Source organism: Squalius cephalus (genome assembly GCF_949319135.1).
Source record: "Squalius cephalus genome assembly, chromosome: 18".
Lineage (NCBI taxonomy): Eukaryota > Metazoa > Chordata > Actinopteri > Cypriniformes > Leuciscidae > Squalius > Squalius cephalus.
In genome coordinates this window covers 25,469,577-25,611,895 of record NC_137139.1, presented here as the reverse complement: position 1 = coordinate 25,611,895, position 142,319 = coordinate 25,469,577, and the positions used below count along the sequence as shown (strand labels likewise).

Below are 142,319 nucleotides of genomic sequence, written 5' to 3'. Positions count from 1 at the left end.
CATTGTCACTGAAAGATGCAATAGAGATTCTGGAATTTGTGGAATAATTTCATTCATTTTTCTTCCATAGAGACAGGGTGACAATACACTGCAAAACAATACACTGAGATCACACTACAAAAAGCACACTGAACATGTGCCAAATGCATCCATTTGGAATTAAAGCTCATTGGTCTTGAGACATTCATTCTAAATAGAGTTGTTCGTGGAGCACAATCATTTGTGAATTGTTTTGTGGCATTTTGTATACGGACAAGTATCACCTATCTTGTTCATTTTTCTGGTGTATTAGTAAGACAAACAATCACTATTGGGATGTTTAATATGTAAAGCAACCCAGTTTTTATGGTTTAAATCCGATGTTAAAACTGGAAAGAGGTTTACAAAGCCTGGATACTGGAGATAAAGTGTATTCTTTAATATATGAAGCTAAGTTCTATAATGCCGCATATACTCATTTTAATTAAGTTTATGTTAATATTTATTTTTGAGATCCCAAAATTACACAAAGATTATTGTACCTTGTTATTTGTTCTATCCAATAAGAAGTTGTTTGCTGTGTGCACTGGGCTGTTTGGTCAAAGCATTAAAGTTATGTTTTGTCATTCTAAAATGATCTTAATCAGCCTTTTAACAGGTGCCTTTTTACTTAAGAACACAGCTATAAACACGGTGCAATACATGCTGTTATCTTTTTATGTTGCCAAATGTTGCATTATTTTGTATTTTATATATAAATAGAATGCCGTTTGGTTCAGTGTTAACATGTCACTGAAAAGTATGATAGTACATAGTCAACGCGACGTGAAAATATCAGAACTTCTATTAAAAGACTTCAAACTTAATGGTCTCTGTTTGCATCCCTTATCAACCTAGCACTGATTCAGAAACTACAGTTGTAACAAATATTAGTAACTCAAATATAATAAAATGAACAAATAGGACAAACTTGTTTAGAACATTTAATTATTTTATTTGACAATGTTCTGTAAATGTATAAAATTTGGCATTTCAGTAATTCATTGTTGTCCTGTAACCCAAAGGAATATCAACATGGTAGTAAAGTAAGAATAAGTCAGACTTAACAGGAGACTAATCTACTGGATTAGTCATAGAAAAAGATAAACATTTCACTCTCAGTGAAAATGTGTATTGTCAACTTACACAGCAAGAGGGAAAATAATTTGCATTTATATAATGGTTAAAAAAAAAAAAAAAAAAAAACTGAGTAGTCTCTAAGCTTTAAGTGACTGGACGTGATCACATGACCTCATAGCCGCTGCGGATGGCTCGCATCAGAATGCAGGCCAGCACAACCCCCGTGATCTACAAAAAACAAAACAAAAATGTATCAGTGTACGAAGAAGGGGAGTTTGCACTGACGTTCTTGTGTGCAGACAACAGGTAAAACAATATTGCAGGTCTCACCTGCACAAACGCAACGACCAGAGCTCCCACAGCAAACCACAGAATGTTATCCTTTATTAATTTATCCAAAGCGGCTTTACATCCCTGTATTAAACAAACACAAAGTCTTAGTCTCTAGTGTCTCACATGTTCTGTCCAAACATTTTGAACGTTATAAAAAAAAAAAAAAGTTTTTAATGTTTTTAGACTTTGTGAAAATGCCACAGTACAGAAGAGTCAAGTAGCCAAAACCTAGTGTACTATTTCAATAATAAAGAACAAAGAGTTTCTTACTTCTGTGTAGATTCTTTTGGCATCGCCAAGAGCTCCAATACCACAGTCCTTGGTGACATTTATACAGCAGGAGTCTGGGACCGATTTGTGAGTGGTGCTGAAGTTCACCCAATCTTGAGAGGAGTTTCCTCCGCAGCACTTGAGCTATAAGAAAGACATAAATTCATATTCAGTCAAATTAAAATACACTGTCTGGTGTGTGTATATAAAAAAGAGCTGATTGTTTAAATGGCAAAACGTAATTATTTGAATCTATTTGACAGCCCTAAATTAAATTACAACACAGAAACAAATAAACACATCATTTTACATAGAGTGAATCCATTAATACATTTCCCTTCAACAGCAGAGATCACCTAAAGAGAGCATATGATCCAGCAGAATGGATTCACTGAACTAAAAACCATTCAAAAATGTAGAGAGCAAGTACACCACAGGGTCTGAACTGAAGTTTAGCCACATGACGGCACAAGAGGAAGCAGGATGTCAGTTTAACATCAACAGATGGCATAAGCAAACAAGGCTGGGGAGACTCGAGACACGCGTCATTCACATGAAAATGGAAATCAGAGCAGGATCACAGGCCTTGTTCAGACAAGCAGGCTTTTTGGACTTTCCGAAACGTGATAGATTTGGGTTTACTAACCCCCTTCTGCATAGTATCGACGGCGTCACGGTCGTCTTTTGTGTTGTTGTATTTTGCGATCAGGAACTCGATGGTTTTATCCGCAGCCTCAGGCAGCTGCAGAAAAACAGAGATTATTAGGAGCCAAATGGTCCTGGAAAACAGGTTGATAGTAATAAAGTAGAAATTAGAAGAGTACTCACTTTTGCGCGGAGGACATATCCAGCAATGGCAATTCCAATTTCAATGATGATGATGAAGGAGACAACAACAGCAAACTAGGAGAAAACAAAGAGAGGAGAGGTGAATGATAAAAATGACAAGTCAAGAAATTACATCTTAAAGAATTGAATGATTTTATTGAGAGCTGGTCAGTGTTGGGTTGTTTTCCATTTCAGTCAAATATGCAGATACATATCTATTCTTCAAATTAAGTGTTGTGTAAGAAGGAATCTGGTTTAACCTGTTGGCGATGTGTTGACCATGTCAACAGCATTAACAGACATACAGCAGTTTTACAGCAGTCAGCATTTAAACAAAAGCATCAGCAGCAACTTATTGGAAATAATGTGTTTATATGTGTACTAAATTACTTGGGCAATACTACATATTAGTGTGCTGCACCACTAAACTTATTTAGAACATAACCCCACATATAAACTTAATATTTCAGAGTAGTTGACATATACACTCCTATACATTTACTTGTCACTGGTTCCAGTTTCATGAAAATTTTCATTTTCTCTACCGCAATGCATGCCAGATTTTAATAATAAAATAAACATTTGTCAATTTGCACATTACTAGTATTTATTGCATTAGTATTATCTTTATATTTTAAAATGTACTTCCTGAATCTTTATTATCTTTACATATTTAAATGTATTATACAATAAAATATGGAAATAATTAAATCAGTAATAGATCAAAATAAATAATAATAATAGACAAATTGGAAATATTTATATGAAATTCATCTTTTTGTTAATACTTTTGATAAAATCTGGAAAAATGGGGGGGGGGGGGTGGGGGTGGATGCATACATATATATATATATATATATTCAATATATATATTCAAATGAGATTACAGCATTTATTACAGAAATGTTGGTCCCACATGAGGTAAATTAGATCAAAACAAACCTAACAAGTTAAAACTGTGCATGCTAAAAAGTGCATGACCTCCTATTTACATTTTTAAGTTGGATAATCAATAAAGGTAAATGTCATGTCATAATCTGTGACTAAGCATTTGTTTATGAAGAGCTTACACCTACTAGCTAAGCATTAAGAATAAATGGTGCAAACAAATTAAGTAGCCCCTAGTGTGAATGTTAAGACCTTACAAATGGCTGAAGCAACCCTACCCAGTAGACCATTTCCTTTATCTTAGCAAAAAAGTCTGAACAATGACTAGTTCACATCTACTAGAATCACTGTAAATAAAATATCAATCCATGCACTAGAACACAAATATTTGTCACATATCCTTACCGTGGTGACCATGCAATGATTCTCCTTCCAGGCTCCACAGCAGCCAAAGAATGCGATGAAGAAGATGGCGACTCCCACTATTATCACTACTAGAGGAGAGCCAGCGTATTCTTTGAGGATGGCCGTGTTGACGAATGAAACACGGACCAATGTCCCCACAACTATTAAGGCCAGGCCACACAGCTGGGGATGAGAGACAGTGAGAGAGTGGAAAAGTCAGTGTGAAAAACAGTGAACAGAAGACATATCATGTATTTGCATTCTCAAATTATCCAATTATTAAAATGACCAATTCTGATGGCCTATTCAATGGTTCCCTACCCTGGAGTACATTTTTGATGTCTCTCTTACTGTACGTTCACACCGCTGCCGGCAAGAGTGGCAAAATTCGCTCTCGCCGCCCTGCCAACGACACCGTAGAAAGATGCGGGGACGCTCTGACGTAGATCGAACTACTTGACTGCGTTCTCTGGAATCCTCACAAGCGGAGGACTTCTACATTCCAATTGGTTGCCGTCGAACCGCGTTGTAGCTCATTACCATAAAGTTGACCTGACTTCAACTCTTCTCGCCGCTCTCACCGTCCAAGAAGCGCCGCCCTCGCATTGAAAATGAATGACTTCCGGCCACTCTGACGCTCTCGTCGGCGGCGGTGTGAACGCACAGTTATCTGAAACAACCATTTAAGGTCATGGAGCAAAGTTGCTTTAAGGCAGGGTTCACCAATCTCGGTCCTGGAGGGCCGCTGTCCTGCAGAGTTTAGCTCCAACCCCAATTAAACACACCTGAACCAGCTAATCAAGGTCTCACTAGGCATACTAGAAACTTTCAAACAGGTGTGTTGGAGCTGGTTGGAGCTAAACTCTGGAGGACAGCGGCCCTCCAGGACCGAGATTGGTGAACCCTGCTTTAAGGTGTGTCAGGAAAAAAAACTCAGAGGACGCAAAAATCGTCACGCTTTTTTGGCCAGAGGCTAGAGACTACAGCCAGTAGTAGGAACTCGTTCCGCATTTTTCAACCCGCCCATAGGGGGTGGGATCTCACGATAAAACGGCGTCTTTTCAGTTTCGAGTCAACTAGTAGCCTAGTTGTATCATTTCTTACGATACTGCCCTCTGTAACCGGTAGGCGTGGCTTGGGAGTTGCCTCGTAGGGCAGCGAAGCAAGTGCATTCTGGGAGTTGTAGTCTTTCATCCACATGAGCCAAAAATACATTTTCTGGCTTTTCTCAGTCTAGAAGGCACTAAAATAATTTCACATTTCTACTACATAAATGACCCAATTTAAATACACATTGATCTTTCCAGTGGTGAAATATCCCTTAAGGCACACATGATCCAAGTTGGCCGTTACGGAGTTGGAGTCTTTACTAACGAGGCATCTAAAAGATGCAGTGCTGGGGACACTCCAGGACCAGAGTTGGGAACCACTAGCATTTTTTTGCTATCTTTCAATTTAGAATAAGTACTAATTAATAGTTATCAACTAGGTACCTTGTGTAAAATTGCATTATTCTGTTCCCTAACCCTAAATTTCACTTCAGGATGTTGCTGAGCATTAAAGAGAGAAATTAAATTTAAAAAGTGAGTTGTAACTAGGTGTGGGAAAGTTGTTAGAACAATGAGATTCTTTAAAACCTTCGGTACACTCCTTTGCCAATGACGTTGGCTCGCAATATCTATTCATCATGCCATGTAAAGTTTGTCAGCAATCAGAAAATTAGTTATGCGCCATCATCACACAGATAACGTACTGTGTAAATATTCCAAGTAAATTAGTACTGAACTGCACCGCTGAGAAAGTGTAAAGGATGTTTAGTAATATGTATGTGTCAGCTGTACAAATGTAGAATATATGGGCGTCACAGCTAGTCAACAACCCAGAACAACTTTAATGACTACACTGGTCCGGCTAAACATACAAAGCAACACCAGTGTAAATATTTGAGGGTAATAAGTGGCAGCAGGTAGGCACCTGCATGGTATAGACAAAGAGGAAACAATAGCAGGAGGAATCCTGTTTCATTTGCTGAATGAAATAAAGATATGTTGTGAAATTGCCAGGAGTGTCTATTATTACAAAGAAACACATGACAATGTCCTAAATAAGGAGCGGTGTCCAACCATATTCTGGCTGGCCTTTGGCATTACTTGACTGAATGCGTCACAGATGAACGTTGAAACTAGTATGGAGAAGTCACATCACATGATACCATCGTAAATAGGAAGATCAATCACATGACTGAGGCTGAACTTTACAATCTCTCACTGAGAAATATATACAAGACATTTGAATACCAAATTCCCAGCACAAACCTGCACCACAATTTTCTTTTCTAGTTCAGAAAGCAAACACAACTGTAATTATCTGTACGTCACTGGAATTGTTAAAGGTTGCATGTCTGGTTTGTATCAGGAAATCCATCCAATGTAAATGTAGTTCAAAAGACGTTTACTTAAATTGTTTAATTATTTAAAAAAAACAGTACGAAACATGTGAAATGTACTCCATGTAGAATAGTAATTTCCAAACGGAACAAATTTTCCCTGGGAAAGTTAAGTACATTCGCTTCACACATGTACTGTTTTCAAACCCATCTGAATACACATCTGTGTTCTTCCCGCACAACCTCTGTAAAACTTGTGGATAAAATTTCCTATTGCTTCTTTGTGATTGTAGACATTTTCACAGCATTATTTTGATGTTTATTGAATACCATAATTAAAGGAGAACTCCGGTCAATTTTAACATTGAGCTCATTTTTTTGTACATATGGAGTGCTGTCAATACAGAGAACAACGACAAAAATCGGTGTTGCCTACACCGAGTTATTCTATTTTTAAAATTTGCACCCTGTTGACTTCAATGGGGCAAGTACTAAACCTGCTTTTAGCCTCTTAACATCCTTGATGTGTCATTACAAGTGCACAGAAAATGTGAGTGATTCCTTCTGAGTGAACACGAGTGAGTCTGACTGCAGTAGATGTGAAAGATATGTATAAAAATGATGTTATTTAAGCCAGCGCAAATACCTTTGTTTACATCCTGTTTTTCGGTTGAAGTCCAAAGTAGTCGATTGCCGAGTTCACGCGCGTGATCATAGGTATTAAACCTATGCGTGTGAACTCTGCAATCGACTACTTTGGACTTCAACCGAAAAACAGGATGTAAACAAAGGTATTTGCGCTGGCTTAAATAACATCATTTTTGTACACTCCAAATGTACAAAAAAATGAGCTCAATGTTAAAATTGACCGGAGTTCTCCTTTAAAGCTATTTTTGTGGCACACAATTCATTTACATTTTTTTAATTATTAAAGGTGAAATTCCCTTATGAAGATGCAACATAATAAATATATTGCATCTTCATTAGTGATTTTCACCTGTTTAACAACTTGTGAGTAAATAAAATCTAAAACTTAAGAATTCCAGAAACTGCTCAGAACATCAACATCCCTAAATAATTCCTTCCCTTAATAATATACATAATGCTGTAATATATAATAAAATAGAATTAATCATTTGCATCCACTAACATACACATCCAGATAATTAATACCCTCACCTTAAGCCAGGGACATACTTAACAACTGTAAGGCCAATTATGAATGTAATTTGATACATGACTGATAATGCCCAAACGCGCCAAGTCAGAGACAGTTGCGTTGTTCACAGTCAGTGTTTAAAATCTTCTCCAGTCATTGGAAAAAGTCTATAAGTGTGTTCAGTTCATCGTTCATCTCAGACCATCTTAAAAAGCTTAAATGTTGTTAGAAAATTTAATCTGTCCAAAGTCAGCATGACTGTGTGTGATCACAGGAAGCATAGATTGTGTAGGTGCGAAGTGAGCTATATTTGAGAAACAAGCTATCAGCTCAAACAAGTAAAGACCATTAGCAGCTGCAGCTATGTTGTCAATTTGAAGGACAGAGCGCTGCACACGCAAGAATGTTTTTTTTTTGTTTTTTTTCAGGAAACATTCCACTTAATGCTCAGGTTACATTGTAAACAGTGTGTGGTGTGCACGCTTACACCAGGGAACGCTTAGACACCAAACAATGTCAACACCAACAGCACAAGATGAGTATGTGGAACAAGCAGTGCTTTGTGTGATCAAACAAACTTGCTTGGATGAAGTGCTATGTTTCCATTACCTAAAAGGAAGCCTACATTATCAGCTAACTGCTAAAGGACAGTCATAAACACTCTAATACAAAAACAAACATTTTTGCATTATGCACATTAAAAATTTCACACCTTTACCTTTGTGTCTTTGCACAAGTTGGGACACATTAATTGTGCATCAGTGAAGTTTATTTTGAGTTCACCACAATATTTCCGTTCCCTTTAAGCATGCAATGTGCCAACAAGAAGGTTTATCCACTTTCTGAGTAAACCCATGTTCATAAGCAATAGATCTACATCCATATTTGATCTACATGTCAACACAAACTGACGGTTTTCCAGTCATCTGGCATGGCCAGGAAACATGTTTTCCTGACTGCTGGGAAATGTCTTAGTCACCATAAGAGAAAACAGAACTCCCCCTGTGGAGGCCCCCTGAACTCCTTGACTGGCAAAAGTGAGCGTCATTAGTTACTAGAACCTCTTAAAACTTTCTGAGGTGATTTTTGCATATACCATAAGGCTTATTTGAGAAGTAGAGAAAAAAAAGTCTATTTTGTTTCTCCTTTTACGTCAAAGACTCTCACAGTAGCTAAACTAAAGTGAAGGTGACGCAAGCATGAATTGTAAAAAGGAAGTGTTAGGAAAGAAGGGTTTGGTCTAAATCTTTCACAATAAAGTCAACGACAAATCAGGGAAACGGTCAGCAGTTATGGCACATGCCCTGGCTAATGCGAAATATGACATTAATAATACAGACATTAGTTGTTACTCACCCAGAAGATGAAATTAAAGAAAAAGAGCAGGTATTTGACACATTTTGCTCCTCCATCTACAGCCATGGCGCTTTTCATAAAAGTCCTGAAAATAAAATGAAGGTAAAAACACATAAACGAAAGTACCTACTACGACCACACCTACTGCCCTTAATACTGCAAGGTTAAAACATGCTGGAACAATATAGGTCAGTTTTCTGACACAAGCTAAATGAGGCTAATAATTAACTGTATATCGTGGAAAGTCAAATATCCTTTTCAAGCAATTGAAACAAACCATCAAAGTAAAAAACTAAAACAGTGTCAAAAGGCAAGAATATTTAAAGAAGAAATAAAGTATAAACAATATAAGGGTCATTTTGACAATTTAGTGTTTTTTGGCCATTGAAACTTTGATGTTTAAGTTTTCATGTCATCCCAGTCAAGTTTAAATTCTTTTAATCTTATATTCTTTCTATTTTAAAAACTGAGTAACAAAATATCCAGATTTTTTTGTTTTATTTCCATATAAAAATCTAATTCTCATTAATAAAAAAAACATATGGAAACAACAACGATTTCCATTAAAAAAATAAAAAGTGCCCATGTAGAACTTTATCCTTCTATACCATTTAATTGAAATGTCCATATTTCTTGTTGATATTATTAAGCTGTGATTGAAAAAGAAAACAGTACAGATGACTATATCCTTTTTCAAAAATTATATTCTTTCCCCCAAGAGTTTCCAGGGTGGACATGTTATACTTAACCGCATGACTAAAATACAATGGGTGTGTATCAATTAGCTCCCAACAACAGGCACAAAAACCTGTATGTTTTTTAATATTATTTTTATGCTGTTTAAACACATTGTTTTGATACATATCCTTACATTTCAGGCGAATATTAATTAGAAATGTTAACTAGACGTGTTCGCTACCGGTCCAGTGATGTGTATTTATGCGGACATATAATAAAAAAGCTGTTTGTCTTTTCAAAATCTTCTATTGCGTGTCATTATATTTATTGAGTTGGCTGATGAGTTTTGTTTCACACTTCAGAAACGTAACGTAATGTTTTTGCGGTGCATTGTGGGATTTTTTTTTTTTTTTTAGGGACAGATTTTGCGATTGAGACAGCCCTTAAAATGACTGACTCCCTAATCAGTGCCCCATAGTGAACTAGAGAGCTGATTGAGACGCACCCAATGTCTCATCCAGTGTGTGATGACAGTTCTTATAGGACAAAGTATTACAAGACAGTAACTCAAAAGACAAACAAAAGATTTCAAAATGCAAAATCACCATACATTGTGGGGTTTTTTTACTGTATTTGAAGAAATTGGAAATTTCAAAGCTTCTTCTGTAAAATTTTGGAGACAAAATAAGTTTATTTAGTTTAGTTTTACCTTTATTGTCATTGCATGGTATACAACGAAATTTGATACAACGAAAAATACCCGTAATCAAAATAAATGTAGGTAAAATATGGGTTTTGGAGGTAAAGCAGTGTGTAGCCTAATGTAATAATAGTCCTCATTCGCTTTAGCCAAGCGAACAGAATATTAATTAGGTAAAATGAGAAATGCTATAACTATTGACATGTCTTCAGTAAGTAAAACCGTGAGAAAGCGTAACCTGTTTTAACGTCATCTGACTGCGGTCACGAGATCAACAGTCAGAGTTTAGTTCCATGTTTTAAATGCATTTTTTTTTTTTTTTTTTCAAATTAGCTTTCAAAATGCCTACATAATATTTAACTGCGTCAGTAAACTAGTTGTAAATAAATAAATGTTTATGATGATGATGACACTTGTTGGCAAAATACTTAGGTATTTCTTGTTTTGATAATCCCCTCCTCTTGCGTTATACAAACGTCTTATTTTTCAACTCCTACGCCAATTTATCAACTTTAAAAGTTTTACATCATGGCGTTTTAAATCTGATAGAATAAAGTTTTCGCATGTTTACAAAGAAACCCACCGATATGTCTGAAGTTTTGAAGAGTTTTAGAGCCTCGCTCTCTCAGAAAAGACGAGCATGTTGAAATTCAGTCTACGACATAAGAAGCTCGCTCGCGAAGGACAGGAAACAATATGGCCATTCATTTGGTTAACTAAATTACACCCCGCGTGTAATTTCGAGGATTTCCAGTCAAAACTAATTACTTAAGAAAACAAGAAAACCAAACGAAGTATTCCCAAACAAAGAAAAAATGTGGCCTTCGCTTCAGTCTCGAGACAAAGTTACTTGAAAAAAATACGTTAATTTTAAAATCAAAGGTGTCTCGCGCCTGCCGAGAAAATATCGTTAATCGGTGAGAGATCGCTTACCTCGGGTTAAAATGTTCAGTCTAGCGTACAGGAAACCTGTAGAGTGAAAATTGGATGCTTTCTATCCAAGCAAGAAGAAACAGTTCACGGATATGAGAGAAGTCGATGTGTGTGCTGTGTAAATGATCCCTCCTATAACTGCACCCCACCCCTTACTGCATGAGGCTGAACTTAAACAAAATCATGTAGATATAAGTCATGTAGATATAAGTCAGATATATATATATATATATATATATATATATATATATATATATATATATATATATATATATATATATATATATAACACTTAAAATGGTATATGGTTGAAAGATGTTATCAACAACAATACAAGCGTCACATTTTACTCAGTTGTTGTTGTTGTTGTTTTTAACGAAATTAAAAGTCTTACTCATAAAGACGGGACTGCACTTATAAGAAATTATGTATAATCACATGATCATGAAAATAGCCTTTCATGAGCACCACCATCCATGTGGCATCCCATGAACAGCCAATGCCAGCAATGGAAGTATAAAAAAGTAAATGTAACATAGACTGTGTGTTTATAAGAATGTGTAGCCAATTATATGGATGCAAGTATTATTAGTAAATAAACTTCATGTATCCTCACCAAAAGGTATAAAGTCCAAAACCACTGAGACAAAAAAAAAGAGCTAAACATAACAAATTAAAGATGTCACATCATATGATTTTGATATAAAATATAAAACCCTAACAAGTCCATACCACTAATAAATGTGTTGAGTTATAGTCGTTATGATAACTAAAGTCGATCTATTATTTTATTACCTTTTTGTAAATATCATTTGACATATTGAAGACACCAGCAGAGATTAGAAGCCATTTAGCTTCATCTTTCTCGTTACACATTCACACCCAGTGTGATATCATTTTATTGCTACATTGTCATGGCCAGATAAAATCATTTTAACAGACCACTGGAATGGATGAATTGTGCTACAATCATTTGAAGGAAGCCAACCTTATCTAGAGGCGTGTGCTGTCATGGAAAGAGAATTCTTCATTAAATTTAATCAGAGCCATTCTTTTTAAGAGTTTTTACATACTCTAACAAATGTTGAAGACTTTCAGGTTTGATTAGTGTTTCTCTCAGTTAAGTCAAATCAAGTCACCTTTGGGTCATTCCCGGGATTCGGTAATTATTTCAGTCCCCCAGACTTTTTAAAGTGGTGGTTCACTAAAATGAAAAGCTGGTATGTCTATTATAATGAATGAAAACAATTTTTGCAATAAAATCATTTTTATCATAAAATAATGTCTTTAAAAATAGTGTTTTATCACAAAATAATTTCTATCATACACTAAGCATTTTGTCATGTCCCTGAGGCACTTCACTGAATTTGTGCTTTGCAATTTTTTGGTTTTATTCGTGTTACTTTCTTGTGTATTGGGTATTGTCAAGCCTAACAACTCAACCCCATCATATAAAATTAGGATAGAAAATGATTATTTTTCAACATTCTATTTTAATCCATAAGTATATACAATGTACTTATTTCATTGCTGGCTTATATGGTCTATTCTACTCTACACGAGGAGCAGTGGCCATTTTTAGCAAAAAAAAAAAACCTCAACACCATCACACTCAACTTGTGTGGTTGTAAACTTGTGACAGGGTTGAGTTTTTCACTTCATTTATTAATATTTTTAATAAAAAATATATAAAATAGTCATGGTTTCAGTAAAGATATACTTTCCAAAACCATGACAACTGTTCTAAATAGAATAATTGATGTGATGTATCCACTTAAACATCGTCAAGCAATGTCTCCCGTCTCACCTCTTACAGTCTTCAACTCCATTACACTATTCTCTTTGGAAAAAAATCGGGAAGACGATTAAAAATGAAGGCATTTCTTGCTGATTACCACCTGACATGTTAAGAACTAACACAATGAAATTGTGGTTTTAGTTAAACATCTAAATACATTTTATTTGACTCCAATCCAATCCGAATGTGAAAATGATTATGTGAAAAATGTTGTGAGGGACACATGAGCAGTAGGTACATGTTAGTTTTACGTAAAATCTATTTTAAAACAATTCCATTTTGTCCGTTTCGGGGTTGAGAATAAAAGGTGTTTAAAATACGGGAAAAATACCTGAAAAAAAGGTTTGATATGTGCCTAATGATGTGGGATATTTAGAAATTTAATTCTAATTTGAATATTACCTTATCCCAGAAATGACCCCTTTATTTATGTGGTTCTTTTTACAATACAGAGTGTTTCAAAGCAGCTTTACAGTGATAAACAGGAAAATAACGATTCAATGATGCAAACAGAATTCAATTCTGCTGTAAAGCAGCTCTGAAAAGACAACAGTCATTAGTCAGTTCAGTGTTGATTCAGTATCTGAGTACATCCATTATGAAATGAGTTCAATTCAGCTATAAAACAGCTCTGCAGAATTTGCCGGCCGTATGTCAATGAGGCCGCTTCATTTCAGTAAACTCACCACGACATTCCAAAGTCATTAAGAAATTACAACAATCTATGCTTCAAATGGAATAACGGGCAATTTTATAATGGTTCCTGTCCTGAGACATCCTCTGACCTCTGGAGGATGCAGCCCTCGGATTGAGACACAGCTTGAGTCAGTTATGGTCATCACTGAATTATGACCTATAGCAGTCATGTGGATGGCATCATCAATGGTGCAATTTTAATTCCAGGAAAATTCTGAATGTCTGCGCAAGTTCTCTTTTAAGATACCATGTGTGACTTTTTTTTTCCTTTTTTGTTTTTTACAACACATTCCCCAATATCTGTGTTGATTAATTATAAATGAATGAGTAATGACTAACTATTTGAAAAATAGTTGCATCATTGTATCGTTATTTGAAAAATAGTTACTTCAAATAGTTGAACAAATTCTTTTTGTGAAGTTGCATTCAAAATCTGAGCAGCGTATGTGCAATTTGAATGGGCATGACAGTGCTTATTTAACCCATAATATTCCTTTATTTTGATAGCAAGGAAAAGAAAAGAGCATTTTATTAGTTTAATCAGACAAATATTGACAAATGTTTTGCCCTATTTCAAAAACAGGTTCTTCTGCATTGTATTAATGTGGTGGTGGTGATAGCATCGTTTTAAACTTCCCGTTTATATTTCCTGTTCATGAGCTTACACGTCCTCTTAAAAACTTGAAATATGACTAAGGCCATCAAGTATTCCCTCATAGTTTTGGACGAAACTATTTTAATGATCACACCACTGGTATTCCTCTACTATACTATATGAGACTTCATGGTAAAATAAACGTTAATAAATAAAATACCTTTCAAAATATGAATATCATTCCATCCACATGCTTATTTAATCAGAATTACATTTTTGGAAAAGACAAAAGTGATAAATTATTGAATCACTGATAAACATCAGTGTTAAATAATATGATGCAGAAAGGAAATGTATTTTGTTTACACATTTTAATGCATGTTACAGATTGGTATGTTTACATTAAATGATTATATTGGCAGCCAGTGAGTGTTCAGATATGAATGGTGGATGGCAATGCAGCACAGCAATACAAAGACATGATCTGCATTTTATAAAAGCACACATAGTGAGCACAGGATACTCTCAGAATTCAAGCGCTGTCAGGGAACCTGAACTTCCGATCTTCTTAAACCTATTGGCCGCAGCAATGGCTATGTAGTTTTTCTGTACAAAGGAGTGAAGTGGAAGAGGAAGGAGGAGAAATGGAGAAAGTATTTAGTATCTTAAAACAGTGTTAAAGTGGTAAATCATAATGTTTCCTCAGCGTTTCACCTTCCACATCCGCCTGGCCATATACTTCTTGAGGAGAACCTGTGACTTGAGCACGATGTTGCTGCTCTTGGCTTTCTCACTGATGTTGTTGAGCCATGGGTGTTTGAGACTCTGTGTAGCACTCATTCGACCACTGTAAAATAAGAGACATCTTCAGAAGACTTGGAATATATAACACAAGTTGTATGAAATGTTACTTTTATCGTGTGTGATTTATGGTTCTTTTGGAGCTTGAATGCAATTAGTCACTGTACGCTTTCATTGTATGGAAAAGAGCAGCTCGGACATTCTGTAAAACATTCCAAGTCACTCGGAAGTTTTTGGACTAAGTGTACTTGTAAGTGTATTTTAAATGTCACCTTCTTTCTCTGATAAGCAGGTTGGAGACGAAGTCCCGAGCCTCAGCAGACACATGCTCAAACGCATCCTCATCGAAGTACCTACACACATCCAACAGAGGGTGTTGTTTCACAATTTGTATTCATGTTCGAGATATACCTACATCATTTTTTTCCCCCGCATGTCTTGTTCTGGGCTCCATAGAATTTACGGCCTGGTTTCACAGCCAGGGCTTAGATTAAGCCAGGATTAGGCCTTGGTTCATTTAGGGCATTTAAGTCGCTTTTATAAAAATGCCTTATTAAAAAATATTACAGGTGTGCATTTTGAGACAACACAATGACACTGACATATTTTAAGATATCAGTGCAAGTTGCTTTCAGTTAAAACCACTCAAACATTTTTATTTTAGTCTGGGACTAGGCTTAAGCCTTGTCTGTGAAACCGGGGGTATGACTTGTAAATATATCTTTCTTTGTGAGTAGCTAATGTTGTGTTTTGTATAGAATTAATATAATAGTGGCCTACCAGTTGCCCAGAAGCACATTGTTGAGGGTCTGTCCATCATCATCCCCCAAAAAAGGAGAGAGGCCACTTAAGCTACAACAACAGAAATTATGATTTGTATTGTTCCTCCAGTTCAACGGTTCAGTTAACATGGAGCTAACAGGGTTGCACAAGTTCCTTTTTCTGTTTTGGAGACTACCCATAATACACCACAACACCGGCATTGCTTTAATTAGAAGCAGTTGACTGAGTGACCCTGGATGCTCATTTACTGCCTTGTTTGATGCTTTGGCACTGTTAGCCAATCTATGAAACTAATTTTAATGTTTGTAATCAAGGCCTGTTTGAGTCTTTTGCAGTGTTGTGGTGATTTTAAATTCAAATGTAGAAGATTGTTCAAAATTATGTTAATGCACACAGCTTATTGTGATTTACAGCATATATGTGACGACTCCCAAAGTCCACATATCTGTTGGGAAGGAGACAAAATCGAAGTTCACCACCTCCGGAGCTAAAAATTCAGGCGTTCCAAATGAAACTTTGAGCTTCTCTCGTGGTTTATATCTGAAGGAGGATAAGGAAAAGAGTCACTTTAAACCATAAAAGTAAGCCTTGACTGTAATATCTGAACTCTCAGAGGATCAACACATTCAGAAATACACAGTGGTCATTGGAAAAGTATGTAAGGCAAATGTCATGTGCCAAAATGGCTGACGACAACACTAATCTTGATTTGAACAATGGACAAGCACAATACAATAGTAGTATAAAAGTATAAATCATACCTCCTTGCTAGTCCAAAGTCAATAATTTTCACCTGATGGCTAGAGTGATTAACAAGAAGGATGTTCTCCGGCTGAGAAAAAAAAAGAAGTGATAAACTGTTTTCAGGATGTAAAAAAGAAAATAAACTACTAATGAAAGCTGTAAATATGAGGCCACCCTCAGTTATCGAAATATTGATACATCAGTTTAAGAAATCCATAAATCATTTTTAATACAAAAAAAAAAACGCAAATAAAAGAGGCTGCAGTTTGATAATAATAATAATAATAATAAAATAAAAAAAACTTTATAAAAGAACTAAAAGGATATTTTAGAAATGATGATAAATTCTAGTTTAAATTCACTTTAATTCTAATTTAAGTCTGTTATTTTTTTTTTAAAGTATGCATTGGATTTTCAATTAATAGCTTTTTCTGTTATATATTGCTATATATTATCAATTTCTCAATTTCCAGTTGAGCCAGGAGGTGGCACCCAATCTGCTGTCAATCAAATGTTACAAAAGTTGTCATTGGTCATAGCTGTTTGTAGTTTAAGTAACTTAAATGGCTGTACCAATGATCAAATCGTTGTTTTTAAACATTTCATAATTACAATTTAGTTATTAAACTAAATTTAGCATCACAAATGGCCCCCCATATGTAAAAAAAAAAAAAATTGGTCAAAAATCCTTACATTTGTATTAAATTATTTTTGTACACTTTTTTAAATTACAATTTTATTGTCTTTCTTCTTATTACATTCAGTGTTGGAATCATGGAGTAGACTATAAGAGCAAAAGTTGCCTAACATTTCTCCATGACGCAGAAAAGACGAGTCTCGTCTTAAATTTATCCGTGGTGCAGACAAGCGAAGTCTATTTATGACTCACATTTCCCTTTGCCACCCATCTCTACAATAGCAGTTACCATAAAGGCTTATGCAATAATTCTATTGAACCCTCTCAGAAAAAAATAAATCACTAGTCTAAATCTGACTGAACAATGTGACTCCTTTTTGCTTCATCTCTTACCTTGAGGTCCAGGTGAAGTACATACATTTGGTGCATGTACTGGACACCCTCACAGATCTGTTTCACGAACACCATGGCATCCACCTCAGTCAGCGGACAGCTCTCATCCACAATTCTCTCGAACAATTCGCCTCCCTCAACACTGAGTAAAAAAAGAGGAGACAGGACCATCTCTATGATTTCATCCTTCACATGTTGCGCTTTAGCTCCTTGTATTTTATTCCTTAAGTTGAGATCTGGGTCTACTTACAACTCCAAAATCAGCACAACTTGATTCTTGACCTCAAAGGCTTCATAAAGTTGGAGGATGTTAGGGTGACTGAGCTGGTTCATGACCATCATCTCATTCAGTGCCATGTCCTGCAAAACAACAGAAACAACCTTTAGATATTTGATGAAGTTATTTTCTAATTTCATGTTTTATGAGTGTTTTTGTTCCTTTTGTGTTATTATCTGGTATCTAGTGTCAGGTAAATAAAGCATAATTAATAATACAGATCCAGAATATGAACATTTCAGGACTCAGCAAGACTAATTTGGAACAGCTGAAAATATGTGCTTTTGCTGATCTAAATTCAGTTTATATAAATGGAAATCTGTTGATACATCTAGAGACAATATATTATGTAGTCTATACCAGTCAAAATATGAAGTTACGATTTTTTAAAGAATTTAATACTTTTATTTATCAAGGATGCATTAAATTGATCAAAATTGACAGTCTTTCTGAAATTTTCTGCCACTTTATTCATCAGAGAATCCTGGGAGAAAAAAATATCACAGTTTTCACAAAAATATTAAGTAACTGTTTTCAACATGTTTCTTGAGCAGAAAATCAGCATATGAAAATGATTTCTGAAGGATCATGTGACACTGAAGACTGGAGTAATGATGCTGAAAATCCATCACAGGAATCAATTATGTTGGTAAAAAATTTAATTTTGATAGTGGTAAAATACTAGTTTGAAAGCCTATGAGATGGCACTTTCTAGTGCACTAATTAATGTGCAAATGCTGTCAGAAATATTGTGAAGTAGCACAGCACAGATCTGGTCAACTTACCCTTTCTCTGGCATTTCTTGTGTTGATGATTTTAGCAGCAAGCCTCATCCCTGTCTTAATCTCGGTACATTTGTGCACCTTGCCAAAACGACCGCTGACAATTTAATATGATGGTTAAAGGTTAGGATGACTGGTTACTACGACAATATTTTGCTAATAAAATAACTTAAGTGAAATAAATGTAGAATAACTCCGTAGCAGTTACTGCTAGCTTTCAGCTCACCCTCCCAGCACTTCTCTGGTGTGGATACTGAAGGTATCACAGGGTGGAGGGTTCGACTTCAGCGACACAAACCGGTGAGGAAAAGGGGCAGGCTGAGGTGAAACATCATCTGAAAAGAGCCACACTATTAGTGAAAAGTGTTCTTTCAGACAACAATCTTTCAGTCAGTCTACTTCATTGGGAATCTTGTGTCAGAGATCACTATGAGATGTTAATGGTGTTGATATCTGATCTATAATGCTCTTCATGTTGGGTTGGAGTGGGAACAGCTGCAGGAGAGAATAGGGCAATAATGTGCCAGGGACAAAGGATTATCATATTCCAGATACTTCAGATTTCTAAGGTCAGGCTATATTAGCCCTTCAGTCAGCTTAACCTTTGAAAACAAATTTACACAACTGGAAATGGTCATTTTGTGGTTATGATGATCTCTTCAGGAAAATGTTTACTGGCATTGTCAATTATAAATATCCTTTAACTTAAATTTCTTAGATTTTTTTTTATCATAAACATTATTTTAAAAAATTAAATAAACATAAATGTTACTTACCTATTACTTTAAAAAACGTTTTTAAAGGAGTATTGCTCTTCATCTTTACTGGATTCTTGTCTGTAGCTGGACTTATTTTAATCTGTATTCCACCAGATACGTGGTTTGCGGCTCCAACTGCTTCAGTCGCTTTCTTAGCCAGCGGTGCCGTCACCATGTGGACCAAATCTGCCTTTCCTCCAGTGACCTGTAATCTGCATAAGAAAAACATTGATATTTATATACATATTTACATGTATATATATTAATGCTCAAATTTAGGGAAATATTTAGAATCGTCTTTGAAAGAAGTCTCTTGTGAAATATTTGTTTAAAAACAGATTTCTATTTCAATATATTTTAAAATGTTCCTGTTGTTGGCAAAGCTGAATTTTCAGCATCATTACTTCAGTGTCACATGATCCTTTAAAAATCATTCTATGCTGATTTGGGGCTCAAGAAACATTTTTTATTATCTATGTTGAAAACTGTATATTTTTGTGGAAACCGTGATTCACTTTTCAGGATTCTTTGATTAGAAAGTTTAGAAGAACAGTTGAAATAGAAATCCTTTGTAACATTATAAATGTCTATACTGTCATTTTTTTATTATATATATATATATATTTTTTAAACTAACTGATCCCAAACCTTTTAAAGGTATTGTGTGTGTAACCCCTAATTTGTGAGGACAAAATGTTTCCAAGTCTCACAATACCAGAAATCTTTGACCTTGTGTGGACATTTCTGGTCCCCATGAGGAAAACAGCTTATAAATCATAACTAACAGACTAAAGTTTTTTTTTTTAAATGTAAAAATGCAGAAAGTTTTCTGTGAGGGTTGTTTAAGTTTAGGTGATAGAATATAAAGTTTGTACAATATAAAAATTGTCAATGGAACATCTCCATAAAACATTGATACCAACTGTGTGTGGTTTTACCAGTTAATGTCTTTAAATGTCTTTACACTTTATTTGAAGGTGTCTTTGTTACAGTGTAATTATACATTTAAGTACTGAGTAATATTAAGCAACTACATGTACATACATCAGGGTTAGGACTTGGTTTGGTTTAGTTGCATGTGATTATACATAATTTATAGTTACTACTATAGTACTACATGTAACATCAATCAGCTGCTGCAACAGTGATAAATTGCATTTTAATTTTTCGGAAAAGCAATGCATCCCTTGCTGGTTTTACCTCTGTAAAGAGTTAGGGCAGCTGTGCACTTGTCGAAGGGAGAAAGCCTCTTTTGTTGCTGTGGTCACATTCAAACCCACTGTTTTTGGTGGTTTGTGGCTTGGCGGAAACAATGTCGCATCTTGTGACGTTGTTATTTTTGTGGTAGGTGTATTTACTGATGATTTTCCCGAACTCTGCACAGTTGCTGCAGGAAGAACCAGACTTGTTTGGGGAACTTTTTGGATTGGTGTTGAATCTGTAGGGACTTCCATTAAAGTCAGCTTGGGAGGGTTGTTGGGTACCAATGAAGCCGTACATGGAGGCATTGCTGGAGCAACCGGTCCAGTCATCTTTGGTATGGTATGATTCGGTAGGGTTACATTCACTGTTTCAGTATGCTTCGGTCTGATTGTGTTGGGCAAAACAGCTGTTGTCACAGGAACAGATGCTATCTTTGGTGCTTTAGTTTTTAATAGTGACACTTTCCTGTCATCTTGGGCTTCTGATTTTGGTGGAGCAATAGCAGAAGTCCTCTGGATCACCGTTGAAGCAGCAATGACGGGTATCAGGGCGTCATTCTGGTTCTTATTTTCAAGCTTATTAATTTTCTGTGTTTGCTCATGACATTGAGACAGGTTCGATCTTGGGGGTACTGTGGATATTTCTCTTTCTCCTTTGATTTGCATTCGCATTTCATGTTGAACTTTGACCTCTGTTGAATCTTTTCTAGCTTGATGGTCCTCTCTTCTCGTTCCATTGTTTTCATTGACTTCTAGCAAAACACCTGCACAAACACACAGAATAAACAACAAAGGCATGTTTGCACCAAGGATGATATTATAAAAGAACTATAACAGCAAAACAATAATGAATTAGAGGATCAATATCGTTGAATCACTTTTAGAAAAAAAATTCTCAACTGACGAATGATAAAAACATTTACAGCCAATCAGAATCCATCCTGCTGAGACAAGAAAACTGCATGCGCAGAGGATAGAGCAAAACAAAACACCGGTCATGAATTAGAAGTCTAAAACAAATTTTTTTTAAAGCAAAATGTTGGAGGAGCTTGAGTTTGTTGCCCAGCCCTATTTGTTTGAACTCTCACCGAGGCTTATGCTACTTGGGTCAGAGGTCACTCTTCCGCCGGAACTAGTGTACCGCCGTTACCAGAAGCCAGTGATTAAAGTTTATAAAGTTATAAATATGGATATTTTTCTCACAAAAACGCAAATTACTTTTGAATTAAACCGTATGAATTACTTTTATGATGGACGGATGCGCTTTTTTGGTCTTCAAAATTACAGGTACTATTCACTCCCATAAAACTTGGAAGAGCCAGGATTTTTCTTTTTTAATAACTCCAATTGTGTTTGGCTGAAAGAAGCAAATCATTTACCTAGGATGGCTTGAGGGTAAGTTATTTATGGGATTTTTGGGTGAACTAACCCTTTAAGCCTTACAAACTCACTTTCTTTTTTGCAAAATATCCCGAATTAATATAAAAAACAATAGAATAGAATTTTATTCATAGAATAAAAGAATATAAGTTTAAATCTAAAATTCAAAGCAAATATTTGACAATATTGTATACCTCATAACCCCATTGTCATTGTTTTTTGGTATAACCTTTTAATGGGAGGTTTAAGTTGAAACTTTTAATGGGAGGTTATGAGAAACATTCTTCTGTTTTTTTAAAACAGGTTGCATTGCTTCTGGTTCAGGTCTTTTGTATGTGCTTCGTTTAAATAGAGCCATTTTACTCAAGATACTCACTACCTTTCAAAGAAGCGAGTAAAGATTCGCATAACCAATGTCCACTGCATATTTTTCTTCTTCTCACAAACATTTAGATATTTAAATCAAATAAAATGGCAACAATGAAAAACTAGCTAGGTTTTCTGATTGCCTTAAAATTCCACCGTCAGTTTCTGACCAGTTTTCCTGTTGTTTATGTGACGATCGGCATAAAGACCTATTAACTGGTTGTTTCCTTAGTCAGGTGATTTGTGGTTCTCTGTCATTCTGTAGTTCATAAATAGTTAGCATGCTAACAAGCCCGTCATTCAGATTTATGTCCATCAAAACTGACCATGACAATCCCATGGCATGGCCACGCTGCACCTGTCATTACTAATGAATGCTGCCCAGCATATATAGTGTAATATCGTAGTACCTTTCTCTGAGGGTTTATTAAAGGAATGGGGCACCATTTTATGGTCTCTGTCTAAGCGAACATAGACTTCCTCCTGTCAATAGAGAGAAAAAGAGTTTACAAACAGATATTAAGCACATGGTAAATGTCATTTATGCCATGTTGATTAATGCAATAACTGTACAAGTTAATGTAACAGTTTCTGGATCTAGTCCTTTCCACTGACCGCAGAGGTTCGAACAGGCAGGGATTTCCGTCTCTGTAGAGCCACTAAAGGCACAGACACTCTCTCACACTGTCTGTCCTCCAGACCTTTCATATTTAAGAGACAGAACAGAAAATTAAAAAAATAAATAATTTTTAAACCGAGACCCACTTGAAAACCTGAATGTCATCGCATTCTGATTCCCATACCACGTGCCAGGTCCTCCAAGGCTGTTTTCATCTCCAAGACTTTCCTTTCAAGAGAATCCAGGAGTCTGGTCTGAGCTGACAGCTGGCTGGTCACAGTCTCCTGCAGTGTGTTGTGCTGGACGCAGGTCGCACACATGGGACAACTTTTCCCTGGGCTCTGAAGGAGCTGCTCCACTTTAAACCGCAGGTCATCAACCTTGGCCTCCAGGGTTGTGGGATTGGACGGAGGCACAGGGCATTTCATAGAGCCTTTGACAGACATGGAATTAAAGTTGTGCTAGAGGGAGAGACAAGTATACAGGTATTAGGCAAAAAGTACTTTTGAGGTCAAATTTGCAATTAGGCCTTCAGATTTTACTCCAATCTTTCAGTATAAACTCTACTGAAATATTTCCATTTAAACCAGACTATTTTTGTTTGCTGGTCCTAGACGGTCTCTCAGCATGGCAAGCTGAAGAGAACAAAACCCCTTTAAAACCAGCCAAAAGACCAGAATGAGAGACCAGGTTAGTTAAATAAGCGGGGAATTAAAGCCTAGATGTAGATGTAGCTGACAGTAAAAACATGGACTTTTGAGCTTTTATTAAACATTTTTATAAAATGTAATTATTTTAACTAATTACTTAACTAAAAACCAAGTTAATATTAATTTATATTACCAATTTTACTTAATAGAAATATTTATGAGAGTAAACAGTCTTGAAGCTAAAATATAAATGCATATAGAAAACTAATTTTAGGTGCTCTAACTGGACACCAGTTTTTCTGTCCTCTGGTATGATAAATTAACTTTTTAAAAGTAGAAATATTCCATGGAGTTACAAAAACTACACAAGAATAAATAAAAAGATGCACAAAAAAAAGTATAGCTTTTCAACCTCAGAGTAACTGACTGAAATTACAATCATCTTCACAACTCAAAAGATATTTTACACCCACCTGTAAAGATGTTTGTGCAGAATGAGAAGCCCAGCGTAAAGTACATATGCTTTTCGCCAAGTGTTTGGACAGATTGATCTCTGGCGTTTTGTGGAAGCTCATAGAGTGCCAGTCTGTCAGATTCCTCTTTTATCTCCGCTCCATGGCCACCTCACCAGAAATAGGCAGACCAGAGAAGGGGGGCTCGCAAACAGTAAACTGATAATAGAGGCACGCAGAGCTGGCCCAGGGGAGGGGGCACAAAGTCTTTCCAAGACAAAAAGAGTAGACGGCAATGCACGAGTTGAACGAATGCGAGACACGTAACTCTAGTGTTCAGCCATGCAATGCTGGCAGTCATGTCATTAATGCAATAAAAGCTGTGCCCTTTACTGAATTACCTATTGTTCCAAACCTGTATGAATTTCTTTCTTCCGCTAAACACAAAATGAAGATATTTTGAAGATTGTTGGTAACTATTGTACCTCACTGACTTCCATAGTATTTTTTTTTTCCCCCAACTATGGAAGTCAATAGGGTCCATCAACTGTCTGGTTAATGACATTCTTCAAAATATCTTCCTTAATGTTGAAATTCATACATTTCATTTTTAAGTGAACTATTCCTTTAAGCAAAAACTGCTTCTATAAAATTGCCCCATCTGTGGTCATTTTTGGGACCAAATAAACCATTTTATTTGAGTTGAGGCACTAATCATTAACCACATACACAACATTTATATACTAAAGACACTTTATTGTGAGATACAGAAGAAAAGTTAAAAGGACAGAAAAATTAATCTGCATATACAGGAAAAGTTAAGAAATTTAGCTGGGGCAAGCATCACACCCAACTGTAAAATCGTTTGACTTGACTACAAAGGATTAATGCATCAGCCACAGAGATAAAAACTACTCTAAATGTTCACAAAGACATCAAAGAAAGAGTGATATAAAACACAAAATAAAACATGAGAACTATGTACAATTAAGTCAATGTAACTGTTCCGCATTTACATGCGGAAACGATCAGAAAAATTTGGAGATTGGGGCACTGTGAGGGACACGTCACTCTTTTTCAGCTCTATCGGCTTGTAGCGTCTTATTGGCTGGGCCTTTCGCACCTTTTGAAAAAAAAAAAAAATGGATTCAATTAAAAATAAAGTAACTTTCAATGTCAAACAATTTTACAAAAAAAAACTAATTAGCACAAATAAGTCAGATGACTTAAATGGACAGTTCACTCAAAAACAAAAGTTGTCATCACTTACGCACCCTCAAGTTGCTCCAAACCTGTATGAGTTGAACACAAAAGATGATATTTTAAGGAATATTCGTAACCAGACGGTTCACAGTAGCCATTGACTTCCATAGTATTTTGTTTTCCTACTATGGAAGTCAATGTCTACTGTCAACTGATTGATCTCCAACATTCTTTAAAATATCTTTTGTGTTCAACAGAAGAAAAACTAATTCAGGTTTGGAACAACTCTGAGGGTGAGTAAGTGGTGACAATTTTCATTTTTGGGTGAACTATCCCTTTAAGATTTGAATTTCCAGTCCTACAGGGAAGGACAGTTTTTTTTTGTTTTTTTTCCACCTGTGCTTCTGATTTAGCACAATTCATTCGGGAATCTCTTACCTGCTCCTGACGTAGCCTTGTAATCTCCTCCTTTTCCTGCTCCTCTCGTTCTCTAGCCCGCTCCTCTTCCATGCGAGCCTTCAGGGACTCCTTCTCGCTCATCTCCTTTTCAAACTCTAGGCGCTCCATGGCTCTCCGCTCCGTCGCCAAATTGAAGCCCTCCGGAACTGTAGAATTAGTAGTATTGGCTTAAGAAAGTGCCAAATGTGAAGAGGACCAGGTGAAGTGGTCAGGTAGAGGTGAGAGCAGTGATGCAGCAGTGAAAGTTGGAAGGAAGCAAGAGTTGTTTTTGGAGTTAACGCTGCACTTCAATATCAAAACACACAGAGCCAACAAGCCCAAGGGAAGTTCAGACTGGAGACAGTACAACACAGTGGTAAGATCACAAAAACCATCCACCACAAACACAGCATACCTAGGATTGAACGATTCTCCTTCCTCGGAACAAATGGCTCTTTGTGAGTTACATTGTTTGGCCGTGCTTTAAAACATGCTGATTCAGCCTGACGTTTCAACTCCTCTTTCATCTGGGGAAACATTTTAAAATGGGATGAACCTGTTAAAATACAGACTGTAATGCCACTTAAAAGCAGAGGCAATAAATTTAAAGTGACTTTCCACTGGCCAACTAGTTGCAAGTATGCAAACAACTGCCAAGTCAACACATTGGATGTGTCGTCCAGTAGAACAATGCATTCAGCCATGGAAGATGAGGAGAAATGGCAAAAGATCTTACCATCTGTTCCCAGCGTTCTCCCTTTGCAGTTCCTCGTTCGTCAACCATCAGCTTGAAAGGAGCAGGTTTGGTGGGCTCTGCTACCTTTTTCTCAGGGAGGTGCACTTCATGGAAGTCAGGAAGAGGTTGGGCCTTGAACTTCGGCACCTGTAAGATTTGGCGAGGCAGCGCATTTAGGCACAACACAAATTTTGAAGGTTCTTGGTGTCAAGACACTTTCAGGTCCAGACAAAAAAATAAAAAAATAAAAATATCTACCTCTTCATGTCTCAGTTCCTCCAGTTTCTTCTCCTTCATGACCCTTCGTTCACGCTCACGTTCCTCAAATGAGAAAGGGCACATTTCTACCTGGCTCTTGACTGGCGGTTTGGGCTGAAAGGGCAGAAAGTGGGGCACAGCAAGTGCCTTAATAGGAGCAGGAGGCTTTTCCTGGAGGAGCAAAGAAATTAGTTGAGACTCAAATATCAGTTTCATTATATTATATATAAAGCATACATTAAAAATGTACCTCTTCTTTTTTCTTTTCAATTCGCACACGGTTTTTAAGAGCAAACGCAGGTGATTCTGGAACGGTTGGATTTAGAACTTTCTTCTCTGGGACACCCTTTAAGAATTAAAACAGAATTATAAAAATGCCATTAATTTGGCAAATCATGCTCAAAAGAGGGTTGAAGGAACTGTTACCAACCACAACTTCCTCCAGAATTCGTGTTGGTAACGGCCTGGGATGGAATGTGTGGTCCTCTTTTTCCTCAGGCTTCCTACTGGCCTGCCTCTCCTGAAGTCGCTTCTCAATCTCCAGCTGAAAGCCTTCAGACTTGGTGACTCCTTTACTAGCAGGCTTTTTGGGAACTAGAGCTCCTTCCAGAATCTTTCTGTTGAGTTCTAGAGCTTTGAACTTAAACCTGAGGGGACAGAAGGAAAGTTTGAACAGGTTACTCATGCCACATTAAAAATGAAGCATTATTGAAGCTCAAAAATATGTGCAAAACATCTGAGCAAAGCTTACTGCTGCAGTTTTTCTGTTTCCTCAGCCTCAATCTCTGCAGAGCTTTTCACCATAGTGGGACGATGTCGCTGGCGAGTCATTAGCTGTGGCGTTTTGGGGTGTGTGATTTTTGGCTTGTCTGTTTTCACTGGTGATGGTCCTGCAAAATAAACAGGCAAAATTAGTCAAAAGGGGAAATAAGGATCATATTTTAGGAAATAAATTGAATGATTTAATGCTATGAGAATACAATGCTAACAATATTCAAAGCCACCAGAAACAGGATCTCACCTCTCTCCTGGCTCTGGCGACTGCGCAGGTGATAGCGGGTGGGTGTGCGATTCTGGAACTGCTCAATCTGCTGGGCCATTGGCACGTAGGCTCCTGCCTCATCATGCTTCCTCTTGCCTCTGGAGAGGTTGAAGGGTTTGGGAATGGTTGTTCCCTTTGGAGCCTTCAACTACAGAATGACGACAGCATTCAAATTTCTTAAAATCAAGCAACTTAATCCAACATGTCATCCAGACCCATCCTAATGATGGCACTCACAGGGGAAGATGGGTGCTTGCGGAGCTGAGAGGTGAAGTTTATCTCCCTGTACGAGTTGTCATCTGCAGAGCCTCCATCTGTGTGGTTCTTCAGCCTACTATCGGAGCGGAAGTTGAACTCTTTGGGAATGGTGGTGGACAGCACTTGCTTCTTAAGAGGCTGACCTTTAAAAAACAACACCACCACAATGAAAAAGGCAGTCTTTCATTACAAATAGTAGATGAATTAAGTTTTGCCAGTGACTCACTTCCTGCCAGGGCAGCCCTGTAGCTGGCCTCGTTCTTACGACGGTGTTCTGCCACCTCTTTCTGCAGAGCCTCGATGCGCTCCAGCTCCTGCTGCTCTGTGCTTTTCTGTCTGAAGTTCAAAGACAACATATAGAGTTTAACTATTTACTTACGACACCCAGTTCCAGGAATGCACTAATATTTTGTTGGTAGTATTAGTTTGGAACAATTATTAGTTAACACTAAGTTGTTAACACTTCGGAAAAAATAATTTGTCGTTACACTACATCCTGAAGCATCGCTTTCTGTCAGGACTTTTACGTGCTTTTCCCAATCCACTGAAGCGACGTTGACGTCCGGGTTAGCAGTAGCATGAGCCGTCAGGCAAGTGTTATTTAAATAAAACTTTCCAATGCCTTGTTTTATGACTACAGAACCTATTTGTATAAGTTTGGTACCATTCTGGGCATTATTAGTGGGGCAATTTACGAGATACATCATAGGATCCGTTAGCGCCTGCACTAAGCCATCCGGCTGATATTTCAAAATAAGCTCTAAATTTAATAAATGTTCGACAAAGGGAAAAAAGGCTTTTTTTTGGGGGGGGTCATGGTGCAAAGGACCCTAGGTTGATTTTACTCCAAACCATCCCTTTAAATAATATTTAATAATAACAATAAAAAAAAAAAAAAAAAGATAAATCAAATGTACAAACCTGTATAACTGATTTATTCCTTTGATGGCAAAGCTGAATATTCAGTAGCAATTAATCCAGTGTCAAATGATCCTTCAGAAATTCTCAAGAACCATATCTTACAATAAATGTTGAAAAGTTGTGCTGCTTAATTTAATTTGTTGGAAACTTGTTTTTTAGGATATTTGATTCATAGAAAGTTCAAAAGAACAGCATTAATTTGAAATAGGAATCTTTTGTAAACAATTGAAAAAATGTATGCATCCTTGCTAAATAAAATAAATTCATTCAATAAAACTCAATTACTTTTGAGCTGTAGCGTAGTTTGACTTTGCTAACTGTATGCAGTCTAATAAGATTCTCACTTACTGTTTAGTGTTGGAGGCAGAAGCATTATCTGAGGTCTTGGAGGCAATGGCTGGTTTGCTCCTCAGCCGGACACTGCTCCTTGCACCAGCACCACTGCGTCGCACAGTTCTGGATGTTGAGCTTCTATGAGGAGATAAAACAACAACAGTAAAAAAACAAAATATTGTTACTTTCAAGTAACACCCCACATTACTAGCCAGTTCACCAGTGAAGTCTACTAAATCACCACTAGGTACCCTCTAGTTTTACCTTCGCCGCTGATCAAAAACTCTCCTCACAGTGGCAGTTGGTACAACTCTATGCAGCAAGACAAAGCGGCTAATTGAGCACTCTGTAATATACTACAATGAATCCAAATACTAGGAACACATACCTTCTTTTCTTAACAACAGGGGGTGTTGAAATGGCTGTAGGTTTTTCATTTCTTGCCACTGGCCGCTTAGACACTCTGCAGGAAGAAAAGTAAACTGATAGTAGCCATGTTTCCATTCAAAGTTGTGAATTTAACTTATGTGCAAAATTGTAATATTGCATTAAACATTTGCCAAAAGCACCGTTCCAGTTCACCGTTTAATCCAGTGAGTCAAAGAGAACAAAAACTTCACTTGCTGATAAACTGGTGCTGAATATCAAGAAAAGTAGGAGAAGCCACTGTATATAATAATTTTTGTATAGGCCTGTAATAAATTACGTCATTGCGCAGATGGAACGCAATAAACACGTTATCTTGCTTTGAGGCAGCAACTGCTGCTGTTTGGGAATGCAGTCATTTAAGAGTTCTGGGAGGGAATTATACCAAACCATTTTGACAACACTTTGCTCAGGCATTTGAGAACAACCCAAACGGGTTTTCAGATACGGTGAAACGAGATCAGTACACTGGTCATGTCATGTTGTCCTATTACAGTCACTTTTTTTTTTTTTTTTTTTATGCGCATCAAGGAATTTACTCGGTAAATGCGTTTCCATCATAGTTTATGCCCGCGTTTACTTATCGGATAAATTTATCTGACTCAAACGAGCGCATACGATTTTAATGCGCATTTTTGAATTTATGAACAAAAAAATAGATGGATGGAAACATAGCTAAAGTTAGAAGAGAGTGAGAACAAAAATTGACTAGTTGTATAGGCACTGATAAACAGGCATTATACAGAGGTAAGAAAATGCCATTGAAAGTTTTCTTAAGATAGACAGTTGCTTTTAGAGCTACATTAATAAATTAAAAAAACCATTTAACATTTCAGGCATCGCAAACCGTGAGCTTGCTGTGCCTGGTACAGTATTTTCTCTGCTGGCACATCACTGTTCTTCTCTTTGCACCTGTCTTCAGCAGGTTCTGTCACTGGCCTGTTTAAAGACTTCACAATATTTCCACATAAATTACATTTAGGTTAATGATCACAATGCAGTTTGTGCGCAAGTCCGTAATAGAGATCGGCCACAAAAAAAAGAAAGCAAAAACCAGCCAGTTCTGATTTCTGGACGGTCGACTGGTGCATCTCTAATAAGCAGATCTCTCTTTACCTGCGTGGTTGAGCAGGAACCGATTTCTGGCCCTGGCCAGGAGCTGTAGTAGGTCTGCTGTTCCCCCATGATGTGACTATATTAGATGGGACCTCTGAAGATGAGCTCTCTGTGACATATGAAGCAGAGTAGATGTTAAGAATAGACATGCAAAAACACCTTTTCAAATGGTTTCTAAAGGCCTGTACACACCAAGAACAATTACTATAAAGTTTTAATAATCATTCCAATTCTGAGAATAGGGAAGTGCACAACACAACTACTATAATGATCTCGCTTATAATAAACAGAACGCTGTCATGCATTTATGTTGTGGATAAAATTGTAATCATATTTTCAGTTATTCTCGGTGTAAACAGGCCTCAAGTATCTAAGCTTGTTTCCACCATGGAATAAAAAAATAAAGTCAGTGTGACCATCTCACAATTTCAGAATTATGGGATAAAGTGTCACTATTATCTTTATTTATTCCAAAACTGAAATGAGCTTCCATACTTAAGAGAGATTTCTAAGTGAACAACGCCGTTTTTTCCAACCTGAGCTTGTCATCTCAACTTGTTTGACCATAGGAGATACCAAAGCTTTGGGCCTGTTTGTATCATGGTTTTCATCAAAAGGATTTGCAGTCCGTAAAGGGGTGGTGAGCTGTTCCACAGCACCGCTTTTAGGAGCGGCCTTCAATTCTAAAATTAAAACAGAACCAAGAAATTTACACCAGTTTAGTAAACATTTAGATTTCATGAGGTCCTTTCAGTGGACCTGTTGTGTAACAAATTTTGGTAAGTACAAAAGTTCATATAAAAGTCCTAAGATTGCAGAGATACCAAGCCTGCATATACAATAATACAGTGTAAAATTGTGCTGAAGGTGTTCAGCAAGTCATACTACAGGATGATATTGTGTGAAAGATCATTTCTAAAATTGTAACAAAATATACACTATATTCTGTATATCACAATTCATGACAGGAGCAAAAATATGTATATTATATGCTTAAAAAGCCTTACCAAACCACTGGTCTGCATTATCCTGAGGGTCCAGGACAAAATCATCTATAGACTCTATAACATGAGAAGGGGCATCCCATGTGTATGCATCAGCAGAGCCCCCTTCCATATTCACACCGTCGAATCTCCTGTAAAAATCACGTATTTTTTCACAGTCAAACGGCATCTATAACAATATTTTACAACAAATAAGTCATAAAGGGACATGAAGAAGAACACTTGAACTACATTTCCTGCAGAGTGGCGCAAAATGGCAGTTATTGGCCGAGCTCAGACTAAAGGCCTAGCCTGTAATAGCAGCAGTATCGGCCAGTTAAGGATATCATATTTATTTATTTATATAGTGTATCAATACTATAATTAATATTAAAATGACAGACTAGCATTTTACAGTATCATTTGAAAACCAGTTCTTATGAAAGAAAAGTCTGTTTCTTGCATTAATCATTAGCACGAAAAAAGGGTAACGTAAACTAAAACTTAAAACTACCGTAGTCTAAATAATATAATCATATGGATTAAGATCGTAGTAATAAAACGAGGAGATAAACTTTGAATTCAGTCGTTATATTACATCAAACAATAAAAAGCTTGGCTATCTACGATTACGGCCCAAAACGACCACACCAATTTAACGTTAACGTAATCTTTACTTAAACGCAGCAGTCGTGTCAAATAAAATATCACAACCCATCAAAATGTGTAAATACTTACAGTTCAAATCTATGCCTCTGTCTCCTATCGCAACCTGAAAGGCTGAAAAAGATATATTACAATGTTTAAACAGCAGACAGCTCGTATCCTGCACTCACAAACAACTCGAAGCGAATGCTTTTTGAATGTTGGTGCCGTTAGAACTGAGTTTACAAACCAGCCAATCAGAGTGCTTAACGCGGCGCGTCTCATTTCCTATTAGCTCCGCGCTTGTGACGTTTTATAACGCAATAACCACGTGACTAGCTGAGCAGCATAAACGAAGGACATTTAAAAAAACGACTGTAATGTTTTTAAATATATCAGTAATTGTTTTAAATACGGATTAGTCTTCTACTGTTTTACAAAGTGATCTTTTTGTGATGACTTGCTATTAGAAAACATTGGTCACACTTTACATTATGTATTTGTTAACAGTAGCTAATGCACGAACTAACAACATTTTTACACGATTTATTAACTTTTGTTAATGTTAGTTAATAAAAATGTTCGTGTTAGTTCACAATGCATTGTAAACACATTTGACCTCATAAATATTTTTGTATATGTTGAGATTAACATGAACTAAGATTAATAAATGCTAGGATTGTTCATTGTTAGTTCATATTAACTAATATAGTTAACTAATGTTACCAAATGAATCCTTATTGTTAACATCAAACATTTTCCTACATTTAATCTTAATTCCCAATATTTATTAATTTCCAAAAATGAACCACAAACTCATCATACCAGGATTCCAGCTTTAATGTTATCAGTGCAAATTAATTTTCAAAACAAAGTGAATTTGGGCAGAGAATAATGACTATCAAAACACTAACAAAATACAGTACAATAAGGCTTGACGATGCATGCCAAAACACTTTTAATGCCAGTAGTTGTCAAGATACTGCAAATAAAAAATAATCATAGTGACATTAGCAATAAAATGGACAAGGCAATACAAAATGGCAAGGCAATAAAACAGATACACGTGTTATGAGCAATACTCTTCTTTGTAGTGAATCAAATCTTCTGGATCATCACCTGGAATTTACCTAAGAACAAACAAGGTGCCAAGAAAGAGGGATGGAGAGAGACAAGTAAGAAACAATTAATTAGAGCTTGATGGAAAAATAACTTCATTGCTTGTTACAGATTGAGTAATATCATAAAAGAAAAAGTACAATAAATCTAGTAGTTATTTATTATATTTTTTGCATATAATTTGTTCCTTACAGGCAGGCATGACTGACACTTCCGCCGTGACTATACTCTTCACACCAAGGTTTGAAAGTGCTCCTCGGACCAGTCCACAGGTGAAGGCTAAAAACTGTAGAGATAAATAAATGAGAATCACCAAACACAGAATATATACAGTACCAGTCAAAAGTTTGGAAACATTACTATTTTTAATGTTATAAATATATATATATATATAAATGATATGTGTTAAAGATATTGATTCTGGAGTTTCACTTTAAAATATGTTGTTTATGTTTATACCTTCGGCGCATGTTCCAGATACTGTTTTCCAGCAGACAGTTGGGTCAGCAGACGGAACTTGTTATCTTGTAGCACATAAATACCCTACAAATAATTTTGTCATGTTATTCAGTAAAGACATTCACTATGCTATATGAAATTGACATAATGATGTTTTTGTTATTAAAAAAAAATAATTAAAAAAACAGCTGGACTTCCTTGATATTGTACACACCTGGTGGTTTGTTCTCAGGTTGTCAATCTGCTTCTTAAAAACACTGGTCCAAAAATCTTTGCAGATGAACTTCATGACATCAAGCTCATCTTTGAAACGTGGCGTGTCTTTGGTAAACCTGCAAACAGAAATTATGGCTGTTGAGACACATCTTCTCAAGAAAAAAATGATATTTTTACAAATTAAATGGTCTATTACATTTCTGCGAACTGATTTAAAACAACCCATTTACTTGTTCAGAGTTAAAGTCTGGATATTCAAGTGACAATCTGCTCCAGTACAAAACTAAAAAAGAACTGCACAAGCATAACATCTGATTATAGGATGTCATCAGATGATCTGATTGGATTATGAATAGGATGTAAATATCTGTTATGATACCTCTCAATAAGTCCTTGTCCCACACGAAACCCCATGTTCTCAAGTTTAGACACACATCGTCCATTCTCCTGTGCACAGAAGTACACTACATTACTTCAACACGCAACATTCCAGCAATAGTTGCTTTATTATTGTGCTTGGCTTACTCAGTTCTAATATGCTATTCTACGTTTCTGTGACAGTGTTTTCAGTATATCTCCAGCTCTTACCGATTCCCCAGTTTCTACACTGTTGACATACTGAATAATTTCACTGTGCAGGAACTGAAAGAGAGCCTCGTCTGCCATCTCAAGCCAGTTCAGCCAAAGCCAGACTGAAGCTGACAGGCGACAAACAACGGCCGTACGACACAAACTGACTACAGGTATAAATCAGCTGCTACTTTAGTAAACATGCGCCATTCATTGTGAGAATATATCAATTAAATTCAAATATTTCGCCGGTGTATTCGACTGTTTGTTATTAATAGGGTCCTTCTTCACATCTGTTCCACTTCCTGTTTGCCTGAGAATTAGCTGCCCTTGTATTTGCCTGAATGTGAATTTGCTTTTCTCTCTATTTGGAAACCGATTTCTCTCTCGATTTAAATATAAGAGCGGGAATTAAGTATGGAAAAGTGAAGTCACGAACAACCGATTGACTTTTACAATCAACAACTTTCTTGGTTTTACTAAATTGAAGGCTATCAACTATCAATACTAGTGCACAATTGAGTATTGAACACAATGTAGTATCAGCGTTCCAATAGTATATATTACAGTGTTAAGTGTTCATACAATTGTATTGTATTTTATAAAATAGTAGTTCAGTTATAAAAAAAAAAAAAAAAAAAAAACGCGTGATGTATAAAACTAAATGAATTTATTTACAATCATTGTCGTCTAATTTTATGTATTTATCTTTTATATATCATTAAGCCTTTAAAATGTTTCAGTAGCCTGTTGCAATGCCGTGCAGCCATGAAAGTAGTTTACATTTCGAAATAAAATGTATTTTAAAAGCCACCTAAGTTTAAGTGTAACCTAAATATAAATGTCATAAATACTGAAGTGGGCTTGCTAAAAACTGTTTTACCAACGGTAAATAATGAATGAAACACACCAGAAACTCAAGTTCTACAAGATGCTTTATTTTTTAATTCATCCTTAACATTGTTTCTGCATGCACCTTCATCTCTCACTCATTCACCTTTGCTTTCAGAATTTTTATGAAAACAAACAGTCCTTGAAACACAAAAATGCCAATGCTTGGAATTTTAAAGATGTAAAACACCTGATTACTCCAGCTAAACAGCCATGGAAACTTTACATTTCTCACTAAAGGTACAGTACAGCTGTGCACAGTGTGCATCTCACTGAGGTAGATTAGTCTGAGTCTAAACATCACAGTTGAGTTGAGGCCAATTCCATTTCAGTTCAGCCAAAGGAGGAAATGCAATTGGCATGATTTGTAATGATGATTTACTAACAAAATGGGAGGAACAGAAGGATCTCATGAAATTAATTCACCCCCTTCAGATGGCATAAACAAAATGGAGTTGACAACAACATATACCAACAGTTACCTTATAGGTCACTGGTGCATATAACACTGAGCCAAAAGAATAGACAGTGAAGCAGTGCTAAAATGCCATTCAAATTTACATGAAAAAAAAAAAAACACTTTTTTTCTCCTGACAGTGCTCCTGGTTTTGCATGGAGAGATACATGAAGTGCTTCAGCAATAACAGGGTTTGTGCTAAGCTTAAGTTGTCTGAAAATACTGAATCCAGGCAAAACATTCGGGAAAACTTGGTAGTGTGAGAATCATTTGTGTAATTACCAATTATTTGCCCAAGATACTTTTTACAGCGATATGCAGGGCGTATATATGATCAATTCTTGTTTATTACTAAACAACAACAAAAAAAGTTTATATTATACTTAGTTCCCATATTGGGAATTTGTCAGGATGGGCTAATTTTAAACAAATGTTGACTTATCATTATGATTTTCAATTCCAATAAACAATACTTTTTATTTTTTTGCATTTCACTTGCAAAATAACTCTGGAATGAACAGAGAGAGATGGGGATTTACAGGAGACGAGTCTCCACACATAAGTGTGATTCCTTTCATAAGCATTAAGGATGTGAACACAACAGCACCTAAAAACTTTTATCTAAAGTCTAAAATCAACACAAGCTAATTAATTAAATGCTAATTAATCACCTGACTCTAAAGTTTTCATAACTAAAACCATTGAGCTTTCTAAAAAAACAAAAACAAAACGAGATAATGTTCTTCACGCAATTGGCGTGAGGATTTGCTTCATTTCTTGTCAAATGGTTGAATCCTTTTCATGACAAGAGTTCAGCTTAGAGAGGTAGGTTTTTTGTGTTGTGTGACCGTGAGCTGAGAGGTACATCTACGCCCACAGTTCAACTTGACTCTTATGGTGCGATCACATTAGTGAATTTTCTGCGAAATTTCACAGGCAAAACTATTTTATTTGTCAATAGTGCAGATGTATGAAGCACCGCTTTCACAGAAGTCAGTGTCACACCAAGCAGCTTTCTGTTGATCAATACGGCAATGTTGGTCGTTCGCCCCCCTCATCCGAAATCCCCACGTGGATTTCTATTTAAATGACAGTATTTCATTGGCAAAAATTCGCAGAGCAACCAAAAATGTGACCACACCTTTAGTCAGAAGTGCCGTTGATAAAAAAAAAAAAAGTGCTTCGTTTTACAACGGAGAACACTGTAATAGCATTATTTTCCTTCGTGACAAAAAATATTGAGGTATTTTTTTGCTAACTTTTCAGTTTCATGAATTTTTTGAGTTCATTTGACACTACAAAACAGTTACTCAAAAGACCCTCTAGGAAAAACCACAAAGTTAAAACTATTCTAAAAGCAAAACTCCATCTATCCAGGTGATCATTTCATCTATTTCTACAGGATCCATTTGAAGACCTCGCACCCACTTAATGTATCCAGTTCATTACCTTTAAGCTACTCGGCAATGACGCAACAGATTTGTTGCATTTGACTGGCAGGTCATAGTGGACACAGGCAACATCATTGCTGGAAGGCCTGATGGAATCGAGGTAGAGTTGGTGAGAAACCAGAGAGCTGGTTTAAGTGCCCTGAAGCCTGAGGCTCATGCAGTGACTGTGGCTGAAATGAGGTAAGTGGCCCAGAGAACTGAGAGGTAGGGCTTTGGGACACGGCGCTGGTGGTGGTGGAGTATCCCAGGGGAGTGCTGTAGGGAGGCAGGCCGAACGGCAGGAAGCCCAGCAGGTGCGAAAGGTCCATGTTGGCGGAGGTGGTAGGCGGCTCGGCGGAGGTGAACGCTGAGTTTCTGAGGGTGAAATGGGCACTCTGAGCTCCCAGACCCTCGGGGAGGAGGTCGCCTGGCCGGGAGACAGCAGTCGCCACGGCGGCCTGCGGCGGCATAGGCCCGCACTGGAGTTCGGTCAAGAAGTTCTCCATCTCTGTTTTTAGAAATGAGGTAGTGCAGCTCGGCTGATATCTGGGAGCCTGCTGGTACTGCTGCGGAGGAGGCTTGTTTGGCTCGAGGTAGCAGCCCACACCCATGGGGCTGGACAGGGGGCCAGACACCATCGTGTGATGATGATGATGATTGACCCCTGAGGTAGATGCGTTCGGGAAGCCTTGCGGGTTGAACATGGCCATGGAAAACGCTTCTGTGGCATCTTTCGGAGATCCGACAGAGCACATGGTGGGACTAGGCTCCTCCTTAATGGGCATCGGCGGCAGGGTCTCCAACTCTTGCGCGTGGCTTTTCTTCAGGTGTCGGGTGAGGTGGTCACGACGGCCGAATCGCTGGGCGCAACGCGGGCACAGGAAGTCCCGCCGGCCGGTGTGCACCACTGCGTGACGCCTTACATCTTTGCGAGTGAAGAAGCGCCGGCCGCACCGCTCGCACTGATGCTTCCTTTCCCGAACCACAGTCCCCGGGGGCGGCCGGCCAGTGTGTGTACTCAGGTGCTCGAGTAACGCCGGCATGCTCTCGAACACCTGACGACAGACCTTACAGGTGAGGTCACCGCCGGCAGAGGTGGCATGTGTGGCCACGTGGCGTCTTAGACCCAGGCGAGTGTTGTAACACTTTCCACATTCCTCACACTGCAGTTCCTGCTTGTTGGGGTCGTGGTTCTGCAGGTGTCCGTTCAGCTGGTCTTTGCCATGGAACATTTTCTCATTTATATGTGTAGTTTTCAGGGCATATGTCACTCTGGGAAAAGCCAAAGAAGATCAGTTACCACAATAATAGAAGGTTAAAGAGAGTACAATCATAGTCAGTCAAACATTGTTTTAAAGCATTTCACAAGTACCTGAGAAGAAGCTCCAACAGGTGATTTTTCTTGGTGGTTTTTTTGCATGTTCAAAATTCTGCACACAAACACAAAGATTGTTGAGGATATTTTTATTTATTTTTTTACCATAAGGTTCTATAATGCATATGTGCATCTAAAAAAATAAAGCCACAATGGATTTATGTGCTTCATTAAAGGGATAGTTTGTCAAAAAATGAAAATTCTGTCATAATTTACTCACCGTTATGTCGTTCCAAACCTGTATGAATTTTTTCTGTGGAACATAAAATAAGTCATTTTGCGGAAAAAAATTTGTCTACACAATGTAAGTTAATGGTAACCAAAAAGGTTTGATTTCTAACATCCTTCAAAATAACTTTTGTGTTCCACAGAAGAACAATGATCGAATTTTCATTTTTGGGTAAACTAACAAACAAAAATGATTATTTAAAAATACATATGTAATGTACAGCCATAATGTTGTTAGATTATACAAACAAAAACTATTTTTAAAAACTAAAAAATTGTATGCAATATAATTGTAAAACATTGATATACATATATGCTTCTATACAAAATTTGTTTTAAAATTCCTGTAGCACATACATGCATCAATTTCTATTGTCTCCTTTCAACAAACATTATTTAGAGAACACATAATATTTCTGAAAAGTAAAAAGGTCCACTTGAGAATTTGTGATTTGGAATTTTTTCATTTGGTAAAAAAGAATTATACAATTTTTCAAATCATGAAGATAATTTGTTCAGTTTAATAACACTGTAAAAAAAATACAGATTTATTTGAACAATAAAAGAACTTTGTATTTATTTATAAAACCTTTTGTATTTTTTTATACAAATTAAACAAAACCTTGAAGTGTTTGATGGCAATGGAGTGCAGACTTTGAACCAAATTGCTTCTGAATGGCAGCAGATTTCAACACAAGAAACTTAAAAACACCCTGAAGGGACGTCATGATGATTGGTTAGTGACATTTATAAAGGGTTTGTTTACCTGTTTCGACTCTCACAAAAGCACATTCATTATCTTGACAGACCTCCGGATAATGCATGTCCACTATTACTCCCTCCCTTTTAGAGAATGGATGGACATCATTCAAGCAATCATTTCAAGTATTTTTAATGTGCACATAAATCCACACTATTTTATTTCAATATTCAGATTTAGTTTTAATGTTATAAATGTAGGTGCTTGAGAGTTCAGTTGGGACAAAATGTGCTTCTTCTATGTATTAACTTTCAAACAAAACTGTTCATGTAGATAGAGAGTATAATTAACATAATACAATAATTAATAAAAAAAATGATGTTTACCTATCAGCTTTGAATATTTAAAATTACAATAACACTTTAGAATAAGGTTTAATTTGTTAACATTAGTTAACCACATTAGTTAACATAAACTAAGAATACTATAGCATTTATTAATCTCAACATTTTCTATTACATTTTTAAGATCAAAAGCTGTATCTGTTAACATTAGTTAATAATGCACAATGGACTAACATGAGCATTTTATTAACAAAGGTTAATAAATTATGTAAAAAATATATTGCTCATTGTTAATTCAGATTAGGTAATGTATCAACAAATGAGACCTTATGCTGTTACCAAAATCACAAATGGCTTACAATCAAGTAGCTATGCTAATTACATAGTAACTTTACATAGTTTTTCCCCATTTCATTTCACAGTTTCATGCAAATATGACATATTTTCAAATTACATGTTTGTGGTAAATCTGATTTATTTAAAATACTATCAAACAAACTGCACTGAATTTATTATAGTCATGTATAAAGTTGTGTCTTGTTTTATAATAACTTTCTAGCTTAAAAAAAAACTTTTTGATTTCACTGGCATCTTTTTGTATATTTACTCCTGACACGTTTCGGGGTCAGAAACCCGTGGCACGTTTCGGTCAGCAAAATCTCTCAAGAACCGCGGAACATTGTGATTAAATGGTCAAATCGAAAGGATCCGTAATAAAGAGCAACACAAATCAGACTATCCATTCACGTTTTCCATCATGTTGTAAAAAATAAATACATTAAATACACTAACAGTGTCGCGTAGCTAATGTTGTTTGCTCATGCACGCAACATTTAAACCTCTTAAATGGGTAAATGACACACATTTGTCTTCTCAAAAGTCTAAAAATACCATCAACGAAACTCTCTGAGGGTTTCAAACATTCGGACATCAATGCAAACAGTCCACGCGGTCCTAAATTCACACATAACATTTGCATAAAAAACAGTATTGTGCTCACCAGAAACTTTTGATCCCCGCAAAAGTTGCATTTCACATGCACTCTCCATTCTACACCTCACATGGGTGCAACTAAAAAAAATCGTTTCTCAGCCATATCTCGATGAATTCTCGAGAACTGTTCGCAGTGGATACTTTATTTTTGTTTTCAATAATGTGTCTATTTTTCGGGCCTGCTGTTTCTTTCCCTCTAAACACACAGCGGCGGCGAGCGCTCGAGCTCGAGTTTGATGGGCGCGTGCATTGTGGGAACGTGACGTCAGCCACTTTGGCCAACTTTCAGGGTTGGATTTCACTCTTATTTTTCAGCATTTAAAATATCCCAAACACTCACATGGCATTACCTTGAGTTCTATAAATAAACTAAAAAACAAATCTAAATTTCGTAGAATAGCAATTTTCACAAACAGTATAAGCAAGCCTAGTTCAACTTAGGCTACTAGATAAAGAACAATTAAAGTTTCTGAAAATTAACTTATAGCTACCATCTTATTATTATCATTAATAATACTGTATTTGACAAGATACCATTAATATATCATCATTCGACTAATTTACAACGCCCAAAGGTTTGTTGCACTAAGTGCAACTTTTACATGCGGGAACGAATATGACAAACTTGCCACAACGTTTCCCTCCATTTTAAATTCATTATGAATTGTTTTGAGGTAACGTTTAGCACAATTTCGTTTTTATTTTGAATATATGTAGCCTAATGAGTCTAACGTACATTGTTTCCATTTCACAATGGAGCGTTTTAGTTTCCATCATGAAATAATTTTCCACGAGCATGGCATCCGGGAAAGTCTTATAAGAAACTGAACGTAGCATAAGAAAAAGCAGTCAGGACAAGAGACATTATTTGTCTATGAAAGTTCTTTAAATTGTTATATTATTATGGTCGGTAATTGCTCATTGAAGAAGCTCAGCCAGTGTAAACAATTTATTTATAAGAATTATGATCATTTATTTTATGAATAAATCCAAGTATTATACAGTAGTCAACATTTTAAGTGGATTAAACCTTTCATCAAAGTTACACATGAATTTTGAACAGTCTTAGGACAACTTTGATTCACTTTTTTTGATCCACTTCAAATGTCGACTACTGTGTTGTAGAGAATTATATATTCATATTCTCAATGTGGATAATGAAAACTAATTTAAAACAGACAATCACATTTAGAATACTTGTAAAAATGCTATTAAATTCATATAATAGCATTTATTTTACTTGAACAAAATAAAACAAAGCTATCACACTTGCAGTGCAAAAGACTGCTTTTAAAAACAATATATTTCTTGACATTTTCAATTATTTTTACTTGCATCAATGCAAGAGAATGTTAAAGCAAGGTTACAGTAATTGTGTAATGTTGTCTTTTAAAAAATATATGCACACCTCACATCTAGTTTTTACCTTTATATAATTACTAACAACCATCTCAATACCTGTGAGTACTTAATGGCCCTTAATAGACGAATATTAAATTTTGTAATATTTTATTAGTTTATCAATCTTCCAACACACAGGGAAAAAAAACATGATAATCAAGCAAATAATGTATAATAAAGCATAGAAGACTAAAAAATCATACTAAATATTGTGTAGTAATATGGATTGTTAGTTGGCATAGTGAACATTATATGGATAAACTAAGAAAATAAATGTTTCTAGTGTAGACTATACTGAGACCGCAGAGCTTCTTGCCGGTAAGGAATAGATTATGCATGCATTTTTCAGTCAATAATACAGAAATAATATATCATTGTTGCCATGTTACACTCTAGTTAAGAGCAAGAGTGCAGAACGTGTCAAGGGCTAAAAATATTCACATCCTTCACATCTCCACAGCAGCAAAGCAAATTGCAGTTCAATTCTGGTTAACAACATTGAACAACGTGCTAAACTTTAATGGTACTTGAAGATGATCAGTAAGCAGGTTTCAAAAAAATAAGAAAACCAGACCAGAAACATGTACTGTATCCCAAAAAGTTTGCCAATCATAAATTATTGCTAAATCAAAGATATTACTTTATTTGAAAAGATAGAGACAAAATCAAGAGAATGATTGACTCCTAAATCAGTATTTCTTGTGAGCATAAAATACACAGCACAAGAATGATATCCAGCTAATTGAGTATTTTAGAGAGCAGAGCATATCCAGAAAATGTATATGAATTATATAAATTGCCTTGACTTTTTTTAATTCATTTTTGTGACTTAACCAGGCCGGGAAAATAATTTTAACTCGATTGTTGCACTCTATTGCTCTTTTGTGTGTTTTTATAGAATAGCATTTTATAGTTTGAAGTGTCATTTGCATATGGTCTTTGAGAACAAACCTATAACATAAAGAGATTTTCATTTGGTTTTTACTTTGAGAACTACATCAGCCCTCAGATGGACTCGGAGATTTACCCAAAAGTCTTTATTCAGCTGCCACTTTATGGAAATGTACATCATAGATACAAAGTAGAAAATAACAGTAAATCCATTGAGAGCCTAATCTACATTCTGTGTGCAGTAATTCATATTAGTGAAGTTTCTGACTCAATATAAATACCCTGGTGCAAAAGGCCACCGTGGAGTCAACACTTGGTTCACACATTTTAAATTCACAATTTAAAGTCTCAGTCCTGGAAAAAAAAAAAATTCTGTCCCCCTTATTCATATTCTTCCTGACAAACACATACAGGATACACAATTCTGTGGAGAAACCCCCCGACATGATGACATTTTTTTACATTTCTTTTGATTCCCCAATTAAAGGGCAAACCAGACTTTTTATATCACAGAATAACATGCCTTATTTCAGATTTGCTACCTAATGACATGACATATTCAGTGACAATTTTGGCTCAAGACATGTTGATGGTGAACACTGAAAGGCTGTACAAGAAATGACGTGAGCTGGCATCTGTTTGGCAGGAATATAACCAACACGAGAGTCGAATCATAAACCCATAACCGAGGGAAACACGGCTGTTCCTGCAGAGGGAAAAGAGCATCAGAAGTCCATCTAACAACATTTGTTAAACTTGTACACACATAAAAATGACAAACAGGACAAAAGAAAATTTAAAAAAAAGACAAGCACATGCTTTGTTATGTGGTTTTTGCTTTAACTGGCCAATATTTGGTCAATATTCTGCCTTTTTGGGCAGTTTACAGAAGATTTACCTCCTCATTGTGTCAGTTATAAAAATTTACCGAAAGATAAATCTGTCTATCACACTACTAATGCAACTCAACCAGGCTTCGCCCATTTTTGTCATGTATGCCTTAGGCTGAAATGATTTAAATGAGGAATAATGTGACGTGTAAGTAAATATGATATAAAATTAGTGTGCATTTCATTGTATTATTTCAATGTATTATCTATACAGTATATTAGCAAATTAGCTCACAAGATATCAGTATTAGCATTTGATAAACCCATACTGGTCAACTGTGAATACATTGCAAAATATTTACTTCTAAACAGTTTATCACCCTCTAAAAATATTATTGTACATAGACATCAGCAATGATATATATTATGTGAAATAATGTCATTGATTCGTACTTTTTGGGCTACCTTGACCGTCTGCAGAGTCAATGTCTGGGACTTTCCAGTCTTGCTTGCGTCCTTTCTCATAAAGAGCCTTGAGAACCTTCCGGAACTCCTCTTTTCCTCCGTTATGACTCAGCTCCAGGTACTTCCTGTACAACTGTAGGGCAGTCCGTGCATCTTCAATGCTATCATGAGTTTCACCCTGGATGTTCAGATCTAAACAAAAAGCCATAAAACGCTGATACACGGAAAATGACATATGAGGTCAGGTGATAAGGAAAGTTAATGCAAGAAACCCACCTAGAAAGTACCATGCCAGGAAACGCAGAGATATCATACGTTTCCTAGGCATGTGGAAGAGGTAGACGGTGTCAATCACCTGGTCTTTTGGAACCTACAAAATGTGAGGGGCTTAATATTGGTTTCCATTTTAAACTTACTTTCCACATACTAAATAAAATATGAACTTACACAAATTCAACTCACCATCAGGTTAATGACCCGAAAATCCTTCTGCAAGCCGTGGCCGACAAAGCGAACGCCAGTGTCGATAAGAAATCGCAATTTAAGATACGTAGACTTCAGAGTAGTCAAGTGTTTGGATGAAATCTTTGCATCCAGGTCTCCAGGTTTGATACCAGAGTACTGAGTCAGGTAGTCCACCACCTGTACATGCAAAGTAACTAGTAAGAAACAGAAAGTGTTTTCCCAACATTTTGAACATGATTTCATGTTTTTGACAAAAAATACCGAAAGCAAACTACTAGTCATTTGTCAAGTACAGTGATTCACCTTGCGCTTAAATTATTCAAAAATAATGACCGGTATAATGACGCTAACAGATCTCTCCTGATAAGGCACAAAACTGAGGTTCTCACTTTATGAGGTCATTAAAAAGCCCTTATCATTTCCAAACGTAATTTCCCTATTATGCGAGTTACATTTTGGCCACATACACACAGCAGCTAAAATCAGCTTTTAGTGTTTAAACATTTTCTGTACACACAAAGTTGAGTCATTTACAGGAATGACAACCGCATTCTACAATCAAGTTAAATCCAGACAAATGCAGGTAGTGACAACCGCATTTACAAAAATTGTGCAGTTTGTTCGGAACCGAACTGAACAGTTGTTGTTACTGCCGGATTTAAGCACACGTTACTCTTCTGTATGTGTGCAGTGCAAGAAAGTCACAGGGAAAGAGGTATGGGCCTTGACTGGAAAAAAACACTGAACAAAAAACAAGCTCATAATGAACCGAAATAAATCCAAATGCTTTATATTGAAAGTAAGATCAAATATTGTGACTCTCACCTCTCACTCTCACCACGTTTTATGAGCCAAGCTTAAACAACAACCCCAAAAACACTTATAATAAGTGGACATGGAAACATGGCAACTCTGCGAACATGACACCTCTGTCGGGGTGGTTCAGTTTCAATTGCAAAACACAACGGCTGCATACGAAATCGCAAACTTCCCTACTATATAGTAGGCAAAAAACAAAAAAAGTATGTCAATTCACAGTACTCATGAAAGAGTAGGCAAAAAAATTCCCGGATTACATTCTTGTTCTGGAGAGCTTCGGAAGTGATTTCGGACACTTTACTATCCCATGATGCCGCGGGAGAGGATTAATGAATGGCAGTGAAGAGATGTAACTGACGCTGTTAGGTCACATGATAATGACAACATGGCGAATGTAGTAAGTCCAGATTCCACTCATACTATATAGAATGTATTTTTTTTTTTGGTCGTGAGGTAATTACTTAATTAATGGTGAGTGAGGTACCTACTCATGAGAGCATGTGATTTCGGACTCAGCCAATGAGTCTTTTGTTGTTGTAATATCATTATTTTTGTAAAATAACAGATACCAGACTGTTGCTATGATTACCAAGGTGTCATCACAGTTTCAGGAGTTGTATTATATTATATTTAAATTATCATAAACACAATGATAATTTAGGGGATTCACTCCCATATTAAAATGCGGTTGTCACTCCTGAAACTTTACAGTGTGTACATGTCCTTAGAATGTTTTGACAGAGTCTTGACCTGTTCCTGTGTAGATATGTAGTCATCAATGAACGGCACTCCCTCATTGGGACCCTGGCCTCTCACGCATGTGATACGAGCGACAGACATCTGGCTGGGCTTAATGGTGGACTTGGTCCCGTCACTGCGCAGTTCTGCCTCTTCCTGTTCAAGCACACGAAAGCATTAAATATTTGGGGTAGGAAAAAATTTGGTAAAAAAAAAAGAAGAAGTGGAATGTAGAAAAAAATGTCAGTAATTACCGAATATTGGTGTTTCCTACTGACCTGGTTGAGTGTGACAAACTCTGCGTCTAATCCAACAAGGTCTCCAGCCTGCGGCATCTCGCTCATCATTAGGGGGATGAAGGTGGCGTGACTCTTCCTCTGTTTCCGTGCCAACGAGGCCTCCGTCAGCAGGACGCTGGCTTCAATAGGGTTCTTAACTATGAGGAAATGGAGAAGATGCAGGAATAATTAAAATGATACAAAAACAAAACAGCTACAAAACAAATGTCACAAAAAAAAAAATAATAATAATAATATATATATATATTCACCAATGCATTATTGTGAGATGCCATTGAATTATTGTGTGATATTGTGAAATATTATAACTAATTAAAATAAATGTTTTCTAGTTGAATACATTTTAAATTGTAATTTATTCCTGTGATGCAAAGCTGAATTTTCAGCATCATTACTCCAGTCTTCAGTGTCACATGATCCTTCAGATTCATTCTAATATACTGATTTGCTGCTCAAGAAACATTTATTATTTTTATCAATGTTGAAAACAGTTGAGTCGTTTAATATTTTTGTGGATTCTTGACTTTATCTTTCATGATTCTTTGATTAATAGAAAGCATTTATTTAAAACAGAAATATTTGTAACATTATAAGTCTTTACTGCCACTTTTGATTGATTTAATGCATCCTTGCTATGTATATTACAAATGTTACATAATTATAATAAAATGCAAGCAAATGTGTTTTTTTTGTGTGTGTGTGTGTGTGTGTGATAACTGATACATTTTTAAACAGAAGATGTATTTAAAGTCAGATAAAGTATCACATACTTCGCAAATCATACTTGGCGTTGTAGTTCCTCTTGATGTAGTAAAGTACAGCCGGAACCTTCCAGTTCGCATCAAACTGTGCTGATTCAGCCTAATGAAGATATATTTCGTGAAGCAATTCAGTATCATAAAATGAACAAAAATGAAAAAACAGTTTTTACTGAACAAATCCATTACATGGAGTGTGTAAAGTGTAAATTTGACTGATGTTTGGTATTTTTACCTTGTCAATCGGCTCAATCAGAAAATCATTGAACAGATACCACTGCTGGTGTGTTACTCCCTGAAAACAAGACACAGAAAACTCAGTTCATGTCCGACATATCATGTCAAATATCTATAAGTGCTTAAAAGACTTTGCTCACTTCTTTCCTCTGATGGTAGGTCTCGCCCACTTTGATATGTGCCACCAGATTTCCTCCGGTCCGAGCATCTTGAATATGAGACACAGTGACGACCAAGTCATAGACAGAAGCCCCATCTGCCTCTGCACTTTCAGTCAGCTATGAGAAGAAATAAGTCACAATTTGGTTGAGCAGAATTTTCTTTTAATAACCTCCAATGCCATCTGTCTGAGGTTTGACAATCCTTGATATGGTTAATGAAGTTCATCTGTTGGAAAGAGTGAAAAGGCGTTCCTCACCTCCTCTCCCTCAGACAGGCAGCTGACCTCCAGGCCCTGAGACTTACTAATGCACATCTTCAGACTAAGAGGGATCCACACGTGCCTCATGTCCTCCGCTTGAGAGTCAAATGTCAAGCCCTCCACACTGCACAGCTCTTCCCTGTACACAACACGTGCACACGCACACACACATATATATAATTAGAATATATATGTATCAGGGTTAGTATTCTTAACTAAAACTCTTTCAATATTTATGTTAATTGAAATAAAGCTGAAATAAAATATAAACATTAGTTGAAAAACTTAATTTAAACGAAAATTAGAAATGTTGCATTAAAGTTGAAGCACTAAAATTATTAACTGGAAATAATTCAACTTAAATAGTATTATTTAAAAAAAACGATTAAAATGCGCATACTGCACATATTGAAATGACTAAAAATTAAACCAGAAATAACATGAAAACTAAAATAAAAACTAAAATATCACATATACACACACACATATACATATATATACATATGTTTCTCCAATCATCACACTTACTCTAAACACCATTCTGTCGGTAGAGGCTCTTTGGGTTTCTGAGGTTCAGCAGCCTCTTTCTTCAGGGCTTTGTTGAATGCATACTGTAAACAAAAAGAGTATTCATTGCTGAATGAATGGAAAATCAAGATAAATCAATGTGCCTAGAGTTTTTCACACCAATTATACACCAATCAGCTGAATGAACAGGATGTTGCATTGCTGATGAGGATTTTTAACTCACGACGCAAGCGGATGTGTAAAGAATTAGAGAACATTTAAGGGCAGATTTATGGCTGTAAACACATGACTATATATTCTGGCAATAGAAAGGGATATGGGTCTGACCTCAGTCTGTGCCTTCCAGAACTCTGCCTCTTTAGCGCTGTTCACCTCACAGTTGATCACCAGAACATCAGGCAGACAGCGAATGTTCCTGGTCTGCACCTAAAAATAGACATGCATTTAGTATTTAGCCATATACTGTATGTACACTACCGTTTAGGTAATATTTTTTGAATGTTTTTGAAAGGAGTGTCTTATGCACACACAAGGCTGCAATTATTTGACCAATAATACAGTAAAACAGTAATACTGTTACATTTTATTACAATTTAAAATAAATGTTTTCTATTTTAGTATATTTTAAAATGTAATTTATTCATGTGATGGCAAAGGGGATTTCTCATTTCTTCAGTCTTCAGTGTCACACGATCCTTTAGAAGTCATTGTAATCATTCATCAAATTTTGTAAGAGAAAGAGGGAATGACTTACTGTTGGCTGGTATTTCTCACAGTTCTCACACCAGGCCTGTGTGCTCTGTTCCAGACAGATACTCTTCTTCAGGATGTCTGCGAAGTCATATTCCTCTATCGTCTTATCTGTCCACATCCAATTAAAAAAGCAATCCAATTATTTAATTAATTCAGTTTCTAGAACAAGAAAAATCTAAATCAAACCACTCTCCACAAAACCTTTTAAAACTCTAGCAAAACATCTGCAATTCATGCCCATGCTGGTCTATATAGATGTGTGAATATAATGTGTGGTGGTTCTGACCCTGAGAGCTGTGCTCTGGGTAGTGCATGGTAAACAGCAGAGTCAAAGAAGCGCGAACCGTCTCCTTTCCACAGCGACACAAACTGCTGTTCTCCACTTCACAGCCAAACAACCGACCAATCACAGACTCGCCTGTGGAACCCAGCGCACTGCCATTGACACAAAACACAAATTGTTCTTAACTCAGTGTTGTGTAATCTGTTGCATTGAATTGATGGGGCTTGTGTTTCATGAATGATGCAGCTCCACTGTGGAGTCCACACCTGCTGCTGGCTCCTCTGTACGCCTGCGGTCCTTCCTGCTCCAGTGTTTCCTGATGCAGCTGTGCGAGAATAAAACGGTTCCAGCTCTGGATGAGACGTCCCAGACGTGCTTTCCCTGTCTGCTCATCAGAGTCAGCCAGGATCAAACCCAACGCCGATGCCTCTGGAATTGTCCGGAAAGCCCGGAGAAAATTACTGGCCTGTGAAGGAAACAAAAAAAACAAATGCTCTGTGCATGTGCATACGCTGTGCATGTGCATACGCTATGCATGACTGACAGCTCTGATGGAATAGATATGCAACCAAAGATGATGATGAACTCTGATTGGATGACAAGCTCTATCGTATACCTGGCAGGGGTCTCCTCTACTCAAGTCCAGCATGTGAAAAAGGAACCCCAGCTCACAGGCCAGGCAGAACTCCTTCTGACACAAGTGATTCTGTACCAGGCACCTGATTGGTTCCAGGAAGTACAGCACCTGTCACAGCACACACAGGGTTAACTATTAATACAATTCTAGAGGGCGAATACATCCAAAGTGAAAGTTATGCATTCACAAAATTCCTTAGAGAGCACAGAAAATCCCAAGGACTTTTTAGAGTAATCGGCATGTGATGTATTGGGATTTTTTTTTTTTTTTTTTTTTCAGATTCATCAGACAAACTTCAAATTGCATTTCAACTAAAATATATAACTAAAATATATAATATATAAAATATGTATGCATTTACTTTACTTTAAAATATGGATGTACTTGTATATTGATTATTAGTTATATTTAATTATTATAAATATAATAATAATATTGCAGTAAAAGAGTGTGTGTGTGTGTGTGTTTTCACCTGGATCATGCAGTTACAGTAAGCATTGGGTATGTGAGGCTCCAGACCAGCAAACAGAGTCCGGTTATAGTGCTTAAAATCAAAGTCTTCCAGTCCCAGTTTGGAATATTTAATGGTCACCTGACATAAACATAAGTCACATAATCAGAACAGCCTGATCCCAGTGTTTCAGGTGTATTTAATAAACATGAGAATCACTACGGATCCCACAATAGGGCATTGTGATTAATTATTAATATTTTATTATTCAACTGCAGCAAACTTTCTTTGACTTCAGTTCAGTTTTTGTTCTAAAAACAATATATATAACATCATCTCATCTAAAAGGAATTTGCATGCAAACATTTGTAATGGACAAGATAGCTCAAGTGGTATGTAATTATTTGAACAAAACATCACCAAGATCATTGGTTTATGCACAATAATGGCTCATCTCTACCTTCCTGTATTTCTTTGGAATCATGTAAAGATGCGGCTCCTCATCTCGTCCAATAGGAGACTCCGGGACCTGATTATAGCTGTCATACTCAAGTTCTACGTCTTTTATCTTATAAGGAACCTGGGAAGAACAGAGATAAAATGTGTAAAGATATTACCGGTTATACAGCATTACTGAACTGAAATGATTGACACATTGTCAAATAACATACCAAAGACACTGGATCAGCTACATTACTGTAAGATATTACTTAACTCTTACAAAATATGGAATATGAAAAAAAAAAAAATTTGTCTTGATTCATTTTAATTACTCAATAATTGTTTAGTAACCATGTTTACACATTTAATGATGCTGAAACCATTGAAACATTTCAATTCAGCATTTTGCCATCTTTAGATGATTCAAACATAAACTAGAATCAAGTTTGAAAAGAGCACATGCTTGCCTGGTTTCTGGGACGGGTTCTAGGATTGGGGGCATATCCAATAAATCCCACAGTCTTCATAGTCCTAAGAATCTCTGCATCTACCGCAGGGGCTCGTCTGACACAGTGAGAAGAATCAACATCAACAAACCGCCACACATCTCATTTGTTGAGGAGGGAAATGATTTTCATAAACTACATAAATAAAATTGGTGTCAATAAAAAAAAAAAAGTGTGAGATACCAGATATAATTTTGCTCAAATTGAAGAATATCACAACAAATCCAGTTCTAGTATTTATGGTCATGATCTAGAATGAGACATACTGAAGGGGGCAGTATTACTCAATAATTTGTGCAAAATACCATACTACTATATGACATTCTGCAAAAAATAGTATTCATATTGTGCACAGTATGCAAACTGAATGTATGCATAGAATACCAAGATGACCTACTATATTTGCCAAAACATGCAGTATACAAAAAAACACAATGAAGTATGTTCAACCTTTAATTTCCAATGAAATCCCAGCAGCAATTTTTATCTTATTTTTTTTACTTATAATTTGATTGAACAGGCAATGTTTCCACAAAATTGGATTAAAAATGTGTTTTTAAGTGTGTAAATGTGTAATTAAGAGTTTATATTTAATATACACAAAATATAAATAAATACATGTATAATAAAATAATAAATATAACAATAAATATATAAACAATAACCTTATTCTCATGGATCTTCAAGCACTATATCCTTTAAAATATTTCAAAATATTTATATATGCACTATCATTGAAACGTTTGGGGTCAGAAAGAAATAATTTGGTAAGGATGCATTAAGTTGATTAAAAGTGACAGTAAAGACATTTACAATGTTATAGAAATATTTCTATTTCAAATAAATGTTGTTCAGAATCATGACAAAAATCTGTATGTTTTCCACAAAAATATCAAGTGGTACAACTGTTTCCAAAGTCATGTGACACTGAAGAGTGGAGTAATGATGCTGACAATTCAGCTTTGCCATCACAGGAATAAATTAAAATTTTAAAATGTATTAAAACTAGTATTTAAATTGTAATATTGAAATTAATGTTTTTACTGTATTTTGATCAAATAAATGCAGCCTTGGTGAGCATTAGCATATATAAGGCAGAATGAGGCTCAGTCATACCTGGGGCTGGGCGTGATAAGGGCGGTGGGCCAATCAGAGAGCAGGGGCTCTGTGCTGGTAAGGGGCATTGGCAGAAGGCACAGAGGCATCAGCTCATGGTTCCAATCCAGCTGGGGCAAGGAGTCCACCAGGCAGGGCAGGGCTAACTCCGTCTCCCTGGAGTAACTGTTGAAGGACACCTCTGGGGCGCTGGACCACAGGTGCACACCGCCACCAGAGTCCCCAAAGGAGAGCGCCTGTTTGCTGGACGACACATCAAAGCTCATCAGCAGCTGCCCCACAGTGTTGACGTGGAAGATATCAGCCAGACTGGCCAGGCCGGTGGGCTCGCAGAACTGACACTGACCTACAGCGACACACACACATCAGGACCTCAGTGACAAATAATAAGCAATAATATTTTTGTGTAATATTTAAATGTTTTTTTTTGTAGAATACCATTATTAATTACCGAAACTCTGTTGTAAACAGATATCTTCAATCATACACTGTCATATGAACAACTATTAAGTTAATAGACCAATACATCACAGTAACGGATATAACGGAATAATGGCTTGCCGTTTAGTGGAGTCAACTGTAAACTCCGTAACAACTCTGAATGATTCATTGGTCACTAAGTCACTTATTAATCTCACAAATCAGTGAGTCTATTTGGAACCTGATTCAAAACCAAAAAACCAAAAGGGTTTTTTGTGTGAATCTTTTTGACTAAGATGAAAAATAACCCGTTTGTAAGAGGCGTTTGGTTACTGGTTAAGATCCATCCCCATACCGCATAAAATCAATAAATTCTAAGTCAATAAAAAAAACTAAACGGTTTTCAACAGCTAAATTACTCGCCATCAGATTCTGTTCCTCCCATGTTTCTCAAACAAAAAGGTTATATTTCTCAAACTGATGCTGATTAAGATTCATCACATCATCTATATGTACAGTATGTGAGAGAGTAAGTAAAAGAGTGTTATCAATTACTTTGTTTGTGTAAAGACGACATTTAATTTTTTCTACAATCTTTTATCATTTAATTACAAACCAATTAATTTTGCTCTCAAATACAGTATAGCTTAATTGAATAAAAATATAATTAATTTATCACAATTATTTTGTGCACATTTGCAACCTGTCTGGAGCACTGTAAAGGCAAGTTGTGCAACAAGTTTCAAAATACTCACATATTGTCATATGTTTAACCTCTGTGCAATCTTTAAAAACTATTTAAGAACTCTGCTTCTCTAACAACTTTTCTTTCCTTTTTTTCTGATTTCAACCAAACCCCAAAGGATAAAAATCAAACTCCAGCCAACATTATGTTCTTTTTCGACTTGAAAATACAACACATTATGCTAAGAATGTCTTCAAGTCAAGGACATTGCGATGCATTTCTGGGACACTGTTGAGCTGCTTCAGCAGGATTAGTTCATGTGACACACCGACTGAAAATCTATGTGGACAACATGACAACCACCAAAAGGGAAATGAAAGCAAGGTGGGACTTTTAAATGCTGAAAAACTGCACCTAATGGAGATATAATATCAGCAAGTTTCATAAAAAAAAAGAACTAGATTCAACATGAGTCTGGGAACAACAACGGTAGCCCAAAGAAGACCACTATAGGTTGATGAAAATCATTTGCAAGTTGCAAATTAAAGTCCCACAACATTTCAGTTGGCTGTTGACAGTTGACTGGGGTGTGGCAACCACTTAATGTTTTCTTTTTAGTGGCAATAGTCAGGTAAATACCAGTACTAGCACTTCTGAGACACACACGTGCATCATACCTGTTTGTGAAATGATAGCCAGACGGGAGGTGTATGTGGGGATAAAGCGGAGAAAAACGGGGTCCACATGGACCTGCAGTGGGCTGATGGCCCTCATCATGCGTAGGTCATACACCATGAGGAACCGGTCACATGACAGTCCATTCAGGCCACGGCTCGAGAAACCACATGCCGCTAACAGGTTACCGTGTACGTCGAAATCTGACAGGCTTCCGGAGAACGCGTCAAACTCATACTCCATTTTAAATGTACGTACATCACGCAGAGACACCTGTGACAAATAATTCAGAAATGAAAATGGGGAGATTAATTTAACATTGATTACTATATTTTTTTTTACCATATACTTATATACCATATACTTACATATACCGTTAATTAAGGGTATGCATATTGATGAATGCATTCAACAATAACGGTTGAAGGAATCGTTCGTTATCTATAAATCTACACCAGAAACAAATGAAATTTATTTGCAGCATTAAGATTTTAGGTTAGTCACCTTTTAGTTTTATTGCTGTATACAAAAAACTGCATGGATAAAAAAAAAAAAACTTACAAGAATTTGTAGAAAAATTTTGTTTAAAATACTATATTTAAACAAATGTTGGCAAATGACATTAGCTGTAGTTACTAACGAAATAAATATTTTCATTGAACTGCAATGCGATCACATAAACTGTTGTGGTGAGACAGATCGATCCATGCACATAAAGCTCTTCCACTTAATTTTGTGGACAAGCTGAAAATTCCAACTACCAAATAGTCTGAGCTGATCTGCATGTGAGAAATTTAGGAATGTATGAATGAACAAAAAGAAAAAGCCCTATGTATTCTACCCGTGTTCATAGCTAAAGTGTAGGCAGCACGGGAAACATGAGATAACAGCAAACTTTTCACACACCACATCCCTCTGTTTCTGTGGGAAAAGCGAAAGGAGGAAACTGTGGGTTCCACATCCATTTTCGTTTTACTCCTTCACTCACCTTGCCAGATGTGTGACCGCAAAAAAAGAAGCGATTGGACTGTCTCATGATGGCGACTCCAGGCACTTCAACGGTAAACTAGAATGACAGTAGAAATGAAATGAACACTTTAGAAAAAGATCTCTGAAACATCCGATCATAAATGTTGCAAAATGAGTCTTGAAAACATCCATAGATGTATTCATCTAAAAAAAAAATTTTTTTAAATAATACAAAATAATATAAATTGAAAAGAATGAAATTAATGCCATTAAAAATAAATATAAATTAAATTAAATAAATAAATATAGATAAAAAAAACAATAAAACAATAAAAATTTAAGCTATAAACAAAGCTGAACTATAAAATATAAAAATGTATTTTATATATTTTTTTTAATCATTATTTCTAAAAGAAACAAAGAAAATATGCTTTCTAGAGATTGTATTTGTTTAATGATCTATAAAAAAATCTATAAAATTATATATATACATTATTTTAAAAATGAACTATAAAATGTTTAATTTTTTTTAATGTTTTATCTTTATTCTTTATTTAAAAAGTTTATTTATAAATGCTTTATAAAAATAGGTAGAGCTAGTAAAGTATTACCGAAGTGGTTTTGTATCACCTTACTTTTTGAGTTTCCTGTACTGTGGTGAGGTCAAGTTCTACCACATAGTTCTGCAGACCCCCCATTAACAATGTGTTGTTATCGTTCAGAATCAAACTGTGCATGTCTGCACCCTCCTCCATTCTGAAAACAAAATGAACGAATGAACACCCACACATAGGCATACACAAGCAAATAAAACCATTTATTACAGTATTCACAGTATTTTCTGTATGACCCCATTTTGAGGACTTATGACTCACACCAGTGCTTATCTGGACATGTAAATGTAGTATATGTAGATGTGCAACTCACGGAAAATCAAACATAATAAAACCTCCTCGCGTGAGGCATTTGAGGTTGTTTTTGGTCAGAAACAGCACCCCTGTGTCCATACTCTGGATGTGGCGAATGTCATCAGTCATGTGTACCTGGAAAGAGGAGTAGCGGCCCATTGTCGGACCAAAAAAGGAACTTGCATGTCCCTGTTATGAAAGAGAGGAAAGAACAACCACACACACACACACACACCCAAGTCAGTAATGCGGCTCACGCTTGTGAATAAAATGACATCATCTCAATGTGGAAGTACATCAGAGACACTGCATTCGATCACTATCAAAAGCACAGCTGAATTTTTGGAGCGAGATTAAACTTTAACTTTAAATCTCCCAACTTCATTAGAAATATTTATCCATTCATGCAAAATTTTTGGTGAAAACACTTTCTATGTTGGATGTAGTCTCATTGTTGTCTCGCTTGGTGTGTTTTTTCGGTAAATGACATAAATGCAGATATAATGCGTCACTTCACCCGGTGGTTCCCCATCCACAGGAGCTCCTCTTGCAGGTCGAAGTGTGTGGCCGTCACGGGGATCCCGACCTCAGCAGCCACGCTGTGCAGCTCCGAGTACATGCCCTCCACTATGTGCACGGAGTCGGACACCGGCACGGCTAACGCATCGGGGTCGAGCTCCACGCCCTGCATCAGCGCGGGGTCGAGCCGCGGGTCCAGGGAAGAGTCCAGGCCGGGCTCCAGGCTGCCGTGCATGCCGGGCGCATATTCGCTCAAGCCCGGGTCCAGACCCTCGAAGTTCATCATGAGGATGGTGATGCTGGGTTAGAGGGACAGCAGAATGAGGTCAAGGGTGCCTTCTGTGTCCCTTATGAATAAATATGACTTTAACAAAAAGCTTTAACTCTTTTTTTTTCTGTGTTATTAAGGGTATTGTTCTTAATACATCAACAAAAAATCTATTAACTTTTTATTTAACTTTCATCCTCCTCCTTAATGAAATGGCTTTACTGTTTCCCAGCTCTATGTTTCCAATTTCTTCTTAAAATCAAGAATGATAAAATCATACCACCCCCCCCCCTTGCATTTTTATTGCATCCCTTGTATACAGTACAGGTCAAAAGCATTACGTTTTTTTTTGCATTTTTGAAAGAAGTCTCTAATGCTTATCAAGGCTGCGTTTATTTGATCAAAAATACAGAAAAAAACAGTAATATTGTGAAATATTATTACAACTTAAAATAATAGTTTTCTATTTGAATATACTTTAAAAAAATAATTTATTCCTGTGATGCAAAGCTGAATTTTCAGCATCAGTACTCCAGTCTTCAGTGTCACATGTGATCTTTTAGAAATCATTCTAATATTCTGATTTATTATGAGTGTTGGAAACAGTTCTGCTGCCTAATATATTTGATGAATAAAAGGTTAAAAAGAACTGCATTTATTCAAAATAAAAAAATATTTTCTAATAATATAAATCTTTACTATCACTTTTTTATCAATTTAACACATCCTTGCTGAATAAAAGTATTGATTTATTTCAAAAAAAGAAAGAAAAAAAAATTACTGACCCCAAATTACTGACCAGTAGTGTATATTGTTGTTACAAAAGATTTCTATTTTTAAAAAATTTGCTTTTTTTTTTACTTTTTATTCATCAAAGTATCCTAAAAAAGTATCACAGGTTATGAAAAAATATTAAGCAGCAGAACTGTTTCCAGCTTTGATAATGAACCATCATATTAGAATGATTTCTAAAGGATCATGTGATAGACTGGAGTAATGATCCTGAAAATTCAGCTTTGCATCACAGAAATAAATGATAATTTAAAGTATAATAAATTGAAAACCAATTATTTTAAATTGTAATAATATATCACAATATTACATTTTTTAATCAAATAAATGCAGGCTTGATGAGCAGAAGAAACTTCTTTCAAAAACATTAAAAATAGTAATGTTTCCAAACTTTTGACCTGTACTGTATATATACATTTGACCAATTTATTTAATATTTTGCTTATTAATTAGCATTAAATATTTTTTTAGTTAGTGTCATGAAATTGATCAGGCTAGTAAAGAAATTTACATTTACATTCATTCATTTAGCAGATGCTTTTATCCAAAGCGACTTACAAATGAGAACAATAAAGCAGTGAAACTAACAATAGGACAACAATATGCAAGTGCTATGACCCTTCTCAGTTTAATCTAACGCAGTACATGTACTTTTTACAATTTTTATAAATATATATAGAATAGAAGAGAAAGCTTTAGTATTAATGGATCAAGTGTTGCCGAAAAAGATGCATCTTCAGCCGTTTCTTGAAAATGGCCACGGATTCAGCAGTTCTGGTTGAGTTGGGCAGATCATTCCACCAGCAGGGAACAGTCATGGTAAAGGTCCGAGAAAGAGATTTTGTGCCTCTTAGAGATGGCACCACAAGACGACGTTCGCTTGCAGAGTGGAAGTTTCTGGATGGCACGTAAGTCTGAAGTAATGAGTTTAGGTAAAAGGGAGCAGAGCCAGTGGTTGTTCAGTAGGCAAATGTTAGTTACGAGCGGCAACTGGCAACCAGTGCAATTTTGTGAGGAGAGGAGTGACGTGCGCTCTCTTCGGCTCACTAAAGACCACTCTTGCTGCAGCATTCTGGATCAGTTGCAGAGGTTTGACAGTGCAAGCTAGAAGACCAGCCAGGAGAGCATTACAATAGTCCAGTCTGGATAGAACAAGCGCTTGGACAAGGAGTTGCGTAGCATGCTCTGATAGGAAGGGCCTGATCCTCCTAATGTTGTATAAGGCAAATCTGCAGGACTGGGCAGTTCTGGCAATGTGGTCTGTGAAGTTCAATTGATCATCAATCACAACTCCAAGGTTCCTGGCTGACCTTGATGGAGTTATGGATGACGAGCCTGAATGGAGAAGTTGTGGTGTAGTGTTGGGTATCCCTTGTATACAGTACAGGTCAAAAGCATTACGTTTTTTTTTGCATTTTTGAAAGAAGTCTCTAATGCTTATCAAGGCTGCGTTTATTTGATCAAAAATACAGAAAAAAACAGTAATATTGTGAAATATTATTACAACTTAAAATAATAGTTTTCTATTTGAATATACTTTAAAAAAATAATTTATTCCTGTGATGCAAAGCTGAATTTTCAGCATCAGTACTCCAGTCTTCAGTGTCACATGTGATCTTTTAGAAATCATTCTAATATTCTGATTTATTATGAGTGTTGGATGACGAGCCTGAATGGAGAAGTTGTGGTGTAGTGTTGGGTTGGCCGGGAACACAAGCAGCTCTGTCTTAGCAAGGTTAAGTTGAAGGTGGTGGTCCTTCATCCAGCCAGAAATGTCTGACAGGCAGGCTGACATACATTTACTATTTTAAAATCACCTTTTCAAAATGGAAAGGCACCCTTTTAGATAATGGTCCCAGTTGTGGAGCCGTATGTGCTTCTTTTCAAAGCCTAGTGAGCTGCCTACCTAGACAGCATGTTTGAGCACCATGAGTTCAATAAGCCCATTCCAATTCCGAGTGAAACGCCTATGACACCCAATACTGCAGTCTAGGTAGACAGCTCTGAAGGTTTTGAAACAACAGTAAGTTACTGTTGGACTCTACGTAAATAAACGGGACGTTATTTTACCGTCTGCGAAAGTTTTCCGGTGTCCTACCGCAGTACAAACAAGACAAATGTTATATGAAAATCGTTTTAAATCGGGCGTGCATTAAACATCTGAATTAACGAGTAACGTTATTTGTTTTCTTTGCGTGGAACGTCTGACATCTACGTTACACGCACGATTTCAAATAGCAAAAAGTCCTTTTGACAGCGTAACAGGAAGGGCCTTAAAGTGTGTAGTTTGAACATTTAACAGGATAAATCATACCTTTAGACTACAGTTATCCTCGGATCCATGTGCACACTACTCCCTTCAGTCAAAACAAAAACAAGCACGCACTTCCGGGTGAGATCGAACTGCATCCGGGATTATCATCGGCTCTAAAACGGTGGCTAAAATGAAAATATTATTTTGTCTGTCAGCCTATCTATGAAATATGTTTTGATTCTGAAAAAAATAAACAAATAACAGTAAATGTTCCGCTATGGAAAAGTTGTAGAAAACTAATTAAATTATTATTATTATTATCTATTCTCTCTCTCTCTCTCTCTCTCTCTCTCTCTCTCTCTCTCTCTCTCTCTCTCATGTTTTGTTTCAGTAGACTCAGTAGATTTATTTCAAGGCTTTTGTTAATACAATTTAATCTAAAAAAAATACATAGGACATAGGCCATCTTATTAAAGAAAAAAAAACATGACATCTAAAATCAAATAATATGATCACTGAGGTAGGTGTGGTGGTGAGTTGAGGTAGGGCCAGAACAAACATTACCAGAAAATCTATAAAAATGATGCCACAACAGACTGCCATCTTCAGGACAGAAGACATTCTGTGCATGCTATAGGCTTGGTTTGCGGACATAGTCTCACTTCCTTTAATAGCCTAATAAAAACTCTCAAATGGGGGAACTATCTCATTCAGGATTCTAAGAACAGTGAGTGGTTATAGGTTTACAGCTTTGGAAGTTCTATCATTTCGATTGTCTAAATAGGAGAATTGTGTTTTGCTCCATCGTATGTCAATGAAATGGTGAAAAATTTGTGAATGGGAAGATCTAGAAGAGATTTACCACCTCAAATTCTCACGAATGTCTTATGTGCTTGAGGTGGAAGAAAATTCCTGCAACTAAGTAATACTGACTTCTAAGTTAATGGTAATGTAATGGTGATTTTTAACAGCAATATGGAGGTGCACTCCAAAAATACCTTGGTTCAGAAGTACATGAGAAATTCAGGAGGAGCTACTGCCAAGTTTGTTATTTGTTTACGTTACTATGCAATGGTTCAGCATTGGGTGCATTACATTTACAAATTATTACATCATCACACTTCTCGTAATGCTTTTGTTATGGCCCTCTTTTTAGTACATCACAAAGTGTGCTTATCTACCGATAGTGGACATTCTTTGTATTTCACATTAAAAAGGAAGCTGTTGACTCATAATATCTGTAAGAATATCAATCAGAGGTCAAGTTTTCAAGAAAATTCCACAAACGCACGGCACAATCAGCATTTAGTACCATGGGGAAAAGATTCTGTCAGAGAAATAAAATAATAATAATAATAAAAAAAAAAAAATATATATATATTGTCATTAACTTATATGTATTTAGTATGTGTGAGAGATTTTACATTTCATTTTATATATAGTTACATATAAATTAATCAAAGTACTGATTGGCCCAGTGTGTAATGTATTTTGAAATGGCTAATTGCTACATAATTCCTGGATGTAAATGCAATGTGGAAGCTTACACCAAGTGCAAACTGGACTGTCTGTGTATGGCTGCATCTGAAGCCTTAAATTGCTTCTGGTAGGAAAGCATCAAGGCACATCCGAATCCAATGTTAGCTTCCTGTCTCCTGAGATACCTTCATCTGATCAATTTTTGAAGGCAGCATGGATGTATCCTTCACTGCCTTTGATATAGGCCTACCGCATTCTGTTACAGTTAAGCTATAAAATAAAGATGGCATCTGAAAGTTGTTGTTGGTGGTGGTCAGTTTATGTGTAAATGTAGCCTACATTTTTACTAACCTTTTCCACTTTTTATGTCATTTCTCGCTAGAAATTAGGCCTATACTATCATGGTACTTAAATATTTCCTTTGTTTTCATCAAAGGTCTCTCTATATTATGTTGCAGCCTCACAAGCAAGTCTGAAATTAGTTTTGTAAGGTGCGTGACTTCTGTTTGAATGCATCTGTTACGCGCACTCATTACAATAACGTGTAATGTCACGGAGCCCCTAAAGGAACATGGACATGGTGATGGGGAAAAAAAATATTGTGCTATCCTTTCGTAGCCTATTACCTCACACATGTTTTGTGTTCTCCAAGAAACTTTTCCTTCGCTCGCAAAATGTCTGCGTTCCCCACTTTTTATTCGCTAGCAAAATAAATAAATAAAAACAACTTTGCTAACTAACGCAAAGTTTCTTGGGAAACGAAAAGGTTTTGCTGGAGAAGTCATATATTTTGCGAGGGATTGCAAAAGTTGTGAGAAAACTGCAATAAATAAATAAACAAATAAAAATCACATGGTCATGCTTTGGTAAATCGTAATTATGACATAAAAAGTAGAAATTATGACATTCAAAGTCATAGAATGTCATAATTTAACTTGGTATATCATTTTATTATATTTTTTTATTATTTTATTTGAAATTTAGTAGACAATATATGACTTCGTAGCCTATGCCATAACCTTAATTTTTATGTCATACTTTTTATTCTCAGAATTCTAAGAATGTCATAATTATGACTCGATATGTCAAAATTTCGATTTTTTAATCTCATAATTAAGACTTAGTATGTCATTATTACGATTCACCAGCATGATTTTTTTTTTGGCCTTCCATTATAACGAAATCAGGCTATTAAGTTATTATTTTAATAACTTATAAGATTTCTAAAATAATAATAAGTTTTCTCGAGCATTATGTTGAGCATCTTGGAGACTGGTATTTGAGGAACAATATTTTTAATGAAAGCGAAACCACTTAATTAGATCTCTACCTGAGATCGCGGGGAAACTCCTGGTGACTCACATTTAGGCCTATATAAATGTCACTACAATAGGCTAGCTTTACCTTCCAAACACTTCAGAAGTCAGGATAACTCTAACAGGACTGCACAAGACATTTGTCTCCAGAATGATTTCTTCATTATTGGTAGTTTGTTTTGCGGTTTTAGGAGCCAGTGGAGCTCCGGCGCGCGCATCTGGTGAGATGAAATACACGGAGTGTAAAGCTTTGTCTGTCAAACTCACTGAAATGGCGAGGAATTTATACAACAAGGTACGAATGCCTACTTTCAGTATAAATATATTTTACATTTTTCTTAATTTTTAAATTCATTATTTAGTGTTTCAGACACCCTTTTTATGGGTGACATTTTAAGCAAACATTTTTTTGTTGATTATAATAAAGCAATTGTATGCTCTGTGCAGGTTGAGTCTCCTAAAATTGCAAGTATCATTGATGATGCTCCAGTGTCTATAGGAGCAACTGACACATGTGATCCCTGGAGCCTTCAAAACAACAAAGAGGTAACAGGATAATTTATCTATAGATGCATGGTCTATTAATGATTCCACATGTTGTAGATTACAAAAGCTGTCACTAGGGCAGTACTCTTTCAAAAAAGGCACACATTTGTACCTAAAAAGCCTAAAAATTTGTACCTATTTGTGCCTTAAAGGTACATATTGGTACCAAATGTGTTCATATTAGTACCTAAATGGTACATGGAACCTTTTTAAAGGGTAGGCTGCCGCTTTTGTATCATTTGTTCTGAGAGTGTGCTTATGTGTTGTCAAATGTTGTAATCTGTCTGTTGCTTTTCAGACTTGTCAATCACGAATTATTCTGGCTCTGAAAAACTACACCAGAATTTTTCACAAGGACGGTGTGTTTAAGAATTCAGCTTGCAGTGGATGGAGAGAGCAGGCCAACAATATCTCTGATGTCACCAGAGACATACTGCGGGTGCTTGAGGTATGTGTGTTTTTATTCAAAATCTTTGCTAGTGTTTCATGTACTTCCTTCTGATGTAACGCACACCTGACACGTTTCATAGAACTAGAGGCAAAAAGTTATTCCCACATCCTTATCTGTTATCCTCCTGGAAAGTTTCATATGTAAATGTGTTACTTTATCAACTGCTCTAGTAAACCCTTTTAATTTCATTATTGTCTTGTTTGATGCAGGAACCAGTGGTCGATGCTCCTATGAATGTAGTAGACTGGTACGACAACGCTCTGTGCCTGGACAGTGTGGAAAGGCTCTACTCCTTCTCTATCATATCTGCACGCGTCTTCTCTTTTCTGGCATCCCCAGTAGCTCCTATGGTTGAGATGAAACAGTGTTAGATCAAGAGGAAAGACAGAGATGTATAACCTACGTGTTAGTAGTGATCATGTTGGTCAAAATGTTCAAACAGCTTTTGCTGCTTCTACAAAGGTTCTCCTGTGTTATAATAATACAGATTTAATAACTCAAAGTTGCATTAACATTAAGAATGCATGTGTGACATGATTTGATATATTTATAGAACTATTTATTGTGTTCTTATTTATTTCTGTATTTATTGTACGATGATTTTACGTAACTTCCAAGAAGGTGTGTAATTTATAACTAATAAATACATGAACAAGTATTTCAGAACTCTGTATTCATAAGTTGTCTTCATTGTTGCGTATTGTTCTTTAAGAGAACAAGGAAATTCATTGAAGAACTAACATGTGAGCTAATTACTTTTACTAGCACTAGAACTCTAATCAACAAGGAAATGACAGCGTTAATGCTGTCAAATTTCCCAGTCTGAAGTCAACAGCTCTCTGTAAAAGGAGAGGGAAGATGTGATTTCCATAAACATTCATACTCTTTATGGTGGCATGAAGCTTCCTGCAAAATATGTCCCAAAATCAGATGCTGCCACCACTCAGCTCTCTCAGGAATGTGTGTATTGTCCCATAAGGATGATGTCATAGCTACAAAAGGGAACTTGGTTTACCAACAAACACACAAGACAAGCAAAGACAGAGGACACGTTATTGACTTTTTCCAGATAATACAGGTTGTTGTTGTTTTTTGACAGGAAAGACACAAGAGGCAAAAACAATAAAGAAATAGTAAAATAATAATTACAAATATAATAGAGTGCAAGCATCATCATCAGACATATTTCTGACACTACACTTCTAAATTATTTAACTGTACGGTCACTCTTATTATTATGGCAAACGTGTGAAATTTTTCTGTGGTCAGGGTATATGTGAAGAGGAAGTAGGACTATTGCCAATACCAGAGAACCTAAACCTCTAGATATCTCTGATAACTTCTCATGAAATATTTTTAATACAGCCTATATGAAGTTTAATTTCTCAAATGTACCTACAACAACAATAGCAGTACTTGTTGAAACTTAATAAAACATACAAGCTATACAAATAAAGCAATATAAACTATAATGTAGATTTTTAATTCGATTATTACAATTTTATTTCAATTAATTTATAAAAAGGAATAAAGAATAAACGGAGCGTGCTCGGGCCCTAATGACTGAAAATAAAATAATTAATTACACATTCCCAACAAGCCGGTTGAGACAAATCCAATAAACTCAATTAAAAAAAAAACAAACAAAAAAAAAAAAACATTGGTAACAGAAGTTTAAGAAATACATACATAAATAAAATCAAATAAAATACCCATTGTTAATGAGACGGTAGGTCAGAGGGCGGAGAGAGGCCGTGTTTCAACACCTAGTGCGCTGCTTACCTAGTCATCGCACACGCGCACTGCTGTCTACGTAGTTAACTCGCTAGGTTTTGAAACCTAGCCGCAGACGCTCTATTTCCTGGTTACTTCGCAAGGTGGGTGGCTCATGTGACAACATTAGCTCTTTATTTACAAAACTTTAACGGTCTTTAACTTGTATTTTGTGCTGTGTTCATTGCTTGCTTAATTTTGACTTCAAACCTCACTATATTTCATGGCGGGTTTTCTTCAGCTTTTATCAGCAGCAGCGATTGTACTACATTAGCTGGCTAGCTAACAGTGTTCAGATGTTAAATCATCATGGATGTTGTACATACTACGCATTAAGACCCCGCAAAGTACACACTAGTCTCGGTCCGTGGTATACACACCTAAATAAACCGCTAACAGGTTGTCGTCGGGGAAGATATTGTAATGTCTTCGTGATAACGCATGTGATTCATTGTAAAGAGTGTGTACCCTGTTAAAGGGCATCCTTATTTGTTTTTTAATGGCTTTTGGTGTTTGAGTGAAGAATATCACTGCTGTTGTTTTTCTGCAGGATGAATGTGGGCGTTGCTCACAGCGAGGTGAACCCAAACACACGGGTGATGAACAGCCGGGGGATCTGGCTGGCCTACCTGCTGCTCACCACTGCCCTGCATGTAGTCTTACTCAGCATCCCTTTCCTCAGTGTGCCTGTGGTGTGGACGCTCACCAATGTCATACACAACCTGGTCTGTTTGGAATAATCAAGATTTTTATTTTATTTTAAAAACAAAGTCTCTTATTCTCACCCGAGGCTGCATTTGCTTGATACAAAATAAAATAAAAACACTAATATTGTGAAATATTATTACAATTAAAAATATATATTTTAAAATGTAATTTATTCCCATGGTCTTCAGTATCACATTATCCTTCAGAATTTCTACTAATTTTACTGTAATTTTGATCAAATAAATGCAGCCTTGGTGAGCATTTAAAAATCACTTAATTAGTAGAATTAATAAACCCACGTCATGGAAAATATGTAGAAGTTGTATTCTAAGTTTAGTGGTCTGTTGTTAATGCAATTCTCTCCCATTTAGGTGATGTATCTGTTTTTGCACACCGTCAAAGGCACACCGTTTGAGACGCCAGACCAAGGGAAAGCACGTTTGCTTACTCACTGGGAACAGATGGACTACGGCATCCAGTTCACAGCATCAAGGAAGTTCCTTACCATCTCACCCATTGTACTGTGAGTGATATTCATAATTCTCTTAAAGGAGAACTCCGGTCAATTTTAACATTGAGCTCGTTTTTTTGTACATTTGGAGTGCTGTCAATACAGAGAACAACGACAAAAATAGGTGTTGCCTACACCGAGTTATCCTCTTTTTAAAATTTGCACCCTGTTGACTTCAATGGGGCAAGTTTTAAACCTGCTTTTAGCCTCTTAACATCCTTGATGTGTCATTACAAGTGCACAGGTCATGTGAGTGATTCCTTCAGAGTGAACGCGGGTCAATCTGACTGCAGTAGATGTGAAAGATATGAATAAAAATGATATTTATTTAGCCAGCGCTCATACCTGTATTTACATCCTGTTTTCGGTCGAAGTCCATAGTAATCGATTGTCGAGTTCACGCGCATTGGTTTAGTACCTATGATCATGCGCGTGAACTCGACAATCGATTACTACGGACTTCGACCGAAAACAGGATGTAAATACAGGTATGAGCGCTGGCTAAATAAATATCATTTTTATTCATATCTTTCACATCTACTGCAGTCAGATTGACCCGCGTTCACTCCGAAGGAATCACTCACATGACCTGTGCACTTGTAATGACACATCAAGGATGTTAAGAGGCTAAAAGCAGGTTTAAAACTTGCCCCATTGAAGTCAACAGGGTGCAAAATGTTAAAATTGACCGGAGTTCTCCTTTAATATTGACCGAAACAGAAATGGGTCAACATGCATTGGCAATCATATCATCCATCCATCCATCCGTCCATCCATCCATCCGTGTGTATATACAGTACCGGTCAAAAGTTTGGAAACATTACTATTTTGAATGTTTTTTTTAATAAGAATTCTCTTATGCTCATCAAACCTGCATTTATTTGATCAAAAATACAGAAAAAACTGTAATATTGTGAAATATTATTATGATTTAAAATAATGGCTTTCTATTTTAATATACTTTGAAAATATAATTTATTTCTTTGGTGCAAAGCTGAATTTATCAGCCATTACTTCAGTCTTCAGTGTCACATGATCCTTCAGAAATCACTCTAATATGCTGATTTATTATCAATGTTGGGCTGCTTAATATTTTTTTTCAGGATTCATTGACGAATAAAAATTATAAATTTCTTTCAAAGAAACAAAGAAAAAAATTACTGACCTCAAACTTTTGAATGGTGCTTTCTGTTCTTTTTTTTAAATCAGCATTTTAGAATTATTTCTGAAGAATGATGTGACACTGAATACTGGTGTAATGGCTAATGAAAATTCAGCTTTGCATCGTATAAATATATTATATTTTGAAGTATATTAAAATAGAAAAGCATTATTTTAAATTGTATTAATATTTCACAATATTACTGTTTTTTTCTGCATTTTTGATCAAATAAATGCAGGCTTGATGAGCATAAGAGACTTCTTTTAAAAATACTAAAAATAGTTATGTTTCCAAACTTTTGACCGGCAATGTATATACACACACACACACACATGCACTGCCTGGCCAAAAAAAGGTCACAGACTCTAATATTTCGTTAGGCCACCTTTTGCTTTGATTACGGGACGCATTCGCCATTGCGTCGTTTCGATAAACTTATGCAATATCACAGCATTTATTTCTGTCCAGAGTTGCATTAATTTCATTAATGAAATTAAGAGTTAGATTGCTGCGCCTCTCTTCTTACCCTGATGCGCACATCACTCTGTGCATGTGGAAATACTCGTACTTTCACTATGAAACACAGCCATGAGTTCTACAGTTTTGCGACTCCAGGCAGTGTATATACAGGAGTTGGACAATTAAACTAAAACACTGGCCAATATAGTGTTGGAGGTTTCACACCTATATATGTGCAGCCTGGTAGAGCAGAGTGTGAAGGTTGAATTAGCAGAGCAATAGCACAGATGTACATAAACCACTGCAATCCTCACAACATAATAGCAGACATATCAGTGACCAGGGCAGCAAGTCTTTGTGGTGTATCGAGAGCTATGGCATCCAGGGTAATATTGGCAAACCGCCACATAGGACAAACCACATCCAACAGGAGTAACTGTCGACACTGGGATGTCCGGGTACTAACCCGTATCCAAAAAACATAAAACCCCATTTACCGAACTCTTAAGAATTAAATGCGCACCTCGACTCACCTGTTTCCACCAAAACTGTTTGTCGGGAACTCTTACTGAGTTAATATTCATTGGCTGCAATAGCCAAACCTTTGGTCACTCGTGCCACTGCCAAATGTAGGTTTCATTAGCGCCAACAGTGTAAATCTTGGGCTGTAGACCATGTGAAACATGTATTGCTCTCTGATGGGTCCACCTTCACTGTCTTTCCCACATCTGGAGTTACAGGGTGGATCAGTGATGGTTTAGGCTGCAATATCATGGCATTCCCTACTGTGCTTCACTGCCAGCGACTACCGAACCATTCATGTGCACCTATTGGTTCATATATTGTACCCTGAAGGGGGGTGCCATGTATCAGCATGATAGTGCACCAAGATAGAGCCACTTCAGTGTGTTTTGGAGGAGCAAGTCAGATTGGCATGGGGTACTTTCCATAAGATCATCTCTCAATGCAAATCAAACTAGCTATTAGGCTAACTGAAATAAAACCATGCCAATCTCTAGGTATGGTGAAGGCTATGTGATGATGTGGGGCTATTTTAATTCCAAAGGCCAAGGGAACTTTTATCAGGATGCATAGTATCCTGGCTCCATGAAGTAACTGGCCTTTAAAAATAAAAATCTGCCTGCCTCTATGGGAATTTAACATAGGGGTGTCCAGACTTATGCACCCTGTATTTTAAGGAAGAACATTTATTTATTTACGATACATTATTCATTCACAAAGAAAATTGGTGTCCTTAAAGGTTGGATTTTTCCTATTTTTTTAAATTAAGGCATTAAGTTCAGTTTCCAAAAGATGATTTTTTATTCCTCTTTTTAGTCAACTTTAGTATGGGTGTATTCACTTATGCATAGCACTGTATATAAAACATAAATGTTAAACATACAACATAAACAATGTTTTATATGTATTAGGAAATTCAGCTTTTATGATGTTATTACATTCTCAATTATATATCATTTTTAACAGTATAATCGTTCAATTTAATTCTCATATTTACAATAATTGTTATGTTTTCGTAGGTACATCTTGGCCAGCTTCTACACTAAATATGATACCACCCATTTCCTAGTCAACACAGGCTCGCTACTAAGCGTCCTCCTTCCAAAGTTGCCTCAGTTTCACGGAGTTCGTCTATTTGGTATAAATAAATACTGATATGACACTGCAGCCCACTCATGGAGGGGACGTAGCATCATGGAGATGAGATGACTGAAGTTCCTTTATTCTCCACATGATGCTTCCTTGGTCCAAAGCTGTTGGGACTTAAGGAATCAAAACTGCACTGGACTCAAGTACATTATTTAAAAAAAAAAAAGGCCTTCCATGCTCAGGTTTACTCAATCTTGGTGTGTGTTTTTTTTAATCCAATCTTATGTCTGTAATTTCTTTTCATCAAAATACTTTCTAGATTGATCAAGTTTAAGGACGTTTTGACTACATTGCAACAGACAATGTGCCAATTATCATCCGCTGATATTACTTGTGTTAAGGATCCCTTTGCATAATCCCACAACAAGCTCTGCCACTGTGGAGTCAAAACATGATAGTGCTGAATTATAATATTCAGATTGTTTTTTTGTCAGTGTTCTAGTATATAACGTGGGTAACTGCAGTTATTAAGATGTGTTAGAATCAATAGGAAAACACATCTGTTTTGAGTTTAATCTGAACTGTGTTGCTGCATTTATCATTTCATTTTCGCCAAAAATGCAAAACAATGATAATGTGTGATTGTGCAAAATCTGGTTTCCCTTGAAGTGTTTTACTTAAAGGTCATTGCTTAGTTGTTGTTGTTTTTGCTGAGCACTGGTTATATTCGATTTTCTGTATTTATTTATTTCATCATTTCATGAAACATTCCAATTTGAAGTAAATGCCAAAGTAAACACACATTATTATCGCATTATGTCTGCATGGATCATGTTTGTTCACAATACAAAAGTGAGAGTATGCAGATTGGGGAACAAAAGTCTGAGACCACATTGAAAATAAAGGATTCAAATATTAATTTAAAGATGGAAATAATCTGAAATGTTTAGGTTTTTTTTTTTTTTTCAATTTACAACAAAAAAACAATAAAAAAATGTAAAATGAATAAGAAATTATATTACATTTTTTACATTTTCCTAAATGTGTACAAATGGTCAGATGCTGCCATTTTGGATCATTTTCAAGTCATGCTGGAGAACATGATCAATAGGAGTTCATGACAGTCATTTTGTTGCACTGGTATAATTAAAATGACTTGCACAAGATAACTTATCAGTCATAAAATCATTTATGGACTACTATATAAAGTCTCAGGGGGCTGATCAAGTATGATATGCAGGTCAACCAGCCACATACATCGATCTATACTCAAGGAAACAACATTTACAGTTGCATATTGCATAGTTGTGTATTCAACATATGATAAGCATGTAATGAGCACAACATTAAAGTCTGATGCTCAGACAGATGCGTTAAGGCATCATTATTGCGAGGAAGCATGCACATCTAAAGCAATCATAATACTATAGGATCAATCTCACCACATGCAGATTAACGTGGGAATCCTCTCTTCTGAGCTGTTGGATAACAACAAACCACACAGGTGAACAGGGAAAAGGTGCGCGCATCAGTCACGAGGAAGCTCAGCAAGTTCAACACTGTGGATCTGTGCATTTGGATAAGTTGTGAAGGTTGAGCGGGGGAAATCCGTGAGTTTTACATGTCACACACCTACAGACGCACGGGGCAAGCCCAGCGACAGCGATGGGCCGATAGTAATACGGGAATCCCCACCTACATGCTCAGGTGTCTCCCAGACGCTAAGATACTGCATTTCAAGGAAAAGGTAGTAGGAGGGGAATAGTATCCTCGGCCCACCTGTACCACCGATTTGCCTAGCGTAGGGTAACACGTTGTGTCTGTTTACCGCGAAAGCACATGCAAATCGGCTTCTGGCTCAGTGCTCCAGAATACTGAGGAATCCTGTGCTGGTGACACGCGACATGGGCGACGGGGACCACCGCTGGTGATGTCACCGCTGGGATGCAAACAGCATTTGCATGACCTGCAGAGGAAGAACAAGGAAGGGTTCTTGTGGCACTGAAGTCATGTGTTTGCGGTCACTATAGATTTTGCCTGTTCTAAGTCGGTGGGATTCAAAACCAAAAGCTGAAGCTGAGGTGCTGCCTGTGACTGAGGAGACAATGCTTCTGCTGTTTCCCCCAATTCTGCTTTCTTTGTGTTCCTGTTCTAAAGCCTGTTATAAGAAAGCCCTGCGCTGATCGATGAAGGTCAGCCAAACCACAGCATTTGTATAAAGAAGACCCAGAGGTGATCAGCCGTAAAACAGTGGTAAAACAGCAGACTGCTGACACTGGTGCTGTGGAGTGACTTTATCATTTACTGGAGGAGTGATAGGGAATGTAGAAGTGAGTCAGCAAAAAACAAGACAGAAGAAAAGTGAAAATGAGTTAGCTGAAATAAAAGGGAAAATGATTTTGCTGGACATTATTTTTTAAGAGGTTTGTTTGTTGCAGAGAACATGTGCAATAGAGTGATTATGAAGCCCCTAAAGTGACATAGCAATGAGATGGGAGGAAAATTATATTTCGTTCAAAACATTTATTTGCAAAAGCATTAAAACATCTGGTCCCACTTTATATTAAGTATTTATATTACATAACGTTTTCAATCTCAGATGCCAGGAGACCCCAAATATGATTATCCTCCTGTGAGGGACTTCCTAAAATTTAAAAGGCATCTATCTTTTATAAACACCCAATTTATACACTGAAAAATTTATATTATAAATCAATTAATTTCTAAAAATGTAACTTTATTATATATTTTCTTATACTCACTATACTGTTAAATGTAGTATTTATTTAATTTTATTCAATCTATTTAAGAAAACTAATATTGAAATTTGGTTAATAATATACACTCACCTAAAGGATTATTAGGAACACCATACTAATACTGTGTTTGACCCCCTTTCGTCTTCAGAACTGCCTTAATTCTACGTGGCATTGATTCAACAAGGTGCTGAAAGCATTCTTTAGAAATGTTGGCCCATATTGATAGGATAGCATCTTGCAGTTGATGGAGATTTGTGGGATGCACATCCAGGGCACGAAGCTCCCGTTCCACCACATCCCAAAGATGCTCTATTGGGTTGAGATCTGGTGACTGTGGGGGCCATTTTAGTATAGTGAACTCATTGTCATGTTCAAGAAACCAATTTGAAATGATTCGAGCTTTGTGACATGGTGCATTATCCTGCTGGAAGTAGCCATCAGAGGATGGGTACATGGTGGTCATAAAGGGATGGACATGGTCAGAAACAATGCTCAGGTAGGTCGTGGCATTTAAACGATGCCCAATTGGCACTAAGGGGCCTAAAGTGTGCCAAGAAAACATCCCCCACACCATTACACCACCACCACCAGCCTGCACAGTGGTAACAAGGCATGATGGATCCATGTTCTCATTCTGTTTACGCCAAATTCTGACTCTACCATCTGAATGTCTCAACAGAAATCGAGACTCATCAGACCAGGCAACATTTTTCCAGTCTTCAACTGTCCAATTTTGGTGAGCTCGTCCAAATTGTAGCCTCTTTTTCCTATTTGTAGTGGAGATGAGTGGTACCCGGTGGGGTCTTCTGCTGTTGTAGCCCATCCGCCTCAAGGTTGTGCGTGTTGTGGCTTCACAAATGCTTTGCTGCATACCTCGGTTGTAACGAGTGGTTATTTCAGTCAAAGTTGCTCTTCTATCAGCTTGAATCAGTCGGCCCATTCTCCTCTGACCTCTAGCATCAACAAGGCATTTTCGCCCACAGGACTGCCGCATACTGGATGTTTTTCCCTTTTCACACCATTCTTTGTAAACCCTAGAAATGGTTGTGCGTGAAAATCCCAGTAACTGAGCAGATTGTGAAATACTCAGACCGGCCCGTCTGGCACCAACAACCATGCCACGCTCAAAATAGCTTAAATCACCTTTCTTTCCCATTCTGACATTCAGTTTGGAGTTCAGGAGATTGTCTTGACCAGGACCACACCCCTAAATGCATTGAAGCAACTGCCATGTGATTGGTTGATTAGATAATTGCATTAATGAGAAATTGTACAGGTGTTCCTAATAATCCTTTAGGTGAGTGTATAATATTTAAATCATGTTTTATTTATTTGAATCTAATTTATTGATTTTCTTATTTATACATTTATAACCCCTAGAATTTACAAATGTATTGATTTAATTATTATTTCTTATTTATTAATCTTTTTTTTCTCTCTCTCTCTAGATATTTCCACAGCAACTCAATAGCAGCAGAAGTGTTTTACAATACAACATAAACACAATAAGTATGCTGTACCAAACAATTTTTTTATGTAAGTACAAGTTAAAGACACGCAATATAAAGGTGACCAAATACTTTTCTCCAATCTCATTGTCTCTCTAAGGGCTCGACAGGACAGTGATGTTCAAGAGATTGAATATAAAAAAGCACCTGCTGCTGATTGTTTTTCTTCTTTTTCTCTTGGTTGCTTTTGTGCTGTTATAGGTGACAGGAGAGAAGTGGCACACCAGGTCCAAATTAGGAGATATGTGGAGATATGTGTTCCTGTTACGTGCTTACGGGGGAGTGGGGGCCATGGAGAAGTGACATCATCTCCTGATAGCTTTGAATTGGATGCTGTCTGCGGTCATATTGGATTTTTTTTTTTTTTTTTTTTAAATGGCCTCTTTCGGTTTAGTATATCCTGTGAAAACCCTAGAATTCTGAAATAATCTCCATTCATTTTGTCAATTTCATTTAGGATTTCTCTTTTTTTTTGTTTGCGACCATAAGTCGATATATGTTCCCAAATATATTAGGTTCTTTGGTTTAAAAAGCACAAAATCATTTCCATGGTGCTGAATTTTAACCATGTTAAATTATTAGAGAAAAATACAAAGGTGGAAATATTTTTTGGCCACATCTGTAGACGATAGTAGTGATAAGCAATCGAAAAGTGATGTTAAAAGTTTCTTGTCCTTTAAGAAATTTAAGGAAACATGTAGAGCAGTGGTTAGAGCTGTTACTGGACATTCAACAGTGACATCCATTAGCTCAAATACAATCTGTTTTACATCCATCTGCTAGATTTCCTTGCTCTAAAAAGTGTATGGAGATACCAGCACCTGTGCAAGCAACCCAAACACCTTATGAACAGCTCTATGTTGCCATGTAAAGCCAGTGGTTCCCAACTCTGGTCCTGGATTACCTCCAACTGTACACATTTTGGATGTCTCTCTACAGGTCTTGAAGTCTGATGAGTTGAATCAGGTGTGTTTGATTAGGGAGACACAAAATGAGCAGATACAAATGTGACCAGGGATTTGAACCACTGCTCTATTGGTTTTATGCTGCCACCAAGTGGTCACAACAAAGACGTATTTAACAATTCGGTTACACTATTTGGTTACACATTGTTACCGTGTAATTATATATTTAAGTACTGAGTAATATTAAGCAACTACATGTACTTACTATAGGGTTAGGGTAGGATTAAGATTTGGTTGAGGGTTAGTTGCATGTAATTATGCATAATTTACTGTTATTACTATGGTTAGTACATGTAACATATGTAACAGTGGGCGTTACCCACTATTTTAAGGTGTCCTATTTACATTGTACCAACTCTAGTAAGTACTGAGTAAAATTAATTAACTAAATGCACTTAGTATATAGTTATGGTTGTTACTTGTAATTATGCATAATGTACTGTTATTACATATAAATCTCACCGATATCAGAATTGTTGGTGGCGTTTTATTTTAAGGTGAGATTTGACCATATTTATTAGTTTACAAAGTAAAGCAATAAGACTATGTATTTTTATGTTTTTATTTTTCATAAAAAAATAATCCTTTGACCTTGAACAGACTTACAGCTCCAATCAATGTCCACAAAAAGCTGTATAACATTTGTGCCTCTTCTGTTCAGCTGTTTTAGTATTGCTTTTTTATTGATATACACATGTGCCTGGGCCTTAGTATAAACTCAAAAAACAAAACAAATCATAAAATACAGTCCATGTAAAAACAGTGTTCACAGTTCCCTCCTCACACGGGACATCTCTGCAGAAATTAAACTCAAAGATTTAAGACAAATAAACATCCTTTTTAAGAAAATCACTGTTGGCCTTTCTCACGAGCCACGAAAACAACACCCAGGGCATGTTCACCATTAATCATCCGTTACGAATGCATCAGAGACTGAAGTCATGTGTTTGCAGTCGGGAGTGAAAACCTCCAACAGATACCTACAGAAGAACAGTAAATGCTACACTTAAGCAGATCTCAGATCAGATTAAAACATTTAAATACTTTCCAACACTGTTCATCGGTCATTTCACCCGTGTGTTGTTCAGTCGTGGAGATAGCGCCTCTGGCTTCACACCGTCGTCTGTTTCCCACCCCTCCTCCTCCTCCTCCTGTTCTTCCTCATCAGTGGAGAACAGCTCATCTTCGAAGAAGGATCCGCCCAGCCCGTACTCCTGTGTGTGAACTGACACCTCATTGGATAGCAGATGTGGAGAGCCTTCGATGAAGTCTGCAAACCTGAGTGCAAGTGTGGTTTTTTAGACAACATGACATTAAAATGGACATTTTTCTTTCTTTATATAAAGATTTTTGGTTTTAAGCATGATCCTTCAATATTCTGAAGTCATTAATCATTACACATTTCAAACCCCTGTGTTAAATACTCTCTGAGTGAATTATTTTAAAGCGGGGCTCAGTAACTTCGGGATTTCTTCGCTGTATTCTCGCTTTTTGCTCGCAGGTTTCTCTCTAGAGCTCCCCCCACAGCTTCGGAATAGATATGTGACAACACTGTTGTAAAAACTCGTAGGCGATTCTCGGACACCAGAGGCTAGTAGATCAACGACATCAAAGCAGATGGGACATTCTTTAAAACGTCTTCTTCATTCGGGTTCGGACAGCGTGAGGGAGCGCAATAATGACAGCATTTTAGCAGATTTCTTTTGGCCGTAAAGCAATTGTTTACATCGCGTGACCTGATATCACGCGAGACTTCCTGACGCGGCGGCCCGCCGGCTCAAAGTTGCAAGTGCGTATTTTCCGCTCACGGGCACCAGGGGGGTGCGAAACGACCACCATTCAACCCGAAATAAGTAATATAACCATTCCAATGACTCCGAAGCTGTTCAGTTAAGGTAAAAAAGTTACTTAGTTCACCTTTAACCAGCATTTATTAGCATGGAAGATACATAAGCTTGATTTTGGCGGTCGAGATCTGCTATGAAAATGGTAGAACCCCATTATCAGATTTTTACAGGTGGTGCTAGGGAGGAGGAGGGATATACAGAAGTTTCATAATTGTGCAGCAGGGCGATCGCAGGCTAGGGTACGAGATATATGGTTATGTGGATTAATAGGAAGTACTTCTGACTGGCTGATGACACAGCGTTGCAAGAACCAATCAGCACAGTTTCACGCCTGAGCTATGTATATGTATAATAGGATTTTGGAGCCCTGAAAGCAATGGGAAAAAAATAATTTAAGATGGGAGGGAAAAATTCCCATTTGCTAGAAAACTTTTGTGTTCTCCCTTTCACAAGATGGGTGCATCTTTTTAACCACTAGAGGGCCAAAAAGTTACATAGTGTAGCTTTAACACTGTTTCTAAAATAGTTTCTCATACCTCTTAGGAGACTGGATCCTAGAGACCGTCTTCCAGGTGTTGAACTCAGGACTGTTGCAGTATTTCCTAAGTTCCTCCAGAGCTTTCTGAGTCTCCACCTCCGACTGTCTCTGATACTCCTCTTCTGTCAGCAGACGCCGTGGCTCGAGTTTCTTAGGCTTCAGCTTCCTTCAGAGCATTCATTCAGCAAGAAGACAATAACTACATTGCTCAATGTATTTGAACAACTTTTATTAAAGTTATATGCTCACTGATAAAGCATGAAGGCCTTGGTAAAAGGGTACTCCAGGTTCTTTGAGCAGAACGCAGCTATCATGATGGCCAGAGCCACTTGCTGGACCTGAATCCCAGCGTACACCAGCAGAAGGCCGAATATCTGCAGCGTCCAGGACAGGATGTTGATACTTCGCTCCTCCACCAGAGGCCCATAGCGGTAACAGACTGCAAAACTGATGAACCCGACCACAATGACATAACCTAAATATATATAAAACAAACAACAGTCAGCACTCCATATACTTTAAAGACTAGTATACAAATATATGAATCAAGTATTTGCAAAATAAAGTTTGTTTCATAATATTTCAATCTAATCAAATAATACATAAAAATATAATGATTATTTATTTAATAAAAAATAAACAGTAGCTCACTTTTCACTATCCAGTCAAATCTGGTGTATAAAAGTCTTATCTACAGCCAATGAATATATCATATTACAAAAATTAAATATGTTCTATGTTGGACTTTATGCACATTAACAAGTTTTCATGGGGCTCTCTTACCGATAGCCAGATGCCAGTGATCTTTAAGAATTATTTGGAGATTCCTAAACACCAGCTGGATGATGTAGAGAGAAAAGGACCAGCCGCCCATCACCAGCACATAGAATGGGCTTTTCTACAGGCCAAGGAAACAAACATGTTGAAAGGTAATAAGACCATAAGGGATAGTTCTGTCGTCATTTACTCAACCTCAAGTTGTTCCAAACCAGTGTGAATTTCTATCTTGCTAAACACAAAAGATTATATTTCGAAGAATGCCAGTAACCAAACAGCTGATGGACCCCATTGACTTCCATAGTACTTTTTTTCCATAATATGGAAGTCAATGGGAGCCATCAACTGCTTGGTTACCCATATTCCCCAAAATGAACACAAAATTCTTTTGTGTTCAGCCGAAGAAATAATTTAGGAATAACTTGAGGAGGAGTAAATGACGGAATTTAAAATTTTCCCTTTCCCTTTAATATGATTACACACAAAGCCAACCAAGGTGTTCGACGGTAGAGAGAAGGATGTTTAGTACTGATGCTTAGTGAATGTGAGGAATCCTACCTTGGGTAAAAAACGGCTGATGACGAAGATGACGATGATGAGGGACGCGATCATGCCTGTGCTCATGCCAGCAGAGTAGTAGAACACTTGACTCCTATAAGACAGATGAAACGGGTGTGAGCAGAGACTTATAAACACAATATGTCTAAGTAACAACCTAAATTGTGCATCTATCCAGGAAAAGGAGAACTGGCTAAAGAGAATATTTTCATTTTGAATTATATTAATGTCAGTTACCGGCTTAGAATGTCTGCAAAGAAGAACAGCAACACTCCAGCCAGAAAAACCAAAAACAGGTAGATGTCAAAATCTACAGGAGGAGAAACAATATCAATCTCCAAATCAATAACACAACCCCGGTTATATGAGAGCATGAAGATTTCATTTAAGCAATATAATCTGCAGGACCAATAGGAATAAGTTTCCCTATCCATGTGGACTTTTGCCTTTCTAATATATTAATGCAACTCACGTCGGCTAGGTTGTACTGTATACAATGTATGGGAGTCTGAAGGGTCCACTCTGAAACAGGTCTTGTTGCTAAAGAGACTGATGCTCACGGTGGTCTCATTGGTCTGTTCGCGAACAAAATACTGCACAAGTTTCCAGATGCTGAAATGCTCAAGCTCCTGCAGGTCCTGCTCATCATTAACCACCGTCACTTTCAGCTTTGTAGTGCTCCACACTCTCACCTGTCAATCAAATAACGGGCAGGGGCTCTCAATTTCGATGCAAACATTACAGATCACATTGACAAGTCATAGTTAAAAGTCTTTTACCTGTATTCTAGTCCATGTTTCCCTCCATCCAGGTATGATGGAGTTATAGTAGCAAAAATGTTGTGCAGCTTGTGTTTTGATTTCTTGTCCATCTTTAATTTCTATGATGGGACGGGTGGCACCTGCATGAAAATGACAGAGTAATAACTTTTGTGAATCCTATATATATATATATATATATATATATATATATATATATATATATATATATATATATATATATATGTGTATATGTGTGTGTGTGTGTGTGTGTGTGTGTGTTTAAATATTTTACATACACATATTTTATACATATATACATATTTTAAAATACGACATTATGAAATAAGAACATTTTATGAAGTGTGCATCTACCGTGAAGTGAGGGTTTAACTTAAACATCTGGTTGCGACAAAAATGATTAAAAAAGACAACAAACTACATTATCACATAACGTTACTTTTAAAATAAATATTTCCACAGCCGTAACTAATTACATCAATAAATATATACGTTACCTAGTACGCTAACAACACGTATAGCTTTCAGAATTGTCCTAAATAATTTCCAAACAATATGTATCAAGATATAGTATCTTAAAGCGTGTATAACTATTGCTTACCTGAGGTTTGAGAAAAATGAAATGAAAATAGCACAGTAGTCAAGATAACTTTCAATCTGACTGTTTTGATTCTAAAGCCACTTTCGGATTTCATTAATCCCGCCATGATGTCTTCTCGCGTTTCTTCGATGGTTGGAGTGACGTTACCAACGAGACTTGAGTGCTGAACAGCGTCACCCGCTGCACTGGAGTGACCACGCGCTTGTGGCGCACCATCACACATGATGACTGCAAGTTACTCAGTTATTTCTATCAACTGTAAAGTCAAAAATGTTCTTTTTAAATATATATATTTTTTTTTTACATGCGCGTGTTTTTGCTGTGATGTGAAATAAATCGACAAAACTGTGCAACTGAATTTTTATTTATTTACCTTTTTTTTTTAATCACATTTCTTTCTATTCATTTAGGTGTTACACTCATGAAAGACACTCAGCTTCACTAACCCTATTAAACAAGTGATGGCAAAGCCGTTTCTCTCTCCGGCGCCAGATTGTCTTTTCCTGTTGTCTGTTCCTCATAATCCCATCCGTTGTCTTTAAAGCTCTTGCCCTAATTACAGTTTAAAAACACTTACTCATCATACTTCCCTCTCTAAGAACTTTCAATTTCCTCTCTATGTCAAGCAAATCCTCTTTATTTCTGTCCATGAAATGGACAAAAAGAAACAAAACATTTAATTACAGAGCTCATTAAACTCCCTTTAGAGAGCATGACCATACCTATCTGTTCCTTTAAATAGTCTAATTCACTTTCACCTGTTAATTTGACGTCTATACAGTGAGTTGCAAATAAAATAATCAGGTGACTCAAGCACATATGCATAAAATAATTACAGATTCAGTCAAAATGTTAGTTGCCTACATGTTCTATAAACAAGAATATTTCATCACTTTTATACAGAAATTATTGAATAAATTCTTTCAATCATAGCAAAATATACACAAATAAAATTAAAGAGTATAAAAATATATGTCTTCCTTACAGCTGTAGATCTCAATTGCAATGTGAAAATCACTTTATCACAAATCCAAAGGGAAGATATATATAAGATATATATAACGATAAACAGCATGAGAGGTTGAGCTGCATGTCCAGGGCAGATGTAGGGTCATTTTTCTTAAATCAGCATCAGGATGTGCAGCATTAATGAGAAGATTTTGGATCCTGACAGTAAAGTACAAATGCTGGTCACGGATTCTCTCAACCCCAGGCTCCTCCCGGGTGGAAATCTGGAACAATTGTGGCAGCAGCAGAAAGAGGGGTGGAGTATCCCACAGTGAAGTTCTGCAGACCCAACATCAGACATTTCCAACTGTAGCGAAGAGCCTTCCCCACGTTCTGTAAGACAAGCAGAGTGTTGAAAAGAACACACATTGTGAATTTGTAACTTAGTCAACCAATATATTGTCTGTATTAAATGACATGTAATATATTCATATTATTCATATAAAATTTTATAATAATAATAATATTATAAATGTGTGTGTGTTTATTGTATGAGCAATAAATTACATAATCAAGGGAATTAATACTAAAATTATTGCACGACCAAAAGCAATACCTAAGGAAAAAAATCCCCTAAATTGATATAAAAAGATCTGGTTCCCTTTTATACTTTTTTTTTTTTTTTCCAGAACTGTGATGATTACTTTTTTATTTTCCAATTTTAGTTTGTGTATTTTTTCCCCTTTATTGTATGTAATTGTAAGTTTAGTTTTTGGATAAATAATTTACTTAAATTAAAATTTTAAATGTTAAAAAGGACAAAGAATATTCCAAATAAAAATATTTAAACTCAAAATCATTTGACTGCTATAGGAAAACAGTGTTCACAATGCTTTGGCCTTTTTGTAAATCTAAGCAACAAATCAAAATCATTTTAACAATTGGATTAAAACGCAATCCAATTCATTTGAAAATAACTATTTTCACTCACAGATCCAGGAGATTTAGCCTGTGCCAGCAGGAATATTATAGGAATTAAGACTTTGAGTGGTTTAAATACTGGAATTCCAAGTAGACAATTTAGCTGGATTAACACTAGGCTTTATCATTTTAAACCGTAAACAGCATGTAGCTTAGTGTCTTTACATTAGTGACGGTCTCTCTGTGTGACAACAGGCCAGAAACAGGATGCACTGCTTTATCCTGTGGGAGGAAACATTTGCTGCATGACAATGGATCACTGCATGTGATCTGAATGACCCCTTCCTCCCAAAATAACAAATGACTGACTATGTACTAGCCCTAGTTGTTTTTCAAATCATCGATATGGGAAAAAACAGATACTGTATACTGAGTGAATGCAATGTAAGCTAATGTTGAAAACATAATGCAAGTAAATTGTCTCTCATCCTTTGCCGCATTTTTAACGAAATCTTACATTCATCACCATTCGTGTGCTTTATGCTTTGCACATTTAAACATTTGGTTTTCTGTATTGTTTTGAGTCTCATGTTAGAGTTGTCCATAATGTTGCAATAAAAAAGTAAAATCTATCCTATTTGTGGTTGCGCCCAGTGAAAATGTCAGGGCACGTATGAACCTGAAATACTGGCCCAACTGGACCAGCAACAGAAAATATTTATTGTTGAGCCCTGTATTTTACTTTATGTTGTTGAGAAAGTTGGCCATTAGCACCAAACTACTACAAGCTACTTTGGTGAAGGTGCTTTGAAGAAAAAAAACAGGCCAGGGATGATATATATTTTAAGTGGATTACAGTGAGATGCCGTGTTTACTAAAGATACTCCATTTACTCAGTCTCAGCAGTTTAAATTGGCTAAGTCTGATAAGGAAACAGTCTAAGATGCCAGACAGGTCATCCGTTGATCTTTGACCTTGTCTAACACAGGGTCAGCAAATTCACTAGAAAAGTCATTACCTGAAGTGAGAATTTTATCTGTGCATGATTTCATAATCAAAATTCCCTATATGGAAAATAATATTTTTTTTTTTTACTGAATAACACATGACAACTTTTCTGTTGAATAATGTCACTTCTCTCACTCGTGACCAAGGAACTGGTCATTTGGAAACTCAGTGGTAGATTTTGTGAGATTTTAAATCAGGATAACACAGGGACAAAAAAACATTGTTAACAATTTCATCCAAGTTCCCTCAAGTTTTTGCAAGATAAAAAGTAAATAAATAAATAAATATAATACATAAATAATAAGAAAATTAACATCAACAACTGCTAATAAAAATCAGAATCAGAATCGAATAGTTATTTGAACCACAAGAATATAATGACAAAATTTTCTAATTTACCAGTACTATTGGAATACTTGTCACTATTGGAAAGTATAACTAACAAGTAGGCCTTACTTGGGATTGTCTGATCCCAATAGTCACAATAGTAAATAAATACTAATTAAGTAATACTAGTAGTAGTAGTTAGTAGTGAAAATAAAGACTAGTCATTGCTAGATTACTTACTAGTATTTTATTTATAGTAGCAGTAATATAAAATGCATAGTTGTATCCTAGTCAGTCTATTATGTTCTAGATCTAGATCTAATTCAGTCTATTATTATATTCTATACATTAAATTGTATTTGAAATTCAAATAAATGCTGTTCTTTTAAAAATGCTAATCATCAAAACTGCAAAATGCATCAGTTGCCAGAAAAATATTCAGCACCACAACCTTGGTGAAATGCGTATTCCTTCAAAAACAAACCAAAAAGTAACGACCTTAAACCTTTGAACAGTATTGTGCAAATGTTACCAAGTGAAATATGCATCCTACCTTTCTGTATTTTTTATACTTTTCTTTCTTTTTCGCTTTCTTTTCCTCCTTTAGTTTGTGTTGGCTGTCATCTTCCACTAAGGGCTGGTATGGAGATCTCTCCGGCAGGAAAGTGAAGCCCGGATCTCTGGGCCTCTTCTCCGCCGGCTGATCGAGGCTCTGCTCCGGTGAGCTGCTGTCGACCTGCCGCCTGTATCTGCCACCAGTGTCCTCAAAGAGGCCAAGCCGAGGCGCACAGACAGACTTGGTCTTCATGGTATTCACAGGAGCGTGTTGTTAGTGCACTCTGATAAAGCTCTCAGGACTTCATACATAGCCTACGCACATCCTCTTGGAGCAGCTCTGCAGTGTTTGTGTGTGTTTGGCTGGACTCCAGCTCTGATTGAGTCCAACATCACATCAGGGGGGAAAGTCTGACGGACTGGAGTACAAATTCTTGTTGACTGTCTGACTCTGGGGTCAGTGAAGTATATTCAAATCAAATTAATTTCCATTATTGAATTCACTAATTCACTGGCCTACACAATAAAAAAAAAATGATTGGTTGTGGAATGGAACGGAATGGAAAATGATTGGTTGTGGAATGTGGAACACACACTTTATTATGTGATTGATTGATTTTAGGCAATGCTGACACTTTCCACAGGTACAAAATAGGCCTGAAACTTTTTCAAAAAGTTATTTTATTAAATTAAATTTTTAATAAATATATATTTAAAAAATCATGGTACACAAGAGTTATAGTTAAATCTTTCTGTTTTTATTTTTTATTTTATTAAATATTTCTTTTTTTAATGTAAATTTTTTTTACATCGTTTTTGTAAACATTTTACTGAAAAACGCTATCATATAATATGAAATAAAGAAGAGACCAACAGTGCAAGCACTTCAACCATTATGATCTAAACCAGAACCCGCCCATTTTTGACCACGTGATCATTGACTGACAGGAGTGAAATCACTGAAGCGAAAGTAGTATAAGCAGACATTTGGACATGGGATACACACCGGCTTGTTCGTAAGTACACAACACATATAGTTTCTTACAAATACGTAAATTAGACTTTAACGTTTGAAAGGTAACCTATATTTCAACTTTACAATCGATGAAGGTTGACAGTTAGCTTTTTATAATAAACTGTAATTACAGTGGATTACTACATGCTTGAATGCTTTTAAAATCCTAATAGCCTACTTACTTATCTACTTCCATCTTTCATTTCTGGCTTTTTTATAATTAGATCCTAACCTACTAATCTAATAGCCTATGTCTTTTACTCAGTCCAGACACCATAAGCATCACTATAGAGTAGTAGTAGTAGTGGTAGTAGTAGTAGTAGTAATAAAAATAATAATAATAACAACTTATTAAAAATGCTCAATATTAGAAGGCAAACGTTCTTTCATTTTTTTTTTTTTACTTTAACTGGACATGTGATTCAGTTAAAAAATATGTGTTTATTGGTGTTGTCATCATTTTTTAACTTAAATTACACAGTGGCATATTTCTTAGCAAAACTCAAACATACAAGGAAACAGATCAAGCCAAAGAAATTTGAGGGTAATTTGAGACCAACAGGATGTAACACCCTACTTTTTGTTAATGTCATTTTATGAGTTGTTCAAAAGGGATGGATGATGCAACAATCCTTTTTTAAGCACTGATGATGATTTTCGCATGTGATGTCCTCAAAATCACATGGCATCAAGTGCACATGCATATATACCGTATATACACAGTATATATGCTCAAGATTTTGAAATGTGCTTAAAAAGAATTAATAATACAATCTCAGCACTTATCAAACAACCTTGTGTAATACAAAAAGGCTATACTGTTGTGTGACATGAGGTTACTTGTAAAATGGTGTATACAATTTAGCCACAAAACAAAGATCCACTTTTTTCAAACAAAACCACACATGAATACGGAACTGCTTTCTCCAACTATGTCTTAGTGGTTCCTCATTCTTTTGCTGCATTTTGTAAATGGCACCATAAATGTTCACATTACACCATTTCTAGATTAAGAGAAAGTCCTCTACATTACTTCTTATATTCTTTTGAACATACTTGATACTTAGATTTGATCAGAATTTCTTAGTTCAAGTTCATATGGGTTATTAAAATAAGTGGTTGCGATAGCCTGCATACACTTGCAACATTCTGGTTTTTTTTTCTTATCTTTTTCCTCTCACTTTTGATCATATCAGTCTTACATTTTGAAATTATTGTTTGTAGTGCATATCATGCGTTTGTTCACCAATCACTCCCTGATTGTGTCCAGGCATGTCTTGTTTAATGTTCTTGTGTACTGATAGTTCTTAAAATGTCCATGTTTGGTCCATTTTCGCAGAAGAGAAAAGAAAAAACATATATATATATTTTTTTCAGATGTAAGCTGTTGAACCATTGGACATGAAGTTAACTGAAGAAAAAGTATGGACCGGTGAAAAGAATTTTGAATGAATCTGACGGATTTAAGCATTCCATATTCTGGGACTCCATGGTGAGAAAAGTGTGGTAAAGTGTCTTTTTTTTATCATGTATGAGAAAATGATTGAATAAACATATTTCTACAAAAATTTCTCTCATTCAAGGATGGTTTCACGAAATCAGCCAAGCCATGTTTCTTTAAAAAGTACCAGTTCTATGCTGGATCCAATTGATCTGAAAAGGGAACCTCTCTATTCAGTACGAAGGTGTGAAGGTCTTTGATTAATAAAAGTATTTCATAGTTGTTGTTGTTGTTTAATCTTACCGACCTCAAATTTTTGGACGGTAATGTTCTCTGTGTGAGAGTCCAGTCATTTCATTGCCAATATATTTTTTACAGGTATCACAAGAACAATATTCCTGACTCTACAGTACAGTCCAATTCAGCCATGGAGTGCCAACAAGACTATAAATCAAGACTGAAATTAAAATTTCAATGCATTCACAATGACCTGTCCAAACAATCAGATCCCACATTCCTGAATGACATCTTCACAGAGCTTTACATCACTGAAGGGGAAAGTGAGAATGTCAACAAAGAACATGAAGTGAGACAGATTGAGATGGCGTTGAGGAGAAAAACCACAGTAGACATTCCAGTCAAATGCAATGACATTTTTAAACACTCACCTGAAAAGAACAGACCCATCAAATGTGTGCTGACTAAGGGAGTTGCAGGCATAGGGAAAACGGTCTCGGTGCAGAAATTCATACTGGACTGGGCCGAGAGCAACGCTAATCAGGATATCGAGTTTGTGTACCCACTTCCGTTTCGAGAGCTGAACCTGATGAAAGCAAAACAGTTTAGCTTGATTGAGCTTCTCCAACACTTCAAAATGGAAACAGGCTTTGGAGATGGTCACAAAAAGCAAAAAGTTCTCTTTATCTTTGACGGTCTAGATGAATGCCGCTTTCCTTTGGATTTCCAGAACAACGCAAAGTTGAATAACCCAACTCTGCCTGCCTCTATTGACGTTTTGTTAACCAATCTCATCAATAACACGCTGCTTCCTGATGCCCTCCTGTGGATAACATCTCGACCAGCAGCAGCCAGTCAAATCCCTCTTGGGTATATCGACCTGGTGACTGAAGTTCGAGGGTTTACTGACCCGCAAAAAGAAGAATACCTCAACAAGAAAATCAATGACGAACACCTCTCTGGCCGTATCATTGCACACTTAAAGTCGTCAAGAAGTCTGTACATCATGTGTCATATACCAGTCTTCTGTTGGCTCTCTGTTACGGTGCTAGAGAGAATGTTCAATGAAGCGGAAGATGGAGAAATTCCCAAGACTCTCACTCAAATGTACACACACTTTCTTCTCATGCAAACCAAAGCGAAAAACATGAGATACACTAAAGATTACAACCCAAGCCTGGAGGATGAAGACATGATTTTAAAGCTGGGTGAACTAGCCTATCAACAGCTAAAAAGGGGCAATCTGATATTCTATGAGGAAGACCTGGTGGCTTGTGGGATTGATGTGAAGGAAGCCGTGGTGTACTCAGGAGTTTGCTCACAGATCTTCAGGGAGGAGTCTGCAATAACTGAGAACAAAGTGTACTGTTTCATCCATCTGAGCATTCAGGAGTTTTTGGCAGCCATGTATGTGTATGTCATGTTTAAGGTCCACCACATCAATATTCTTGATCATGAAGTGCATCAAGAGGCCACCTTGTTTGAGTTGCATAAGTGTGCCATTGACAAGGCCCTACAGAGTGAGAATGGACACCTGGATCTTTTCCTCCGCTTCCTTCTCGGCCTTTCATTGGAGTCCAATCTGACCCTTTTACAAGGCTTGCTCTCTCAATCTGGTAGCAGAGCCTGTCAGAGCATTGAGGAAACAGTTGAATATATCAAGAGGATGATAGAGGAGACGTCCTTGCCAGAAAAGTCCATAAATCTGTTCCACTGTCTCAATGAAGTGAATGAACTCTCTCTGGTCAAGGAGGTCCAGCGCTTCCTGAACTCTGGGCATTTTTCTAAACTCTCCCCTGCACAGTGGTCTGCCCTAGTTTTTGTGTTATTGACATCAGAAGAGAAGCTGGATGTGTTTGACTTGAAGAAGTACATCAGATCAGACGAAGGCCTTACCAGATTGTTGCCAGTTGTCAAAGCCTCAGAATCAGCTCTGTGAGTTCTTGTTTTGACGTTTCATATTTAAAAGTTATCCTAATAGTGTGAACAGTGTTATATCTACATTATATTTTCCAGACTGGATAATTGTGGACTTACTATGAGATGCTGTAGAGCTCTTGCCTCCACTGTTGGTTCCAGCTCTTCGAATGTACGAGTGCTAGATCTGTGCAATAACTCCATTGGAGACAAGGGACTGGAGCTTCTGACAGCAGGACTGGAAAACACACTGTGCAATTTACAGGAACTGAGGTAAAGCTCTTGGCCATGTGTCTGTGCGTGTATATATACACAGTATGTGTGTGTGTGTGTTTGTTAGAGTGTGTGTGAGTGTGTGTAAAGATACATTGTGTATACATACTGCCACACAAATGTACAGAGAAGCAAGTACAGTAAAAACAGTAACATTTCAAATTTAAAATACCTGTTTTCTGTTTTAATATATTTTAAAATGGGATGTATTCCTGTGATGGTGAAGCTGAATTTTCAGCCTCATTACTCATTAGTCCTTCAGAAATTATTCTAATATGCTGTTTTTTGGAAATCTTGATAAATTTTTTTCAGGATTCTTTGATGAATAGAAAGTTCAAAAGAACAGATTCTATTTGAAATAGAAATCTTTAGTAACATTATAAATTGTCTTTATATTGGTCAATTTAATGTGTCCTTGCTGAGTAAAAGTAAAAAAAAAAAATTAATTAACATTTGTTTTGAATTACATTAGATTTAAATGTGATGTGATGCATTTTAGACATAATATTGACAGTTCTTACACGGTGGTGCTTCGTTTCGGTACGAAGCGTTTTTGAACGAATCATTTGAACGAGTGATTCAACGATTCACTCAGAACGAATCGGTTGGTTGAATTCTTTACAGACTTTCTCATAATGACAGTCACATGTTGCGACTTCAATGTATGGTATTAATGTAATCTGCATAAAGAGTGACTCAAAAATCCCCACCACTAATGTACAGTACAGTCTGGAACAAGCAAACACAGACAAGCAGAAATGTATTGTTAAATATTCTGTTTATTAAATATTTTGGATGATATAATAATGTTTTCAGCTGCCAGTAAGAGTTAACTCTCAGCTCTCAGAATAAATCTATTCTGGATGAATTCCAGTTTCCAAAAGGCCCATCAGAATAATTTTGTAATGTCCTCAAAACAATGATTTCATATTGTGTGAATTCATATTTTGTACCACTTGTGTTACTGTTTCCTCAGGCTCTCATACTGCAGAATCACCACACACGGCTGCTCGGTTCTGGAATCAGGACTGCTCCCAAATCTCCCAAACCTTAGGGTGCTGGACCTGAGTGAAAACAGTCTGAGAGAAGCAGGAATTAAGATCTTGGCCAATTACCTGAGGCATCAGCACTGTAAACTTGAGATACTGAGGTAAACATCCTTCCTCACCCCACTTCAGTTCATTGGAAGGCATCAATGCCAAATGTAGAATTTGTTTGGTCCTTCTGATCACATGTCATTGCATTATTCATAGGCTCAAAGATTTCAGAGTTACACCTGGAGGCATCTTTGCAATAGCCTCAGCTCTACAGTGCAACCCATCTCACTTAAGAGAGCTCGACCTGCACTGGAATAACCCAGGAGATGATGGAGTGGAGAAGCTTTCAGCTGTAACACAACATCCTCTTTCCCGACTTGAAACTCTTTGGTACTTTGTGTTAATGAAATGTTTTGTCATATACATATATACTTTTCAAAAGTTTGGGGTCGGTAAGATTAAAAAAAAAAGAAATTAATACTTTTATTTAGCATGGGTGCATTAAATTTATCAAAAATAAATACATTTCTGTCACGGAACACACACGGGAAAAGGTAGATCCAATAGCAGTAGTTTATTAAATGAAATCCAATCTCGTAGTCATCCAAGCAGGGGATCAAAATCCATATAATCCAATCCAAACACGAGAAATAATACAAGAACAGGCAAGGAAAACAGACTTCAAAAGTGCAGTGACATTCAACAACGACTCCGTGACAAACACTAACCAGACAGGGTATATACACACACAGAAATAACAATGAAACAGGGAACAGCTGGGAACAATGATGACGGGGAACAGCTGAGTGCAATGAACAGTGATTGGTACAGACAAGGATTGTGGGGAATGCAGTTGATAATGTGACAGACACCGTGGGGAAGGAGGACATCTAGTGGTAACCAGGGAACACAAACCAGACACTGTGACACATTTCAAATAAATGCTTACTGTTCATCAAAGAATCCTGAAATATATATATATTTAAAAAAATACTAAGCATGACTGTTTTCAACATAGATAATAATGATACTGTAAATGTTTTTTGAGCAGTAAATCAGCATATTAGAATGATTTCTGAAGGATCATTTTTGATCAAATAAATGCAGCCTTAGTGAGAATAAGAGACTTCTTTTAATAATCTTCCCGACCCAAAATGTTTGAGCGGTGTGCTATTATAAATATTAATTTCTAATTCACATGTCTATTTTTTCCACCCGTAGGCTAAGTTACGGTTTGCTCACTGTGAAATCCTGTCAGTCTTTGGCTTCAGCTCTGAGGTCCGGCTTCTCAACCCTTAAAGCTTTAGACCTGAGCGGCAACGCAATATATGATGAAGCAGTTAAAATGCTCTCAAATGGACTTGGAAGCCCTCATTGTAAAATAGAGATTTTGAGGTAAGGGTTTCAAATCTCCACTTAAATCCTACACACAGCGAACACTTTAAGCAATTCTTGTGTTTTCAGGATGGCATTGTGTGAGATCACAGAGGTGGGTGTTGCTGATTTGGCCTCAGCCCTCGTTTCTAACCCGGGTCCTCTGAGAGAGCTGGACTTGAGACAGAACCACATTAAGGATTCTGGTGTATCAAGACTTGCTGAAGTAGTGAAGAACTCCAACTGTAGGCTGGAGACGTTACGGTGAGCAGAACCCAGCATTGAGACTTTCATTATTAGTGCTTGCAAGGTAGATGTGCATATAATTTCAGTCTTGGCGTACGCATTAGAAGTAATGTGGATTACATAATCCGATTAATTTTTTGATGTAACAAGTAATGCACATTACGTTTCAGTTTAATTAATTTACATGTGTGAACAGACAAATTGTAAAAAGGTAACAAAACATTACTTTCAACTTTTTTGGTGATAAACATATTTCTAGCGGTCAGGCAATATTCTTAGTGGTCAGAATATAACAATATTCTAAGGCCCGGTTTCACAAACAGGGCTTAGATTAAGCCAGGATTAGGCCTTAGTTCAATTAGGACATTTAGGTAGCTTCTATAAACGTGCCTTAGAAAAAAAAATTTACTGGTGTTCATTTTGAGACAAAACAATGGCACTGACATATTTTAAGATATCAGTGCAAGTTGCTTTCAATTAAAACAGCTCAATAATGCATTTTAGTCTGGGACTAGGCTTAAGCCTTGACTATGAAACTGGAGGTAGATGTCTTTTTAAAAGAAAATCAAGGAGTATGTTATATAGATTATGCATTGTTGAATGCATTACTGCGTTAAACACATGAAAAAAAGAACTTCTCAGTAAAAAACACCTGAAAGGCCTGGAAGACAACAAGCCTCAGCCGGGTGAAAAACATATAACGCATTACTTTCCATAAAAGTAACGTAATTAGTTACTTTTTTAAAGGGAGTAACACAATATTGTAACTGATTACTTTTAAAAGTAACTTTCCCCCAACAATGGTCTTAGGTGTGCTTTTCTGATGATGTCAGTTGCAGTTGATCTTCTTTGTTTAGATGCTGAATTGTGACTGTAAATCTTTTAACATTAAACGTCTTTCATTACAGTTTAGGAGACAGTGGGGTCACGCAGGAAGGTTGTGCTGTCCTCGCTGCTGCTCTAAACTCAAACCCCTCTCATCTGATGGAGCTGGACCTGAGCAATAATGAGCTCACAGATGCAGGGATGAGGCTCCTTTCTCCTGTCCTGAGGAATCACAGCAGCAACATTGTGAAATTAGAGTATGTGTTCTACAAATATTCTCAATAACATTCTAATATATCAGATAATAATCATGAAGATTTTTTTTAAAGAACTGAATGTTTTTATTCAATTAGGATGCATTATATTAATCAAAAGTGACAAAAAAAATTTAAATAAAGAAATTAAAGCAAATATAAATCAGAAAACTTTTTGAAAGTCTTGAAACCAAATCAGCAAATTAGAAGGATTTCTGGAGAATCATGTGACACGGAAGACTGGAAATTCAGCTTTGCCATCACATTAATAAATTACTATTATTATTTAAAAAAATATTTAAACAGAAAACATTCAATTGTAATAATAAAAAAACTTCTAAAAAATTTTTTTTTTAAATGATAAAAAAACGTCTCTCTATCATTGTTTTCCATAGTTTGAGCCAGTGTGGTTTAACTGTGGACTGCTGTGATTCACTGGCTGCAACTCTTGTAGAAAAATCCTCGAGTCTTAGAGATCTGAATTTAGGTGTAAATAATCTACAAGATCTGGGAATTACAATCCTTTGTGCTGGGTTGGAAAATCCACATTGTCAGCTGGACACTTTGAGGTAACTCTACATCCAAAAGGTTTCTTTCATAGAAGATAATTGTGATTTTTCTCTAAAATACATGAAGATTGTATTTTACAGTTTTCTTTGATTAATGATTTATGCCTATAATATTGTTTACACTTAACTAATACTTCTATAGGTTATCCAACTGTGGGATCACAGGGGAAGGTTGCACTATTTTAGCCTCTGCACTGAGACCTAAGCACTCACTTTTAAGAGAGCTGGACCTGAGTGAAAACAATCTCACAGATTTAGCCGTGAGGCCGCTATCTGTTCTACTGGACGATCCAGACAGTAAACTAGAGAAACTCATGTAAGCAGTTCCTTGTGACGGAGGCTATTTGCAGTAGTTATGACTTTATGAACACCTGAAACAGCATAACAGCTACAGTGTGTCATACAAAATACTCAAACTATACATTTGCATTTGTTGAGCTTTGCTTGTGTGATGTTGAATGTAATAAATCTTTTTTTTCTTTCCAGATTGTATTAACTTCAGACTTGTGTGTATCACAGACCACAGAATACTGCCATAGCTCACTACTGATGACTGCACTTCTTATTATTAGTCATTTATATGACATTTTCAGATGTATTATTTTTTTACGTCCATTATTTATATTGTTCATATTTACATGTATATATATATATTACACTATTATATGCTAGTATGAAATACTGAGCAGAAATTGGCATTGTTTCATAAAATGTTGTCTACACACAGTATTGATATTTATGATATTAGTAGGAGTTTCAGAAACTAAGGAAGTTAAAACCTTTATAAATAAGACCAAGTTGAAATATTTGTGCGAATCACAAATGTTACAAGTTGACTGATGCACTGCTGTCTAACATGGTCAATATCTATATTTATTTTCACAAGAATCACCAAGTTGTACTCAGAACTCCTTGCTTTGTTAAGGTCACTAACACACTATTTCAACTGTACAGTTGTTAAACTGGTGTCATTATAGACTGTAGCTTTAATAAATGTGTTTGTGTGTCATTTGATTGAATATTTAACATTTATTTTGAAAATTTGTTATTCTTTATCCTGTAAAACTTTATGGTTGTATCAGTAAATCTTATTACAAATAAATGAAATGAATGTTATTTGGTGTGGGCATCTGTATTCAGTCACCATTTTCATGAGTCATGAAACAAAAGTCATCACAAAAATCAGCACAGACTTTTTCCTTCCAAACCTTTATTTTACACAAAACAGCATCAAACATGTATTTAATCTGTTTTTCAATTGTTTCCATTTTAGATGAGACTTGGGACAGATACTTTCCCCCTTATAATACACCAAAATGGAACTATTTACAAGAAATCAGGTGGACAGAAAATACAGACAAACTTGACAGCAGAAACAGAAAATTTCTGATCCCTAAGAGGGATGAAAGACATGTTTTCATTAACATATATAAAATGTACAACATGACCTCAACATCTACAGTTTTCCATACCGAGTTGTGATGTGGCTGAGATCTCATACATCAGATGGAAGCTGATGCTTTGTGCTCAAACTGAACGAAACCTTTTGTCGCTTGTAGAAGCACATTTGTCAGTTCCTCGACCTTGCCTAGTGCTTTAAGCTCTGACAGTGGTGCGAGTTGCTCTTCTAAGCCAATCTTCCTTAAAAATGTTGAGGTCCAAACTCAGACAGGAAAAGCCTGTGAAACTCAAGCTTTACCAGTAGAAGGTTTTAGTGAGGAAACTGGCCGCTGTGTTCAGCCAGCTGCCACCGGTGTCTTGTTTAGCACCAGTGCGAGACACTGCGCGGTCAAGCTCTTTCTCTGGACTCTCGTCCTCTGGCAGGTAATCTGGCAGCTGGGAATTTTCTTCCACCTTTGAGCCTGAGGTGCTGAGTGGAATGAGAACCTGTAACCATAGTACAGCCATGTAAATAATAAATGACATAGTAATAATTTATATATATATATATATATATATATATATATATATATATATATATATATATATATATATATATATATATATATATATATATATATATATATATATATATATATATATATATATATATATATATATATATATATATATATATATATATAGTGGCTAGTTCAAATCACTGTATTCCAGGAAGGGTGTTTATGAATTTATAGCAGTTATATTACAGCTGTATAACTTTCAGCTATTATTGTAAATGAGCAAGTCAACCCAATAAATCTAACAAACTATGTTTTAACTTTTGAAAATATGTTTTTTAATACAATTGATCTATTTCTATTACTTTTATTTGTATTAAATTTTATTGTCATCAAATATAAACATAATTTAATGATGACAATGAAAAGCATGTCAAATGTACATTATGAATGAACATTTGCATTAATAATACACAAATTATTATTTAACATTTATAATTAATCATATGATTTATTAATCTTTTTTATTTTAATACATTTTAACATAATAATTAGCATTTATAATTAACTATATAATATTTAATTATCTTTTCTATTATTTTTATTTTATTACATTTTAAATACACGTAAAAATTTGACCCGACCAGTTTAGCGGCAGGATATTGTTGAGCCATGGATCATCATTCTCAATGTAAAACATATTTAAGCACATACTTAAAAGCAACAGAAACACCCACCTCTTCTCCATTTTCATTTTTCACCACCTGTTTAACTGAAAGCCCTTTTGTGGCGGCAATAGCAGTGGCCAGACTCTGAACAAAAGACATTTGCTTATTAGTTTTTCATGCACATAATGAGAACAAAGTTGCTTTTATTAGTTGACTCTCTCCTCACAGAAAGAAGAATATAATGTCCTGAGCTATATGTACCTCGGTGGGCAGGTCAGCACGGATGCGTACAGTACATCTCTTCAGCGCCATCTGGAATGTGAAGCTGATTACACCTTTGACCCTCAAAAGGGCTTCTTCACAGACACCTCTCTGATCCTGCCAACACAATACCACATGTGATTTTACTCAGTAATGTGCATAAATAAGAGAGAAACCAGGTACGATTAACAAAGAGCATGCATGACAGCTAGATATAGTACATACTGCCCCATCCAAGCCTTGTATGTGCAGGGTCACTGATTTGGCTTTCTTGTTTGAGCTGTTGATGAAGAACTGTGGTTTGTTGTTCCTCTTCTTTCGCTCTGGAGTCTGACAAGCCTGTCTCTGTGTTTGAGCACTCAACACTCCATGCACCTCTTTTGCAAGGTCTGTAATATCAGTCGTCATGTCAGTCCTTCAAACAGTACAAAAGGGGGAAAAAGATATAAAACATCATTAAAACAAGATTTTAAGAATAAGGAGGATTGATGTATTGTGCACAGTGATACAACGAAAAGTAATTTGATTTTGAATTTGATTTTATGGTAGTTTCAAGATATTAAAAATAGATCTTAGATCACTTAATCTACCAGTAAATAAACTAAAATAATAAAATCACCTTTCCATCAGTGTCTCCAGGCTCACCATCATGCCAAGCTCATTTTTCATGGTGTTGATGTTGCGGGGCGCTTCAGCCAGGTACCGCAAAGTCTGAGGAGACATCGCAAGAGAGGTTAGTGCTTTAAGAGAGGCCATATTACACCCTCTTGATTTTGCTTTTGGGCTCTACTAGAATAGGGTTTTTATGCTAGAATGTAAAAAAATATAAAAAATTTATTGTTGCAGCACGTTTTGTTCTGGTCTCTATGAAGTACCACCTTCCAAAAAGCACAATTTGCTCTGATTGGTCGGCTGGACCAGTGTGTTGTGATTGGTTGTCACACCCCTTACCATAACTGCAAGTTTCAACACATTAGGCTTGTTCGACTTGAACCGGCGCTGCACAGACCGATCGGTTTATGACATCAAAGTACCGCGAGAGCAATTCAAAAGCAAAGGAGCTGTCTACTTTCTATTCGCTCTCGCGGTACTTTGATGTCATTCACCGGTCGGTCTGTGCAGCACCGGTTCAAGTCGAACAAGCCTACTACTAATGCAACTCAACCAGGCCTCATCCCTTTTTCTGTGTATCCCTTGGGTGGGAATTGTTTAAATGAGGGATATTGTGACATGTGTGTTCCTGTTCAGAAACCACACTTAAGGATATAGAGAATAACTCTCTTTGGAGTGACTTAAATTTTGCAGACCTTTTTCATGCTCATAACACACTAAAGAAAGTTGAAAATGTAAAACAAGCATAATTGGATCCTCATTAATAAACAAAGTTTTTGTGCATTGACAAATCAGTGTACCTGGAGGGTGGCAAAAAGCACTTTAGAGTCTTTATGGTCTAGAAACAGCACTAGTCCGGGAAGGCAACCCTGGTCCTGAACAATCGCCTCCCGATTCTGTGGTTCTGATGCCAAGTCCCGCAGCTGTGTGACTACTGATAATGCGTCCATCATTTTTGTGGATACCTGAAACACCAAGGGATATGAAGACAAATCATTTAAAACATCTGATTTTTATGTATTGTGATCATAACTTATATGAGACAGAACAATTTTAATAGTACATTAATAATAGACCCTTTAAATAGCATATGTACTAAATATGGTGGCTGTATTTTTTTTTTTTTAATGTTTTATTATATAGAGCAGGGTTCACCAATCTCGGTCCTGGAGGGCCGCTGTCCCTGCAGAGTTTAGCTCCAACACACCTGTTTGAAAGTTCTAGTATGCCTAATGAGACCTTGATTAGCTGGTTCAGGTGTATTTAATTGGGGTTGGAGCTAAACTCTGCAGGACACCGGCCCTCCAGGACCGAGATTGGTGAACCCTGATATAGAGCTTTGACAAACATCTTTCAGAAAGGGCAACAGCTTCGGTCATGTGACCACTGACACAATTGTATTTTCTGCATTTTCAACCATGTGTAAAATACATATTTGAAGTCCTTCTCAAAAGTAATTTTGGTGGAATTAAAAGAGTTCACAGAAAACAGGTAATTACAGCACAAAAGCTGCAGACACTAAGAACCTCGAGACAATCAGTTCCTTAAACAGTAACGTTAGTGTGTTAGCATGATAGCTACATAACGTTAGCTGGAATTCAGGTTTTGCGGAACTTTACATCTCTGTAATTGAAAGAAAATCTATTTTTATTCATTTTAACCTTCTTATATGTCATACTTTGTACAATATGTTGATTATGAAACTATAAAATCACAGTGTACTCACCACTGCCGTTACTTTTAACAGCGCACAGTCGCACACACAAAAAAACAAAACTTCCCACTGCTTCTGTTCAAACAAAACGATTGGTCAAAGGAGCTGACGACGTTTCTAAATCGTTCAAGCTAATTGGCTCTTACCCGCCTCTCCGGACCAATCACAAACGCTCTCAAGCAAATAGCTTTATTTGAGTTTACCTGCACGGAAAGCGTGATACAGGGAAGAGGTAAAGTAAACAATACGCGTATCTTTGTAAATATAAACGCCATTTTATTAATAATACAATGCATAGGTGTGTTAATTAGATTAACGCGCAGATTAACGTATAGGTTTGACATACGCTTGTGTTCTGACGCACTCAGTGGTAGGATAGTGGATGATGCTGATAAGTAATTAGTGCTGTAACGTTAGTTAATTACGCTTATTTTGCATATATGCTAGCACTATGCCGTTCGTTTTTTCCCTCGTTATTTCTTCGAACGTCGAACGTTTTAACGGCGTTTTGGTGGAATTGAATGGAATGCAGCTGATTTGATCCCTCAGGTCACGTGGAGAAGTTTGCTGCAGTGTGTGTTGGTTCCGTTGGTTCATCTGTCAGCAGAAACCCAGCGTGGAAAACACAGGGATACTGTCAATGTCTCTGCTGGAAGACATCGTTGATCTGCTGAGATGTGTCCTGGAATATTTTGGAGTGCCACCTGACATGGTAAATATAATTAATTTAGTGTGACTATTTGCAAAAACAACTCAATAAACGTGATTTTACATGCTCTTTAAGTGTAAGTTATTAATGCAGCTTTTTAACTGTACATCTTGAACACTGTTGTTGTAGTTGGTTCCAGTATGGGACAGTACACATTGTGGACAGTACCGCAGCGTAGTCCGAATGATTGGGACAAACCTTCCTCTCTGTCCTCACCCACGGCTGCGGATCCAGGTAACGTTACTGTCTTTGAGAAAATGTGTCTTCTGTTATGTGTATTTAAAGATTCAATCAGAAATAAATTTTTTCTTATTTTGAGAACGTTTAGAAAAAAATAATTCAATAATATATACTCACATCAGTTTTTTTTTGTATTATTTATATTGTATTTAATTTTTAATATTTTTTATTAGTATTTATACTTTTAGTTTTCATCCTTATTTCAGTTTTAGAATTTTTGTTATGTGCTTTTGTCATTTCTTAAATTTATCTTGCTTTTATTTTTTTGTTTTTCATTTTTTCATCTCATATTTATATTTTATGGACATTTGTTGAAAGCACAAAACAATAAAAATGTGTATACACTACAGCATGTACACCTTTAACTTATATTTGATAGTTTTTTATTTATTTATCCCAAAGGTGCTGTTTAGCTGTTATTAAAATTAAATAAACTGTTTTTGCATATCAGAGAAAATATATAACATAAATTATAATTCTTTTATAACTGGCTGGCTCATTTTGTAACACTAGCATAATAAGGCATAGGTACAGGCCAGGACATTACATGCATGTGTTCACTCGGTATAAATTGTTAATAGTCTCTTCACATGATACAGGCTTTGAAGGACTTAAGTGCACATTCACTAATGAGTTCTGATTCTATGTTTCTAGATTCCTCTGCAAACATTCAATAGACAAGGGTATATTGATGTGTCAGTGGAAACGCCAGCCATTCCTACATTAGCGGATGTGCTTTGGCTGGTGGAGGATGAAGGAGACAGCCACACTAAATTCAGGTAGTCACACATCACCAGCTGTATGAACACAAAGGTGTTTATTAATAGCTCACTGACGGTCTCTGTATGAGTGCTAAATTTAGTTCTGAACATAAGTTTAGCCCAGGGGTCGGGAACCTTTTTTGACCAAAAGCCATTTTTTCATTTTTGGTTAATGCATTTTTCCAAAAGATAATTTTTTTTCCAATAAAATTTCAACAGTAGTAATTATTAGGTCCATAGACAACTAAAAACAAACAAATATTCAGCAAACAATAAATAAGTTGGAATTAATTGTGCAGGGCTTTCACTGTGAGGTTGAGTTATAAATCCTCTTTGTGTGAGAGAGAGAGAGAGAGAGAGAGAATGAACGCACACAATACTTGCATCTACTGTGTTTACGTGAATACTTGACTTGGCATTTTTATATATTTCTGTGTTTATTTGGCCGTTTAGGCGTGCAACCGAAGACAAAGGCTACTATGCTTGTCCGTGTTGCGCTCGGAGCGTGCGCACTTATTCGCGACTTATTGCGCTTTTAATATTTCTTTTCAATATAAAGCACAACCTGCTCTTTTCTTTCTCATTCATTCATGTTTTGTTATTAATAACTTTAAACAGAATCGTCAACTTAAATCTGTGCGGTTTATCAAAAGCATGAAACATTTATAGGACATAAAGGGTCTCTGCGGCAAAAGTGAAAGTACCAGCGGGTGAAATGTTTCGAAATGTCTCTTTGCACAGCAAAGGACCCATTTCAATAAAAGGATATATTAAAGTTTATATAGCCTACTTTTACATTTTTGCCGCTGTTCTAAAATCTAATTGACTAGGGTTAGGGTCTCTGAGCCGATCTCTGTTGATGTCTTAATTTTTTTATCGATCGTTTGTTGGTAAATGGTGAGAGACCTTGCAAACCACATTATTTTTGCCAAAGAGCCAGGTGTGGCTCGCGAGCCATAGGTTCCCGACCACTGGTTTAGCCTCTTATGAGATTTCTTGATGGATTCTGGTCTTCACGAGAGTGTGTATACCGTAAGTTTTGTTTTGTGGTGAAAGTTCAGTGTCATCATGCCTTTCCATGTTTATAACAGAACTGCCGTCCCTCTGAGGAAACACTGTGTACAACAAGGTTTTGAGATTCCGTCATTGGGGTGTGAACGTTCGCTGTCCGTGTCTGTTCCGGGTCAGAGGAGAGGCAGGGTGCTGGAGCAGGACACCCAGCCGGAAGCCCTGCAGAAGATCTCAGCTCTGGAAGAGGAACTGCAGAAACTACGAGCACAGATCGCCATGATAGTCACAGTTCCGGCAGGTACCGTATGCTGTATGCCAATGCTGTGACTGACAGATTGTTAGAGATTCTGTAAATGCAAAAATCTCATAAAATAAAAAGGCTATCTGTGGTAGCTACCAGTCATATTTTTAGCCACAAACTCAAATTCACTGAGATAAGATTGTAATTTTTATTTCTGTTTATAGTGCTTAAGGGGGTCCAAAGTTGGAAATTCTGACTGTTCTGTTCTTAGCTGTGTGTTTCAAAGGTCCAATACAATATTCGAAGGACCCCCGAATAGATATTTTCGGTTTTGTCTGCTGTAATTATGACAAAGCTGCTTATTAACAGAAACTAAGAATATTGATTAATCAAATTAATTAACGACAATTAATTTTGTGATTCCAAAAGTTTTAGGAACTGTATGTTCATCAATAAAAACAATAGTTAAGGAAGGGTAAAAAAAAGATATGATTTTAGTATCCAGCGTTTTTATGTGCTTTTTAGCATTTTAATTTAGCATGAAAGTTGCTCTGAAATCTATTCATAATAATTTAATAAAAATGTTTATTTAGGTTTTATAAATGTAGTAATTGTTTAAAAAAGTTTTTTTTTAATTAATTTGATTACTAAAATAATTTATTAATTTAAATACTTGGAGACTTTAAGTCTACTGGTGTCGCACTTGCAATTGTCTGGCAAAAACAAGTAACAACAAAATCATTTCAGGCTGATCTTGATAATGTGAATTTGTGACTGTGTCGATGTCATTCAGGCATTACAAAAAAACTATTGAAGGATAGAGCAGTTAAAACTACATATAACCCCTTAGAAATCTTGCATCCCATGGAAGTAGCATAGCTCCATTGCTCATTCATTTCACACATGATTTAAAGTTTCTTAAAGGGACAGCAAAAGATAATTAAGGGGAAAGAGTCTAAATTGACTGTTTTTGGAGCAAATAATCACTTGACTAGTGGAACGCAGAGGAAAAATATGCATGCATCACTTTGATACCTTGTAATAAAATAAAAAATATTGCTTCTAATAATAATAATATTGTTATTGTATAGTCGGATTGAATGGGGAAAATGTTTTGTCCTTAGCTAATTGCATGCCTGAATTAATTGATTAATATTAGTGGATGTCAGGGACTAAATAAAATTATAAAAATTTTAAAAAACTTTAATGTATCACCCTGATACCTTTTTATATCCATTGCTCATGTGTCTCTTAGGCCGTGCTCTTCTTCCAGCTGATCCAGGCACTCCATGCTCTACTCTACCTATTCCTATCCTCACTTCCACTCCTGTCTGTCCTCCGCCACCACCTCCACCCCCACTTCCTCCTCCGGCTTTGGCCATCTGCACGGAGGGGTCCGTGTCGGAGGTGATTCGACAAAGACAGGCAGCAAAAAGGGAAAAGCTTGCGCAGTGTGATCCATCTCCGGGTACGGCGCCTGCTGCCCTGCCCTCCATGTTAGAGGTGCTGCGAGACCTGAATCAGGTCAAACTGCGTTCTGTCGAGAGGTATGAATCTAACGGCTTTAAATTCAAAGCACGTCTAAGTTTGAAGCTCAGTACTGAACGTGGGTTTGTATTTGTAGATCTCCAGGTGGAACTCCAGTAAGGCGTCGGAAGAGTAAAGGTGTAGCATGTTCATCTGACCCTGCAGCTCTCATCGCAGAAGCACTGAAAAAGAAGTTTGCACACAGAAAGAGAGACGATTCGTTTGGTAAAGAGAACCGCTCAGCTGAGCCCTCTCCTTTTAGCAGTCCAGACACTCCCCGGGTAGGTGGTCTTCCTCTTTTTCTCTTAACTTTATTTCAGATGACAGTGGTACAGTAGGAGGGGTGTTATTTTGACTAAGTACTCGATAAATAAAACAGCTGAGTATTTGGTGGTACATGGGGAAGATGAAATGAGATATTTGTCAGATGGCGTCTTGAGCTGTTACATCATGTAGTACAGTTTTGTCAACATAACGAACAGTCTGTCAAGTTAACAATATGGACGGAATATAATCATGTGTAAGCCAACCAATAAAACCGCAAGGTATCATCCAAAGTGCCATTGTACCTATTGAATGCATTTACGTGCACAATCTTACACCGATTATGCTTTATAACTTGACAAGTTGTAAGTTCATGTAAATCACTTAAACGCAGCTTTTAACAGATAAAAGTTTATAACGCTTTAGGGTAAAAACGGAATGCAAAAGCTGTGATTTAATTAATTAAATTTGGTGTGCGTTTCAGAGTGAAGCGCGGCACTGTTCTTTTACTCGCAAGCGTCTCATGATCCAGTGTTTTCAATGGCTCAAACCAAGTCTGTTGACAGTAAATGCTGCTAGACGCTAATTCATATCGGCATCTGCTCTGAGTTTGGGTCACTTATTGTGTGCATTTGGGAAAGCAGTAGGCCTATGCGCCGACCATCTTCCCAAAATTGTAATGAGAAGCACTTGTAAACCGGCTGTTGTCAACGAGAACCTGCGGCTTTCTTGCATTGTCTTGCATCTGTGTGTTGTTGTGCATGTACATGCACTCATTGCTGTCACTTCCGAGTAGTAAACTCCTCAGATTATAGATAAGCACATTTATTGGAGGTTTGTGGAGGGTGGGATTGGAGTTTCTGAGTGGCAGAAAAAAAACAAAAAAACATAGTTACCCAACCTGAGATATTGATGCTAAACTAGCAGGGAGCAGGATTGATGCTGTATTTTTGAGTGTAATAATAGGAATGTCTCATTTGAACCACTAGGGGAAGTGTGTCTGTCCAGAAACTTAATAGTGTTACATTTAGACCAGCAGAGGGCAACATTTCATCTCAGTGCAGCAGCCGGCGCATCAGCATTGATTGGCAGAATATAAAAAGTTTAATTATGAAAAAAAATGATTTCCTATTAAAGTGAGAGTTCACCCAAAAATGTAAATTCTGTCATCATTTACTCACCCTCAAGTTGTTCCAGACCTGAATGAATCTTCTGCTGAACACAAAAGGCATTTTGAAGAATGTCGGTAACCAAACAGTTGATGGGCCCCATTGACTTCCACAGTATTTTTTTTCCATACTATGGAAGTCAATGTATTCTGTGTTCAGCAGAAGAAATGAATCCATACAGGTTTGACACAACTTGAGGGTGGGTAAATGATGAAATAATATTCATTTTAGGGTGAACTGTCACTTTAATAGCAGTTTATGAGCACTAATGATTAAATTAAGCTCTTTAATGCTCAGATCTTAGTATATCTATCTGAAACCATTCACCATTTTCCAAATTTTTCCTACACTTGTGTTGGTGTAGCACTATTACACAATACTTGGACAGAACCCTTGACGTTTTGCTGTAAAATGTAGTTGAGAATGCAGTTTAATGATAATGCATTGTGCGCTGTTGTGACTTTAGTGTCGTATTGGTTTACAGATTCTCCATCACACCAGACGCAGCCAGGGACGCATTCACCTTTGACCCTTGACCTTAAAGTCTTCCAGAATCAAAGTTGTCATGGACTGATGTGACGGACAGATTTTTTTTCAGTGCTGGTCTGTTTTTTCCTTTTCCCCTTTCTCTCTGAATTTATCACATGGGCCTCCATCTGAAAACACTACGCATGTTTTTGAGTTTTTACGCAGGCATTGTAATTTTTGTACATGCTTATGTTTATTTGTAAATATTATATACAAAGGACTTCTGAATGACTAAATCAGGTATTGATACAGGATGGTAGTAATTATGTCATGGGATGCTAAAAACTCAGTTTATTTCAGCCACAAATGTAGTATATAAAAATGGTTTGATCTATGCAGCACCTCTTTTATACTTTTTTATTTTTATTTTTTATTTAAAGCCTTGTTGGACAAACCAAAGTTCTCAAAACAGCTTACCAGTGATATTTTAAGTTTTAAAAAAAGGTACCTACTTTACTAATAATTTGTTCATCCATGTGTCTGCTGTATTTGTCCTTGTGTCTTTAAAATATCTGTGTATGCTTTTCCTCACAATTGCAAGTTTAAATTCTGACTTTTTTTCTTAGAATTGTGAGAACTTAGAAAAGTTGCAATTACCTTTTTAATTATTTTTTTTATTTCCAGGCAGAAATAAGCTTCCATACAAACCTTGGACTTGCAATCTCTCGTTTCATAAAAATGTAATTGATACTAATTTGCGCCTCAGTTTTCGTTTTGTTACAGGGATAATAATAAGCAAGATGTGTAATGTAAGCGGGCAGCCATTAATTATTGCAAAATAAACCCGACTGAGTCTTGTATCACCCTGAAAGGGTATATGTGATAATGATTGGCTAACTGTACATTATTTTAATAATTTTGAATATATATATATATATATATACATACATACAGTGGAGAAAATAGTTATTTGATCCTCTGCTGATTTTGTAAATTTGCCCACTAATAAAGAAATGAAGGGTCAATCATTTTTATGGTAGGTTTATTTTAACGGATAGAAACAATATCAACCAAAAAAAAATCCAGAAAAAAACACATGTAGGTTATAAATTTATTAAAGGGGGGGTGAAATACTATTTCATGCATACTGAGTTTTTTACACTGTTAAAGAGTTGGATTCCCATGCTAAACATGGACAAAGTTTAAAAAATTAAATTGTACGTTTGAAGGAGTATTTCTGTGCCAAAAATTGTCCTTCCGGTTTGTCACAAGTTTCGGAAAGTTTTTTTCGAGTATGGGTATGTGTGACGTCAGATGTAACGGAATTTCCTTATATGGGTCCTAAGGGCACTTCTCCAGTAAGATCGCGGGCGCGCGCGCACTCGTAGACCAGAGCAAGAGAGCAAAAGCAGTTCGCCATCAAAGTGCCCTGCCCGGCTTTTGGGAAGCCAATGTCACCAAAGAAGTGTGTTTTTGGTTGCCAGGGCAAGACAACCCTGCACAGATTCCCAAAGACAGTGGATGGAGTTTGTTTTTCCTGAGCATAAACGGAGTTGTGTAGACTGTTGTTCCCTGCATTTCGACGATGATTTTTTTATAAACAAAGCCCAGATCGACGGATTTGCAGATCGTCTAATGCACAAGGATCGAGCAGTCACAATGATAAAGGTTCGGTGAGTAAAACTGCTTCTATTGTCTCTGTGTGTTGTTACTAGCTCGGCGCGTTAGCACAGCTTTAGCACACCGCCCACAGGGCCCGCCTCCAGCCGCTCGGTTTTTTCCGGAAAGACTCGGTACAGCCTATCTTTCTTTTATAAATATAATAAAACTAAAGACTTTTTGGAGATATGAAGGATGCAATACTACTCTATAGGTACTCAAGATTAACAGGAGATTGAGTGAAAATGAGCATTTCACCCCCCCTTTAACATTTCAGTGAGTGAAATAAGTATTTGATCCCCAAGTAAAACCTCATTTAGAACTTGGTGGAGAAACCTTTGTTGGCAAGCACAGAGGTAAGACGTTTCTTGTAGTTGGTCACCAGGTTTGCACACACCTCAGGAGGGATTTTGGTCTACTCCTCTTTACAGATCCTCTCTAAATCCTTAAGGTTTCTTTGGCTGTTGCTTTGCAACTCGAAGTTTCAGCTCCCTCCACAGATTTTCTTTAGGATTAAGGTCCGGAGACTTGCTAGGCCACTCCAAGACCTTAATGTGCTTCTTCTTGAGCCACTGCTTTGTTGCCTTGGCGGTATGTTTGGGTCATTGTCATGCTGGAATACCCATCCACGACCCATCTTCAGTGTTCTGGCTGAGGGAAGGAGGTTCTCGTCCAAGATTTTACAGTACATGGCCCCGTCCATCAGCCCGTCAATACGGTGAAGTTGTCCTGTACCTTTAGCAGAGAAACAGCCCCAGAGCATAATGTTTCCATCTCCATGCTTGACTGTAGGGATGGTGCTCTTGGGGTCATAGTCAGCATTTCTCTTCCTCCAAACACGACGAATTGAGTTGATGCCAAAGAGCTCAATTTTGGTCTCATCTGACCACAGCACTTTCTCCCAAGCCTTCATTGGCAAACTTCAGACGGGCCTGTACATGTGCCTTCTTGAGCAGGGGGACCTTGCGGGCGCTGCAGGATTTCAATCCATTGTGGGGATGTGTGTTACCAATGGTTTGCTTGGTGACTGTGGTCCCAACTGCCTTGAGATCATTAAAAAGTTCCTCCCGTGTAGTTCTGGGCTGATCCCTCACCTTTCTCATGATCATCCTTACCCCATGAGGCCAGATCTTGCATGGAGCTCCAGACCAAGGGCGATTGATGGTTATTTAGTATTTCTTCTCACCAAGCTTCTTGCTAATGGTCTTGTAGCCCATTCCAGTCTTGTGCAGGTCTACAATCTTGTCTCCCTGATGTCCTTTGACAGCTCTTTGGTCTTGCCCATGGTGGTGGAGAGGTTGGAATGGAAGATACAGATTCTGTGGACAGGTGTCTTTTATACACATAACAAGCTGACATTATTACTTTCTTAAAGTGACAGGACTAATGTGTTTCACATGGGCACATAACCAATCTGTGGGAGGTAATCAAATATTTAATTCACTCGATCAAATGCTAATCAGTTTATAACCTTTATATAATGTGTTTTTTCTGGATTTTTTTGATTGATATTCTGTCTCTATCCATTAAAATAAACCTACCATAAAAATGATAGACTCTTCATATCTTTTTAAGTGGCCAAACTTACAAAATCATCAGGGGATTAAATAATTATTTTCTCCACTGTATGTGTGTGTAGATATATATCTGTTATGAAAGTACTATCATATTCAAGACAAAGGCATAGCCTAGCACATAACGCACTTAAAAAGGGCATTAAGTGAAAAAATGCATTAAAACCACTGATGGTGATTAACATCATCAGTGTTAAGCAAAAAACACATGCATGTTAATTTTTTTATTTTTTTGGTATAAAAACACTGAATGTGCACCGTGTGTACCTTTTGACCCTGACCTAACAACTTTCTCAAACCAGTATGTGTTTACACTATTGTTTTCAGGCACTGTGTGGGTGGATGCTTGTTTGATGGAATAATTGCATCGTGTTGTGTCTGTAAACCACATCCTTCCAATCACTAAAGGTTATCATGGAGAGGATATGCTGGTCTACCGAGACAGGAAATGGTTACACGCTGAAAATCTGATTGATCCTTTGCTTCCGTCAGACATGTTTTGATGTTAGCCTGACAGGAGGGTGTTCAGAGTGGAATATTGTAGTGTAAAGTCTCACCCCCACTGCTATATCTGGCATATGCTTTCTATTTTTGTTTATCTTCAGAACTGCACCTGGGCTAATGAGAAACTTGTGGACTAAATTTAATGCCCCCACGTTTCCGTAACACATGTTTGTTTGTTGTTAAGTTTGGCAGGAAAAGGATGATGATGATGATTGTTGTTAATACCACAAATAAAAAGTCAATGTTACCAGAAAGGAAATAAATTTTTCCTAGGCCCTGTGATTTTTAAATGATAACCCTGCCTGTGGCCTGGTGCATCCGTTGCATATTGTAGCTTTCCTCCTAAGGATTTGAGCAATGTAAGATGGCTGAAGCATTTGGGGACATTTTTTATTACATTTAAAAATTTGAGTTTTGGTTAACACTTTAGTTTATGGTCCAATTCTCACTATTAACTAGTTGCTTATTAGCATGCTTATTACTAGGATTTCGGGCTGTTTATTAGTCCTTATAAAGCACATATTAATGCCTTTATTCTGCATGACCTTATTCTACATTCCCAATCCTACCCAATACCTAAACTACCTTACTAACTATTAATAAGCAGTAATTAGGAGTTTACGGCAAAAGTCATAGTTAATAGTTAGTTAATAGTGAGATTTGGACCCTAATCTAAAGTGACCGAGTTTTGTTAAAATGGTACAAGACTGAGTTGCGTTGTTACCTTTTAATCATGATTTTGAGGTCATAAATTTGTTAGTGTATTACTAAAACTTGACAAAATGAATAAAAACAGATTTTTACACTTACAGAATTTGTAGTCTTTCTCTTCCATGCAATCAGAAGCAGTTTTTTTTATTAGCATTAGCATTTAGCAAAATGTTTTTTCTTTTTACATTGAGTATTTAATGCAACGTATATTTTTAGATGTTACGTTTTTTGATGTATCACCATTTGTGTTAAGATTTCGACTGTTTTTATTCACGTAAATACTCTTGTGTAGTCTGTAAATAGTAATTTATTTTTAATGTACAAATAAAAGTACATACTGTATATTCCATTTTAATATGAACACTTAAATGCATGTATAATAATAAAAAGTATAGAGTAAATACAGATTGTTTCACTGAATTTCTGTACTCGAGGCGCAACCTTCATGAACAAAAATGATTTAAAGAACCACATGAGGGCGCTTAAGGATTGCCGCCATCGTTTGATCAGAAGTAACCCTGCAGAAACAGATCTCTAAATAACTGATGAACAGGGCTAGTTTACAGAGAAAGAGAGAGAAAAAACCCTACAGTGCAGAGATGTGATAAGACTGGGAAAAAAATAGGGCGAGGGTGTGAGGCCACGAAAGTTCATGAGTCTATGTCATTTTGAATTTGCATACTTGTATGAACTCATTTGCAATGCAAAGTCAACCCAAAGATTTAAAGGAACACTGCAATGTGATTGGCTGTTTGATTGGTCACCTGACGCACTCTTTGTTCAATATTTTAAACATTTACCTATTTACCTGGGAGAATAATTCCTTGTGGAGGGTTTCTACACGTGTGTGTGTCTCCAGAGTTGTTTCTGTTTGAAAAGCATGTGGAGGCCATGTTACTGAGAAGAAGCTAAACAAATAAAGGTCAGGGGTCACATTAAGGTATTTACAACACTGCTAGGTACTTGAACCTCAGACCTTGTTGAAAGCCTTTTTATTATTAATATTTGTATCACTATTTGTGGACCAACAGTAATTTTGAGGTTACAAAGTTACACTCTAAAAATGGCTAGGCTAAAAACAACACAGTTGGCAACTCAGCTCTGGCTAAATATTGGACAAAATACATGCATGGGTTGAAGTAACCCAGCAAGTTAGGTTGCACAGGTTAACCTAATGTCAGCAAATTTCGAATAAAATTTTACCTCATAAATGGTTATCATATCCATTTTTTTTTCTCACAGCAAAGGTTCACTTTAAAAATGGCTGGGTTAAAAACAACCTAATTGGCAACCCAGCATTATGTAAAAATTGGACAGAACACATGTTGGGTTAAAGTAACCCAGCAAGTTGGGTAGCAAAGTTTAACCCAATATAATGGGGTGATTTTTACCTCATAAATGGATATTATTTCCATTTTTTTATTGCAGCAAATTTTATTTAGTGAATTTATATCAATTATTTTTAATTATTTATCTTGATAAACAATTGATAAACAATTTAGGGAATGAATGGACATCAAACAAACAACATAAGAACAGTCTAGATCAAATAATTTTATTTGATGGCAAGTTCATTAAAACAGGAAGTGACAGGAGCAATAGATCGAGTGCGCTTCTGGCATCTGTGGGAAGAAGAAAACACGGCATGAACTGTATATCAGTTCCATAGATGACAATATTCGTTTTGGCAAAGTGAAACATATCCACTTTATATAAAAATATTCGTTTTTGTTTCCTCTGTCGGACATCTCACCTTCCGTCAAACACGACCATCGCATGATTATGATCAACGAATATGTTCACACGGTAAGTACGGCTGTGGCTGCCGATTTAAGACTCTGTAACGTTAGGCTACTTAAAACGTGTCGCTGCTGCTGTTGTCGCTAAACTCGGGAGATGATAGTTCAATATGTCAGCTTCTCGTCTGCCGTTCAACCGAACCTAAGAAACGGTAAATTTACTAAAAACGCTGAAACTAACGTTACAGATTATTTTTGCCTGTACAGTAATTATTTTTTATATACAATCAATTCAAACCTTAAGTTATTCCCAGAGTTCACCTCAGGACGTTTTCTCTCAGGACAGGAGACAAAATGACCGTTCCAGTTTTACATTTCAAACCAGCAGTGAGTTACTAGCCTATGACCCAGCAGGCTGTGTAGTTTGTGAGGAAGTGCATCATTTCTACTGTCAGTGAAATATAACGTAACCCAGCAGTGGGTTACACACAAAACTAACCCAACACTTTGAAAATAACCCAAAAGGCAGAACCCAGTAACCCAGTACACTGGGTTAAAAAAAAAACAACCCAACCATTTTTAGTGTTCATGTAACCTTTGACTTGCATTGTTAAAGAGCTCAGACTTCATGTAAATTTTAACAGGAGGTGCAAATGACATGTTTAAAGTCATTGGACATAATCTGTTTTTATGTGTGCATGTTACACAAGCACTATTTACACCCAACACACAAAGCCCCATGAGGCCTATTGTGACTGGTATGACCACATTTGCACTTGCACCTTTGTCAGGACTACACTTGATAATGTAATTCAATTTCTCTAGAGTTAAATTCATTTTAACATTCACAACGTGAACTGTATAAGCATCATATGTGCGTGTGTAACCTCCTTTCTGGTACTTTCCCAGTGAGAGTCATTTGAGTTTTTAAATGAGTAAGCCAATGGTTCTGGGAAAGAAAGGGTTAATTTTTCACTGCCCCCATCTCTTTTTCTCTCCTTTTCTCTTCCCTCTCTTTTTCTTTCTTCCTGTGACTCTGTCTCTTCCTGCTCTTCTTTTCTTTCTGTTTCGTTCCGCCACTGTACTTTATTTAGACTTTCATACTAACTCTGTGCACATCTAGCCCTTACACACATTCGCAAGTTTTATTTGTGGATAGTAGTGTTTAAATACTACTTTGTGCTTTTCACAGTCTCATGTATTTTTTATTTGCCCGTATAAACAGATGAAAGCACACCTGTCTCTATCACCTGCTGTTATAGCAATCATAAACATAATAGGTGTGTGTAAGAAAGAGAGAAAGGGAGAGACACTGCTAAGTGTCATGGGTCAGCTGTTGTGTGTGTGATTTCCACACAAGGAGAGAGATGATAAATAAAAAAAGGTGTTTCAATAAGATGAACCTGTAGGTTGAGTTGAGCTAGTTTGTCTGCTTTTCAGCTGTCTGCTTTAATTATTGTATTATTTTGGGTTTAATTAAAGTCAAATATTAGGTCACAAGCAATACAATCTCCTTCCGTGAGTACACACTGACTCACAGCGACTTACTGTGATGACTAAAAAGTTATGATTATGATCAGAACCATGATTATGAAAACATTTCTTGTTTCGGTGTATTTGTTTCTCATGGGTTCATGACAAATGTGTGGCATTACATTGAACTTGTTTAGAGAACAGCTTAAAGGTGAGGTGGATTTTTTCGATAATAAAGTACTAGTTAAACTATTCTAGTTTCTTATTACAAATGTAAGTAAGAAATTTCTAAATTGTTCACCCTGGAAAGTGTAAATATTGTGCTAGCAAAACATTGTTTGATTGAGAATTCCTACCTGCAGTATGCTTAAATATATGAGTGCAACAGTCCATTTCCGGAAGTAAAAATCCCATTCATTTTCTCCATTGGAGAATTGATTTTTAATGATAAGTTATAAACCTTAAAAGAAGACAGGCCTACTGTGAGGCAGGCCTCCTGTGTTACAAGATTGTTCAATAATGGTATATGCTTTTGTTGAAGCCATCAATCCGCATTCCTTTAACTTGTTTTTAAAATAATTATGTTTAACAGTGGAAATCCAGGTGAGAAACTAACTAGCCTATATCACCAAAGATTTTGCAAAGAAATCCACCAATCCGAGAATCGAAACAAGCAAATCACACCAAAAAAACTCTTTAACACCCACCCATTCCCAGGAAACCATGCAAATGATGTAATGGAGTCAGCCTTTGTGCCTAAATAAATGTGTGTGTATGTGTGTGTTTATTTTATAAATGAAATAAATATAGTTAAGCCCAAAATTCATACCCATAATCAATGACAAAGCCTATTTATTTATTTTATCACAGCTGTCAAACCGGTTTTTATAATTGGTGACAAGTTTTTTGCACATTTCCACTGGGATTTTGGACCAGTCCTCTTTTGCTTCGACCTCCAGGTCCTTGCTTCGCCATCCCTCTGGTCTTCAGTTCTCTCCACAGCATTATGTTCCCCCCACCATGCTTGACCACAGGAATGGTGTTCTTGTAGTTGAATGCTTCTCCTTTTTTACTCCAATTAAAAGCCTATGTCCAAACATCTTGAATTTTGTCTTGTCAGACCACATCAAAATCTTCTTCGTCTAGGTGAGCTTTTGCAAAGGCTAGGTGAGCTTTCCTGTGCCTGTCTAGAAGGAGTGGTGTCCTCCTTGGTCGGTGTGCCCTTGGAGACCAGCCTTGTGCAGTGTTCACTGGTGTGTCTGCCTTGAAATGTTGGTACCAGCCTTACTCAGATTATTCAGGATGGCTTTGCTGGTGATCCTTGGATTCTTCGTAGCCTCCTGCACTACCAGTCTTGCCAGGGCAGGGGTTCACTTTTGACTTCCTTCAACGTCCTTTTAGATTTTTTTTACTGTGTGAAACTCTGAAATTTCTAATAATGCTTTGCACAGTGGCCACTAGTACTTGAAAACATTTGGAAATACCTTTGCAGCCTCTCCCTTTCTTGTGAGCATCCACAATGCGCAACCGGAGGTCCTCACTAAGCTCCTTGGTTTTAACCATGACTTGCAATTGCCCAGAAACTGATTAGCAAACAGGTGTATCAGCTGTTCTGAATTTATAGTTGATTAGAATGCTCTAGAACATGCTAGAAGTTGCCAGGAGCATTTAGAATGGGGCAGAAAATTGCATCTCCTTAGAATTTTGCAATAAGATCTGGGATATGAATCATTTTGGACATGGAACATTTTGTCAAAATGAAAGAAAAAAACCCCACTATGTCTTGCAGTCTTTGCCCACATTCTTGTGTTATTTCCATTCAGAAGATACCCATTTACCAAATAATAACTCAAAATTTGGCTTGGGTCTTGTCCTAAGCTCTGGAATAAGCTGCCCCAGAATCTCTGCTTTCTCATCACTACAGACCAACTTATTTATTCACATTGTTTTGCAACTGATTGTTTATTCTTTCAATAGTTGTTCAGTTCAATTATTATCTGCCATGCTATATTTTTACTGTTTGAACGCCTGTCCTCATTGTTGTATTCTCTATATTACCTGTCAATTTTGGAAATTGTCTTTGAAAGGCGATATATAAATAAAACGTAGGCTATTATTAGCCTTTTATTATTACACAGTCTTATACCTTTTGACTTTTTGTCCGATTTTACAATATTGCCTCATAAGTTTGTAATGTTGTGATTCACCTTGTAGCTGGTTTGTTTGGTTCATGGCTTATAATGCTTAAAGACTTTTTAAAAATCCCTATGGGAAAATGAATGGGAAAAATACAGTATGGAACCAAGGTTGGTGAAAAACATGGACGGGCACTGTTGCATTCTATGGTGTGAGTTTGTGGTGGAACTATCTGTCTTTTATTTTTTGTTACCAGTGGCTAGTTAGACACCTGTTTGAAAACAAAATTTCTGTTTTACAGTTTTTGTGTCTGGAACTATGAGTATGTTTTTTGCATGTGTTTCAGTAATTTGTGAGACTGAAGGGTTTGCAATGGAAAGTGTGTGTGTGTTGGTGAAATAAACTTGGAGATGTCTAACCCTGGACTGACACAGGGAATATGCAATCTCATTTGACTTGCAAATCTCTATGCAAATGAGGACCCTGAGTAAGGGTGTGTCAAGGAGGTGGTCATGTGTCTGCCAGTTGTGTATGTGTGTGGTGGGGGGTTACGCTGAGAGAGAGGGAGGGCGAGTATGCATGCGTTGTGAATGATGAGACGGACACACAGTATTACGTTGACTCTCTGCTACATGAGTGAAGCGGTCCACAGCATTCTTGCGACATATGTTCTCAATTCCTTCCCAAGAATTCTTCTTGAGAGATTCCTTGGAAGAACATTTCTGCCTTCTTTCTTATGCTCTTTGCAAATGTGAAAATCCAACACATAGTGGTACCACTGTTCATTATGTTATTCAAACTTTTTTACTTTTTTCCTGTTTTTCAATCTTTCTGTCTCCTCAAGTTTTTTTCTATACTTTTATTCTACATTGATCTTTCAAACTTTTTTTTAAACCTTTTTCAAAATTTTAAAGCTTTTTCTGTTTTTTTAACCTTCAGACATCTTCAGATATCTTTTACTTGTACTTTGTAAACTTTCTTTTGAACTTTCTGTAGACTTCTTTCTTTTCTTTTTTTTAAACTTTTTAAAACGTTACCTTTTGAACTTTTATTTAAAAACCTTTTTCTTTCAATATTTATTTAATCACTTTTTTTTTTTTACTTTAAAACTCTATTTTTAGAACTTCAACCTTGCAGTTGAACTATTAATTGAAATTAGGATGTTAATATTAATCTTTCATATGTGGTGGGGAATCCAGACTAGGAGTTTAAACTACATGATAATCTATAAGTATTCCTATCAAGAAAAACCCAAACACACGTTCGATCATGTCTGTGTGAAACAACCAACTGTTCTCAAATGGCCTAGTGTAGTTAATAATCTCATTGTTCATTAACTAGTGTGTAGTGTTTTCTGGAGATACGGATGATAAAAATTTTGCTTAGTAAATCTGATGTGTGTTTTCGTGCTTGAGGCTATGTTTTATGGGTAGTTGTGTCTGGGAGGTTGAGGGGACAGACAGAGTATGGAAAACTGGCTGCTGAGACCCCTGGCCTGATATCATCCAAAGAATTTAATTTGACTTGCAAATGCTATGCAAATAAGGAGACCCGTGACAAGGTGTGTCTAGAAGGCCATCAAGACATTGCCAGGTGTTTTTCAGAGTGGTAAAGAGATTGTTACAGCATAATAGGGTGCTGAGGCAAATTAGGCCTGGATTCACAGTAAGCCAGGAGTAGGCCTATAGTTCAATTAGGACTTTTAAGTAGCTTTTATAAACATGAAAGCGGGGAATAAAGTCTTATTTGTATTTACTTATTTGCATTAGCTAACATGAACTAACAATGAGCAGTTATGTTAGCAATTAAAGGGATAGTTCACCCAAAAATTTAAATTCTGCCATTAATTACTCACCCTCATGTCGTTTCAAACCTGTAAGACTTTCGTTCATCTTCAGAACACTAACGAAGATCTTTTGAATGAAATCTGTGAGCTTTCTGTCTCTCCATTGACAGCCTATGCAACTACCACTTTCAAGGCCCAGAAAGGTAGTAAAGACATCATTAAAGTAATCCATGTGACTCCAGTGGTTTAAGCTCAATTTTATGAAGTGCTTTAGTGATTAAGAGTGCTTTGTTTGCACAAAAAAACACATAATTTACCACTTTATTTACAAAATATTAATCTCCAACGCGCATGAACGAGAACACCGCAAAGCATGCGTGTTTTGTTGACGCGAGAGCAGACGTTGTAGTTTACAACTTTTGATTTTAACGTTAACCTAAGATCAAGATTAATACATGTTGTATAAGTATTGTTCATTGTTAGTTTGTATTAACAAATGTAGTTAAATAATGTTAACAAATGAAACCTTACTGTAAAGTGTTACCACGGCATTCAAACTCTGTACAATTTTATGGGGCAATTTTATGGGACTCATCAAGTTAATACTTTCTAGTAAATAAATATGATATGAAAGTTGGATCTAACAACCAACTATACTGCTCATATAAAATACATGCTGAGGACCCAAGACTCTTAAAAATGTATGAATGGCATTGGATTACAAAAACAAATGGCATTTATATTATATATTTATAGTAGAATTGAGAAAGTAAGCAGCAAAACCTGTCTATGGCACACTGACAATTTTTGGGGAAATGACTTCATTCTTTTCAGGCGAAACCCTGCTTGCCAGGGCTTCAGGCAGGTGATTAACCTCCCACGTTATGATGGAGAATCCTCGTCTCAGTCCTCTGGCAGAACTATACATCAGAAGGATCCGGTCTGTCCTGTTTGCCTCCACTTTCCTCTATCTCTGGAATTTATAGGAAAGAAGAAGTGGGGAAAGAGGTGGAGGGGAAGAGGTCAGGCTAATTCGTGTATATCAGGATGTATAGTCCTGTTCTGTGTTTTAGGAGTAGTTGACCCTTTGTGCAACCCGTGGTTGATTCAGAAGTGTGACCCCAATAAAAGTAAATTGGATTCTGCTGTATTCGAAAGATTTTTAATCTTAATTCATCTTCTTAAAAATCCTCTAGGGCTTCCTAATTCCAGCCAGTTAATGGCCTAATAAGCAATTAGAAGAACTTTTCTGACAAAACAAGCCCAAAATAAGCCTAAATATCCCCAAGTCAAATGGGTCATATTTTTTTCCCGTTCGGCAAGTCTTTACCAAGGCGGGTTTGGACATGCTGGGAACTCTGAGAGTAGGGAGAAGGTGTAAACAGGCCTGACAGGATTCCAGCTCTGTGTCCCGACTGAGGGAGTATCGGTCCAGCATTTTCCCACGAGAACAGCCGTGACCTTCCTAGCGGCTCTGGGGGTCCCACTCGGATTTAAGGGAAGACTCTGTAAATGAGGGCGTCTGTGTGTTATCAGATATTTATCCAGCACGTGTCTCTGTTCCCTTGTTAAACCACTCTCTTTTTTTTCTTCTTTAAATAAACTGAAAACATTCAAATGTAAGATGCTCTCTGAAAAGTCTAAGTTCAAATATTTGTCCGTACTGTGCCGTTTAGCCACTATAAATCATTAAGTAACAATTCTATCAATCACTAACCAATCTCTAATTTGCAAGCAGTTTGTCCTGAAGGAATTCATTTCTCTTGGCTAAAACAGATATTATATGTACTGGTGTTGAACATTGAAACTTAAACAGTACATAAACCATTTATCCAAGTATCATGTTTCCGTATTTTTTGATACTGCAGTGATGGAAAACCCATTTATGGCCATTTCAACCTAATAAGATGATGTACACTCCTATCTAGAAGTTTGGAGTCAGCAATATATATTTTTGGTTGAAAGAAATACTTTTTTGTTTAGCAAGGGCTGCATTAAATTGGTCAAATATGACAGTAAAGACATTTATAATAATACAGAAGATTTCTGTTTCAAATAAATGTTGTGTGTTTGAACTTTCTGTTCCTATAAAGAATCCTGAAAAAGTGTATTATGGTTTAGATATAAATATTAAGCACAACTGTTTTTACCATTGATAACAATAAGAAATGATTCTTAAAATACATGTATAATTTTATTTTAAAATGTTAAAATATAAAACAGTTATTTTTGAAATGGCAATATTTCACAATTTCACATTTACACCAAACTTTTGAACGGTAGTGTATAGTATGTTTTACAGTCAGTAATATGTTCAAAAATATGTTTTAATGGTGCATTTGAATAATTTTTTAAGCTTGAAAGCCACTGTCGCAATTTATTGTAATTCAATGGATAAGACTGATTTGAAAAATCTTCCAAATAAACTCATACAAGTTTGGAACGACACAAAGTAAGGTCAATTGTAACAGAAGTTCAATTTTTGAGTGAACTGTTCCTTTAATACGTTCCCCTCTAATTGTCTAGATATCACTGAAACCGGATCCAAGACGTAGTTTTTTCCTATGAATCTGACAAAGTATTACATGGATACTTATCAGGTTTCTAAGAGTGTTTGCTAAACTGTTGCGTAAAGAGTAATTTTGAATATCAACTTGAATAGGTCTCTGTGTTTACGGTGTCTGAATAAGTGCCATGTGGGTATTATGTTAGATATCTGCTATTCGTTAAGTATCATGGCACTGTTTGTTAATAGTCACCAAGAATTAAATAAGTCAGTAATTTGAGTCTGTACTGGCAGCAATTGGATTTTAGCTCTGTCAGTATACTATTAACATCAGTAGGTAGTTATTACCTTGTTTACCTTAGATATTTTAATAATCGTTTCTCCCAATAATCACTGACTCATTGCCACGTTTGTGTTATATGGTATGTCTATGTTGCAGAACACTGACGGCGGTTCTGAGGTGTAGGTACATCAGGTACAGAAATCCAGTCGTGCCTCCTCTTGTATTTTTCCTGGATCAGTGCAGCCTTCATGATGTACTTGTTTGTTCTGGAGGCAAAGATATCTCTGAGCTAAACCAGCTGGTTAGGTTCCCAGGACACGGGAGACTGACGTATAGCTTTTATGAGTCGGATTGCCATGGCCTGTGGCTCTTCCATGTGTCAGGCAGGCTGAAGGCTCTGTTGACAATGCTTTGCCATCCAACTTTCTTGCTAACCATATGTCTTTTTCTCCTATTCTTTTCTTGCTACACTCCCACTGGATCATAATAGCTGTGGTTTTCCCTATATTAAAGTTCTGGCGCTCCCATCTGTACCTGGTTAACACTGTTGTTTTTATGGTAAAAACTGGTAGCTGTGGCTGATCATAAAATCATAAAAATACCGGTTTCCGGTATTACTGGATTCCTGTATATTAAAAAAAAAAAAAAAAAAAAAAAAAAAAAATTTGGGTAGTTGAATAGATAGGTATATATATATATTTTTTTTTTTGGGTGAGCTATCCCTTTAAACCGTTTACAATTGTTTTTCGCTGTAAATCGTAATGTAGCTCACAATTAACCAATTAAAAAAAATTTCCTGTAGCATTTTTACAGTATTTTTCAAGACCTTTCCACTGAACATTACTGATGTGTAATGATGCTCATTTTGCACATGTGAGTTTATTTATTTATTTATTTTAGACACACTTTTGTTGCCACTGACTTAATAAAATCACAATTATTAAATCTTAATTTGTTGAGAAAATAGCATCTCTGTGACTCCACTTTGCTGTAAACAACCTTTATCGACTTGTCACACATGTTCACATATTTATCTTTCACTCTGATATGATTAAAGTGAATGAGGAGCAGGGTGACAGTACAGGTTAGTCGTGCGTGTCCGGGTTGTGTTGTGTGTGTTAGCGTGTCTGGACTGATCCCGGATCCCAGGGGAGAGGTCCAGGGCGTGAAGGGAGGGTGAGGGGGCAGAGACGAGCCGAGCCTGTGCTGATTCACACTTATCCCAATCTGGTTCTGCCAGAAGGATCACATAGCACTACTTCTACATCCTCCTTTTCTCCCCTGTCCTTTCTTTCTCCTCCTTCCTCTTCATTGCCTGTGCATGTTTGCACATTTGTGTATGTGTGTTTCTATTTGCATGGGCAGAAACTTGAGTTGCATATTTGTGACTGAAATATGCCTTTTGTCTTCTCTTCTCTGCTCATTTTGTCAGATTTGTCAGCTTTAGCTCTGTTCCAAAACATAGGGAGCTGCCTATTTATTACATAGTCATCATCCTAATCATCAAGAGCCCTCATAAAGTGACTAGTTTGTAACACTCTGCATAGGCAGCAACTTTTGCATTGACTTCAATAGAGTTTTCCATTAGCACATTGCTAAGCTAACAACGCAACACTCAAATAAGCATAAAAATACACAAATATTATGTCAAATATTTTTAATTACACTGAAATGCTTTTTATTAATACTTTTTTCAGCAAGTCAAATTATAATCAACATTTTTGTCACCTTGTCCACCATCTTTATTTATTTTTTCGCTGAGCTCACCACAATCTGGGAGTGTGTTCAGTTAATAATTGTAATACTTAAAGGGGTCATCGAATGCCCATTTTCCACAAGTTGGTATGATTCTTTAGGGTGTTCATGTAAAGTTTGTAATATACATTGATTAAAATTCCTCAATGATTGTGTAAAACAACACCCTTTTTACCTCCTCAAAAACAGCTTTGTTCACAGTGACCTGTCTCTTTAAATGATAATGAGCAACTGCTCACCCCACCCCTCTCTTCCATGGGAGGTGTCGAATGGCTGAGGGCAGAAATATGCTAATACGGGACAGTCCGTCAGTGGTCGTGGGCGGAGCATGAGCATTATGACATCATAGTGCTCAGAAAATCCAAACGACCTGATTATTGAGAGTGTTTAGACTATTTGAGGATTAAAAAAAAGGAGTGAATGGATTTTTTTTCATTGTATGGTGGTTGTGTCCACACACTGCAAAGACACATTTATATGCAAACACCATTTAAAAGTGAATTTTGCATCTGATGACCCCTTTAAACTTATTTCAGTTAGTTGCCGATTAAAGGGATCCCATTATTATGCTTTTTTCACTTTTTCAACCTTAGTTAGTGTGTAATGTTGCTGTTTGAGCATAAAAAAGATCTGCAAGGTTACAAAGTCCACTCCAAAAGGAGGATATTTTAGTATTTAACAGAATCCACTTTCCAAGAACTACAACAAACGACTCGTTTGGACTACAACTCGTTTTTTGTGAAGTCACAATGTTACTCATGTAAATAATCTACAGAAAACGTAAAAAAAAGGCTTGATGAACTTAGTGGTTAAAAATTATTTTAAACACAGTTCATGAACATTATAACCCCAATGTTTATCTGTGCTGTACATTTAACAGAGAACAGCCTCCAGAACCTACAATGCAGGCTACACAAAAAAAGCTTCTCCTGAAATGGAGCAGTTCCCACTTTGTCGGGACAATCTGTTGTTTGTGGATCACAAATTGTAAGTATGTCTTATTATTTGTTGTTGTGTTATACAGTATATTCACAGTTCCAGTTATTTAAAGTTAAGTTTTATGTTGTTACTACGACGTTAACAAAGGTCAAAGCTTTGCTTCGCAAAATTAACCATGGTTTTGTGATCGATTTTGTATTACCATTCGTTTTTTGACAAGTATCATGATTAAAGGGATACTTCACCAATTAGAATTAAGCTGCGTGTCAGTAGAAACCCGGTAGTATTTTCGAATGACTGTGCTTCCCTCCCTCATGTCCCCCTGAGACGAGAGATTTCTGTGTTGTGTGTCTGGAAAAAAAACTTTATTTTGCGTCATCGGAGGCTTTTTGGCCAGAGGCTAGAGACTACAGCCAGTAGTAGGAGCTAGTTCCGCATGTTTTCAACCCACCCATAGGGGGTGGGATCTCACGATAAAACACTGTCTTTTCAGTTTCGAGTCAACTAGTAGCCTAGTTGTATCATTTCTTCCGATACTGCCCTCTGTAACCGGTAGGCGTGGCTTGGGAGTGGCCTCGTAGGGCAGCGAAGCAAGTGCATTCTGGGAGTTGTAGTCTTTCATCTACATGAGCCAAAAATACATTTTCTGGCTTTTCTCAGTCTTGAATAGCCTGGCTAACGTCAGACCTCTTTTTCATTGAGACGTGGTCTGGGAACCACATGTTAATTTTCTCGTATTTGAGTCGTGGTTTACGAATGCCCAGAGCCGTTTATTGGGCGCTACGAATGTCTATCAAATGCGCTGTACGTAGCTCATAGCCAATCGTTTCAATTATACCAGATGACGTATGTAGAGCGACAGAAATTCGACGAGGAAGAAGACGAAATAAACTTGCGTTCTAAACTACTTAGAACACTATCTAAGGCTGCATCGAAAGGTAACTTCGCATCTGATGCCATGTTGGATCCATAGATATAAACAAACTGCTTCGGTGTATCGCATAGACGTCGTCATCGTCTTGCTGCTCCCTCCCCGTTCTGTGATTGGTTCCCTTTTTGAGGGGAAAATCTGGTCCATAGTGTCCAGGCTGCCTAGCAGCGTGAATAAAATCCCCAAGGCAGCATGGGGAAACCCAGGCTAAGTCTTGAAGGCACCAACTTCTAAAATAATTTCACATTTCTACTACATAAATGACTCAATTTAAATACACATTCATCTTTCCAGCGGTGAAATATCCCTTTAAATGGTGTATAAGTTCATTTCTAACATTTATAGGAAAATTACACAAAAAAACCATACCACTCTAAAACATCCTGTGAAATCCATGCTTGCAAAGTCAGTGCATGAAATCAGTTCTGCACGATTCTCTTGTTTGTTAACTTTCTTGAGTCTGAATCAGGCTTGAATTGGTTTGAAATTGACGCCATCCTTAATATTTACACCTGAGCAGGTGAAACTCACGGTTATGGTAAGGGGCGTAACATTTCTCGAACACTTGCTAAGCGCTGCCAATCACAACACACTGGGCCAGCTAACCAATCACAGCACATTTCGTATTTCGGAAGGAGGGGCTTCATCGAAACCGGAACTAAAGACTGGGGAGAGAGGCGCTGTAATAATGTAAAATATCTGAAAAATAATGAATTTATTGAACAATCAAGCATCAAAAAAATATTCTAGAACATCCCAAAAACAAAATCAAGACTTCGTAAAAGGGCATAATAGGACCCCTTTAAGGCGACGTCTAATTTTCATTTAGTTTTTCATCTAATATTTTTTATTTTATTCCAGCTTCATTTAAATGAAAAAATATGTTTTTAATAGTTTTAGCGTTAACGATAACAACACTGTTTTTAAGTCCTTTGAATATTTAAAGTGTGTGTGTGTGTGTGTGTGTGTGTGTGTGTGTGTGTGTGTGTGTGTGTGTGTGTGTGTGTGTTGCATGGCTGAGTAATTTTGATTTGGTATATGTTGAAAATAGCCCGTGTTTATGGGATGCATGCCCTTTTCCATCACCCACCACCCTGTCTTTATCAAACTCTGGCATCCTGTTGTGTAAGCACCCCAAGCGTTCAGGCAAACATTGTTTGTATCACCACTACTGCACGTTTACATGAATGCGTGTGTGTGTGTGTGTGTGTGTGTGTGTGTGTGTGTGTGTGTGTTCATGGGGGGGAAGGGTTGACAAGCTCTTATCTAGTCTCAAGGCTCTGCACCTGTTCTTTATGACTCACCTGTCAGTATACATCAAAGCCACTAATACATACCTGTATGTTAATGCAAACGTGCTGATATTATATAATGAAAAGCTAATAGGGTCAAGTCATAGCCTGGGTTTCCCCTTCCACTTGTGTTAAATATTTGCTCTGCTAAAAATCCATTCCTTAGAAGAGTTTTTGTTTGTACGAGATCTTAGAGATCTTCATCAATAAGTTAGAAAGATTAATGGAAGCGGAATAAAATAGAGCAAATAAAAGTTTTGGTATTTTTATGTGGCTTGTGTGGGTGTGCAGATTAAGGCGTGGTTAGAAAAGTTTGTGTGTTTGTGTTTGTTTGTGTGTGTGTGTGTGTGAAAGGTGTGTCAGTGGTTCAGGGAGTGTTTTGGTCTGTCAGACAGGATGTTCTGCACGACTGATGTGTCCTGACAGAACCGCTGTGTTCATTATTGTCCTGAAGGAGTTCAGGAATGCTGACTAATAGTTAAAGTTAAAGGTGCATATAGTATAAAATTATTCAAATTTAGAATTTAAGTTGTTTCTTAGAATTTCTTGTCTTGTTTCACTTTAAGAATTTCAGTTCATAAATTATCATTTGAATTAGCCCCACAGGAAGTTGAATTGGAATGGCAGGAAGTGGAATTCAACGGATGAACAGCATTAGTTTAGTTTACGTTTTGTACCACATAAAAACTATTACTTCATTTTGAGTAGTTATGCCTATTTTATGCTATGTTTATTCCCTGATGATCATTTCAAACATAGTTCAGGGTCAAAACCATTAACAGGAAAAGAACATTTTATTTAATCACATAGCACAAAATGTCCACTACAGAAAACTAAAAAATAAATACTGATATTGACATTTGAATTGAAATAAAAAATAATAATATTATTCTTTTTTTTTTACTATTTTTAAAATATGTCACTTATGCTCACCAAGGCTGCATATATTTGATCAAAAACAGTAATACTGTGAAATATCATTATAATTTAAAATAACTTAAAAGATTTTAAAATGTAATGTATTCCTGTGGTGGATTCTCGGCATCATTACTCCAGTCATCAGTGTCACATGATCCTTCAGAAATCACACTAATATGCTTATTTAGTCATCAATAAATATGTTGTAACATAAATGTCTTTACTGTCACATTTGATTAATGCTTCCTTGCTGAATAAAAGTGTTAAATTATTTAAAAAAGCACTGACTATAAACGTTTGAATGGTGGTAAGTATTTACTTATTTATTTTTTCATTGGATGGATAGGTGGATTATTTGCAATCTCAATTTAATTGTTATTAGCTCCACAGTTTTATGCTCTCCGGTGGTTTTACCACCATCCTAACTATCCTAACCTCACAAGGTTGATGCATTCTGGGACTTAATTTTTCAGGATCACATATTATCTTACCAATGGGTGGTAGGGGATAGACTATGTTAATGATTCACCTTAGAAGTTTAGTGAATTGCCTTGTGGCACCAGCCAGACTTCCCCTCCAAATGTTTTCAGACGACCTGTCCATTGTAGACAGCATCAACAATGGAGATGATTTAGGGTACAGGAACTGGTGGGGCAATTTGTGTTGTGTGCAAGGAAAAACTTCAGCTGAATCAGCAAGACAAAGCAGTTTGTGGTGGATTTCTGCCATGCAGGGAACCCCTGAAACCAGGCTGTACTTTCTAACCACTTCTTTCAAGATGTGTCATAAACTAATAAAGATCTCAATAAATTTAGCATTTGCAAAGTGGTGAAAAACACAGCAGATTGTGTTGTGTATTATGTTTGATGTTGCTTCCATTTTGTACCTCCATTTGCCCTCGGGTATATCTACTTTGTTTTAAAAATGTTTTTGTAAAGCTCTAAATTCACTTCCTTATATCTTTCTCCAGTCTGACAGTCCCACCATCCACATTTATTTATGTTGAATAGGAACAGTCTACTTTTTAATGGTTTGGCCACATAGATCACATCCACTTTTTTACTTTCTCTAAGCTGTGAAATATGGGAGACTGTGGGTAATTGGCATTTTTTACTCCAGTAAATATTACAATCCTGACTATATAGCAGTGCATGTTGTTACATCATATGGGGTAAGTTGTAACATTGCAATTAACACGTTATTTAATAGGTTTTCGGCAAAAATGTGAGTAATAAAATTCTTAGCAGTGCAAAATAATACAATATCAAACCAATGTTCTGAACAACATAAAATTATAATCAGTTGTATAAAATTACAACACATGCACCAATAAATGTGACAACATGTTTTGTCTTGATACACACTTAACTTTTAAGTCAATGTCTTCATTATATAGTTGACTTTTGCATGCATTTTCAAGTGTGATTTTGTGGTCCCTTGTTTACACAACAACTATAGCAATAATACTGTGTGTGATTTTGGCAAATATTATTTGTGTGTTGTGATATTATTTGGAAGAAATATTCTGATTTGCTTTACGTGCTAGAGTAAACCATTTGTGCAGCTGAAATTCTGAAATAACTTTAACTATACCTTAACTTATAACTAACTAACTAACTTATAACTACATTAGAATGTTTATGAATTATCATCGCACTGCACTACAACACCATGTCAAAGGTCACACTTTGCAATGACTTACAATTTTTAGTGTTGGCCTAATGGGCTTTTAATGCACCTTTTAAAACTTTTTTCAAAAGTTTACAAGCTCATGATTGGTCACTTAAATGTTAGATGATTATTTAATGTACAGTAAGCTTGTTTAGCTATTTTATGAAGCACATTGTGAGGCTTTCCATTAGTCCTTTAATGAAATGTAGGCTAGGGGAGAATTTAGGAAGTAGATTAGTTTGTTGTGGGATTTGCGGTGGATTCCCAATACTTTGGATTGGTTTACGTGTTCATACGAAGGATTGTTGTGCTTTTTAAAATTGTTTTGCCCTTAAACATCATAACTGTAACCTTTGCACCAAACGTGTGTCCGAAAGCAGTGTAATGAGTCAGCTGTGCAAAGTGGCAGTGAATCTATGTGTGTTTTGCATAACTCCTCGCTCCCTCTTCCCCATTCCGATCAAACGATCACACGGTGAGTCGGCTCAATCTACTCATTCTTACTTAGCTTTGCGTGTGCATTGTATTTAGTCAATTTGTTGAAATTTCAAAGGAAAAGTGAGTATGAAGCAAATATCATTTGAGCACTTGTATGTGATTTAATGTGTGTTAGTGTGGTTTTTCAGATGGATTACTGACTTTGTATGAGAGGATGTTGAAGGATAAAACGTGAAGGTAAATCGCCGCAGTAATGGACTCGGCTAAAGATGACATGGGTAATTTTCTCTCATTCTTCGTTCTCTATTGCTTTCTTATCGGCTTGTAAGTTATTTTAGTTATGACTCAGTTTTTTAAAAAATGAGACAATTCTTCAAATATGCTCAACATAACTGTCTCAGCTGTCCTTTGATCTTGTCGGTTGCTATGGCAAGAAAGTGTGAAAGGAAAGTGAAAAGCCATTGTGACATTTGATTTGTTTAAGGTTAATGTTTTTTACTTTTATTATGACATTTTTTCAGTTTCGCTGTCAAAGATCCTAGTAAAAAATGGCATAAAGCAGAACTTAACTTTACAGACAGACTAAATTTAAGATTAGATGATTTTTGGATTAGTCGATGCTACAGATTCAATAAAAGGATTATGAAGTTAGCAAGGCCGCATAGTATATTTACAACAAAATTTGGTAACACTTATTTTACAGTGTCTTTGTTCCACACGTTACATGTAGTTACTGTAGTAATAACTATAAATTATGTATAATAACATGCTAATCCTAGCCCTAACCATATAGTAAGTACATGTAGTTAATTATTATTACTCGGTACTTAATTACACTTAACACGCACACCTTAAAATAAAGTCTAACCCAAAATTTCCTCCAATTCCACTTAATCTATATATTCTGTTGAAAGAATCACACGCTTACTCTGGTCTTCATTTTAGATCGATTCGTTCACCCAAAAATGTTCTATTCAAAAATCGTACGACTTTCTATCTTCTGTGGATCACAAAAGGGAAAATTTTTAAAGAATCTTCTGGTAAATAGTTACATGGAGACTGAAGCTTTTAAGCATCAAATAGGACACAAAAGCAAACAAAAAAAGTAGCATAAAAGTGTTCCATATGACCGCTCTTCTTTGCAAATTCATGATAAAAAAAACGATGTCCAACTGAGAAAACTGTTAAGTTGGATATTTTCAATGAAAAGATTGAAAATGTTGATTTCTGAAGTTTAGCTCAATGATCGGTCACAACAGTTAATAGTTCACAGCAGGGGATTTACAGTAAAATAACATTTTGTCAAACATTCAGGCTTATTTGGAAAATAGCAAAAGACATATGGGCCACATTTTGTATAGCTTGAATATTCATTATATCTTTATTCATACTCAATTTTCAAGATTTGTTATCACAACTTTTTATCTTTTGTTAAATCAACTTAGCTTATTAATGTGTTTCAGATAACATAATATTTTGAGTTTCTATTTATTAAACCAATCTCCATTGTATTAACTCAATGAACTAAAAATTTTAAGGCAACCAGGGAACTTAATTTAAGTTAAACAAACTTATTTATTGTTCTGCAGGAGAAAGTCAAATGGGTTATCATTTTTAATTACCCATATGATATTTTGGGTTTATATATGTTGGGTTAAGTATTCCCCAAAGATATTAAAGTTTTTCTGTCTTATTTATGATACAAGGATAGTATGTATCAAGTTTGGAGAAGTCCTCAATGATGTGTTGCACTTTCTATTCATCAAATAACAAACAAAAACATTTCTTATCTTTCTGACCTTCTGTGCTTCTACTTTTTTTCAATCCTATCTACTTTCTCTCTCTTTCTCTGTGTGTGTGTGTCTGTGGTTTCTGTCACTGTTATCTTTGCTTAGGTCTGTCTGAAACCCTAGTGCTTCTGATGACACATTACCCAAGTGCTGTGCTCTGATAATGCCTATAGCGCGCTCTCTCTCTCTCTCTCTCTCTCTCTCTCTCTCTCTCTCTCTCTCTCTCTCTCTCTCTCTCTCTCTCTCTCTCTCTCTCTCTCTCTTTCTCTCTTTCTTTGCATGTGTGTGTGTGAGTGTGTGTTTGCGTGTGCGTGTGCGTGTGCATACATTTGTGTGTGAAGGGGAACACAGAGTGGTGGCTTCCCAGTTTAATAGCGATGTGGTTTAGGGTGGATATGAAAGAACTCGGAACGTATTTTCCACCTTTTGTCTTGCAGAGTTGCGTGTATTTGCATAAATGTGTTATGTTATAGTGTGCTGAGTTCAGCTGTTCTGTTTCATGTACTAAAGTTTATTTTCTGTAATTTAGAACAACTGATCAAATGTATGTGTGTGCAATTCTCACTATTAACTAGTTGCTTATTAGCATGCATATAACTATGATATTGGCTGTTTATAATGTGTATATATACTGTCTATATGATATTGGCTATATATACTGGATATATACTGTATGTGTGTGTATATATATATATAATGTGTTAAATATCATTTTACTTCTGCATATAAATGCATCTAATTTCTGAGGATAAAATATATATAATACATATATTTTAATTAGTTAAATATTATTTTATATTATAACGAACATTTAATTTCTGACTATATATTTCATATTCTGATAGTATAAATATAAATAATGTAATAACCTTTACAAGATAACTCCTCTTGAATTGATGTGCTAAAAATGTTATAAATAAAAACTTATTTAAACTGTCTGCTTGTTTTTTCACATCCATCACATATTTATCGTAGTTTTGGCACAGTGCAAATATCTTAAGAAGTAACCCCTAATTTCTACAGTTAGCATAATTTCTCTCTTTTTTTTCATGTTTCTCTTCTCCATTTCTTCTAAACATCATCAGCATTATTTTTTAACACCAATCATCTTCTGTCGCTCTTTTTCACACATCCACCCATCTTCATGCACTGTCCACCACTGACTGCCTCTCCTTCACAGTATTGACCCAATCACAAAAACACCAAACGAAAAACCTTCCAAATCCCTCCCCTAACTGTCCTAAGAGGATATTTCTATGACATTAATGAGGTATTGTGGAAGGTGTGTGTGTGTTTAGCTATAGGGAAGTGACTTGTCGAGTTGTTTTCATTTCGTACTCCAGCTCTCTTACGCTAACCACTAACAAATCGCACACATATACACTACTTCTCCTTTTTTTCTTTTCTTTTGTATGATGTACTCGTGTTTGTGTATGTGCAAGCAACATTTAGCCATTCCATATTTAAGTGTATTTAACACATTCACAGTACAAAATGTGCTAAAAATACACTCATATTTCTAATATATACTTTGCAGAACTTAGTTAAAAGGATAGTGAGTTCAAAGTATATACTTATAACTACACACACATAACCTGGAAACCCCCTCACGAAGGGTTATTGTGTCTAATATCATGAATATTCCCTGATAGCATGCATATGAATGTGTGTGAGTTGACTGTTTGTTTTTGTATGTGTGTATATTTATAGAAGCAGCGCTGTCATTTAATACCACTATAAAATAAGTGATAACACTTGAACAGGTGTTGTGGAATCCCCGACTGCATTGCCCTACACAATAAAAAAAAAAACACACACACACGTCTGGTTCCCTATCTTTGTGGGGACTCTCCATAGACGTAATGATTTTTATACTGTACAAACTGTACATTCTATACCCTTACTCTAACCCTACCACTAAACCTTCCCATTACAAAAAACTTTCTGCATTTTTACATTTTCAAAAAATTTCATTCTGTATGATTTATAACTTCAATTTAGGTCCCCACGGTGACACGAGTCCCCATGAGTCAGTGAGCATTCAGGTTGAAGACCCCACCAGGATAGAAAAACATGTACACACACACGCACATTGGGTTTTCATGTTTTAAGGGGACATTCCATAGACATAATGATTTTTATACTGTACGAACTGTATATTCTATATTCTACCCTAAACCTAATCACAGAAAACTTTTTGCCTTTTTACATATCCATATTCATTATGACATTTAAACATAATTTAGTATGATTTATAAGCTGGTTTCCTCTTGAGGACCAAAAAATGTGTTGACCCCCCCCCCCCCCCCCACACACACACACACACACACACACACACACACACACACACACACACACAACCACACACATTCCACACCCCTGCAGCACAATCCCTCAAACAACTTAGTTAGACTTTTAAATAGACTTGTTGGGCCTCATTCATGCAACACGGACAGATGATAGATGTTTTTTTGTGGAAATAATAAAGAAAAACTTTTTTTGTCATAAAAAGTGTCACATGATCCTTCAGAAATCATTCTAATATGCTCATTTGATGCCCAAATTAAATGTCTTATTATTATCAATATTGAAAACTAATACTTTTTGTAGAAATTGTAATGCATTTCTTTGATCAAGATTCTTTAATGAATCGAAAGTTCAAAAGAAAAGCATTTATTTGAAATAGAAATTTTACTGTAATTTTTTTTAACCACTTTGATGTGAATAAAAAAAGTACATTTTTAAAAACCGTACTGACCCCAAACATTTGAATTGTAGTGTATGTAAAAAGCTTTACTTCTGATGTAATTTGTCAATTATTGTTATATAGTTTTTACAGCTCTACAATTGACAAATATTCATGTAACATTTATGAAAGAGTGTTTTTAGGAATGATTCACAGAAATTCATTCTGCTTTCATGAATGACTGCCATCATGTTTACGTCACATTCGTGGCAGCCGGAGTCAAACTGCATGTTGAAATGTTCCTATATTAAAATATTAGTGTGACTGTGTTTGAAATGACCCGTACTACAAAAGGACATTTCTGTGGAAAATTCAGTGTTCATGAAGTGAACACCAGTGAAACCGGAAAGTCTTGTGACCAACCCGCCCTGTCATTCACAGACCAACTTTCACTTTCATTTCACAGAATTCTGTTGCATCACTGTAAAGATGAAGAGACTGAATAAATTAATATAGTGTAACTGAGTGATTTTCGAGCTGGTGATGTCCGGTGACCAATGACGAGTGGCCCTAATTGTGTGTGTGTGTGTGCTGCTTCATTTGCTGTCAGGATCATTTAGAGAGTAACAAAAGAGCGGACAGCAGCCTGGTGTTGGGGGTTCAGGGCAGGGGGTTTGCATGCGTGTGTGTGACGGGAGTGTGTATCGGGATGAATAATGAGCTCCATTTAGTCTTTTCATTCTGCTCTATTTCACCAGGTGAATGGAGCACAACACACATACAAAACTGACTTAGCGCGGGAAGCAGGAGGCGTTTTTTCTACTTTTTAGCAACAAAACTACCCCGACCCCCATGCATACGCGTGCACACATGTGTCTGCGTTCATGTTCACGTTTACTCTACTGTTTTGCCTATAAGTATTCCATATTATGTGTTTGAATCACTTGGCCTAAATGAGCAATAATAGTTTTTTTTTCCCATAAGGAAATGTACTCTACAAGGATATGTCATCATTCTCTGCAGGACCGACAGTCACAGAACAGGCCCCTCTGGGCTTTCAGCTTTTACCACAAGAGTGGTAGTTCTTGTTTTGCCCCCTGTGTAAAAGTGTGTGTGCATGTGTGGGTGAACAGTTCGTCAGAGTTTCAGTTTGTATATGCATGTTGTATGTATTATAAATGTAAGTAATTGACAAATTTTGTATGTTTAATTTTTTTTTTCAACATTTGGTAAAAGGATGGTCTAGCCAAAAATTAAATGTCTGATATTCAAACTTGTTCGCATTTCTTGTGCGACACACAAAAGATACCAAACAACATTGGACCCCATTGACTTCCATTATGAAACCCATTTCCTCAAAATGTAAAGCTTTGAAACAATCTGTATTGTGTAAAGCGCTATATAGATAAAGGTGACTTGTCTTGACTTGAACTTCCTTTTAACAAGAAATTCATCAACCTTTGCACTGCAATTATGCGTTCCCAAGCAGAAAAATTATTTATGTTATTTGGAAACTGGGTTTTACAAAAGCATAGAGTCATCATATAAAAACAACCAAAATGGAATCAAAACACAAGTGTTTTAGATCAGATTCTTGATATGTTTGATTTTCCATTGTATGTTGGGGCTCTTTTTCAAAAGAATTTTGAAGAGAATTAATGTGGAAATGTAGTCATTTGCTGTTGGTATTTTTAAACATTCTATCAGGTTAATCGTTTATTTTATTTTATTTTATTTTTATTTGTAAGAGACCATGCAATACATGTTACTATATGATGAAATGTACTAGATTTATCCAATGGCTAATTTTCATCTGCAGCCTAATGCACTTAACGTTTTAATAAACTACACTGTGTCTCGTCAAAGGCAAATTAATACACTTTGATATATGTTGAGATTTAATTATGCCTTCAGAAAGGTAATATGATTGACAGTTTTATCTTTTATTTGCAGATTAGATGCCTTTTAAGATTCTTCACTTCTGACAAACAACAGCAAAAAAAAAAAAAAAAAAAAAAAAGATTTTAACTTGCCATTGTTGAGAAGCTGCTGATTATGGAATAGTACTTTTACTGAAAGCATATTTATATCTCAAAGTGTATTCATTTGCAAACAGCAACAATCAACAAAAATGTATATCCTCATGAAGAAAGTCAGAGGATTTTTGTTGACGTGTTTAGAACAGTAAAATCTGGAATCGGCTCTTTATTAATTCATGAATTTTTTATACGTTATTTTTGAGGGACACAATGGCACCCGTTTTGCAGAATGACCTGAATAATTTATGATGAATTTAAAGTGTTGCTGTCTCAAATTTCAGAACTTCTCCAAACTGTGACATTTGAAGTTTTAGGCCTAGAATTTTTAATTCTATCACTGATTTGCTAAAAGTGAACCATGAATGAATGTTTGACTGTCTGATTTTGTTTTTATTTTCTTTTATTATCTTTGTTTCCTTGTTGTTCTTGCATCACTTGTACCTTTTCTCTTTGACCTGCTTCTCATCTCTGAACTGTCCTACTGTTGTTTTGTCTGTGTGTTTACAGTTAATATTGTTTTTCTGTGATTATCAGCCACTGGCACGCCGCTCTATATGTTTCTGCTCTCTCACAAACAAACCGTCAAACGTACTGATGCCAACACTGGGCCAAATCTGGGGACAGAGACAGTTTCTTGGGCTAATCACCCTCAGTGCAGCACTCCCTCGCTCGGCCCTCCTCCCTTTCTCCTCTTTCTTTTGCCTTTTCTCTCTCGCTTTCTCTTTATCTGATCAATCTGTGTAAGCTTCTCTCAGTGTGAGAGTGTTGACTGCGGATCGTTTTGGGCAGGGGTCTGGTCCTGCGTTCTCTCCTCTATCGCTAATAAACCATCTGTCGCCTCAATCCCTCGCTGTGTGTGTGTGTGTGTGTGTGCTTGTGACTTGGTTTTGGTTTGCTTTTGTTTACACTCATCAGCGCATACTTTTGTCTTTATCTCATGGTGTTGCCTCATCATTTCAACCTTTGCCTTAACAGACAGATATTCACAGCACCTTCTTCATCTTCCTCATGTTTCCGCTGTTCTCGCAATTCTGTCAAAGACATCAAATGATCAAAGAGATCTTTATAATTTCATTAAAATGTGTTTAGAGTTTGAGTCTTGTCTGCTTGTGTTTTGAGCTGCCTGATGTGCGCTTGTAGAAGCTTTCCAAAGTTTTTGGTCAGTGCGATTTTTTAATTGAAAGAAGTGTATACTTTTATTCAGCAAGAATGTATTAAATTGATCAAAAGTGTCAGTTAAGACGTAATGGAAGATTTTTTTATTTTCTAATATATCAAATAAATGCTATTTGTTTGATCTTTCTATTCATTAGAATCCTGGAAAAAAATCATTTATCATCGGTTTCCACCAAAATATTAAGCAGCACAACCGTTTTCAACATTAATAATAATAAGAAATGTTTTTTTGAGCAGCAAATCAGTATATTAGAATGATTTCTGAAGGATCATGTGACTGAAGATTTAAAATTTAGCTTTGTAGAAAAACAGTCTAAAAAACAGTAAATAGAAAAACAGTAATTTTAAATTATAATAAAATTTCACAATATTACTGTTATATCTGTCAATGAATTATAATGTGCACAGGTTCTGTGTGTCGGTAAGTGTGAGAATGTCCAGATTTAGGTTACACTTTTATACACAGTTTAAGTTTTCTGCCTTATTTAAAACATTTAAATCTTTAAGGCTGATTTCCATTCTAAGCATACTTTGGATAATAAATTGTATCATATTAGTCAGTCATATAAATGTATGTTAAAAAGGATAAGCTATGATTATTTCTTGAAAATTCTGTCATTATTTACTCATTCTCATGTTGTTCCAAACCTGTATGACATTCTGTCTACTTTGCAACAAAAAAGTAAATTTTGCATATTTTCCATATAGAAATGAATGTCAACCGGAGCATTCTAGCTTCAAAAGTATCATAAAAGCGCTCCATACGGCTGAAGCCATAGATTTGTAGAACATATTGAAGAAATTGCAAACCAGATTGATCAAAATAATGATTTGTATGTGATTTTATGAACTTACACTCTAAAATATGATTGGTTGTTTCAACCCACGTTTGGGTCAAATCGTAATTGTATTAAAATTTTAAACCCGACGGTTGGGTTTGTCCATATTTGACCCAAACATGGGTTGAAACAACCCATAATTTTTAAAAGTGTAGGCTGGGCTAAATGTCAAGATTTCAGTAAGTAACATATTTGGGTGAACTGGTGCTTTTTTAAAAGCTTTATGGAACATTAATTTGACATACTATGAATATACAAAATAAGTGTGTTGCCGAAATGTGTCTGTGTGTGTGTGTGTGTGTGTGCACTGTATGTACACTGCCCGGCCCCCCCAAAAAGTCACTGTTTGGATTTAAATATAGGCAAATAATTAAGAGTCTTTGACTGGATCATTATTGCAGTGATTATTATGTTTCTAGCATGTCATGTGTTTGGCAACCATTCTTCTAACCCTAACTAATGGAGTGTGTAGCTTTTCATTTCTTAAACAACCATGTAGGAAGATGGCAATATTCCAGGATGACAATGCCAAGATTCATCAGGCTCAAATTGTTATATTTAACAGTCAGGAAATGTTGAGAATATCTCCATGATCTATCTTAAGATTAAACAGCTGTTTGTGCGTCAAATGCCGTGTTTGTACGTATTGTGGTTTGGATGATGTTTTTAATTTAATGCTGCTTTAATGATACCTCTAATAATGCTTTTTAAAGCTTCATTGAACATTAGCTTGACATATGTTTATGGATATAATTAAATGTGTTGCTTTTTAACACTATTTAAAGCTCTGAACAGTCCTGATGGTATGTTTGGATACACTGAGATTAAGTTATGGTAGTGAAATGAGCTAAATCCGTCTGGCACAGCAGTAATACTTCTAAAATATGCATACAGTATATTCAGATGTACTTATTATATTTAACAGTGAATGTTGAGAATATCTCCATGACCTATCATAAGATTTTCCCCCCACAATAAACAGCTGTGTGTGTGTGTGTGTGTGTGTCAAATGTCGTTTGTACATATTGTGGTTTGGATGATGTTATTGGAAAGTTTAAATAACAGACATGTTTTATCTAACCACCTCCTCCCCCTGTTTTTTTTCATTTTTTTTTTTTCATTTGTGTTTGATAATTAATAATTATTTGTCATTACAGTAGCATCAAAAACAGAAGAATCATTAGACAATAATGGGTTTTTTTCCATCATGTTTTTAATGTTTGGGTTACAAACTTTGAGACAGTCTTCTAGATCTTTCACACAAACACACACACACACACACACACACACATAGACTTATCATGGCAGCTCAGAGGCATTGTACCTGCCAGTGGAACGGGGAGTGGCTACTAGGCCTGACCACAGAGGAAATCAGCCTATTGTAATCTTCCCAGTGGGTACATGTGTGTGTGTGTGTGTGTGTGTATGGGTGGGTAAGTCAGAGAAGAGTGAGCCAGAGAACGAGAGAGAGAGAGAGCGTGAGTGAAAAAATAAGGAAAAATGGTTCTACTGCAACATCCGGCTAATAATTTATTGTGACAGGTCGAACGAACTGAATTTATGTGCCAATCTACTTGCGACACAGAGATCCCCTGTTGAACACAGAAAGGGAAAAGAGCTGTGACTCAACCGAGAGATATGAAAGAAGTTATTCTTGCCACCTCATGTCAACTTGTCTTCATTCATATAGGATATCTCACATGCAAATCAATTCAAATAAGAGACATAAATGAATACAAGTCTCTAATCGCTTTGCGCAAGGTCTGTGGCGTTGTAAAATGGAGTTTGCATCGAGGTGCCTGCGCATGTTTATGTCTGCTTTGATTGTGTCATCATGTAAACTAACCATTGACAGGTAAATTGGTCAGAGCTGACTTTAACCGCATTGACCATCCTGCAACATAATCTTGCAGGTGTTACCGAGCTCTTACCCTTGGTTAGAAAGAACACTGGGTGCATTAGACAACTTGGGATTATTTAGTTAGATTTGTGATGGATTTTCCTAAAGGTATCATTGTTGTTGTAGAATATCAGTTCTGACTGTATGCAAATTATTCCACGACTTTCAGAGTGGTTGAAACCTGTTTAAAGCACTTTATAAATAGGTAATTTGCAGCACACATTATGTTGAGGTTTATCTCACGCAACCTTTTTAGGCCACAATTAGCAAGAAGTCAAACAAACATTTAAGGTTACACTTTATTTTAAGGTGACGTAGTTACATTGTTGAGTAATATTAATGAACTACATCTACTTAACTACTTACTATAGAGTTACAGTTAGGGTTTTGGTTTAGGGTAAGTAATTATGCATGATTTACTATATATTATCACTTACTATTATTATTATAGTAATAACGTGTAACTACGTCACCTTAAAATAAAGTGTTACCAAATTTAAACTAAATTTTTGTCATATACTTTGTAAATATATATTAAAGTAAATAAATAATCGTTTATGTAGTTAATGTCAATGCATTTGTTATGTCCTCAGGTTCACATGACTTTTGTTTGCAAGTGTTTATTTGGTGCCAGTGGGAAATACACTTTTTTATATATATATATATGATATATTTATCTATTTATAAATTGAAATAAAGTGTAATTTTCAGAAGGGGTTGGTAATATTTTTTTAATGTTTTTGAAAAAAAATAGCAAAATTTCCAGCATCATTACTTCAGTCTTCAGTGTCACATGGTCCTTCAGAAATCCTTCTGATATGCTGATTTGGTCTTATATGCTCAAGAAACATTTCTTATAATTATCAATGGAGAAAACGGTTGTGCGGCTTGATATTTTTGTGGAAAACAAAACTTTTTTTTGTGTGTGTGTGTTTTCACTCTCACTTCTGATCAATTTAATGCATCCTTATTGAATAAAAGTGTTAATTTCTTTAAAAAAATATCAAAATAATAATATATAATATAATGTAATGCTTACTAACGTTTATGTTTATTAAAGTTAATAAAAAGAAACATTACTTGACAAAACGCTACACTAATATATATACTTTTAACATTAAACAAGCATTTTCTTCAAATGTTAATTATGGGGGTCAGATCCTCCCTTCCAACCCACCCTGTAAATTGAACACTGAGTTCTGATTGGAGGTCGATTAGAGACATATGTGATGTCATTATTGAGCTCGGAAACGTTCCACACACCATGTTTCCAATACAAAGGTCACGTTCGGAGGGTGTGTGTATGAGTGGAAGGAACTCTTTGCACCTGTGTTTTTGTTTTTTGGTGTCACTTTGGGGTGGTGATTCAACCCCCACCACTACTGCCACCATCTATCTTTCTTTCTCTCTCTCTCTCTCTCTCTCTCTCTCTCTCTCTCTCTCTCTCTCTCTCTCTCTCTCACTCTCTCTCACTCTCTCTCACTCTCTCTCTCTTTCTCTCTCTCTCTCACTCAGACAGCGAGCAGGTGTGTGGGGTTTTTGGGGGGCTGTGCTCCTGTTCTGAAAGTCTGCTCGTGTCTCTTCATTGACAGGCCTTTCCGTTCCTGTAACCCACAGCGTTCGCACACACACAAACACACACATTTAGTGAACAGATGCTTGCACAAAAGAACATCAGCTGACACAGTAGCAAAACTCTTTTTAGACAATAATTCTCTGTTTCTCCTCTCATCTCTCCCTTTTTCTGCCTCCCTTTCCCCTTTCAGGCGTCCTCTTTAACTGTGTATAGTTTTATCTAGATTACTTTTAGCTGGATAAAAATAATGACGGAATAATTTATATTTGGTCATCATCCTCATCATCTCTTTTTATCTGTAAACCACCCTATTTTGAACACATATCTAGATCTTTCTTACAGTAAATCAATGTTATGTGTGGTTGAGGGTTGTGATGTTATTCTAGTGTACTGAACCATGAATAGCCTTCCAGTTTGTGTATATTTGGCACCTATGGTGTGTTTTTGGGGCTGAATGTGGATGTGGGGAGGCCAGTGAGCAGGTGGTCAGGATGGGGGATGTGAGAGCTGGGCAGCTGTAAATTTAGGCCCTGGTCTGATCCGGGCCTCCGCCTTTAACAGCCACACAGGAAAAGCTATACCCTCAAGAGACTCAAGCAGAGTTTCTGCACCTCAAACATGCACATATAGATGTTCAAATGCTAGTATAAACCCATAATGTTCTTTTTTTTAACTTCATTTTCTCACCCACACAGACACGAACAGGGGGAGCATCTGTTAGGGCTAGAGTTGGAAAGTTTTTCCATCAGTGTGAAGCCCTGGGGGACTGACAGTTCTCTACAAAACACCTCGCTTAAAGATCTCAAATTCACCCTCAAAAACAGTCAACACACCCGTATGAGCAAATAGATGGTGTGTCTAATTTGGCAACTTGTGCGTGTGATGGTGTGTATAGGCATAAGGGAAAGCATTCCTAAGATAGCCTGAGAGAATACAGTTGGTGGCATTTGCATATCCCTTACTACAAACCCCGATAAAGAGTTAATAGGTAATTCTAGATTCTCTCCATTCATATTGAGCCTTTATCATTTCTTTATGGGTTATAAAGAACCATTTGAATACTATTGTAGTTATCTCACTGCCCACAAGATTTTGAGTGAATACTGAGTACTGCACTAGTTGAGATGGCTCAGTGGTCTATGGAAAATGGCTGCCTTCATTTATGTGGGTGTGTGATGTTGTTTCTTCACAACTGGATTAAGGTTACAATTATCCATCATAGGCCTATAGGTCTGCAAAAGTATTTTAAGCCACATGTCTTTGGATTTTATTATGAAGAAAACCAAACTTTACCATTTATTTATTTTTTAACGACAGCATACACTTTTTGTGTTGCATTTTATTATAATAAAAGTTGCATTATTGAAAAAATACTTTCAAGCAAACCATTTTAGTAATATTAAATATATTTATCTTATTATTAATAAATATATGAATATATCTACACTTCATTTTTTATTATAAAACAAAAGACATTGTTCATAATTAATACAAATTATATTTGTATACTGACTTAATTTGCTAAAAATCACTTGTTCATTGCAGATATGACTTATTATTTATTTAAGAGTAACTAAGTCTTTAAATACTTTAGGGCCACTGTATAGCATTTCATTAACTTAAAATGATTAAATAATAAAAATCAATTGCTATTTTAGTTTTTTATGTAACTTGGCATCAAATACAGAAAGTAGTTTGATTTTGGTCTTATGGCCATTTGTGCAAGTGAATTGATTTTATTAAACATTGAGGAACACGCTATTCAAACTCAATTAAGTGGAAAAGAAACTATTAAGCCAGAGATATTTTTTCAAAAACACACTTTATTTACAAGGCAGTTATAAAAGTTTGTATAAAAAGATTTATGAAAAGTTCAAAATCAGTGTAAAAAAAGTGTTTGTACTTGACGCTAATACAAAAAGGCAGCGAATAACAAAAACGTTATTGCTAAATGCTTTTGATTGGGCACTGCAATCTTAGTATCAAATGCTGATTGAAATATCAAAAACAAGCCGACTAGGTATAAAAGCAACAATCATTTCAGTGTTTCAAAAAGTAAAAAATACCAAATGTAAATCTGATTACAAATTGACATAAAAAAAAAGTGTTTAAGAAAACATGATCAAGAAATGTTTTATCATCGCAAAGGCAAATTTGTTACAATTTTCAACCCGACTTGAAAATGCTTGGTAAACCTTGTTTTTCCTTGTTTTACAAATACAAAAACTGTATAAAAAAAAAAAAAATTAAAACAATAAACACTTTTTGTTCTGTTGAAATCTTTGCATAGTTGATCTAAAACCTGAAATAGTGCTAATACAATGAAAGCTCAACATTGTGGTTTTGCTTTTGAAATGGCAACACTACTAAACTGACAGAGACCTTTTTACGCTAGATATATCACCAAAGATCTACATTAGGCAAACTTGAATTTTCAAACTTGGCGCAGTCATTTTTAGGCATTGGACATGGTTTGTTTTGGTCAGGAATACATAGCAGTGCTTTTAGGCATTTGGCTGAAAT

General features: G+C 36.4%; 13 protein-coding genes across 21 annotated transcripts in view; 4 read left to right on the top strand and 9 right to left on the bottom strand.

Annotated features, from left to right (window-relative positions):
- letmd1 (LETM1 domain containing 1) overlaps positions 1-387 on the top strand; it is a 4,756-nt gene extending 4,369 nt beyond the window's left edge. For both annotated transcript variants that reach the window (XM_079848982.1, XM_079848981.1), the window contains exon 9: positions 1-387. This exon is cut by the window's left edge and continues 320 nt beyond it. The gene's annotated coding sequence lies outside the window, so the exon portion shown is untranslated.
- Positions 1-11,191, bottom strand: part of cd63 (CD63 molecule) — an 11,361-nt gene extending 170 nt beyond the window's left edge. Inside the window, exons 1-8 of the mRNA XM_079848983.1 lie at positions 11,035-11,191; positions 8,724-8,808; positions 3,823-4,005; positions 2,530-2,604; positions 2,348-2,443; positions 1,702-1,845; positions 1,429-1,512; positions 1-1,326 (exon numbers count right to left, since the gene is read on the bottom strand). The exon at positions 1-1,326 is cut by the window's left edge and continues 170 nt beyond it. Of these exons, the coding sequence (XP_079705109.1) occupies positions 1,261-1,326; positions 1,429-1,512; positions 1,702-1,845; positions 2,348-2,443; positions 2,530-2,604; positions 3,823-4,005; positions 8,724-8,801 (726 nt within the window). The 5' untranslated portion in view covers positions 8,802-8,808; positions 11,035-11,191 and the 3' untranslated portion in view covers positions 1-1,260. The remainder of the gene's footprint in view (positions 1,327-1,428; positions 1,513-1,701; positions 1,846-2,347; positions 2,444-2,529; positions 2,605-3,822; positions 4,006-8,723; positions 8,809-11,034) is intronic.
- Positions 11,192-14,007: 2,816 nt separating this feature from the next.
- mylk2 (myosin light chain kinase 2) lies at positions 14,008-24,166 on the bottom strand. Its single transcript, XM_079849061.1, has 16 exons — positions 23,989-24,166; positions 23,050-23,326; positions 22,862-22,947; positions 22,657-22,729; positions 20,499-21,264; positions 19,317-19,510; positions 18,767-18,875; positions 18,544-18,637; positions 17,732-17,841; positions 17,482-17,623; positions 16,469-16,539; positions 16,119-16,247; positions 15,705-15,776; positions 15,197-15,277; positions 14,838-14,970; positions 14,008-14,729 (listed from the first exon to the last, which is right to left on the bottom strand). The coding sequence occupies exons 1-16, from the start codon at positions 24,088-24,090 to the stop codon at positions 14,649-14,651; spliced, it is 2,520 nt and encodes an 839-aa protein (XP_079705187.1). The 5' UTR covers positions 24,091-24,166; the 3' UTR covers positions 14,008-14,648.
- A 539-nt stretch (positions 24,167-24,705) lies between these two features.
- tpx2 (TPX2 microtubule nucleation factor) lies at positions 24,706-32,565 on the bottom strand. 4 transcript variants are annotated; one of them, XM_079848731.1, is made up of 18 exons: positions 32,420-32,535; positions 31,706-31,833; positions 31,235-31,381; positions 30,699-30,807; positions 29,545-29,619; positions 29,421-29,468; positions 29,172-29,294; positions 28,129-28,238; positions 27,882-28,045; positions 27,624-27,792; positions 27,354-27,492; positions 27,033-27,249; positions 26,853-26,948; positions 26,603-26,773; positions 26,345-26,491; positions 26,024-26,135; positions 25,609-25,796; positions 24,706-25,090 (listed from the first exon to the last, which is right to left on the bottom strand). In XM_079848731.1, exons 2-18 carry the CDS (start codon positions 31,812-31,814, stop codon positions 24,980-24,982), a joined length of 2,235 nt encoding a protein of 744 aa, XP_079704857.1. In that variant the 5' UTR covers positions 31,815-31,833; positions 32,420-32,535; the 3' UTR covers positions 24,706-24,979. The 4 variants fall into 4 exon arrangements, with proteins under 4 accessions (XP_079704857.1, XP_079704858.1, XP_079704860.1 ...); XM_079848732.1 differs by having other exon boundaries at positions 25,609-25,775; XM_079848734.1 differs by lacking the exon at positions 29,421-29,468 and having other exon boundaries at positions 25,609-25,775; positions 32,420-32,565.
- A 579-nt stretch (positions 32,566-33,144) lies between these two features.
- trappc6b (trafficking protein particle complex subunit 6B) lies at positions 33,145-35,016 on the bottom strand. Its single transcript, XM_079849741.1, has 6 exons — positions 34,709-35,016; positions 34,500-34,567; positions 34,119-34,236; positions 33,905-33,988; positions 33,638-33,731; positions 33,145-33,456 (listed from the first exon to the last, which is right to left on the bottom strand). Exons 1-6 carry the CDS (start codon positions 34,784-34,786, stop codon positions 33,425-33,427), a joined length of 474 nt encoding a protein of 157 aa, XP_079705867.1. The 5' UTR covers positions 34,787-35,016; the 3' UTR covers positions 33,145-33,424.
- A 1,495-nt stretch (positions 35,017-36,511) lies between these two features.
- plagx (pleiomorphic adenoma gene X) lies at positions 36,512-41,356 on the bottom strand. 3 transcript variants are annotated; one of them, XM_079848210.1, is made up of 4 exons: positions 41,116-41,356; positions 39,838-39,914; positions 38,841-38,898; positions 36,512-38,740 (listed from the first exon to the last, which is right to left on the bottom strand). In XM_079848210.1, the coding sequence occupies exon 4, from the start codon at positions 38,698-38,700 to the stop codon at positions 37,561-37,563; it is 1,140 nt and encodes a 379-aa protein (XP_079704336.1). In that variant the 5' UTR covers positions 38,701-38,740; positions 38,841-38,898; positions 39,838-39,914; positions 41,116-41,356; the 3' UTR covers positions 36,512-37,560. The 3 variants fall into 3 exon arrangements, with proteins under 3 accessions (XP_079704336.1, XP_079704335.1, XP_079704334.1); XM_079848209.1 differs by lacking the exon at positions 41,116-41,356 and adding an exon at positions 39,064-39,096 and having other exon boundaries at positions 39,838-39,907; XM_079848208.1 differs by lacking the exon at positions 39,838-39,914 and having other exon boundaries at positions 41,116-41,331.
- A 1,246-nt stretch (positions 41,357-42,602) lies between these two features.
- Positions 42,603-60,777, bottom strand: pan2 (poly(A) specific ribonuclease subunit PAN2). Of its 2 annotated transcripts, none has more exons than XM_079850362.1 (26): positions 60,698-60,777; positions 57,322-57,622; positions 56,824-56,993; positions 56,532-56,652; positions 55,916-55,993; positions 54,930-55,200; positions 53,148-53,493; positions 51,993-52,089; positions 51,545-51,664; positions 51,106-51,225; positions 50,613-50,741; positions 50,263-50,462; positions 50,000-50,148; positions 49,715-49,821; positions 49,288-49,386; positions 48,961-49,043; positions 48,430-48,571; positions 48,152-48,289; positions 48,010-48,069; positions 47,787-47,877; positions 46,996-47,153; positions 46,730-46,873; positions 45,158-45,337; positions 44,972-45,065; positions 44,684-44,887; positions 42,603-44,106 (listed from the first exon to the last, which is right to left on the bottom strand). In XM_079850362.1, exons 2-26 carry the CDS (start codon positions 57,607-57,609, stop codon positions 44,072-44,074), a joined length of 3,624 nt encoding a protein of 1,207 aa, XP_079706488.1. In that variant the 5' UTR covers positions 57,610-57,622; positions 60,698-60,777; the 3' UTR covers positions 42,603-44,071. The 2 variants fall into 2 exon arrangements, with proteins under 2 accessions (XP_079706488.1, XP_079706489.1); XM_079850363.1 differs by having other exon boundaries at positions 43,528-44,106; positions 44,696-44,887.
- Positions 60,778-66,223: 5,446 nt separating this feature from the next.
- On the top strand, positions 66,224-71,908 carry ormdl2 (ORMDL sphingolipid biosynthesis regulator 2). The gene is made up of 4 exons (XM_079849521.1): positions 66,224-66,306; positions 66,753-66,927; positions 67,282-67,433; positions 70,584-71,908. Exons 2-4 carry the CDS (start codon positions 66,754-66,756, stop codon positions 70,717-70,719), a joined length of 462 nt encoding a protein of 153 aa, XP_079705647.1. The 5' UTR covers positions 66,224-66,306; position 66,753; the 3' UTR covers positions 70,720-71,908.
- A 4,546-nt stretch (positions 71,909-76,454) lies between these two features.
- On the bottom strand, positions 76,455-81,189 carry nemp1 (nuclear envelope integral membrane protein 1). 2 transcript variants are annotated; one of them, XM_079850090.1, is made up of 10 exons: positions 80,986-81,189; positions 80,385-80,506; positions 80,078-80,297; positions 79,843-79,915; positions 79,606-79,699; positions 79,054-79,168; positions 78,520-78,745; positions 78,269-78,436; positions 76,959-77,163; positions 76,455-76,865 (listed from the first exon to the last, which is right to left on the bottom strand). In XM_079850090.1, the coding sequence occupies exons 1-10, from the start codon at positions 81,089-81,091 to the stop codon at positions 76,812-76,814; spliced, it is 1,383 nt and encodes a 460-aa protein (XP_079706216.1). In that variant the 5' UTR covers positions 81,092-81,189; the 3' UTR covers positions 76,455-76,811. The 2 variants fall into 2 exon arrangements, with proteins under 2 accessions (XP_079706216.1, XP_079706215.1); XM_079850089.1 differs by having other exon boundaries at positions 76,848-77,163; positions 80,986-81,177.
- Positions 81,190-81,332: 143 nt separating this feature from the next.
- Positions 81,333-85,190, bottom strand: LOC307146206 (uncharacterized protein). The gene is made up of 2 exons (XM_079850082.1): positions 84,743-85,190; positions 81,333-82,326 (listed from the first exon to the last, which is right to left on the bottom strand). Exons 1-2 carry the CDS (start codon positions 84,995-84,997, stop codon positions 82,189-82,191), a joined length of 393 nt encoding a protein of 130 aa, XP_079706208.1. The 5' UTR covers positions 84,998-85,190; the 3' UTR covers positions 81,333-82,188.
- A 490-nt stretch (positions 85,191-85,680) lies between these two features.
- Positions 85,681-95,047, top strand: nlrp12l (NLR family pyrin domain containing 12-like). The gene is made up of 13 exons (XM_079848730.1): positions 85,681-85,760; positions 87,137-87,251; positions 87,343-87,444; positions 87,579-89,372; positions 89,454-89,627; positions 90,604-90,777; positions 90,881-91,054; positions 91,886-92,059; positions 92,129-92,302; positions 93,193-93,366; positions 93,759-93,932; positions 94,075-94,248; positions 94,419-95,047. The coding sequence occupies exons 2-13, from the start codon at positions 87,208-87,210 to the stop codon at positions 94,426-94,428; spliced, it is 3,342 nt and encodes a 1,113-aa protein (XP_079704856.1). The 5' UTR covers positions 85,681-85,760; positions 87,137-87,207; the 3' UTR covers positions 94,429-95,047.
- Positions 95,048-95,122: 75 nt separating this feature from the next.
- Positions 95,123-99,172, bottom strand: armc1l (armadillo repeat containing 1, like). Its single transcript, XM_079848663.1, has 7 exons — positions 99,098-99,172; positions 98,172-98,336; positions 97,379-97,470; positions 96,985-97,174; positions 96,760-96,876; positions 96,568-96,642; positions 95,123-95,819 (listed from the first exon to the last, which is right to left on the bottom strand). The coding sequence occupies exons 2-7, from the start codon at positions 98,322-98,324 to the stop codon at positions 95,628-95,630; spliced, it is 819 nt and encodes a 272-aa protein (XP_079704789.1). The 5' UTR covers positions 98,325-98,336; positions 99,098-99,172; the 3' UTR covers positions 95,123-95,627.
- Positions 99,173-99,239: 67 nt separating this feature from the next.
- Positions 99,240-106,343, top strand: mtfr2 (mitochondrial fission regulator 2). Its single transcript, XM_079848660.1, has 8 exons — positions 99,240-99,317; positions 99,635-99,797; positions 99,924-100,028; positions 100,689-100,813; positions 101,887-102,104; positions 103,303-103,594; positions 103,672-103,855; positions 105,492-106,343. Exons 2-8 carry the CDS (start codon positions 99,726-99,728, stop codon positions 105,534-105,536), a joined length of 1,041 nt encoding a protein of 346 aa, XP_079704786.1. The 5' UTR covers positions 99,240-99,317; positions 99,635-99,725; the 3' UTR covers positions 105,537-106,343.
- Positions 106,344-142,319: the final 35,976 nt, after the last annotated feature.

Bases quoted from the DNA above. Each gene is read 5' to 3' on its own strand.
- mylk2 (XM_079849061.1), bottom strand. From the start codon at position 24,090: ATGAGCTTCCACAAAACGCCAGAGATCAATCTGTCCAAACACTTGGCG. The intron at 15,278-15,704 runs GTAGGCCACTAT...GGATGTGTGTAG, and splicing joins AATGTGCTTCTGGGCAACTG to GTACTTCGATGAGGATGCGT. The intron at 14,971-15,196 runs GTGACATTTAAA...CTTATTTTACAG, and splicing joins CTGCTTATCAGAGAAAGAAG to TGGTCGAATGAGTGCTACAC.
- tpx2 (XM_079848731.1), bottom strand. From the start codon at position 31,814: ATGGAAGGGGGCTCTGCTGATGCATACACATGGGATGCCCCTTCTCAT. The intron at 26,774-26,852 runs GTACATTTTTAA...TTGCTCCTCCAG, and splicing joins TTGAAAAGAAAAAAGAAGAG to GAAAAGCCTCCTGCTCCTAT. The intron at 26,492-26,602 runs GTAGATATTTTT...CAAATCTTACAG, and splicing joins AGGAACTGAGACATGAAGAG to GTGCCGAAGTTCAAGGCCCA.
- trappc6b (XM_079849741.1), bottom strand. From the start codon at position 34,786: ATGGCAGACGAGGCTCTCTTTCAGTTCCTGCACAGTGAAATTATTCAG. The intron at 34,568-34,708 runs GTAAGAGCTGGA...TTCTGTGCACAG, and splicing joins GTGTAGAAACTGGGGAATCG to GAGAATGGACGATGTGTGTC. The intron at 33,989-34,118 runs GTGTGTACAATA...AATTATTTGTAG, and splicing joins ACCTGAGAACAAACCACCAG to GGTATTTATGTGCTACAAGA.
- plagx (XM_079848210.1), bottom strand. From the start codon at position 38,700: ATGTTCCATGGCAAAGACCAGCTGAACGGACACCTGCAGAACCACGAC.
- pan2 (XM_079850362.1), bottom strand. From the start codon at position 57,609: ATGATGAACTTCGAGGGTCTGGACCCGGGCTTGAGCGAATATGCGCCC. The intron at 50,463-50,612 runs GTATACGATAGA...TTTCCTTCACAG, and splicing joins GTAGAGGAGACCCCTGCCAG to GCCAGTAATTTTCTCCGGGC. The intron at 45,338-46,729 runs GTCAAGACTCTG...TTGCATGTACAG, and splicing joins ACATATCTACACAGGAACAG to GTGGTGGACTACCTGACTCA.
- ormdl2 (XM_079849521.1), top strand. From the start codon at position 66,754: ATGAATGTGGGCGTTGCTCACAGCGAGGTGAACCCAAACACACGGGTG. The intron at 66,928-67,281 runs GTCTGTTTGGAA...TCTCCCATTTAG, and splicing joins CCAATGTCATACACAACCTG to GTGATGTATCTGTTTTTGCA. The intron at 67,434-70,583 runs GTGAGTGATATT...ATGTTTTCGTAG, and splicing joins ACCATCTCACCCATTGTACT to GTACATCTTGGCCAGCTTCT.
- nemp1 (XM_079850090.1), bottom strand. From the start codon at position 81,091: ATGGCGGGATTAATGAAATCCGAAAGTGGCTTTAGAATCAAAACAGTC. The intron at 79,700-79,842 runs GTAACTGACATT...TCTGTCTTATAG, and splicing joins TTTGCAGACATTCTAAGCCG to GAGTCAAGTGTTCTACTACT. The intron at 76,866-76,958 runs GTGAAATGACCG...GTTCTTCTGTAG, and splicing joins CACGACTGAACAACACACGG to GTATCTGTTGGAGGTTTTCA.
- LOC307146206 (XM_079850082.1), bottom strand. From the start codon at position 84,997: ATGAAGACCAAGTCTGTCTGTGCGCCTCGGCTTGGCCTCTTTGAGGAC. The intron at 82,327-84,742 runs GTAGGATGCATA...CTTGTCTTACAG, and splicing joins AGTATAAAAAATACAGAAAG to AACGTGGGGAAGGCTCTTCG.
- nlrp12l (XM_079848730.1), top strand. From the start codon at position 87,208: ATGAATCTGACGGATTTAAGCATTCCATATTCTGGGACTCCATG. The intron at 89,373-89,453 runs GTGAGTTCTTGT...TATATTTTCCAG, and splicing joins AAAGCCTCAGAATCAGCTCT to ACTGGATAATTGTGGACTTA. The intron at 92,303-93,192 runs GTGAGCAGAACC...CTTTCATTACAG, and splicing joins TGTAGGCTGGAGACGTTACG to TTTAGGAGACAGTGGGGTCA.
- armc1l (XM_079848663.1), bottom strand. From the start codon at position 98,324: ATGATGGACGCATTATCAGTAGTCACACAGCTGCGGGACTTGGCATCA. The intron at 97,175-97,378 runs GTGATTTTATTA...TACTGTTTGAAG, and splicing joins CTGGAGACACTGATGGAAAG to GACTGACATGACGACTGATA. The intron at 95,820-96,567 runs GTGGGTGTTTCT...CTATGGTTACAG, and splicing joins AAAATGAAAATGGAGAAGAG to GTTCTCATTCCACTCAGCAC.
- mtfr2 (XM_079848660.1), top strand. From the start codon at position 99,726: ATGTCTCTGCTGGAAGACATCGTTGATCTGCTGAGATGTGTCCTGGAA. The intron at 99,798-99,923 runs GTAAATATAATT...CTGTTGTTGTAG, and splicing joins TTGGAGTGCCACCTGACATG to TTGGTTCCAGTATGGGACAG. The intron at 100,029-100,688 runs GTAACGTTACTG...CTATGTTTCTAG, and splicing joins ACCCACGGCTGCGGATCCAG to ATTCCTCTGCAAACATTCAA.